Genomic DNA, 136,743 nt, shown 5'->3' on the forward strand with positions numbered 1-136,743 from the left:
GCTACGGGCCACATGAGGAGGAACAGGACGGCGGCCAGGATGAGGCGAAGAGGGAAGAGGATGGTGCCCAAGACGATGCCCTGTGGAACACCAGTAACACAACACAGTCAAAGAGATATCCAATAATCACACTTTAGAAGCTGCAATCAAATAATTTGACTTTAAAAACGGATCTTAACTAATAGATCAATTCCCAAAATAATTTAGGATTAAGGATATTTTTATTGATTGGTTGTTACACCTTTCCAAAGTGGTTTATAAACACTTTTTGTGAACACATATTCTTGTTACCATATTTTAAAGTCTGGTTGTTTTCATGTAGGTGAGGGACCATTTAAACACTGGGGGGCAGGGCGGGGGGGTTATTGCTTACAAAGTGGATGTTTCTCCTAAATGATGTGGTAAAATAATAACTTGTAGTCCTATCTTTAAGAAACATTTAACAGCTGACATTTGTAAAGTAATCAAGAGTTACGTATGTAAGTACGGTTCTATGAATTCTGGATGAACGCCAGAGTTCTCTGTGGTTCTGTAGGGACGTCTGACGTGACGTGGCTATTTAAGCTTTGTTGATATTAAATACTCGACCTGCGCGTGCAAAAGACAGGTATTATCCAGTGTTAAGAACGGCCTCTGGCGGTCAGTAAAAAGTGAAATCGAACTAAATATTTTAGGAGTAAACACTTCACAACAAACATGGCTGACTTAAAAAATCTCAAACTGGACTCTCATCAATGTTAACTTATCAAAGACAAGATACTTTAACCATGCTCACGTTTGATAGAATAATTGCTTTGCTAAACGACATCATAATTCAGAAAATATATCAGGCTTTGCAGATTCTCAACACTTGTGAACACTGTTCACCTCTGGGTTCACTTGTTTCCCATGTTCAATTTGTGTATCGGCTACATTAGCAATATGGAATACTCTCATCATCATGACACTATTTTCAGCTATGACGCCCAACCCTACTTACAGTAAGTGATATACAAAGAGTTACCCAACTGCGTGGCATGTTGTTATGATGTGTCATTCCCTGCCATGCCTTGCCTCACACTTTTTTTTATTTTTTTTATGACAGGTGTTTTGCTTAAGCTCGGTGAACGACTCTTTGTTCCTTTATGGGATGTTATTTGAAAATGTGAAAAACATGTAGATAGATAGATAGATAGATAGCTAGACAGACAGACAGACAGACAGATAGATAGATAGATAGATAGACACTTTATTGATCCCGAGGGAAATTCAAAGCATCCAGTAGCAGGTTACAAAGACATGACATGAAACAAAACTGACGCCCCCCCCCCCCCCATACATATATATTAACCCGAAAGAAGACTTAAAGAATACCTCTAGATGAAACAAACTTAAACTGTGCAATTCAAAATAGACTTACAAAATGTAAAATACATAAAAGGGTAGAACTTTTAAGTTAGGAGGGATAGCATGTCTATTCTCTGGCATTGAAGTAAAATGCACCACACAGGTAAGCTGGTGTTTAAAGTGAATGGACAAATCCTTTTAACGTGACAGCAGTGTTAGCTTAATGTTGCTTATTGCTGGTTTAATGACAGGTCTTTTACCTGCTCTTCTGTAAAGTGTCTTTAGATAACATATGTTATGAATTGCCGCCACACAAATAAAGTTTGACAGATGTGAGTCACAAGAGTTTCTCGCTGTCAGTCAGTTTACTGCCTGATTACATTCTGGTGGTTAGTTAGGGGGCAGATTTTGTGGTTTAATTTGTAACAAATGTTTCATGTCATGTACGTCTCTGTAACCTGCTACTGGGTGCTTTGAATTTCCCTCGGGATCAATAAACTATCTATCTATTTTAGCCATTAGGAGTTAGAATTCAGCCCAATACAGTCTGCTGTTACTAGAGGCGCTGCTTGTCATTAGGCAAGGCAGGCTGACAAACTTTAAAACCACGGCATTGCCTCAAATTGTGCAAACTTTGCAATGGCAGCAGGAAACCTCCCTAAGGGGGCCCCACCTGACAGCACTCACTCTCAATGCCCTGCTGAGCGTCGCATGCATTATTGCTGTGAAAACCAAAATTTGTCAATTAAGGGAAATTAATAGGAATTATCCGCCTATAGGGTTAGGGTTAGGGTATAGGGTATAGGGTTCGCCCCTACGCAAACCCCTGCAAAAAAAAGAAAGAGTAATAAAGCGTTCATAACAATGAAAGCTGGCTGGAGGGGCCCCAGACGGATGTTTTTTGCCCAGGGCCCCTACAGACCCTAGAATCGCCCCTGGCTGTTTTTCCACACGACTTGTGTTGAATTATGCGTCCATTGTTTTGCAGGCACAGTTATGTTTAAACACGGCGACGTTACCCTGATCTTCTGCGCCTGGGTCATCTTCACTTCGTGGTAGAACGGATGTCGAAACTCGTTCGTTGCGTAGTGACCGTCGAGCTTCTCCATGGCGACGGATCGAATCCTGACAGGCGAAGTTTCCCTGTAAAATATTCCTTAAAAAGTGTGGGAAAATAGTCCTTTTTAGTGTTGAAGTGAAGGATAAAGAGTTTAAAAAAATAAATACAAGTAAGGTACGGAGAGTTGTTGACGTGTTGAACGTTACCCACTTCTTGGAAAAAAACAAAACCCCGTGCCTTGCGCAGTTTTAAAAAAAAACACGGAAAATTAACTTATTTTAAAAACAAAATGGTTGAGGAGTTCCCCCGCCGGACAAAGCGACACTAAAGCGACGACAACTCGTTAGAAAACACAAACTTCGCTCGTTTCCATCCTTCACATGGCGACGACACACGTTGAACATATCAAAACACTCTTGTACTCTTTTTCTTCTTTACCTGTCCCGCCCCATAGACTGTTAAATGTTAGGCCCCGCCCCCCCCTTCGTGGTTCGGCTGCGTCGTCACTCAGAGGGAGGGGGGGGGGGGGGGGGGGGGGGGGGGGGTCAGGCAAGTCGAACCGGTCCCTGAAAACCAGATATTTAATAAGCATTGTTGCTGTACTGATACTCTTTTTTTTATGTTGTGTTGACAGTCCAGTTAGTGATCGTTTTATGTGTTGTTTATTTCATATTGTTGATATTGTGTTGTGTTTATGTCACAGGTTATTGATAAATTCTGTATTTTGGGCCTTTGTACAATCTTAGGAGTTGATATTTTGCTTTTTTTCATCAGTCTTTTGGGGTTTTTTTTTTATCACAGAAGAGTGTCAAAAAGCTTTTGTAAATATGCTTTATAATATTCAGTGTAATATTTGAAATAAGGACATGTTTCCAGGTGTGTTTTGACTTTATTCCATAGTCCTGACTACAGGATACATGAATGATAGTTTTGTATGCAAATTTTGTCCTAAAAAGAAACTTCCGGGAACACTCTCCTTTTTTTTTTTCTTCTTTTCTTAAAGTAAACAATCACATATTTTCTTCGATGACTTTTTCAAAGGGCTGAACGAGCTTTTCCCGCCGCCCCGCCTGCTTTTGTTCTGCGTCTGGGTGTAGCTGTTTTCACTAACAACAAACACACACACCCACAGAGAGAAGAAGAGAAGAAGGCAAGGTGAAAGTCAAAAGAACACCTGTAAGCGAACTGAACTCTATACAAGCTCAAGTCTTTACCATGAGATAGTGTTTATCAGGTATTACTGTCACTGCCACAGAGACTTTTCTATCTCAATTTCTATACCATTTGTGGCAACGTGGAATATTACTGTCCAACCCTGGTGTTTTTTATGTTTTAGTCTTCTTTTTTTCTTTGTATTTTGTGTTTATATGATGAAAACTCAATAAAGATATTTGAAATATACCATGAGTTAACATTAAATTAGAGGAAAAGATATGGATTAACTTAATAAACAGGTACAATTTGTAAATATAATCCTAGATTTTTGATGACTGTACAGTATGTCAGAGCAGCTCCTACATCGCACCTTTTGTACATTTTTAAATTCTATTTTATATATTGTAATATCTTCTTATTCTGTATTATTTAAGTTGTTGCTGTTCTGCTTTATTTCCTTGTTAATTGTTTAGCACCAATACACCAAGTCAAATTCCTTGTATGTGTAAATGTACTTGGCAATAAAACCCAATTCTGATTCTGATTCTGATTGATCAGTGTGGGGGAAAGCAGAGCTATAATCATAATCACTTTTTCTTTTTTAATTAAAATGTTATAACACAAAAGGTAGGAATAATATCTTCAATAAACACAACAAAATGGATTTTCTAGACTGCTCCGGGTGATCTGTAGGACTTAAAAACTAATGCACTTTAATTCGCCGTTAAACATCTTAAAGGGAACTTAGAAGTGAAACCTTCTTCTATTTGAGTTCCCTGTCTGTTTTAAAGGACTCTTACTACGTTTGCTCGACTTCTCTGATCGCTGTTTCGCAACGAAACACCATCAAACTCCTCGTAGTGTATATGTTCTCTGCAATAAAAAAAGCTCAACTATTATCATCAACATTAACTTCCCAGCAGACCTCGTCCAGGAAACAGAACTCAACCAGCTTCCTTTTTTCATTAAACACATTTTAAGACTTTTGAATTGAAGCCATGTAGGAGATTTATTAGATAGAACATCTTCAGAGACAGAATCAGTATAAATTAAACAGACCTATACATATAAGGGGGGGGGGGGGGGTTAAAGGTCGCTGCTTAGCATGCTGAATCTAAAAGAAGAGGACACTAATCTACTACTACGAGCTAATTATTTATATAGATGAATAAACTCTGACCTACATTAGGAGGAGATACAGGAGGTTAAAGTTCAGTTTTATTGATGTTCACTCCACAGCAAAGTGTTTCAGCGTATCCTCGTAGCTCATAGATTATTCTGTTACTGAGGGAAAGACAGAAGTCCAACAGCAGTCAGCGTGATGATGGACTTTCATTAAAATAAAAAAAAAAAAGAACGGGGTCGTCACAAAGACGCGAGGCAGAGCAGGGAGAAGTGTTTTCAAACCTCCTGCGTGTTGCATAAACTGCGCTTAAAGTTTGTGGAAAAAACAGTTAAACAGCTGTACAGTATAAACCTCTGTAAATATCCTCTTCACAGCACCATCCCTCCACCCATGATCTCCATCCTCTGTGAGAGAGAGAGAGAGAGAGAGAACAACAGATCACATTAAAGCTTTCTCTTCACTAAACTTGTTTTTCATTATTTCTTCACTCTGTTTTTAGCTGAACTGTGACAAAGAGGTTTTCCACTCATTATAAATACACAACACTATCTGTATACTTAATACAAATTAAATCATATTATAGGACGTTCACACTTGCAGAAATCTCCTGGAAAAACTCCTGATATTTGCAGGAGGAGCTGAATGTGTGAACACAATCAGACACATTTTTCACTCTGACTTCACCCGATGTTTCTCCTGTAGTAGTTTTTGTGCAGTAAGTCGGAGTGGGCTGATGTGTTGTTCAATATGAATATTGTGTGGAGACCCCAATGATCCAATATGTGTCTGTCTATACTGTGAAGAATTACAACTGTATAATCATTCTTATGTTTGTGTTTCTGAAGATCTGAGACTATGAAAATAATGCTTTTATAATACCATGACCATGGAGTATGCTGCCCTCTACTGGTTCATACAAGAACAGCAGCTGTTCTTAAATTCTAATACAGAACTGTATTATTATTATTATTATTATTATTATTATTATTATTGTTATGTTTAGAGTTTAGATGAGGAGTAAAATGCTGCTCAATCAAATGACTGAGACTCTCACCTGAGGCGGGTCTATGAAGGCCAGCCAATCAGACGAGTGCGTCGGCAGCAGTCCCATGGATTGACATTTGTAGATGGCCAACGCCGAGCCCAGCAGGTTCCCGACCAGGTAGACGAGGCCCTGGAGCCACTGCTGACTGGAGCTCTCCAACAGCTTGAAGGCTGAGACGAAGAAGAGCCGACGTTAAGTTAAAATCAAACGAGGAGAAAATGGGGGAATAGGGGATTAAAGGTTTGTGTGCACTCACTGGCTGACATGGACATGAGCGCCTGGATGGGCCTCCACGCCATCATGCACACCATCATGATGGGGAAGATGGAGATGGTGTTTCCTGACATGTACATGATGAACAGGTTCATGGGGATCTGCTTCAGGGGCCCGAGGGCCACGTCCCAGCAACGCTGTACACAAGGAGAGAGAGAGAGAGAGAGAGAGAGAGAGAAAGAGAGAAAGAGAGAGAGAGAGACACAGAGGGAGATAGATAGAGAGAGAGAGAAAGAGAGATAGATAGAGAGAGAGAGGGAGAGAGAGACAAAGACAGAGAGAGAGACACAGAGAGAGAGGGGGAGAGATATAGAGATAGAGAGAGAGACAAAGACAGAGAGAGAGAGAGAGACAAAGACAGAGAGAGAGAGAGAGAGAGAGAGAGACACAGAGAGAGAGAGAGACAAAGACAGAGAGAGAGAGAGAGAGATAAAGTTCATATTAATGTTTTGATTTGGAGTCTAACACGTCGTCTACAGAAAGTGATTCTCCTCCTCTCTCACCTTCTCCACCAGGTTCTTGTCCGTCTCCTGGATGCTCGTGTCGGGGACGGGTTTGTCAGAGTATCCGATGGGATACACGACGTCTCCCTGACCGCCCTGCCGGTCACGACTCCTGCAGCAGAGAGAGAAACAAAGACGTGTTCAGACATTATCAACAACAACTCACGACACACACACGTTATCTTTTTTTTAGAAGAAACTTAAACTGGAGTCTATAGAGAGATATAGAGATAGAAAGAGAGAGAGAGAGAGAGATAGTAAGGGAGAGAGAGACAGAAAGAGAGAGATAGAGATAGAAAGAGAGAGATAGAAAGAGAGAGGGATAGAAAGAGAGAGAGATAGAAAGAGAGAGAGATAGAGATAGAAAGAGAGAGATAGAAAGAGAGAGAGAGAAAGAGAGAGGGATAGAAAGAGAGAGAGATAGAGATAGAAAGAGAGAGATAGAAAGAGAGAGATAGAAAGAGAGAGAGAGATAGAGATAGAAAGAGAGAGATAGAGAGATAGAAAGAGAGAGAGATCGAGAGGGAGAGAGAGAGATAGAGAGATAGAGATAGAAAGAGAGAGAGATAGAGAGAGAGATAGAAAGAGAGAGAGAGGGAGAGAGAGATAGAGATATAAAGAGAGAGGGATAGAAAGAGAGAGATAGAAAGAGAGAGATAGAAAGAGAGAGATAGAGATAGAAAGAGAGAGAGATATAGAGATAGAGAGAGATATAGAGATAGAAAGAGAGAGAGATAGAGATAGAAAGAGAGAGATAGAGATAGAAAGAGAGAGAGAGATAGAGATATAGAGATAGAAAGAGAGAGATAGAAAGAGAGAGGGGGAGAGAGAGAGAGAAAGAGAGAGATAGAGATAGAAAGAGAGAGACAGAGATAGAGATAGAAAGAGAGAGAGAGAGATAGAAAGAGAGAGAGAGAGAGATAGAAAGAGAGAGAGAGATAGAAAGAGAGAGAAAGAGAGAGACAGAGAGAGAAAGAGAGAGAGATAGAAAGAGAGAGATAGAGATATAAAGAGAGAGATAGAGAGAGATAGAAAGAGAGAGAGAGGGAGAGAGAGAGATAGAAAGAGAGAGAGAGATAGAGAGAGAGGGAGAGAGAGAGAGAGAGAGGGAGAGAGAGAGATAGAGATAGAGATAGAAAGAGAGAGACAGAGATAGAAAGAGAGGGAGAGAGAGAGAGAAAGAGAAAGAGAGAGCGAGATATATAGAAAGAGAGAGAGAGAGAAGTCTGGACTTCTCTGGTGCTGCTTCAGATCTTTATTAATATTTTTTAAAGAAGAAGGTGACTGTGGGATTTTTCCGTCGACATCGTGTCGTTTAAGAGAAACTCTGATTTGTTACCTGCAATCACAAACATTTAACTCGTGTATTTCCCTCCTGACTGTGAGTGTACCTGGTGTTTCCCAGACTCAGCTCCAGGGCCCACTTCATCCTCCTTGCCCCGCTGCCTCCTCTCGTCGACAGAGCTCCTCCTCCTCCTTGTCCCCCTGGAGACGCCATGACAACCGGCTGCACTCGTGGACCTCAGAGACAGAAAGCACCTACATGAACAGAGAGAGAAGTGAATTCAGAGGGGCTTTCTTTTCCTCCTCAGTGTGCCCTGAATAAGAACCAAGCAGGCTGAGGAAGCTTTTTTTGTATTTACACACACGTCTAGTTTGTAGAAAACGTGAATTATATGCACACATATATTAATTTATTTAATGTTTTAAATGCTTTGTATAACCTGGTGTCTGAAAGGTGCTACATACATTACGTTAACGTGTGTTTGAACAGGCTTTTTAATGAACTTTTATCACCTGCAGGACCAAATTAATGTGTAAAATTTAATATTTTTTTAATATAATTTCGTCTTTACGAGTGTTTTTTAGTCTGTTTGAACAAAATAAAAACATATTGGAGGATAATTTCCCCCAAAAAATGAAGTTATAGTAGTAATGCGTTAATGTAAAAGAGTTCCCGGATGTTATGTTTCACAATTCAGAAAAGAGGAGAATTCAACACCATCATGTTCACGACGGTGTTTATGTTTATCACAGACACAATTTAATCCAAACAAGTCAACAGAAACCGGGATTTACATGTTTCTTACCTTATATGAACATTCAAACTGCTGCTGTTCGGGTTTTCGTGTCGCTATTTTGAGGATGAAAAGACCGAAATTAGCCCTGCTGTCTGTGCCCGATACACAAGTCGCCCCCTCGTCTATGTCGCTCCGGCTCCGTGTCCCGTAATGATGACGCAGTGTGGCGTCACGTCCGCCCTCTAGTGGCACTTCATGGGGAATACTTCAAACTATGTACTTTTTAATAATTAAAGAACTTCGCATACAAGGCTTATAAAAAATAAAAACAAGTAAAGCTGAAACCGGCAATTTTATTTAAATTATTAAATATTTATTTTAAGTGTTTTGTTTTAATTAATGTTTTGTGAAAGAGGGGCAGATATCATGAATAAAGGATTATCTTATCTTATAAGATTAGTCTTCTTTCTGCTCCTTTTCATTCAAAATTTGAGATTTTATGTTTGTTTGTTTGAATTAAATAAAATTTACAAATTCAAATTAAATTAAATAAGAAAAACAAAAAATGTCCTCCAATGTTATCTTAGAAGAAGTGGAAAAATAAAATTCTATATTTACTTTTTTGTGTTGATTCTTAAATATTATTTTAAATTCAGGTTTTTATTACCTTTATATTTTATGTTCAGTTATGTTTTGATGCACTATAATGCATCTTGTATCTCACTGCTGAACGATGTCTAAATGTTTCCAAGATAATTTCTTGATAATTTTCTTCTTTTTAAACATTGCTAAAAAAAAAATGTGATTCATCAAGGGGTATTCTTAAATCTTTGTTTCAGGTTAATATATACATGTATGTATGGGAGGGGGGCGTTGGTTTTGTGGTTAATTTGTAACAAATGTTTCATGTCATGTACGTCTTTGTAACCTGCTACTGGATGCTTTGAATTTCCCTCGGGATCAATAAAGTATCTATCTATCTTCAATCAATAGCTGAACTAGAAGAGTAATCAGTGCATTTATTAGCCAGGACAATTGTCCCCATTGTGTGCAGCTGTATTATATTAAACAACCATGGAAGCATTACAAACATATAAACATCTGTGTGCAGTTTTTACAGTCAGTTTAAGCCTCGTATATGATACACAATACACACTGACATGTAAAGAAAAGGTGTGCAAATTTAAATGTTAAGTGTGTTAAACATTATAGACATATTGTTTTTTTGCTGTGTGAGCGTTAATAAGGCACATGGACACTCAGATGTTAACAACTGTCAACATCTATACTGCAGGCCGACTCTTTACAGAAGAAAAATCACTCAAGAGTTAATCATTTTGGACGTCGTCGTCTTCCCCTGATGAGTGCCGGATCATGACAGGCCCCGAGAGGATGTGTGTTGTGTCGGTGCGGTCCGTGTCACTTGTACAGGCTGAGAGCCGGGCTGTGATACAAACACATGTACGCGTCACAGAGGAGGCGGCGGGCGGACTCCCGTAATGACGAGGCGTCCACTCTGCTCAGCTCCTCCTCTGATAGGCTGAGGAAGCGTCCCACCTCGGGACACGCCCTCACCTGGGGGATGTTGAAGCCGTTCTCTCCACCTGGAGGAAGACCACATACAGATATATAAAGTTTGATCCGGGGATTCAAACCTTCATCAGCGAGAATCCTTCATTACCTTCCCGGTCCGCCATGCTGTCGAAGAACAGCCAATCGGTGGGGAGGGGCCCGTGTTTGACGAAGCTGACGTAGTGGCTCGTCTCGATGCACGTCACGGCGAACAGAGACATCCGCTGACGGGTGCAGTGCAGGGGGCCGGACCACGATCCCTCAGGAATAGAAACCTTCACGGGGCTGTGGGACTCCCGCTTCCTGTGGCTGTGGACCTGACGACGGACAGAAAAGCACGAGCTGAGAGCTTCAAATTACACCTCTTCATCATTAAAACAGATTTAGCAGTGTCAGAAGATATACACAACATGTTTGTTTTTATAGCTGTGTACCTGTGTGTTGCAGGTGTGGCAGTACTGTTTTAGATGACCGGGGGTGATGTCAGGGTCGTCATAACACTGGAGACACTCCCACTCCGCTAAAGCCTGACAGATACTGCACTGTCTCAGAGCTGGAGAGACAAAAAAAAGACAAAAACAACACTTTAAACAACAATTAAATACATGTATATGTGTCTGAAAAAAAGAAATACTCAAATTAAAATTAACAATAAAACAGACGAGGATTAAAGTCTCTAAGCTGACAAGAATCAAAACAGAATCTGCTAAAATGATTTTCTCGTACTGTCGTCAAGCAGGTCTGTGATGTCCAGGCTCTGAGTCGGCAAAATGGCGTCGAACATTTTGAAGTCCTTTCCAAACCTGGGCATGAGCAGAACGAGGCAGGATGGAGCCTGTTGGGAGTGAAACACAAACATGATAGTTGATGACGTTTTGACCTTAAGTATCTCCAAATAAAATGACTGAATTACTGCAGTTACCTCGACAAACTTGAGGCCGGAGTGGACGAAAGAGGACTCCAGCAGCGCCTGGACGGTGGCGACCCTCATCCGAGTGGAGGGTGGCGAGGACAGAGGGATGGGCGAGTGAATGGGGGAGAGAGGCAAAGGTGAGGAGGGTGAGGAGGGAAGTGTGGTGGGCGGGAAGAGCTGGTAGAGGTGACACTCCTGAGGCTGTTGAGTCATCGATCTGTTAGAGGAGGTTTAAAAAAAACAAAGACAGGAATGAGTAGCCTGTTGGTAATTATCTTAATTTAATGGAGGGAATTTGTCCACCTGATGATGTAATCTCGGCCTAGTTTGGCTGTTGACTTTGATAATTTGTCATTTCAAATCTATCCAAAAGACCCTTCTCTTTGTGCCTCATTCCCATTAGTCTCCAGTAAGCGCTCCCTGGTCTTGCTGAGGTCCACAATGATGAAATTCCCCCATCTCTTTTATTTCTCGTTTCTGTGGTGTTCCTCAGGGCTCTTTTCTGGGTCCTCTTCTACTTACAATAAACTATATTATACTCCTAACGTGAACCACTCAAGGACAAAAACACTGATATTCAGCGCTAAGCAGATGATAAACTGCTCCTAACACTACTCAATCCTGTGTTTTGTCTTGCTGAAAGACAGAAAATTCACACAGTTTAAATCGATTATATCCTTAAATTTCACCTGTGTTCCCTGTCCAAAAACAGTCCTGTATTCTAGGTACAAGTATAATGTTTGACTCAGAGGTGTCTTACTTTGCTAAAGTAGTCCAGTCCTGCTTTTTTCAACTGACGTTTAACCAAGATCAGGTTTTTATTTCATTATTAGAAAATAGGTCATCCACATTTGTATCCTCTACTGACTTGACTTGTGGAACAAATTGTTCTAGTATCAGCAGCAAAACAATCACAACTTTTAACATTTCAAAATATGTTGTTCAAAGCTTGCCAACATATCAGAAATTCTTGTAGACTTTCTTTTTGTGTATGTACAGAATTAAAGAACAAACTGTACAAATGACTACAGCATTGTCACTTTAAAAGGTTTCTTTAAATTAAGTTTTTTACACATCAGATTCACATCACAATGCAACAAACTGAACACGTTTTTAAACATCATTATTATCCAATCACTGTCCTACTTTGAGCGCACAAAAACAATGATGATGTTACCTGATTTTGAGGAGCGGCTCCACTCGGAGGAGCTGGAAAAGCGTGTTGAGGAACTCTTCAGGATCTGAGAAACAGAGAAACAGCTGCATGACGGCATTCCTCAGTCTAGTCTCTCACACACACACACACACAAACACACACTGTTTGTGTCTGATAACACCTGCAGAGTGCACATGGGGTAGGACAGAGGAACACTTTCACTCACACACCTTTCTCCTGGTTGGTGAAGCCTTTGTCGCTGTTCTCGGCCTCCAGCAGTCGTCTTAAGGCCATGGTCTTACTGGCGCAGACGTAGCCGAACCTTTGAAACACACAGGTAGACAAGTACTTAAACAAATCAGGATTCTGATCAGACGCCTGTTGCTCCAGTTGTTCCCAGTCAAACATTCAGATCCGTTCCTTAAGTGAAAGTACTAATTCGAGAATGTTAAACTACTACACAAGTCAAGTCTTGTATTATTATATTATATTCTGCCTGGGAACGTTTGCACACCTTCTCAGGGGGTTGACGACCTCACACCGCAGCAGGTCCTGAGCATGCCTGGAGTTCTGGTCCTGTTCAGGGTCCGAGGGCCAAAACAGAACCCAGTCTGCCGAGCTGCAGCAGGAGAATAGACTGCAAACACAGAAAGATACAATAAGCAGCTGTACTTAATTTGTTGTGTCTGGGTAGTCCAACATTGAGAGATTTGAGTCTTTTTTTTCCAAAACTGGGTACACCAATGAGGCACCATTGGGTTTATCTTTACTAGATGTGTTCACTATGTGACATCCTCATGAATTAGAATAGTTAAATCTGTATTTAAGGCACGTTATAACTCGATCAGCTCGGGTCATGAGTGTGTGGGAGATCTGACCTGAACAGCGTCGCATCCAGGTAGCAGGAGTTGAGGTGACCCTGGATGCCTCTCTTCCAGCCCTCGTACAGCTCTCTGGCCTCATCTCCCTCCAGAGGGGGAGTGTGATCCTCCACGCGCTCACTGCCCCACTCCGCGAATGCTGTCAGCCACAACAAGCACACAGCGTTATTTTATAAGACTGTACAATAATACAACGAAGTGCGACACCTTAAACCACGGTTTTCCCCTACCTATGGAGTTGCATCGCTCCACTTGATTGACAGGTGTCTCGGGGGCTGGAAACCTCGAGTCCCGCCGACAGTTGCGGAGCTTGACGAACAGCCCCTTGTTGGCCGGACAACGGAAGTGACGCTCACCGAGGTAACTGCCGTCTGTTCCCGCAGAGAGCTCCTGATCCTGAAGAGGTTGGAAGATTACAGAGAGGATAAAAACCAAAGGATAAAAACCTCGTTAACGATATCAACAGAAATAAATGATCAGATATCAGATTCACAAAAAGCTACATTTGATACGATGACTGATAGAGTTCATCTAAACCATTTCTGTGAATCACTTTGCCTCACCACTTTGCAGAAGCGCAAGGACCTCACAAGACACAAAGACACAAAGACACACACACACACACACACCTCCCCTGATGACTCAGCTGATCCTGTCTTGCTACTGTAACGCCTCTGTTACTACTGTTGGGGTTTTATGAAGTCAACTTTGGTTATATTCTTTAATAATTATATTAATAATTATTAATAATATAAATAACAATATCATTAAACTATGCTTAATCAACTCGGGGGGCACCACCCTGAAATCGGGGAAATATAACCAAAATCAGTCTGAAATTAGTTACTTAATTACTAATATTATTAATAATGAATAACTCTATTTAATAAATTGAAGGCGTAAAATCCGTACACAAAGCCCTCACACCCAGCTTCTATCATAATGCAAATACACCAGTAATCACACTACCTCCGAAGTCGGTACAGAGTGGGGATCACTCCCCCCCCCCCCCCCGTGTCTGTGCTCTCAGTGTCACAGCATCAATCTAAACTTTGCCAACGCAGAAGCCCACCAGTTGCAAAAACAAAGTTCTACACTATCATCATTGTTTCACCTTCACCATCATAAGAGACAAAAAAAAAAACTGCTCAAATTGGACATCAATGTATAAACGGCGAGGAGGAGGTCACGTGGTGTGCTCTTACCAGCTCAATCCCTGCCACAGACTCTGTGATCCCACCGAGTCTCCCGATCCAGCGAATAACTCCAAACAGTGGCGGGTCGTTCACTTCCACCATGGACCCCACCTCCAGCTCGCCCTCCTGCCCGGCCTCTCCATCCTCCCCCGCTGCCTCGCCGCTGTCCGGCGTCCACAACGACGAGGGGGGCCCGTGTTCGCCGTTGGTCTGCAGCGGCTGGTCAGCTTCTGTCGGCATCGTCGGGCTGACGGGTTTGGGAGGCGGCAGAGGGGGAGGGGGAAGTTGTTTGTTGAGCGGTTTGGGTGGAGGTAGAGGCGGAGGTCTCAGTGCTTGTTTGTCGGGGGGCATCAGAGCGACTTTGGGAGCGGAGGCTGAAGGTGATGAAGGGCCGGGTTTAGAGACGGGGGGCGGTGCGGGCCTCAGGATGGATTTGGGGTGTTGGGCCGGACTGTGACGATGAGATTTAGACTCTAGATGTGCACAAAGGGGAAACAAAAGTCTGGTGTTTCTAAATGTTTGTCACAGAAGGAAAAAGCAGAGATCTGAATAAAATAAAAATGATGATGGTTGGGACCCTGGTGGCCTAGTGGTTAGTGTGCACGCCTCATGTACGGAGGCTTTTTTTTACTCTGAATGGAACAATAAATAAATAAAAAGACATAAAACTGTATCAGACGTAGGGTCATTGTCTGATTCCTTTCATACGATCTGACTCCCTTTCACAACCAATGAGGTCGCCCCTTGCTGGCTGTTAGAAAGAACGCAGCTTTAAGGCCTCACTAACTTCACTTTTAAACCTCAGGCTACGTCTGCTTCTTTTTTTTTTACAGTCTTACTCTCACAATTAGGCTCAGTTTACAATGTTTACATCTTAAAGGGGAGGACTATTCTGTATTCTTAGTGATCATTTCTGCACAATTACTACAGTGTGGTGTGTTTCCAGGAACAACAATACTCTTAAATGCAAACCGTTTCTGAATGAATCATAGAGTTAAAAGTTAAGGATCACTCGGAGGAGCTGGAGTAAACACTTGAGCACAAACTGTTGTCGTCGTTTACCCGGGGAAACCTTGGCGGCTGGCACAAGTAGTCCGTAGTCAGGGGAAGGAATGTGGCAGAGGTGCTCTCCTTTATAGAATCCATCCCAGTTACCGACAGGATGGTCCTGTAACACAAAGTCAAACACAGAGCTGCAGATAGATGTGCCACACATATAGAAAAAAGAGCATAATAAACACACAAGTAGATTTCTTGATGAGTGAATTTTTGGACAAAAATGCACAAACTGGAATAAATGAATGAAAAAAGGACGACATAACATAAAAACAGAATCCTCCAAGAACACAAAGAATGAGATGAAAAGATGATTTTTAACATGATAGTTTGTGTAAACATGCCGGTTATTTTACATGCATTTATTCTTGTTTTAAAGGTCACATATCCTCCTCTTCAACAACCAGTTTAAAGAAGTGTCAGAGCTCCCCTAAAGAAGTTTCTTGTTCTAAATCCACTCTGATCCTGTATTTGATCATGTCTATAAATCTATTTCAGCCCTGCTCAGAACAGGCTGTTTCTGTGTCTGTACCTTTAAATATGTAAATGAGCTGCGTCTGACCACGCCCCCTCTCTGGAAGGGCAAAATTCAAGCTAAATTTGAAATTCTTTTATGTTTGTTGTACTGACCAGCAGGACTCCGACGTACATCCCTGATGAGTTGCGGCCAGGAAGGAGACCGCAGAAGTGCACCTCCCCGCCGTGCAGATTGTCCTCCAGGGGGCAACACACGCGCTGACCTACATGGAAAGGTGGAGGTGAGGCAGGAGCTCGGACTTGGACCTGGTTCTGAGCTGTGATGGGGGCGGACTCTGCGGTCCGAGGAAGGATGCCAAAAATGTGCGGCTGAGGAGGGCTGCTGGGACGCTGCTGGCGGAAGCTAATGTGACGACTCTGCTGCGGATGATGATGATGAGGAGGAGGAGGGTTCGGGTGGTTGCTGCTGATGTGATGGTGTTGCCCGTTGCTGGGGTGATTGTTGCTGCCGCCGCCGCCGCCGCTGCTGCTGCGGTGTTGGTGGTGGTGGTGGTCTCGCTCGCGGGCTCGATCCTGTGCGTCGGTGATGTTGCTGCGAGACCAGCGGCGCAGTCTGATGAGGCTGACTGGGACGAGGAGGCCGCACGCTTCAGGGCAGCTGAAGAAACGATGACCTCTAAAGGTACCGTTACTCGATCCTTTACCGGCCGCTGAACCCTGCAGAAGAAGACACAGATCAGAGTCCTGAGTGGTTACGTTTCCCTTCACTGTACAGATGCTCTGAGTGTTTGCTGCCCTCTCTTTATGCAACCATCAGAACTAAGAAGTGTCTGGAATCTTTTGACTTTAATGTTAACAGTTGTATCAAATCAAATCCTCATTTTTGCGAGGTGTGTTTACCTTGAGCTGCACTCCGAACAGCACAGCGCTGCTCCCCCTGGTCGTCGGCCCGACGTATTTCAGCTCCGCCTCCGCCAGCTCGTCCTGTGCGCCGATCTGGACCCAAAGCGGGGCATCGACAGGCAAGGAAGCCAGCTGCCGCAACTTCTCAGGATTGTCTGAAAAAAATACAAAAAAACCCATGACACAATGGAAACGTTACAGCAGAGGAAGGAAACAACTGAACTAAAATAAACTACTGGTGTCACTTTTGGTTTCATTTGAGCTCACACATGTGTTAATGGTTTTAAAGTTTGCATGTGCTCCATGAGCGGGCTTAGAATCAGTAAAGACTAAAACACATGATAGGTCTTTACTTCCCAATTTCCTCATTAAAAAACTTAAACTGAACTCAGGATTTAGAGACATTCAATGTCAAAAAGATCCCATGTTCACTTAACTAATCCAATTATTTCACATTCACTTGCCGCTGCAACTTGGGGTTAAGTGTCTTCCCCAAGGACACACAGACACGTGCCTGCAGGAGTTGGGGATCGAACCCCAAACCTTGTTGAGAGATGACCGACTCTACCAACTGAGTCACAGCCGGAATGATGGAGGAAACATATCCATGACAAAAGCCTCAGCCCCCTACCGGTGCTATATTGACATGAACCACCACTTCTCCTAACTTAGTAACCAACAATGTTTTACTCAGAAGTTTGAGGCGGGCTTCAGGATCAGCTACAGGCTCAAGCAGGCTGCTCAAGTCAGGCGGGAGTTCATGCAGGAACTTCCTCTCCAGTTTCACCATCACATTGTTGTCCAGCACCTGAAGGAGAGACAAACGTATCAGGGTCATATCAGAAGGGGCTACACTGGATGACTTGAAAAGGTAGGAGGCATGGACTGTGCAAGAACACATAACTCTGTCTTTACTAATCTGGACACAACAACTAAGTTATATAGATAACTACATTAAATAAATACAAATAAACACTAAATTTATTCCTAGGGTACACAAGTATGCAAACTCTTACATGTATGCATCCTCACCACAAACATAAATAAAAACTGATATAAATGCTTAGTCTGTAGGGACTTGGGTTGGGAACCGGAGGGTCACCGGTTTAAGTCCCGAGAGGACCAAATCTGGAAGTTGGTCTGGTGGCTGGAGAAGTGCCAGTTCACTTCCTGAGCACACTGGCACCGCAAATGTTTAACATGTACTGTTACATCAGACTAGGGCTGGAAGATATGAACCAAAACTCATATCTCGATATTGTTTAGCGGAATGGCGATACTCGATATATATCGTTATGTATTTTATTAACATTGAAAAGACATGGAAAAATAAACTACCTGTTTGTGAATTTAAAAAGTAAATATTATAAAATAAAAATGTTCCTTAAATACAATAAAAGAGAGAGAGAGAGGAGGAGCAGGGTTAAGAGGGACAGACAGTCAGTCATCATCAGTGAGATGAGAAAAAGGTGACCTGGCACCTCTATAACGATATTTTAATGCAACATAAACTATATCGACATTAACGATATCGTCTTACCCTATATCTTGTTTGAAAATATATCGATATACCTTAAAAACTCGATATATTTTCCAGCCCTACATCAGACGACACGAAACAGCAGCACACTTAGTTACTAAAAATATTTGTTGACTGTCTTAATTACAGATAAAATCTCTAAATTAAATGTATAAAAAAAAAAACTATGAAGTAATTGAAGTCTAAAAATGTGAATATGAAAAAGTGTCCTGCAGTAAATACCTTGACCCAAAGAAAGTCGCCTCTGCTCCTCAGCTCTTGCTCCTGGCAGAGGAACCCCCGCTGAAGCCGAATGGTACCGTCCAGCTGGTCCTGCACCTTCACGTCGGACGAGATCAAAAACATTTTGAGGGGGCGGCGCCTCTTCATTTGCTCGTTGACCCCTGACATCTTTACGGTTATATATTTATTTTGTTTAAATTGTGGTCGTTTAAAACGGAATACACGACTCCATTCGCTGGGAAATTAAACGACACGGTTAAATAAAACAACACGACAGCACAGGTCGAAGTGTGCCCGTCCACCTCACGTAAAGGTAACTCCAGGTGACGACCGTTGAGTAACTCTCTTCATTCATGTTCAGACGGAGTTTACGTTAAAAGGAAAGCCGATAAAACCGCGAACAGAACACTTCAAACAAACGATCGACCGACAAACTAAACTTTGTGAAGGCGTTCATCAAACAAACACTTTCCGACTTCACCAACTCTCAACATTTCCCTTCGCGTTTCAATAACAAACCGCACGGCGAAGCAGGAAGCACAGTGACTGCCACCAGCGTCAGCCAATCACAAGCGCTAAAAGTTAGTCCACAAGTCATTACAGCCAATCACAGCGCGTGTGGGCGTTGCCGCGAATGGGGGGAAATTCCACAGTTCTTGATTGCAGAGGATATATGCATGAAGGATTCTTAGACACACACACTATTATAGTTGTTTTTTTTTTTATTGGTTTATAAATAAAATATATAAAAATATATTCCACCCTGACTTCAACTCATGTTTTCATTACATTCACATGTCATCCCTCAGAAATAAAACAACATGAGAAATATTCATTGCAACATTGTCAACAATGTATTGGTATTGCAAAAATCCCTTTAAAAAAAAACAACGACATTTTAAAAAAGTGCAATTTCAAATGAGCGTTATCTGACTGTTTCATGGCACAACCACGTCATTCAAATCATCAAATGTCACGCCTTTTAATTTAACATGCGGGCATCTCCGACTCCAGCAGAGAGCAGTAACACAAGCAGTGAGTGAGAGCTCCTAACCTTTACAAATAAATACAGCCGAGTACATGGTTAAAGTGTTTGTCCACTCTGAGTGAGTTTACCTTCCCCAGTTGCTTAATTTTTCTTTGTCTTCACATAAATCTTTCTTTTTCCCCTTCATAATTTCTGACTCATAAACGTTTTTGCAGTTTGTCGGCCTGTAAAAAAGACCAAACAGGATCACAAAAACCCCCCATCCTTCTTAAAGACACAGCATCATCTGTAGCGGCATGGGCTCACATAAAACTTTTAGAGCTGAAAAAGGCAAAAATCTGAATTTTGTGAAACCAAAATAAAGTGAAAATAAAATGTTAACTTTAAATAAATTCCTGTAAATGGGTTCAAATGTAGCTCATAAAACGTCTGCAGTCTCTGGTACATCGGTTACATTCATCGTACATGAACACTTTTGGATTGGCATGTGATTCAGACACCAGGAAGTAAAACATCCTTAAGATTATGTATTTTCAGAATGATTATAAAAAAGGCAGAGACGAGGAGTGTAGTGCTTTGTTTTTGTTGTTTCCTGTCAAAGCGTCTTTGAGTATTTAGAAAAGTGCTATATAAATGTAATTAATAATATTATTATTATTATTGATACAGTACAGATACAGTTAGCGTTGTGGCTCTCCGTACACTGGTACATGAGTAGAGAGCTTTCTGCTTTCAGTCCACAGCTGTAGTCTTCATTTCACCGGATCTTAGGATTTTATTTAGGGTCTCATCCGAAAGACGAAGGCGACTCCTTTTTACACGATTCAGCATTGAGTCAGTGCAAATGTCTCAGTCCCCGAGACAGAGCCGTGAGGTACACCAGGTTCATGAAAACAAACATGGACATGTGAAGTCTTTTAAAGTGTGCTCAGCCTCAGACAGGAGGAGGTCAGAACTGAGGAGACGACTGCTCCGTGTTCACAAAGTAGGTGGTGAGATCTCCTTTCCCCTTGACGTGGACCACGCCTCGGAGGGTGACGTTGTATCCCACGCTCTCCACCATCTGGGCCGTCTCCTCCGTCACCTGGGAGCAGAAGAGGATTCATTACAGACGGAAGCTAAGATCACAAGTTTTACACAATTCTTTCAGACATTTTAAACATGTTCTAAAAACTTCTACCGTTCCCAATTCTCGTATTTTTTTCATCCGCTCTGAAAATATCTCATGACATAAAATGTTCTCTATATATTCCTTATCGTCTTGAAATGTGTGTTCACATATGCAGTCAAAAATATAAAAAAATACGGCTAAAAAACAGTGTAAGCAGTCTATGTAGCTCCTAAATCAGGTTTTCTCATTAAGGCATCATGTGGGACATGTTGAACTAACCCTGTTTCCCCTCTCTCACCTGTATCTTGTCCAGCACTCCTGTACTGTCCATCCTGCTGGCCACATTCACCGAGTTCCCCCAGATATCGTACTGAGGTTTGTTAGCGCCGATCACGCCTGCGATCACCGGCCCGTGGTTTATCCCTGCCATGTAAACAACGTTAAAGGTTCATAAGCATTTTTCAAATCATGGATATAAAACTGGACTTTAATAATATAATATATAATAATAATAACGTTTATTTATAAAGCGCTTATCAAAACCAACGTCACAAAGTGCTTTACAGAAAAAAGAAAAAATCCCAACAGTCAAATGCACAACAATAAAATCCTATTAAAAGCATGAAAAATAAAACAACAGTGCAGCAATCATCCAATGAACAGAGAAAAAGGGAAACAACCGAGACAAAGATCGGCTAAAGTTAACAGTAAAACAAATCAAAAAATCATGGATGAAACAAGGATTCTAAGAAGGCCTTACGATAAAAATGTGTTTTTAAAAGAAGATACTGATAATGTTCTGGAGGGGCTCGTAAGGTTAAGGTCTTGGGTCAGTATTACATGGATCCAGTTGATGAAATGTTGGGAGTTTGTCAAAGATTCAGTAGATTATCAGAATCAGAATCAGAATCAGAATCTGGGTTTATTGCCAAGTATATTTACACATACAAGGAATTTGACTTTGTGTATTGGTGCTAAACAATTAACAAGGAAATAAAGCAGAACTAGCAACAACTTAAATAATACAGTATAAGAAGATATTACAATATATAAAATATAGTTTAAAAATTCTAAAAAAAATTGCTGTTATATTGGAGGACTGAGAATTCAAACTTGAAGGATCCATCATCAGTAGTATTCTCAGACTCACCGATCCTGAGTTTGAAGCTGTTGAAGGAGTGTGTGTTGATGAGCTCCAGTCTGCCCATCAGAGAGATGGCAAACTCCAGCATGGAGCGCACATGACTGTAGGAGACTTCCACTTTCTGTAGGGGGAGCCAGAGATCATGTCAATGAAGAGGGACAAGTGTTTCCTTCTAAAACATCCCGTCAAATCTTTTTTTTTTTTTTTCAAACAGCAGACCTTTGTTTCGTCCCATTGAGGTGACTGCGTCAGCCCTGTGGCGGCCATGTACGTGCTGCCGATCGTCTTGATCTTCTCCACTGAACAGAATTTGGGCTTTGACAGAAGCTGCAAGCAAAAAGATTGCAGAGACGAGAGTTAAGAGACAAAATAATCCAACCTGATGTTTCAGACTCTGACAGATTGTGTGAACATCCTCTTCCTCACACCTCGTCAAAGTCCGATATGATCTCGTTGAGGAGGCGCAGACACTCCAGCCCGTCCCTGTTGGCGCTGCTCTCGCTGTAAAACTCTTTGAACTCTGGCACCGAGGCGAACATCACACACACACAGGAGTATGACTGACTGTACAGGTCCTGAAACAGAGACAGATATGAAGTGAGGGACTCTCAGAAAAAGACATTTACAGTAAGAATTAAATGTAATACCTGAAATGACAGATGGATACTCATGTATCACCCAGAGAGCCTGAGGTGTATATCAATATTTTTGCTTTAAGCTACCGCCTTACTGTTTCTCTTTCCTCTTTAAAGTCATGCTTGAACACTTCTTTAATTGAACCATTAAACCTACTCTCTTCAGATCGAGTATCAGCTTTATTTCTAGTGAGATAAAAGACATTTGACCTACTAAACAAACTCTTCTATTCAATTCTACAATTCACTTAGCAGACTCTTTTATCCAAAGCGACGTACATCAGAGAGTAAGAACAACACAAGCAAGGATCTAGAAAAAAGGGAACAATGTGAGTAAGAGCAAACGATCAGCTTTGAGTCTGATTGGACACACAGGTGCTGACAGGAAGTGACCAGAGGCAAAGCACAACATTGAGGGCAGTTCTTGAGAGCTCTAATCAGTATAGAAACCATCTTATAAGTCATCGTTATCGAACAAAAACCATCGTCATTACCATCATCATCATCAATAATATGGAGACCATCATCATTAAGTTAGTAGGTATTCATGAAAGAGCTGGGTCTTTAGCTTTTTCTTAAAGGTGCAGAGGGACTCTGCAGATCACATAGTGTTTGTAAGTTCATTCAGTAGAAAAATGCATGGCTAGCTAACTAGTTCATCAAAATGAGCGTGAAGACAACATGGCGTGAAGTAGAGCTTGTGTATACCTGGTTGCGAATAGTTTTCCCCAAGAAGACGGAGGCGACGTGGAGCGGCAGCACGTTCTGAAGGAGGAGCTTGTTGACGTTCTCCATGGTCTCCATCTCCTCCCTCTCCGCGACGAAACAACGCTCCAACAAGAAGTCTACACGGCAACTGAGCTCGTCCTGACAAGAGAACCAACCGGGGGACAAACAGCTGTGAGTACAAACATTACATAAAAGAGACATTTGTTCAAACACACACACACACACACACACACACATATCACACACCTGTCTGGCCAGAATGAGGCACACGATGTAAAAGATGACAAGCCAAACCCCGGACATGATCTGAGGGTCTTTTAGGACTCCTGGCCTGTAAAATAAACACACACAGGTTAAATCACACATTTAAAGCGGTACACACGTAATCCTGACTTCTAAACTGCTCTCTCTCTCTTTTTCTCTTTCCATTACTTTTATTTATTTATTCTTTATTTCGAACGATTAAAAATAGATGAAAATGAATAAACAACAAATGGAAAAAAAATCTGTATAAAATAAAAAAATAAAAAGCCAATTTCAATATAATACACGTTTGACTCGTTCGAAAAGGGATAGGAAGAAGCCTAGGCTTGTCAAGTCCTACCCCCCATTCTTCACCATTAACAAATGCAAAATCCAATAAAACAAAGTAAACGGACAATACAAAAAAAAAATACTCCAATCGAGCTATTAAGAAAAACAGAACAAAACAAAAACAAAACAAAGAACAAAATGAACAGGCGCCTTTAACAGCTGTGAGATTTACATTCTCCTTCCTCATTTCTGTACTTTTCAAAGATATATCTTTTGTACATTTTTTTAAACTGCATTATATTCATACTTTGTTTAATCGTTTCGTCAAGACCGTTCCACAAAACCACCCCACAAATGGAAATACACATACTTTTTAAATTGGTCCGAGCATAATGCTGTTTCAACTTTAGTAACCCCCCCTCTCTGTCTTTGAACAGTTTTTGTATGTTTACAGGTAGCAGTTTATTTTTTGCTTCATACATTATTTGTGCAGTCTTAAATTCTACCAGATCCCCAAACTTTAAGATGTGTCATTTTAAAACAGTATATTGGTGTGTTCATAATATCCTACATTGTTTACTATATGAATGGCTCTTTTCTGTAGTGTGCTTAGTGAGTGTAAGGTGGTTTCGTAGGTGTTGCCCCATACTTCCAAACTCCTCACAAAAGAGTGTCTTGTATCCCACTTTTAATTGGGTCTGTATCCCCCTGGTCGGGCCTCCTGCTTTGGAAAGCTCCTGAATAAAAGATGCCGATCTGAAACTCCAGACACGGAGCAAACTATCCGCGCGGACGACAAAAGGCTGGAATTCAACACCGCAGCCGAGTGGGACAAACGGAGAGCGCGATGACTAAAGATAGCTCAGAGTGACAGTGGGAGAGAGGGAAATGAACTCCAGCAGGATTACTGAGAGTGTGTAGGTGTGTAGACGGCTAACAAGCTGTAACACATGTATATATTAATGTCACAATAAACAAGGTTTAAACAGGGCAGTAGTTCAGTCTGTAGGGACTTGGGTTGGGAAGCAAAGGGTCGCTGGTGCAGAGAGAAAATTTTAATTTACCCTCATGGGGTAAAGAAAGTATTTCCTATATCTATAATAATAAACTTTAAGAGTAACAGTGTCACTGCCAACTTGTTCCACAGTAGAAAGTGTTCAGCACTGTTTTCCTTTTCATCAATATCCAAAAATAGAACATAATTCTGCTGCTGCTTTATTTCTCTAATCGGCTGGTGATGACGTGACCACGTGCGGTTGTTGCTCACCTGGTGCCGTTGTCTGGGTACAGCAGGTCGATGAGGCAGTACGACCTCGGGGCGTAGACGTGCAGAAAGAGGGCGAGGTAAACCACCACGGCCAGCGTGAGCAGCAGCGTCTTCACCGACATGCACGTCCTGATGAACACGATCACTCCCAGCATGGCCAGCAAGCAGCAGTACAGGTAGTACTGCATGTTTGGAGACGCGGGGGAGGAGGGAGAGAAAAAAATGTGGTTCATGACGAGGTACGTGTTTATGTTCAGATCTGAAGGTGTCAACGTTTAAGACGTCGTAAAGAATCAAGAATAAATCTGTCTTGAGATTCTAAACCGGCAAAAAAATCTCCAGATACAGAGATATACATATACAAGAGGGTTTTCTACAATGTTTTTTCATCCATATTTTATTTAGATTGTTGTATCTAGACGTGGATAAATGACACATCTGGTGATTTCTGTCACGTACAGGCACAGTGTAAAGTTTCAGATCCTCCAGCTCTGTCCTGTTGACGATCGCTGTGCAGTTGTTTCCTGGCAGGAAGACCTGAAGAAGAAAAAACATCAACTAATGTTTCTGTACATGGTGGTGGTGGGGGGGGGGGGGGGGGGGTCCAATGAGGACAGAATAACTCACAAGGTTGAGAAAGGCCATAAGCAGAGTCATCAGCACGAGGAGAGCGACCACAAAGAGTCTGAGCACCACCCGGCGGGAGACACCGCGGGAAAGCCCTGAAATCCACTGGACACCCACGGGCATCTTAGAACGCCATTTCTGAAAAAAAAAACAACAAAAAAACAGACAGACATTTAAATATTGAGCTATGGTCACTTCTATCATTCCAATTCACAAAGTCCACAAAGCAGCTGTTCTCATATTGATCTAAAATAAATCATATCCAAACGAAAAAGAATTCCAGGAGGATGAGAAGGATAGAAAAACTTTTAGTTTGTTGTTAATGAGGTCACACAATTCAATTCATCAAAATATCATTTCCATATTTGTAATCTCTAATCAGTGTCCGCATCAGTCTCACAACAGGTGTGGCTCTACTCTGTAGTCCTAACAGGGGCCGATGTGTTCGCTGCTCAGTGTGACCTACAAAGTGTTTGTTTACCTCCAGGTATCCAGTGAAAGCGATGGAGAGAAGCAGCACCAGGACAGGGAAGGTCACACCATAGGACACGGCCATCTCAAAGTTACTAAGAGGGAAAATGTGAAAAAACAATCAGTGATCCTGTTTAACCCCTAAACACCAAGAGGGATCAAATTAAGAGTGTTTGGCGCAGGGTAATAAATCAAATACAAAATGAAAAAGTAATGTTGGAGAACGCGTGTCAGTGTGCGACTTTGACTCACTTCTTAGAGACGAGCATCTGAACAGCGAACAGGGTGACGAAGATCAGAGCGATGCAGCTCATGGAGTGATGTAAACCTGTAACTTCTGAGACGCGGAACTAAAACACAAACACACACTCAAGAGTCATTGATTTGCAAAACACAAAAGTAGATCATGGTTGTTTCTGCTCGGTCACATCAGTCACACTCTTCAGAACCGTAGACTGAAGCTACCTGTCTCTCCAGGCTCAGGTCGTTGAACAGCAGGGTGAAACAGTTGAGCTTCTTTAACCTTCGCCTTGATGGGGAAAAAGAAAAAACATGAACTGATGTGGTTTTTTGGTGGTTAAGGACATGAATCAATCAATCTATCAATTAATTTTTATTTGTATAGCGTCAACTCATAACAAGTGTTATCTCGAGACACTTTACAAAAAGCAGGTAAAAGACCTTACTCTTTGTTATGTTACAAAGATCCGGCCTATCCATCATGAGCACTTTAGCAAAGCAGCAAAGTTACAGTGGTAAGAAAAAACTGTCTTATTAAAAGGCAGAAATCTTCGGCCGGATCCCCGGCTCATGACGAAACAGTCTTCACAGGCCTAGACTGCGCCGGGCTTGGAAGGGGATAGGGGGAGAGATGGGATAAGATGCAGGAAGAGGGATAGGGAGCAAGGGGGTGGGGGGAGGCAAGCCGTCCATCAACAATCCAATGAATGAAAAAAAGAAAAGAACTCTACTACTACAGCAGCAGCAGTCAAGAAAAATCCATTTCTTGGACTTTTGACTGAAACAAATATTTGCTAAGATCTCACCGTTTATTGTCCACAGTGTCCAGTGTTCCCACGACACCACTATCCACATCCAAACTGGAAATAAAGAAGAGATTAGAAACAGCTGCAGATAAAATAATATAAAGTATGTTCTCCTGTTCATGTTTTTTATGCAGGTGTCATTTTTCTGAGTTGTTTTGAATGTGACTGGAGACTTACCCGGAGAGGTTGCTCTGGAAGGATGGTCTTTCCTGAAACACACACACATATGGTCACCTCTAATACAGACATCGTATCCCTTAAAGAGAACAAACAAACAGAGGTAGAGCAGAGATGATGTGTTTCCCTTACAGCAGACGGATGTGATTGCTTCATGACATCGGTGATGCTTCTGGGCAGTTTTCTCTTCTTGGAGGGCGTGGCTTCGGGGTTGCTGAGGTCTGCGAAAGGGTGGATGGTCCTCCAGGACTGCAGGTACTGAGACATCCGGACCGATGCCCGCTGCCTGGGCTCACCTGACGCCAGAGTGTTTACCTGAAATGACACAAAAAGAAAGTGTCGTTATGATGAGCACTGACAGGTAAGGTTAAAAAAAAAAAAAAAAAAGCACATGTTGCACGTCGTGTGTGCACACTCACTGATTTAGGTCTCCTGGAGATTCTGCGCGCCTTGTGGGGGTCGAGAACCAGGTAGGTGTTCCGCCCTTTAAGAAGAGGATCCCGACTCCCCCCGTCCCCCTGCTCCACTTGGTATGCTCCGTTTAAGTGCTGCAGCGTCTCCTCTGTGATGTGGACTCGCCTTTATCAACGAGGACAACGAGAATTAATAACAATTCTCTACTCCCAATCAGAGTTGTGTCATCTCTGAGGTTTTTTTTTTTTTACTTACTCAGGTAGACCTCCAGATTCCATGTGATTGGCCAACGTGACATCATGCGACCACACGTCGTACTGCCATTTCTGCAAGCCGATCACACCGCAGAGCACGTTGCCGGTGTGGACCCCGACCCGCATGCTGATCTCAACCCCCGTCGCCTCTCTCAGCTTGCTGCAGACAGACAGAGAGAGTATGTAGTGTGATCCCAAATCATAGAACGCAATATTTTGTGAATGCGAGAAAAACCCTGATGTAAACTAGATTGGCCAGAATTTTAAAGTACGAAACAGGAGCATACTGGTTATGCTAAACTGCCCCCACAATGCACTGCGGCTCTCAGGCTGTCCAATCAGTCAAAGTCAAAGTCAACTTTATTGTCAATTTCAAAATATGCCAGACATACAGTGGAATCGAAATTGCGTTTGTCTCCGTCCCACGGTGCAATACAACCAAAATAAGGTAAAATAAGATAAACTAAAATAAGGTAAAAATAGATCAAATAAAATGAGGTAAAATAGATAAAATAAAATTAGGTAAATAAAATAAAATAAGTTAAAATAAGATAAAATAAAATAAGGTAAAAATAGATAAAATAAAATAAGATAAAATAAAATAAAATAAAATGAGGTAAAAATAGATAAATAATATTTACAGTAATAAATTCTAAATAGTGCAAAAGGTACAAAACAAAATGGTAAATAAAATAAAATTTAAAGAAAAAGTAAACTTGGAATGTGCAATATGTGCAATGTGTAGTAATCACAGAGCTTGCCAGCCAGCAATCTAGCGTCTTTAAATTAAATATCTGTGCTGAAATACATTTTACATGTTGCTAAATGATATTAAATTGACTACGGAGTCGTAAGAGTAACGAACGTTTGCATATGGACGGACGGCCGCGCTAGCTTGAGGCTAGCTCATTGAACAGAGCTCAGACTGGAAACATGTAAACCTGTTTTAATATTGATTTTCATAACATCTGAAATGTGTTCCTCTTTTCACTTTCTGTATCTTTTTATAAATTCAAAAAGCTCCTTGTTAGATTGCATGAATGAACCCACCTGCATACACTTTGTATCCAATTTTTTTTTTCACATTTTCACGAAACTGAGTGAAATTGTTTGGGAACATTGTGGTTATTCCCTTTTTTATTTTTCTCCCGTTCTCTGTAACAGTGTGATGTTTTGAGCTTTAATATAAAGAGGGTTTCAGCTGTGGAGGAAACTAGCAGTGACATAAAAGTGCCAGTTGACGCATAGGGAAGTTACACACGGCGCAGAAGCTGTAGATGCAAATTAAGAGCACTGACAACCTTTTGTTCATGTGGCTGGAAAACAGAAGGTGACAATGACAGGAAGTATATAAAAAAACATTTTTAAAAAATCAGATTCGTCTCATAGTCAAATGAGGAATAACAAGAGATGAGACAGACTCGTAAAAATAAAGTTTTGGAGAAGAAGCTGTACATAAATTCAAATGAACGGACCTGATGGCGGTGCACATGTCCAGCCCCATCTGAACACAGTTCTTTGCGTGCGTGGGAATGGGGTCAGGCAGGCCGGATACACAGTAGTAGCAGTCACCCAAAATCTTAATGCGAAGACACCCGTTCTTCTACAGACGGAGACGAACAGAAAGGGGGGGGGGGGGGGGAGTGAGTCCAACAGCTGAACACAAATCTGTCATTCATGAAGAAGTGGACGTTTTATTTGGGCTTGGTTTTTCACCTTGGCGATGTCATCAAATCTGCCAAAGAGCTTGTTGAGCACGGCGACCAGCTCCTCTGGCGTGCAGCTGCTCGCCAGCTTTGTGAAGCCCACAATGTCGGCGTACAGGATGCTGCAAAAACACACACGGATCAGACGTCAGCATGAACCGCGTTTACATGTGACCTGTTGCAAATTTGCATCGGAGTGCAGAGGCGTTCCTTTTTGGAGTCAAATCTGAACACACAGGCGACATATTTTTGGCTCCTGGCTTATTTAAACTTTTTCTGAGGGTCTCGTAAAAAGTACACCACAAACTGGCATCTCACCAGAAGTGCAAATAAGCAGAAAGTGCAAGAATCTGTGCTATGTATAGTAATTACAAAATGTACAGATGTAGACTAAAACATAGACTAAAGATGTAAATTAAAATGAATTATTGGGTATATATGGCTGGATTAATGGGATGCTATAAATATAAATAAATGCTATAAATATAAGTATATTCTTAGGATTATAATATACAGATTAAGGTGCAGTGAGCATGCTATACTAGATTACAGATAATATACAGAATATGGACATATTGTACAGGTGGATAACTTATTGAGGTGATATGAACATACTATAATAAAATAATACAGGTGGATGAGAGATGTGTGCGTATGACCAGGAGGAGTGTGTTTTTATGTTATTTAATTTTCACTTGTTAATGTTATTGAAGCCGGTCGATGTTTCTTTGCTTTCTAGACGTTTAAAAAGTTGTCTCATTCCTCTTTGTGCCTTACAAATTTACACTTTGAATGCGGCGTTACCGCCAAGTCAACGCCATTAAAAGCAACCAGGTTTACAGAAAGGAGCACATGCAGGGGTGAGACTCCCGTGTGATCATCACCTGACGTCTTTGTGCTTCCGTATGTAGAGGCTGTGGAAGTTGTTGAAGTTGGACTCGTTCTTCTTATTGTTGCCCGTCGGCTTGGTCAGCCTATTCACCACCTCCGTTTTCAGCTCCATGGCGATGTAACGTGGCAACACCGATAGGAGGAGCTGCTCCTGTTGCAGAGGAAACAGAGAGAGAGAGGACGTTGGGGGGGGGGGGGGGGGGGGGGGGGATGAGTTTTTCTGAGACCTTGTTGCACTTTGACATCGGTCCTCTGTCTTACAATCCGACAATCTGTTCACGGAGGCCGTAAAAGACGGGACGCGGCCATCAGAAGGCTCTCTGAAGCAGAGCCGTGTTTGCTCTGTGAACCGTGTTTCATCTATTTGTTTACTTGCTGTGGAATACTGTCCGTCCAGGTTTGCATGGTCTACTGCAGCTTGGCATCAGACAAGTGAATGATTAATCTATTGAATGGACAGAGGAGCGCCACAGCCAGCTCACAAAAGGCTGTCCAGGTGAAGAGCCCTTTATGAGGACGATAATGATTTTTGATTCAGAATGAAATCACAATGCCAAAAAATAAATAAATAAAAAAAAAATCCAATAGATAGAAAGAAGCTTCATGAGTCTTGTGTTCACCTGCTGATATTTCCGCACTTCCTTCCGGGAGCGGATGACGCTGAACTCTTCTCTCTTCTGATTGGAGACCCTGAGATCGCGCTCCGTCACCCACAGGTGGAAAATCCCGACACAGTTCACGCACACAAAGAGCAGGGCGTTCGCGATCAGCTGAGGGAGGAATTCAGAGGTGAAAGGAAAGCGGATCATCGTTTGCTCCATTCATCGTGGCCGTCTTGTGATGTCACACAGAAGAAGAGCAAAGTAAGCGAGCCCATACATGAACAGGCCGATCAATCAGTGACAGGTTAATGGGGAACTTAACAACGATCAGTGAACTATTTAATTCCTAACTTGTTCTGTGACACGTAACGGGTCGTTTAAGGATCTCTTTGTCAGGTCTTTTGCACTCTAAACCCTGTGTGTCAAAAAAAACACAAAACAGTCAAGTGCAGGCTTGCCTGAGCATGACCGGCTTTATTTGAATTTTAACACTGTTTTGCGGCACATGCAAAAGAGTATCTCGCTCATAGATGGGCAAATAATTTGCAAATGTTGGCCTACTTTCACATTTGACTTTGACTTTTTCAAAAGGTCAGCTGTCCTGGTCATTTAGGTCAAAGATACTTGTTAGTACCCGAGAAACCTAAGCGCCCTGCATCAGTACATTTTATTTACTCCATTTCTGGTTCGTTTTCTGGAGACTTATCTAAGTTCTCAGCAGATAACACAAACTAGTCTTCCAATTAGAAGGGATTTATTGATCTCTAGTGTCAAGAAAACCAATCTTGTGATAAAGAGGCATTCCAGCTGTCTCCACAACTCCACTAGTTTCGCCTCCTTTTTGGGTTTTCTGCTCAAATGATTTTAGTCGTGATTTCCACCAGGTGCGTCATGAGAAATAATCTCAAAAGGATTCTAGGTTAGTGAGATCCCCAGGCTTTGCAAAATCTTAGCGTGTGACTAAGAACTGGATCGACCCTGCCTCTAAAAAATGGAAAGCATTAGCGACCCCACTCATGGATTAAGATTCTTATGTAGCTTCAGGGCGTCAAATGATTCACTTAAATCTATCCAAAGACAGTTAATGTTCACCTGGACGGCCAGATCGGGTGTCTCTGGTTTCGTAACAGGGACGTAGACACTAATGATGATGATGTGTGAGACGCTGGTACCAATCCCAAACATGAGGGCCCAGGCCATGGAGAGAGGAAGAACCGTGTACACGCTCAGAGAGAGGAAAAGGAAAAACGCCACCTGCACACAAAAAATCGAGAAAGTTAAACGACAGTAAATGGACCAAAAACATTCGGCTTCTTCCAAGTTCCATTTGGTGGTCGGCTTCTCACCTGTTCCCATGCAGTGACAGGTCCCCCGGTGAAGATGAAGACTATGGCGGTGATGTACAGAGTGCCCCAGACAAAGAGGGCCAGGGCTCCTCCGCAGCGCCTCACTGTGGCCAGCCAGGGCAGGCAGACGAGCAGGATGGCGCTCAGACAGAGAACAACGCACAAAACGGACAGAGCTCCTACATGGACGGCAATATTCTGTGAAGAGACAGAACAACATCTCAGCTTACTCATTTAAAGGCTTTATATGTGATTATTTTGATCCAGCAGATGTCGCCCTTGAGCACCAGCATGAAACCAAAACAACTCACGGTGCATTGTTGTGTTAGCATGCTAATGCTAGCGACCTTTATTATGCTCGTATCTTCACACTGCATGTAAATTTACCTGAAATGAGCGTGATCTAGAAACACAGTTAAGCAGTGAGTACAGTATGTTATTCTTCTTTTCTCTAGTCCCTCAATTAAACAACTTTTATACACGAGGGGAGGAGTCAGCCGGCCGTCCTGGCGATGTAAACAAAGTGAAGATAGGACTCTGAAAACTCTGAAAACATCACAGACAGTGGGACTCAGGTGTTACACCCATTGTAGACAGTCATGACTCACAGAGTTATATATTTGATTTCTATTATATTTAAGTGTAAATAAAGCCTTTAACAAAAAACATCCTGTGTGTTAAACAAAAAAAGTGTCATTGGCAGACAGAATTTGAAAAAATAAAGTGTTTTTTTCCTGAACAAATCCACCCAGTATCGTCCTATTTGTGCTCTGTTGTTCACCTGTCTGCTTATCGAGGACTCAAGTTAAGAGACATGAAAGCTTGGCTGAGACTTCAAACAACCGGTGAAGGTTTTATTCTACAGCAGCCATGTAAAGCAAAGCTATTTTTAGTCTTTGCAACAGATGCAGCATGAAGGCTGATATCTGTTTCTTTTCTTTCAGGGATTTAACACTGTTGTCTCAACTGTTTGTACAGAACAAACGACCCATAAAGTCATGTGCCCGCCAGTGAAGATGACATCACAAATCACTGGTTCATTAAATTCATGATTAATGGAAGACACAGTATAACTAGTAGATTCATTTATCATACTTGAAGGCTCTACTGGCTAGATAGATAGATACATAGATACATAGATAGATAGATAGATAGATAGATAGATAGATAGATAGAAAGATAGATAGATAGATATATAGATACATAGATAGATAGATAGATAGATACATAGATAGATAGATAGATAGATAGATAGATAGATAGTTTATGGATCCCGAGGGAAATTCAAAGCATCCAGTAGCAGGTTACAAAGACGTGACATGAAACATTTGTTACAAATTAAACCACAAAACGGATGCCCCCCCTCCCATACATATATATTAACCTGAAAAAAAGATTTAAAGAATCCCCCTCGATGAATCAAACTTAAACTGTGCAATTAAAATAGACTTATACAAGAAATGTACATAACCCGTGCAGGGATAAAAATATATGTGAGATTTAAAGCAAGAACCTATAAACAGTTGAGGAATAAATCTGTAATTAGACCTGAATATAAAAAATTAAAATAAAATAATAATAATAAAAAAAAAAAGTGCTACATTAATCGTACAAACAAAGGATGAACCTCTGTGTTCTCCTGCAGCGTCGTCAACATCTTGAACACATTTTATTGTGTTTCTTAATGACAAATATCATTTTGACACTCTCAAATAATAAAGTGCACAGCAGACTGGAGGCGATCCTGAAGTAAGCACGCCTTTGTACCAAATACAAGAATGTTTTGTGACTCGGGAATCAATTTTAAATCCAACCTTGACCCCAAGAATTTAATCGTGAGATACTGGAAGATTCATCCCCCTATCCTACTGCCCAACTCTTCTTGATCTCAAGTTGAGCGTCATACATTGTCACATCATTTCTAAGTTGTCTACAGCTTTGAGAAATATATTAGTCAATCTTTGATCAGGATAAATGTAACCCATCAGGCCTTTCTTCAGGCTGCAGGCAAATCACATCTGCTTGTTAAATCAGATTTGTTCCTTGGATTAGTTTTTGTTTTAAAGTATTTAAAATGTCCAAGTGATCAGATCTGATGTGTGTCTGGTGTTCACGTCTGGTTCATCCTCACTGGTTGCTGGGGTAACAACACAGCCAATCGTTTGCCTTCAAGATTAGTGCAGCCAGAGCATCAAGACGCATTCTTAGAATCCAGTTAGCAACATGTATATGAACCCTGTCACATTCAAAGTTTGGATGTGATTTGTCGATCAGACTTTTTGAAACCCATCTGGATCTGCTGGATACAAATCAGGGCTAAAAAAAAGGGGACGGACTTTGTTGTCAGTTTGAAGGCGAAAACCGCTTCGAAGTCAAAGTCCACTTCTGTTTACAAAAAATGATGTCTTTGTTGTTGAGGGTAGAAAATGTTACACTGGAAACAAAAAACTGTTTCAATGAGGACAAAGTCCATTCAAAGTTTCATTGTGTGATTAAAAGGTAGGGCACATTTTAAAAGTCTTTTTAATTACAGTTTGATTCTGATGACCTACATACAAAAGTAATAAAATGTGTGCCATTGTACGATGACGATATAAAATCGGGTTTGGGACGTTACAATGAGTAGTGCATTTGTTGACATTTCATGGACAATAAAGTTACTTAACAAATAATCCGCAGATTGTTCAATAGTTTCAGCCTTGATCTTATTTGTTTCTGATGATAAATGATAATTCTATCTTTCAACTACTAAACATTCCCAGCCCCACAAAGCCAAAGGTATCATCTTCATGTTCCTTAAAGGTCCCATATTCTTCTTTTTCTGGTTTTATATGCTCTTTAGTGTGTTCTCCAAGTGTCCTGTGCATGTTTAGGCACATCTATGTGCAAAAATTCAAAGTCCGCGGAAACGCAGCTTCTCCTACGTCCTCCTGTTAGCTGTAGCATTAGCTGCATGTAACACTCGGTTCTAGCCCCCCTCGATAAAAATGTGTCAGTGCGACGTCATTGTCAGTGTGAGATCACTGATCTAAGCCCATTGGCTCGTTGTGACAAGCCCTGCAGCTCATGTTGAAATTTCCGAGAACCGTGCTGAGCAACTGACCAATAACGACAGAGCGGATCGGCAGACCAATCAGAGCAGACTTGGCCCACGTGGGGTCTAACAGTGGGGGCTCAACAGAGCGTAGCTGACGGACTCAGAGCGTAGAGGGAGCAAGGAGGAGCAGTACATGAAAACAGACACTTTTTTCAAAGTTTAGTTATTGTGAACGTACAAAAGTAGGAACATAGATTAAATATATGAACCCCAAAAAGGGCAGAATATGACCTCTTTAAACGCACAGTATGTAAAAAGTATTTGAAAACCTTTAAACAAACACAAGGAAGGTTTATGTCAGCGTATCCCATCCCTCACACACACACACTCTCTAACCTTTCTTGTGGTGGGGATGAGGACGATGAGGGCCACACAGAAGGCCAAAGACAGCACCAGTCCGGACAGCATGGCCGGCGTCTCCTCCACGCACCGCAGACACCCCCTGTTGAAGGCCTGACAGCAGCAGCACACCCCCTCTTTCACGCTCCGCCCGGACTGAGTGCTCCGCCGGTCCTCGTCGTCCTCGTCCCACCTGACGTCGATGCTGTCCCTCGGGTGGTAGGCGTCGGATGAAGCCTCGCTTAGCGATTTCTCTCCTTTTGGTTCGTCGGTCCAGTCTGCTTTGGCTTCGCCTCCGTCCTCCGCTGGACTGATTTTGGTGCTTTTGTCTGAAGTGGGTTCAGAGAAATTAAGGGGAGAGATGTGGTTTGTCTTTTCAAGGGAGCTTCTGTCGAGCTCAGATAACTCGACATCGCAGAGGTCGGGGATGAAGCCGGCGTTAACATATCCAGGGCTGGATTTAGTGACGCTGTAGTCAGAGTCACTGTTGCTGTTGTGCGTTTGTAGCCGATCTTCATGTGGGGTCACGGCGCCCTTTGACAAAGAATTTGCCTTCAGAGGTTCAGGAGCCTGCGCCGTTTTCGCCACACCAACCACCACAGAGATCTGGGATTCCTCAAGTCCTACTTTTGAAATATCACTTTCTTGTGCAGGTTGTTTCAAGCCGTCTTTTGTGTGAAGGAAGTTATCGCCCTTGGAAGCGACCCGAACGTCCGGCACCAAAGGAACCGGCGGTGCTTCTTCTCCAGGCCCCCCCTTCTCCTGAGAATCCTGCAACTGGTCTGGCATTGTGACCTATGAAGAGTGTGAGGGACCCCACAGTCTATCTGCTTTTTTCTAATAGTCTATCCTTTCTTTCCCCCTACATCTACATCACACGGATCAAGAATACAGGTCCAGATGTTCTTGAGGGCAGTGTGACAGGTTCTTTTTGAGGTTAATCTCATCCATTAAGGTTCCCAAATTTGCTGGTATGGAATCCTAGACCGTAGCATAGTCGTCTTTGTCGAGTGCAGATTCATCCCGGATTGCGGAAAAGCTGTCCTGCCGAAAAGAAAAACATTTTTTTCAACACAATCGGTAAAGAATTACACCATCGGACATGTGATACTACACTGCCAGTCCTGAAAAAATCGATTCTTCTCGCTCCTGCAAAACAATAGCATAGACAGCAGGTTACACTGTGCTTACAATAGAAGTGAAAAATATATCACATCCATGCAGGGGTAAAAGTTGCAGCAGGTCATTATTTAGTGTAGTATCTAATCAGTCATCTGTATCTGCTAATTCACAAATAAGGGAACCTGAATTTGAAACACAAACATCAGAACATCTCTCACAGAATTTTTTTTAAACTGTGCATTTCGTCTGAGAAACCGTTCTGATGTTTGCATGCCACAAGCGAAGTTCAACACTAACAGCCAGGAAGTCCGACCTTTGCATTGTTTCCGTGCCTTCTAAATTGCAAACTGCTTCCAGTCATTTACCCATTACGCAGAGAGAACGAGTTAGTCTAGCTGTGAGCTCTCCCCAGTGACACACACTTCATTCAGGTGTGTTACAGGAATGACATGTGAGCGACGCACCCAGTGCATCTTAAAACAATGTTTTACATTCACCAGCTGCTCGGGGGTTTTGCCTCTCTGCTGCTTTACTCTTTTACAGCTTCTTCCCTGTCATTAGACTCGATCAAACATACATCTGTCTCAACATGTTATGACTTCCTCATATCTTCAAAGTCACTATGATTCAATGAATAAAATATCTCTATAAGCTCTCTTTTCTGCTGCGGGTACACGGCTATACAGGTACCTGCCCTGGTGTGGCAAGATCATCTTTGTCGTGCGCTTTTTATACTAGTTGGCAATAATCTGGTTTTCTTTCAAATACTTTGACAAGTATTATGTGTCCCCCCTCTTGGAGAAAAAACACTTCTTTGATACTGCGTGGTAATGTTACAGCACATTCATTGGTCGTTATTGTCTTCTTCCACTGGTGTCCATTTCTCCTGTCTGCTGGTTTCAATTCATTGCTGTCAGAGCTTTCCCACTCATCATTACGTTTTGCTAATGCTAAGATACTTTTTTTTATTATTAATTCACGTATTGCACATCAACTTTTACTTGTAACAGAGACATTTCACACGTCTTCTGAGTAGCGTCCACGATGTTTGTTGCTGTTGTTACGACATTCAGACTTCCCGAACTGAAACACACCGAAGTCAGAAGAACGACTTCTTCTTCGGAAACTGGGACCATCCAAGGAGCAGCATGTGCCACAAGGAGTGATGTCTACCTGGGAAACTCAGGGGGTGGTGGGGGGGGGGGGGGGGGGGGCTCATTTCATTTAAAGAGACACACACACCAAAACGGAGCGTTCTGAGAGAGCTGGTTTATACAGGGTCACAAACCTCCTCTGGTGCTTGATTCATGTTATATTTGGACCAAAGCACAGCACAGATGTTTCATTTAGACCACAGGGGGACTGTTTGAAAAGCTGGAAAAGGGAGGATAATATGTCCTCTTTAAATCTCAGCAGGTGTAAACATCACAAAAAGACAATGTAGTAATTAGTAAATCTGTTTAAAAGTTGTTGTTTTTTTAAATGTCATTCTGAAAGTTCCCTTTATATTTCACATTTAGTATGACAGAAAAACCCAGCTTTAGGTGCATTTCTGTCCTAATAATTTACAATTTATTTTCTACTTTTGTATGGCCGGCTAACAAATATGAGAGTTTTTTTATTTATTTAAATATTTTTCTTACCTTTTTGTTTATTAACGTCCCTCTGGTCTCGTCCCGTTTAACGCTGAACCGCTCATACACACGCTGTAAAGTTAATTTCCCTCTCTTGTCTTCGTGGCTCAACTTTCTCTGTCACCTTTTAACTTTAGTTAAGAGAGCACTCGGGACAGTTTTCACCTTTAAAAGCGGCTTAAAGGTCAAAAAAAATATCCAAATTCAATCGTCGTTTCTTAATGACAGACGTTAGAAAAGTCCGCGCCTGTCTGGGTTTGTACGAGGCACTGGCAGAACGGTGGAGCGTTGTGCGCATGCGTGTACAAGCATGAGCGCTCTGGTCCATCTATGCAAATAGATGTAGGATGATGTAAACAGAGGCAGGAGGATGGAGAGGAAAGGTAGCTTAAAGGTCTGACTGCAGCGGAGGTGGAGGAACAGTTTAGTTCCTTTTGATATTAAAAAAAAACTATTTTATGAGCTAAAGTCCTGCTTTGATAAGGGTTGTGGAAGTAAAGGTGTGAAAAGTATAATCAGTATCAAATAGGCCATTTATTCAGTCTGGCTTTTATATAGTGCTTTATATCAATTCAAATCTTAACATTACTGTATTGTCTTTTTTATCCTACTACAATTTTAAATATTTTCCTCTTGTGTATTTATTTTAATATCTTATTGCTTTTATGTGTCATATTTTATTTTTTCTATTTTTATACATATTTTTTAATTCTTATTGGTGTACATTAGTCTCTCAATGATTTTATCAATGATTTTATAAACGACTTTTTTGACAATAACTTTTCTGCACTCTTGTTAAGCACTTTGAACTGCAATTTAATTTGTCTGAAAGGTGCTATATAAATAAAGTTTGATTGATTGATTGATGTGGGTGTTTAACTTGCAGTATACTATATTGTATAATCAATCTATTACATATCAAATGGGTGATATACAAGTAGGGTTGTACTTTCTTTTAGCCAATTTGTATAGACCTGCAACTTATAGGCTACGACTGGTTTGGAAAAAATAAAAATCAGAAAATAGGGCGAAATTATGCAAAGTTTCATCTTCCTGATTTTTTTTCTTCCAACTAGCAGCACAAACTTCAACCAATTTATTTATGTATCAGTTTATTTGTCAAGGACAATACATTTAGACATTGTTACATCTAATTAAAGTGCAACCGATGCAATGTATATATGGACTTCTAGGCAGGGCTAATCCTTGTCCCTGGTTAGGCTTTTAGGAAATAACACACACACACACACACACCAATCAATCAATCTTTATATGTATAGCACTAATTCATTACAAATGTTGTCTCAAGACACTTCAAAAAGAGTAGGTCTAGACTGTACCCTTTGTTATAGTATTCAAAAAAGACCCAACATGAATCCAACATGAGCGCAGTAGAAACATTAAGCAAAGTTAAAGTGGCAACGGAAACACTTTCTTATTGGATATGCAGAAAGAAGATAGAGAGAAACAACAACAACAACAATGAATAAATTATATTTAGGGTATAGCTACAATGTCAGCAATGAGGGGTTCAGAGCAGCAAGGCCATCCACACCAACAATCCAGAGGAACATACAAGACAAGGGAGCTCAGAAGCCCCCGTGCAGATACTGTATATGGTTAGTTACTGGAATGGCCCATGAATATTTAAAGTTAGTGGTATGCAGTAACAGTATATCATACAGAGAGAGCGAGAGAGAGAGAGAGAGAGAGAGGAGCTCAGGGTACCAGGTCACCTGCGGTCAAAGCCTGTAGCATCTTAACTACAGTTGGAGCTGGCCCAAGCCTGAGCAAGCCCTAACAACAGAGAGTGTCTGCCTCCTGGACCCTGACTGGTGGATGATTCCAGGAGAAGGGCCTGATACCTGAGGGGTCTACTTCCCATTGTACATTTAGAGACTGTATACCACGAGCAGGCCTGTACCCTGAAGGCTCTACCTCCCATAGTACTTTTAGAGACCGTATACCACGAGCAGGCCTGTAACCTGAAGGCTCTACCTCCCATAGTACATTTAAAGACCGTATACCACGAGCAGGCCTGTACCCTGAAGTCTCTACCTCCCATAGTACATTTAAAGACCGTATACCACGAGCAGGCCTGTACCCTGAAGGCTCTACCTCCCATAGTACATTTAGAGACCGTGTACCACGAGCAGGCCTGTAACCTGAAGGCTCTACCTCCCATAGTACATTTAGAGACCGTGTACCACGAGCAGGCCTGTAACCTGAAGTCTCTACCTCCCATACTACATTTGGAGACCGTATACCACGAGCAGGCCTGTAACCTGAAGGCTCTACCTCCCATACTACATTTAGAGACCGTATACCACGAGCAGGCCTGTAACCTGGGAGCATAATGTTCTAGAGGGGTAATATGGCACTATTAGCTCTTCAAGATATGATGGTGCCCAGTGGTGTAGTGGTGCCTGGAGAAGTGGGTGGTGCCTGTCTATTAAAATATTTGTAAGAGAAAAGAAGCATTTCAAATTTTGTTCTAGGTTTTGGGTTTTTAGAAAAAATATCTGATGATAAAATCAAAATAAAATAATTCAATCCTCATATTTGAGACGTTTCAACTAAATTTCTGCCATGAGTACTTTCAAGAATTAGAAAAAAAATATGTATAGATCATGTGTGGAAACAAATATACACATATAATTTCATATGGTAACTCCTATAGTGAGGTAAAATCTCCCTCTGACATCCAATGAGGTCAGCTAGAGGTAAGAGCTCTGTCATATTAAATATGAACATGAACAGTGTATTCTTTGCTCAGCCAAACTAACCTATAAATAGCTCTGAAAACAAACTGAAAACACTATCTTAATATCTCTCTCCTTCATGTGCCGCTCTGCCTTATTTGTTTTTTTTTTTCAGATCAAACATGTTTATGAGAGTTGTAATATTTCCATATATTACCAAACATGACATTTTACAACATCTGCAAACACACGCAGGCTGTTGTTAAGATGGTGCAGCTGCAGGTTTTAGTGCCAGACGGAGGGTGTATGTTTTTCATTACAGGTAAAGCCGCATTCAAAAGCCGTGCACGGACTATGAGAGTCAGCTTTTGTAACAGAATTTGAGACGTTTGAAAGAGTTTTCTGTTGAAGTCAAGAGGTGGCCTATTTGTTGTAGTTTCTAGCTTTTTTGAGAAGTGAATTTAGGATCTATTTTTATGAAGCAGATAAACGTTTTGGAGAGTAAATATGAAAGATTGGGGTCATTTATGCCTTAAAGATGACATAAAAATACGAACAAAACCCCCTATTTATAAATCTCTACAGCATTGAAGCATTCACTTTGACGTCAAGCATCTCCTTCTCCATTATTGCACTATTTGAATTTGTTGATCTAGTGTCACAGAACAGATCTGCAGCCACCACCCACTCTCTTTTTTAAAACTCAATCACAGGCAGATGAAACGTCAGCAGACGTGCTGAATGTTATTAACTGGGCAGGCCCATTGAGCCTCCTGTGAATATGACCTGTGTGCTGTTTAGGATGTTCCTAAAATAGATGTGCTGTTTGTTTCAACTATTGTTCCGAACCAAACAAACCGGTTCAATATGAATCTATTCTCAGAAAGAGGAGGCTTAACCCTCTATGTGAAGTCCAAAAAAGAAACAAGGCAGTCTATATTTAGAGAGTTCTGTTATTATCAGGGGTGTGTCCAGACTTTTGTGGGCACACGCATGCACATTATTATTATTATTTATTTACCCTTTCTATCCCCACTAATGATGTGTACTTGTAAGTAACACAATGTGGCAACTATAGGTTTTCTTGGCTTGATTCTTTAGGGACTCAAAAACAAAGACGTTTGCATGTAAACTCTTGTACCCTGAATAACTTGCAAAAATACATTTATAGGCAATTAAGTCCATCGCAAGTTAGACAGTGTGCAAGATATGGAATGGAATGAGCAAAGTATTTATTGACACCTGAAAACAGAAAGTAATACCATTATCCTGTTGAAAACAGCCGGAATAGTTGACTTGTACTTAAGTCCCGCCTCTGATTGGGCAGATAGCCAATCATAGATTTGGATTTTGGGGTGTGAGCTGGCTAATCAGATTTCAAGGGGGGCCAAATGGACGTGCCCCTGGTTATTACTCTTTTTGCTGCACACTAAACAATGAAGACATTGAATGCCAAACAAACAAAACAACATTTGAACCTTGAATTAATTTAAGGGGTTAATTTATGCACATTTCATTCAAAAATCATTCATCTTTCAATTGATTTGTGCATTAATAATCATGATAATAAGAATGGGGATGATAATAATGTGGAACTATCAAAGTGTGCTCTCAAATGAATTATAGACTTAGAAATTCTGTGCAGAAGTAGATAATAGAGATATATTAACTTCTGTTTCTGACATTAAATCTGAGAAATTTCCAAACAAATGTCATAATAAACTGTTTCATCTTCTGTTTTTAAAGATAATTTCAAAAGTCAAATGAAGTTGAGGACCTTTAAACATGCAACCGTATCAAAGAAAAAAAAAAACCTTTCTGGAAAGGCAGAAAGGGAAGGCTTCGACTTTAAAACATGAACATGACATCCACAACTCTATACTAGAGGTGTTTTGGTGTGTTGTTGTGCAAGCCAACATGACATGATGTAATTGATTTCAAATGGCGGTGGAGAGTGACCTCTGCTGGAATTTATCGCAAACAGCATCTTTCCCATGAATAAATCATTTTTGATTGAAGACTCATTGTTAGAATTAAAGGTATTCACTGGTACACATATATTTATGAAAGGATGCATACAAAAGACCAACCATGATACCTAACAAAATGATTTTTACTTTGAAAGTTTGAGCCCGTTTCTAGCCCTGCTTTACAAATCATTTAAGATAATAAAATGCAGCTGGCATATAAACCCAGACATCCCTTCATCATGGTCTTGTCCTTTGACTGCAGTATTTGCTCCAATGTAGCATTTTTTAGCACCTCAAAATGTCTTGGGTTTTCTTGGTCTTAATTCTCGGTTATGTCTTGGTCTCCGTTAGCGTGGTCTTGATTCAACACTTACTCAAACTCTGATTTGTTAAGAATACTTTGACAAGAAACCATCATGCGTTTTATAGAGAGACAGTCACAGACAAAGAGTCGAAGAAACACTTCAAAGAACAGAAGATTTTTATCTTTTGAATCAAGAAGTACTTAAATGCAAAACAGAGGCAGCAGTTCAGAATTAAGTTCTTAACATGAACAGATATAAACAATACATATCAGAATAATAAATGTCACAATTCGTGAACCATGATAAAAACATCCTCTGACTGACTGCCGTGAGGATCTACACTTTGTGTTCTTAGGCCCACAGCTCAGGTCATGACATCATCAGCCCTTGTAAAAAAATAAGTTAAAAACACTAAGACTTAGAGTAAAAAAATATTGTCAGGTTCCATATTTTTCAAAGGTGGCTTATAACGCTTCTGACCCACATCTGGAGGGTTACAACCATTACAAAAAAACCACCTGATTCAACCAACACATTAATGCAATAGCTGCAATACACAATAGTATTAAATAGGGAAAAATAAACCCAGAAAAATAAAATGTATCATATTGCTTGTGCATGAAAAGTGAAAACCTGTTGTTCACACAAGTGATAAAAAATAGCACAATTATTTTATTTTTTTTACTGTTTTTGCATGAAGGGCCAAAGTAGCGCTGCTGCATGATTAAAAATAAAATAGTGCTGTTTTTTTTAGCTGTTAATAAGACATTTAACTAACCAGGAGGATGTTGGTATCATTAAGCACTGGTCGTGTTTTTAATCAGAATTTCAAAGAGACTTAGACTCTATAGACAAGCTAGCGATTCAGTGACTCTGTACTCGAGCTAAATGCTAACGGGCTCACAGAGACAGAGCTAGCTTGTTAATATTTAGCAGGTAAGTTTACCATGTTTAACACATTAGTTTAACCTGTTAGCATTGTGACATTGCCATTTAGCATGAAACACAACGCAGTAAAAGCTGGGGATGATTGGAATATTCTAGGTTGTGCAGTCATTTGGTCAGAGATAAAACAAAATTGGATAGTCATTTCTAACTAGCATCACTGTGAGCTAGCCAGCTAGGAATATTCACTTTCCTAATGTTATCATACAGGAATGTCAAACAGTAGTGCAAGCTAAGGTGAGGTTCAATGCTAATGTTAGCCTTCCTCTTATGTTAGCTGGGTTAGCATATGTTGTTTAACTTGAAGAAAAGACCTGATATTCTTGAGGATTTTTCCTTCTTTTTTTCTGTTTAGCTTCTTAACCAGGAAGTAGTGAAAGTAACGGGATTTGATTTGCAAACTGATGTCTGACTGTAATAAGACAAGGACAGAGAGTCCCCGCCTCTATCAACATGTAAACAGAATTAAAATATTGTTTAACGTGCAACATGTGGTCTGCCTCTTCAGGGGAAACAAGTCTAACTCACCTTGAAGAGAACAGAAGATAATTTGCTCACCATTTATGAAAATGCAGAGAGAACCAGTTTAGCCTCAGTAGCTTCTCTTAGTAAAAATGACATTGACCTCAGGGAGAGGTCAATGTTTAAAACAATGGATGAATCTATTTTTAAAAATAGTTTTAAAAGACTTTTTTCTACAAATGTAAGAGTTGTGAGTGGACAGAAATAGAATAGTATCACATTCGACACATAACCTGTGGTGCTTTTGTAAATTCCATGCTTATGCAAACCAATATAGTAAGTATGATTTCTTGTAATTCTTTTGGTGAGAGTCTATAATTATATCCCTTAAACTGGGACAAATTCAGCGCAACAAAAGTCCAATTTCACTTCATTAAAAACATTAAGACTAACAAGTTGTCTAGTCCGCCTGCTGCTGTAAGATCATATCCGACAGCACGTTAACGTCCATCTCGGACGGGTGGCTCTGAAGCACCAGCGCCACCATGTTGTCCTGACCCAGAAACACCTGACAGAGCTGCTCTCTAAGACTCCCTGTTTCCTCTAGACTCCTGTCGCGTTGTCCCTTTCCTTGCCCTTTGCCCCGATTCCCTCCCTGTGTCACATCCAAAGCACCGCCTGTGGTCCTGTCACGGAAGTTCAAGACCTCCGTTTGGGAGCGTGGAGTTTTGAAGGAAGGGAAAGTGGTGGCTGTGCCGGCAAAAGAGTGGTTTCCTGGGTCAGGAGTCCTGAGCGGAGACAAAGAACTTCATTAGGACAACACAGCAAAACCACTTTTGAAACCCTTATTGTTTTTGGACCTTGTTACGGGGGGTACCTGTGTTCTGAGCGCAGGAAGTCGTCCAGGTGAGGCCCTCCTCTGCCCAAAGGGTCGTCTGGCACCATGAAGTGATCTCCGACAAACGTGTACTGAAGAAGTCTGTGAAGGAAATCACACTGGATTTGAGCACATCAATCAATCTAGAATCATTGAAATAGTACATTGTGTAGCTCCAGCCCTTTACGACCCTGAATGGGGAAAGCGGTATAGATAATGGATGGATGAACTAAAAATAAGCTTCGGCAAATGTGTCTATCATAACCTTAAAGGAACATTATAAAAAAAAAAAATTCTTAACCTCTTTTTGATGATGTCCCTCCAGACAGCGGACTCATCCGAGAGGTCCCTCAGGTTGTCGTTAGTTACGATCACTCCATCTGTCTTCTGTGCATGCTGCAGCATGAATCTGTGGGAACAAGAGCAAAGAGGAGTGAATTATTTCACAGCAACATTGACGAGAACCTAAAACATCTAGATACGTTAGCTCCCCACAGAGTGGTGGTGCTAAAAGTATGCACAACATACTGATTGTAAGCAGGATTTTCTGTAAAGTATAACCAGACTAAGGGTTGTTAGCTTAAATTTCAACACACTTAAGTATCACCATTTATGATTTATAAAACGTTCATTGTCTTCATGGTTTGAGTGCCAAAATTTCGCCGAACAGAAACTGAGCCATTAAATAAATGTTAGCACAACTTCTACAGAAATATGTCATGACAATTGAACTGCAACCCATGTATGGTGATTAGCATCAAGGAGCTAGATTATTCCAAATACACAAAACTCTATGAGACAGTGTGAAAACTAAAGATGTCTGATAAGATCCTACAAGGAGGAAGTATTTAATCTTTGAAAGAAGTAAAGAAAACATTTTATTGGCACTGTTTGACGTTGTGCATCATAGTTTTGTTAGGCTGTAATGGCTGAATCAGAACAATTTGAAATATGCTACCGTACTGGTTCTACTCTAGAGGCATCTGTTGTTGCGTTCTGTACCAACACAAAGCGTAAACAAGACTTTTTTTTTTAAAGCAGCAGTACAGTCGAGTCCGTCTACCTGTCGTCGTACGAGCTGATCCTCTTGCCTTGGACCTCTCTGGAGGGCGTGTAGGAGACCAGGCCCAGGTTCTGCAGCTCGGTCAGATAGTGCTTCTCTGAAGGGGCAGGAACAAAAAAACACCAGGTTTAGTTTGAACTAAAAATCCCCCCACAAGCTCTTATCCTTGCCCAGGTCTGATGTGTTTCCCCCTGACGGGTGACTGAGAATCAAATGCATTCTATGCAAGAAAAAGATACTTGAAATAGCCCACTTTGGCAACACTGATTAATATACTAATATATATATTAATATACAAAAACAGGGGTTATGAATTCAAGTGGACAGGTATGAATGTTATGCTAAAACCAGGCCAAACATATTAGATAATGTATTATTTTACATGTAATACATACACAATAAGTTTTACCTATATGTAAAAAAGAGGCCATCAAAGACTGTCAGCCATTCGCAAATACAAAGGACATTATGTTTCCCCCCCATCTCCTCCTGCTGCTATATCAGAGCATGATCCAGCCCATCCTAATGTACTGTTCCACATAATTCTTTAAATGTTAAAAACAAGGCCACACTCACACGCATCACAACCACAGCTGCCAGAATAATTGGTCTCCCCACACCCAACCTAACAGAACTCAACAACAGGGCCATCACATGCCTCACATCACACATCCACTGAATCCATCCTCGTCACCCCACTTCCCTCAGGACGGAGGTACTAAGACATCCAAATGATTGCAAACTTTGAGCTTCCATTATATTGTTACAGTAGAGTTTAAAAATGCTACTTGAGAAACGGGCAGTGTTACCTTTAATCCTGGGGTCGCTCTTTTGTCTCCACTGGGGCAAGAGGGCGCTGATGTGTCGATGGCCTCGGTCCCAGAAGTGTTGAACGGCCAACGCAATCCCACGGCAGGAAAAGAAAAGACTCAACCCGTGGCTGTAGGAACAGTGGATGAATGGTTTAAGAATTATAATAGGAACCTACTTTCACAAGAAAAAATGTAACCAGATAAAAAAAAGGCACACAGCTTAAATTCCCATCCCCCAATAATCCTTATTAAAGTAAATGAATAAGCAATTCCCACCTCATGGCAACGTTGCTCCCGTCAATGATGATGGTCCTCAGTTTCGGGTCTCCGGGTTTATCTGTTAGCTGAAGGTCAAAGCTCGCCTGCAGCCCTTCCAGAAAACGCTGCTCCCCTGTTACCACCACCGGAGAAGGAGCCATGACGCCACGTCTTTCCTTCGTTCTGTTCGGAGACGAGTCAGTTCTTGCGAAAAATGAGGGTGTATGTGCTTGGAGCCCTCGTTTGAAAGAGGTAGAAGAGTGGGACTTAGGGTTTGAGACATTGTCGTGGTTGGGTTGGCTTGGTTTTGGTGCGGAGGTATTGGCTCTGGTGTTGGTTTGGCCAAATGGTTTGTTGGTTTGGAAATTGGTTAGGGGCGGATCCAAGGACGAGGAATAAGTAGGCTTTGGTGGCCCTTTGACATCAGGCAGGATGATTTGGTGTGACGTTTGTGACTTCAGAGGCTGGTGTTGCTTTGGACGTGAGGTTTTTTGACTAGTGGGGGGCTGCTGAGGCTTATTAAGCCAAGAAAGTAAATCTCGCTCTCCAACATTTGGATTTGGTAGTTCTACCCATCCTCTAACATCAGGTTCTCTCTTTTCGGCAGGTCTGAAAAGATCAATTCCGACATGTGCTTTGTTCTCCGCCGGTCTGACTTTCGGTCCTTCTTTCTCCAGCACCACGTCATCCATCTCTCTCGGCCCTTCCCGAAAGGCCCCCGCGTCTCTTCCCTCCTCCCTCTGCAGTTCCAGGATCAGCTGGTGGGTGGATCCATCGTGCAGCTTGTTGTAGACTTTGGCTACGTTCTGCTCCATGTACCCGCAACTGGCTGCTGCTTTTTTCACCACTCCCAAGACAAAGTCCTCTTCAGAATCCTCTTTTTCCTTGTCCCTAGCCTCTTCATCAAGGTGTCTTGTTCCTGTTGCACCATTCTCATCTTCACCACTAACGTCTTGTGCCTTTACCTTACTACCGGTCTGGTTATCTCCTCCAGCTGCCAGTTCTACATCTTCTCTGTGCTCCGTCTCACAAGGTCGGTTCCTCTCCCTGTGATTCGAGGCAGCAGTATCTTGATTGTTCTCACGGTCACTGCGATCATTCTCCTGTTGCACCAAGTCCAGTATCTGCGAGGCCTCCTTAGGGCCAGTTCGCGCAAGAACTCGTTTCACAACATCCTCCGTGTACCCCATGGCTGTGAAGAACTTCAGAAGAAGCAAGAACTCTTTATTTCCCACTGGTGACTGGAGCTCAAGTACTTCCCCCTCCCCAAGTCCTTCATGCACCTTGGTTCCTACCGTTGCCTCCTGCTCCATCTGCTCTTCTTCTTCAACCTCCTGTGGAGAACTCATAAGTCTTTTCTCAGCACCCTCAGCCCCCTCTGCCCTACCACTAGAGCCTTCAGACTGGAAGAGGGACTCCCTAACTGTGTCTCTCAGCAAACTTGCACTTGTTCCTTCAATCCACTGATCAGTAGTTCTGTCCCATTTATCCTCTAAATCCCGAAGTGGTCCTGCCCCTGTGTATCCATCTCGAACTGTAAAATTGGGGTTAGATCCAATCCTGGAGTCTTTCACCAAATCCAGCAGAATTTCCTTCACTGACCCTGGTAGAACCAGAAGATCCAAGATGTGCCTATCCTCCCAGTTCTCTACGAGGGTTTTAAAGGCTCGGCGTGAATCCAAAGACTCCCCAGGGCCTCGATCTCCAGTGTCAGAGCGTCTGGACTGTGTGCCCTCGTACCTCTCCACCAGGTCCATAATAAGGGAGTAGGCTCGGACCACTGGCTCGGCAAGACCTGATATTAGCAGGAATCCTGTAGAGCCAACCTGGTTGGGTTGAGGGAAATGGAACAATGTTAATCGTCTTAATGATGGGAGGAAATTGAAGACATTTTGAATGAAAGAGTGTTGCAGTGGTGGTGCTTTAGGTACTAATGTTGATTCTTTTTGATACAATCTCTTTCATTTTAATGATTGATAGTATCATAAATCCAGAAGCTTTAAAACACCCTACACATCTTTAGCCTTATATAATCCCAAAGCTGCCGCAAACAAGAGAGATCAACAGTGGTCCATTCAATTCACTGGTTTGCAAATATAGACTTTTCCCCAGTCTTTTTGGTGGTAAAGCTACGTTTAGGTCTCTTAAGGCCCTGTCCAACTTCGTCATAGTCCAGCATGGAGACTGTTTAGCATGCGCAGAACGCCTAGGCAGTTGAGGCTCTTACACAAAAGGTGTACACTCAAAAGTACATAAATCTCCAACAGCAACAAAAGAACGTGGAAGAACATACTGGCGAACAGAAACCATAATGCAGGATGTAACCGTCACCACCCCCTCCCACCATTTTCCTACTGTGTTCTCACAGCTCACCCCGACTTCACACTGGAAAATTGACTAGGGGGACTGGCTAGGGAAATAGTCTGGGTAGAGTCAGTGTGAATAATTCGTCTGTTTGCGTTCACACATGAAGCTCACTCTGAAAACTTTAGGAGTTTTTTGCAAGTGCGAAAGCCCCATTAGAAAGGGTTGTAGACACAATAACAGTTGATTAGTAAGCCACTTGTAGCAACTAATGAGAGCAAAAGAAAAGTTGTCCAAATTTCCCAGGGCTGTATATTTGCTTTCTCACTAATATTCAGTAATAATAAGAATAACAGGCTAAAAAATTCCAATGATGACAGTGTTACATAAAGAGGCCATTGTTACCTCACAAGGAGATGACACATTTCTTTGCCGGTGACACAATACTGATCTTGACTCATTTTGTAATTTCTTAAAAAAAACAAGAGCATCAACTTATTAGTCGATGTAGTTATTGCATCATAAGTCAAAAAAAAAAAGTATGTCATTGAAAGGATGCAAGACTTAAAGGCCATATAATTTTCAACAAGTTTAAATAAGTTGTAGAGCTCCCCGAAACATCTCTATGAAGTTTCTTGTTCCAAATCCACTCTGATCCTGTATTTGATCATGCCTATAAACCCCTCTATTTCAGCCCTGCTCAGAACAGGCTGTTTCTGTGTCTGTAGCTTTAAATGTAAATGAGCTGTGTCTGACCATGCCCCCTCTCTGGAGGCTCAGGCTTTCTCACTCCATGTCCTATTGTTTACGGTGAGAAGGCAGACTCAGAGGGCAGAACAAACACCTGTGGGAGTGTCACCCACCTGGGGGAGGGGTTACTGCCCTTTGTGATGTCATGAAGGGAAAATCTAAAAAGGCCTGTTTGAGCACACATTTTCTGAAAAGTGGAGCAGGCACAAGATGGAGAGGATGGACTTTTCTCATCATTGGGGGTTTTTTAGACAGACTAGGGACACATATTAGTGTTAGAGAAACATGAAAAAGTGTATTATGCAAAAATATGTGACCCTTTAAGAGACTCATAGACTGCTCAGTTGATGAGTCAAAGTAATATCCCCCTGATAGCATCAAACATTTCAATTTTTTCAAGTTCCTTTTAGCTGTTTCCATTTAGTGTTGATCTGTAACAGGTTCCTTTTTCTGTGATTAAGTTAATGATTAAGTGACCTTTCATCTACCAAAAGGTCCTCACTTCATTTCAAAATAAAAGCAGGGTTGAACCAAAACAGCAAGAAAAGTACTTTCGGCTTAAGACACAAAAATAAAAAAGTACAAAAATTCAAAGTAAAAGCCTTAAAATAGTTATTTTTAAATAATAATTTAAGGAATTTCATACGTAATTAATCATGACTAACTATTTAAATTTAACGGTTCATCGCAATTTTGACAGCCCTAATATTTCAGTTTCCTTTCAAATCAAAGTCATCAAGTGGTAGTTTTTACACATTTTTATGTCACCTATTGAGTTTAATATGAGTTTTGACTGCGCTCCTCTTTTACTTTAATAAAACATTTTGTACTCACAGGTTCAAACCTAACATCTTCTTGCTGACATTTCCCTTGAATTATCTAAATGGTACAAATGAAGCCCGAAACAGAGACCCAGGATGCAACACTCACCACGATGTGTGCCGAGGTGCTTTTGATCAGGGAGTCCATGAACAGCCCTCTGGCTCCACAGAAGACGCAGTGAAGGAGCCCGGGATATGAAACCTCCTGCTGCTCCTCCTGGTTCACGACTCCTTTCACAAACAACTGCAACATGGGAATAAATCACATCAACACTGCACTGGTAAAGAAAGTAAAACACAGAGCCTAAAACATCAACGTGAAAAAGACTGAAATCATACATTTAGACCTAAAACGTGAGGAGAAATGCTCTGTTGACTGAGACAGAGATGTTCTGAAAATGTTATTTTTTCATCCAAAAGAAACACAACAAAGGGGCGGCTATTTTTAGATCAAGTAGATGCTAAAAAAAAAAAAGCAACAATAGGACACTTCCTTTCATTCCAAACCCTGCAGCTTGGCTTTACACCAGAACCACGAGGAGGGAGCAGTCTTATCTGCTCTGCACTTTCCTCCCTATAACATTTATATTTAATACCAAGCTCCTTATCCTCACATACAAACTAGGCCTTTTCGCCACTGGGTTTCAGTTCAGCTCAGTTTTTACTGCCTTTTATGAGATCATTCTTTCTTTGCTACAGTATCAGTCAGTCACTGTGACTCGAGCAGGTTGGTCTCATACTTCACTTGGACAGAATTCAACAGATTTGTAATCAACATTCGATTAATAACCCTTCAGTGAGTCATTCTCAAGGTACACTGACCTTTTGTCAATGTGCAATGATGACTAACACTACACGTTGTTGGAGTAACTCAAACGATGTGGCGTCTCAAACGAAATGGTTTAAAGCAAGATTAACTGCAGTGAAATAAAACATGCACTGGAAGAAAAAAAAAGTGTGGGGTCAGGGTGTGGACGGTGTGCTTTTTAAGGCATATCCAATATTTAAATTGTTTCAGCGATGTGTTCTGTAACTTTCCCCAAGATTACAGCTCATCTCTTAAAGGCAGAATGTGCGACATTTTACACATAAATACAGCAGGAATCAAATATATCCTCTGTAAATGTCTCTGAGTCATGACTGTCTACAATGAGGGAGAAGCTCGAGTCCCGCTGGCTGTGTTGTTGTCAGAGCCGTGTTTACATGGACGGGACGGCCAACTTGCATATTAAGCTGTTTTAGTCAAGGAGTAGAGAGAAGAAGAAGAACATACTCACTGATTATTGGAATGTCACATAAGCGTTTTCAGATCACGGTCATTCTGTGTCAATTTACAAGAAATGTGAATCTAGGAGTTAGCTAGTGTGCTAACATTAGCATGCTAACAACACAACAATGCAGGCCACAGGCAGGTACAGATCGAGCAGAGGACAATTGTGTCCGCCTCTTGTGCTAAACTCTAGTGGAAGTCAGAATAGTCGGAGGTGTGGGCAAACAGCAGCTTGTTTTGGTTTGTTTTGTTCATGGACAACAACAGCAAATAAATGGGGCGCTGGTAGCCTACTGGTTAGTGCACGAGCCACATGTACGGAGGTTATAGAGCGGCCCAGGCTTGAATCCGACCTTGGGCTCCTTCCCCAATGTCTGAAAAAAAAAACCCAAAATAAATCTACAAGAAAAGCATATAAACGACTAAAAATCATGACTCACTTTGGCAGCCGTCACGTTCTCCCTCCGCCCTTGTAGCTTGAGCCATATCTGTCCATTGTTGTCCTGTGACGTATCATCAACCCCGACTTCGAACCTCACTCCGAATATCCGCTCCACGGTGCCGTGCAGGGACGCCAGAGATCCTCGGAGAACCCCAGCACATGCAAACTCATCCTCCACCTCCGCTTCCCCTCCCCCATCGCTCCTCTCACCGTCCATGACGCGTTTGTCAAACCAGCGTCAAAGAGTTGAACATTCTGCGGAGAACAAAATATATAAACACACACTTGTTGAAATGATAAAATGTCTGACAGCTTGTTATCTCAAGTATCGCCCCAAATGGACTGTTATTAACACAAACGTCAAAGTTATATTCATTTATTAAACTTTAACATGAAGGAATCCCAAAAAATCAGAATTGCTTTCTTTTCACCGACATGTGGTCATTAAAATAATTAACTGAATATTGTATGTGTTCCAGAAAACAAAATGTGAACGTGTACATAAATGTCAGGAGATCAAATGAAATGCTGAATGAATGTGTGGTACATTCAAAAAACGAGCAATTCCCCATCAAATGTCGCCTTTCAATAAATCACGGTATTATACAGTATAGTTGTCAAACAGTACATGTTTAAAGAATATTTAGAATATTATGGAAAAAAAAGCAAAAGTTTGATTGTTAAAGGCTTTATATACGATTTTTTGATCCAGTAGATGTCGCCCTTGAGCACCAGCATGAAACCAAAACAACTTGCGGTGCATTGTTGTGTTAGCATGCTAATGCTAGCGATCTTTATTATGCTCGTATCTTCACACTGCATGTAAACTTACCTGAAATGAGCGTGATCCAGAAACACAGTTAAGCAGTGAGTACAGTATGTTATTCTTCTTTTCTCTAGTCCCTCAATTAAACAACTTTTATACGCGAGGGGAGGAGTCGGCCGGCCGTCCCGACAATGTCAACAAACTGAAGATAGGACTCTGAAAACTCTGAAAACATGACAGACAGTGGGACTCGGGTGTTACACCCATTGTAGACAGTCATGACTCACAGAGTTATTTTCAGATGATATACTTGAGTGTGAAAAACCACATATAAAACCTTTAAAGTTATTTTTATCATCTGACCCCTTTCAGTCAAAGGTTGTCACAATATCATTGTTTTAAACGTCCATGTGATTTTAGCCAAAATCAAAAGATATAGATACTTTTTTTTGAAAACACAGAAACAATAATAGAAGTCCCAGACAATAAAACGCACAAACACTGTCTAAACTGCACAAATACATTGGCAGCTTTTAGCCACCATACTTGTAGACAGTCATCTCTCTCTCTAATGCTTGCGGCAGCTGTTTTACGGTGGCTGGGAAGTTCAAACCAAAACTACAAAGTGTAAAACACTGTTACAAAGCCTGAGGCACATTTATGTTCTTTTTTAAAACCAAATTACAAAAGCAAATAAAAAACACTTTTACCAAGGACAAAACAAATTTACATTTTAAAAAACAAGTTTACAAGATGCAAAACATTTTGAAGAGCGTTGAGATGTATTTACAAACGGCAGAACACGGAAATTATGTTTTGTTTATTTTAAGAAAACCACAAGAGATATGTTAAGCAGTTTTGCTTTTTCGTGTGGTTGGTCTCTGGAACCGGTTAGTGTCTTCAGGTGAGTTCCATAAAACATACAAAGCATCACACCATGAACTCTGTTTAACACATTTCGCGGAGTTTTTACGCCGAAAACCAACAAATTGACCGCTCACTCACTCGGTCGTCACTTCCGGCTCCACCTCCAGCATTTGGTACTTTCCCTTTCCAGCAAGATTCTGATATTTAAATATGTGTCATGACTGGTTAAAGTGTTTTGCATCTTGTACACTTGTTTTCTAAAATATAAATTTGTATTTTTCTTGGTAAGAGAGTTTTGCTTTTGTAAATTTGTTTTATAAAATGCAAAAAAATTTAAATTTCTCTCGAGCTCTGATAAAATGTTTTGCACTCTCCAGCCACCGTAGAATTGGTTTATATAATATGACTGAAGGTCTTTTTTTAAAAGCTTCTGTATCGAAACATTGAAAGTGAAATGTCATAACCCATATCCAAATATTTGGTTAAAAGCAGGTATGTAAATGTTATATAACCATTCAATTTGGCAAGTCTGAATAAAATGGGAATATTGTGAAAACTGTTACGACTGTCTCCCCTACTCACCGATACTTTCGTTCAGCTTTCTTTGAAGTGTTTTCTCAGATTTAAAACCAAAATACGACGTCAAAGTGTTTCCAGCACCCTGCTCGTAAACAACGCCTGCTGTTTTTAATGAAACATTTATTGTCAGGTAAACAAACCTATCCTCGGGTTACTTCCGTTAGTACGCACAAGCAGGAAGCAGGTCTTTCCGAGTTGAAAACAATTTAAAAAAAATGTGACTTTTAAATAATAATACATCGTGTTTCTGTGTCGTTTTCTTACATGAGGTTCGGTCGCTTCAAAGTTTCGTTTCCAGCAGCTCCCACCGACGGAGACGCGGCTCGGCTCGCTTCCAGTCTTCCGCAATAAAACAATAACACGCAACCAATCAGTCCGAAGTTCAACATAACATGTGGTTATGTCAGAAGAAAAAAAACTAAAATAGCTCCTGGACAAAAAAGGTTTCAAATGTGACTTCACTGCGGCGAGCAGGCGAGGCGGATGAGGAAGTGTTTTCTAGGTCTGGACCGTCAAATCACCCGAGTGGTTGAAAAAACCCGTAAAGACTAAATCGAAACTAAAGGAAAAACTCACGTAGGCCTTTATAATCCTTCACCCAGGGCTGATGTGGTGGTTGACTAAAACTATCCCGGGGGGAACGGTGTTCAATGTGTCAAAAACCAAGCAGGCTATTTCACCATGTTTTAAAAACAATTTATTATTTATTATGGCTTTTTTCCCCCCATATAATTTCTAAAATACACTTTTCAAAGCTTCACATGTTTTCAAATATGACCCTGCCACAGGCTACTTTTCATAAACACTGTTTGCACTTTGGTATTTGAGTCAGACAGATACAGGGGATTTCCACTGACGTCAGAAGCGGGGGTTTTCTTTCTTTCTTTCCTTTTCCTGTCAAAGTTCACAACTACAAAACTTTGTAGCTGGTTGTAACTCTTGAGACTGCCATCTCATTGTCTCTGTAGCCCATCAGAATAAGCAAAAAAACAAACAAACAAACAAAAAAACTTCTTTATCTGTTTACAAGATTCTTTATTGTCTTCAAAATTGAATTGAAAGATGAGAGTGTCTGTACATGGCAAAGACAGGAAGAGAAATGTTAGCACCTCCCATCCCTGTGTTTACTGGAAAAAAATGTCTAATAAATATGTGATGAACTGGATTTAAAGTATGTAGCCTAAGTGTTTTTCTAGGTATATGCTCCAAGAATTTACATGATTACGCAACTTCAGATTTCCCCCCCTGTGAGTCATAGTTTGTTTTGAACTTGATCCCTTTAATTATTTTCTGCTGTCTATCAAAGTGTACAAATCCACCCCTGAAAATAGTCCCTGAGCAATTCCATTATTAGTCCGTTTTGTGTCACATGATCTTAAAGCTTCATTGCTCAGTTAATCATATAGAGCAGGGGTTCCCAAACTTTTCAGCTTGCGACCCCCATTGTGACGGTGATAGATACTTGGGACCCCACATTTGAGGTCAAAACACTGGCATTAAAACAGCAAACACCATCATATTATTTTTGTAATTTATTGTAAGAAACTACTTTTTTTTTTAACCTACTGTATTTTCAAATTAATTGGTGAAATATCCAATTTTAAACCATTTTTATATGTTTTTGGAGGGAATCTCGCGACCCCCCTAACAGTGTTCTGCGACCCCCCCAGTGGGTCCCGACCCCCACTTTGGGAACCACTATAGAGTACTAATAATTATAACTTATGGAGTAGGCTATTTTGTGTTTTTGAAAGATGTATGTCAATAGATGCAAAGGGTCATGAACCTTAAGGAAATCAAAAATAAGTAAATAAGCTTCTAATGTGTCTGTGTGATAATGTCAAGTCATAAAGTAGTCTGGAGGCGGATCTGGTCTGCATTGTGTAATCTGGGTTTGTGATAAGACAGTTCATGGAAACCAACTCATTTACTGTAATTCATTTTGAAGACTACGCCCCCTAGTGGTGTAAAAATGACACATGCATTAATATGAGATTCGTCATCACAAACTCTGGTGTCATGGAGTAGACTTTTTTTGTTATCAGATTTTTTTTTATTAATAGCCTATTCCAGTTATAAATCACTCTCATAAATAATTAATGAATTGTCTGTTTGTTGAAGAATAAAAACAAAAAAATAGATCCTTAAAAATGACAAAATTGCAGCAAAGGTTAAAACTGATTTCTCTTAAAGTTTTTTTGTTGTATCCCGAACTTCTTGTCTTTCAATCACGCGATTTAAAAAATAATCATGAATTGAGGATGTTTAGGAATGGTCGGGTAACTTACGGTATAATACGATGTGATACATACGCGATATGATACACGATACAATAGCCTATGTGATACTAGAAAAATTAAATTCTGTCGTAACCACACGCACGCCTGCGATGTTGAAGCAGAAGTGTAAAAAAAACTAAAACGAGGTGATCTTTGAGAGAAGCTGTTTCACTTCCTCATTCTGCCCCTAACATCCCATCACACAGGAGCTGTCGTCCCTTCAGTTAGATGTTCACTGAATGAGCAAGAGGGGTTTTACACCGTTTAAATCCGTCTGTGCGATTTAATCACGAGGAAGGAGAGTTAATCCTCGACGGTGAGTGGTTTCCTCTTTTATTTAAAGTTCATAGTCCTGTTTAAAGAGAGTTCTCAACCACAGCACCATCAGCTTTAAAGCTAAATTAGCAGGTAGTTTGTACTTTTAATATAAAATTAAATCAGACATAACGTGGCTTTACAGGATTAGTGCATGATCTGATTTTGAACATTTTAGAGATGTCGCTGTTGTTCTGTTCACGCCTTGGGGCTTTGTTGCACTTACAGAGCAGGTGAACAACAACAAAATGTGGTTTCCTTAAGTCAGCGTGTGCTGCCGGAAAAGGTAAAAACACGCCAGAGCCTGTGATGACTAACTGTCCATCTTTATTTACTTCCTGAAACAGAGCAGAGCAGAGCAGAGCAGAGAGAAGGAGCCACAGCATGACATGACTCTGATGAAGAGCTGAGTTAGAGAAAGGAATCTTTAAACCTTACCTTCAAAAGAAAAGTCAACAAATGTGAGTACTTTATTCTTATTCCCCATTTTATTCATGGGACATCTTTGTTTTTTTATACAAACAATTTAAAGACATAACTTTACAACTTTACCGTACAGCATCTGTGAATTTGTTTTGCCATTTATTTTAAGTATTTTCTGTCATTTAAAAATACTAAAATATACAGTGTAATCTTTATTTGTTTTGGTACTTAACATACTTATATGGATTTACGGCAGGGATGTTTTCAATACATGGTTAAACATGTGATCTGATGCATGAAATTCAAAGCCGGTTTTTCAAAAGAATGTAATATTTCTCATTTGTTGAGGAATAAAAGCTGATCTCAAGTTGTGACTGGAACAAACTTTCTCATTATATATCAGTTTGAGCATCAGAAACAAACAAAACATCTGTTTTATTCACCCATCTCACTGCCTAAAGGTTTTCTTTATTCTATCAGAGCGTTGGCCTTAAGAATAATAACAAATATAAACCCATCAGAGGTAAATGAGATGGGATGGTCACTTGAAAATGACGGGAAGCGGCATGAAGAAGTGGCTGGATCTTAGAAAATGAAACTAAAGTTAATCAATTACAGGAAATACCAGAGCCCGAAGTTATTGCTATAAGGAGCTGACTGAGGGTTGATGACGTGTGTTGCATAATAAATACAGGTGCGCTGGTTGTATAACACCACTGTAAGAGTCCTTTTGACCGATTTCTTTAGTTTGTATTAGGGCCCGACCGATATGGGATTCTTGGTGCCGATACAGATTTCAATACTGGGAAGGGGAAAAAAATTCCAATACTGATATATCAGCCGATATCTTTCTTAGCTCTATGTTCGATCTGTAGAGATAGATAGATACAGTAGATATATACAGTTATTGCGTTGATCCCTCAAATGCAGTTATCAAACACTTATGGAAAAGATATGTTATGAAGACAAGATGGTCACTCAACTGGAAAGTAACAGCTTTTAATCCATATAGCGCCCTCTGCTGGTGACAGCCAGAAGTGTAACACAATGATGCTCAAATTAAATGTTATTTGACTGGTGAATAAATCTATTAATGTCAGTGCATATCTGAGATAAAATTAGCCGATACCGATAGTCACTGTATAAGCTAATATCGGCCGATATTATCAGCTGGCCAATTAATCGGTCAGGCTCTAGTTTGTACTAATCCCAACTTCATTGTTGTTTTTGTCTGCTTCTGGCCAACTAATAAGTATCGTACAGCGAGCAGGTTTGTAAGCCATGCAAACTCAACGAACCCCTTGTACATTAAACCTTTTTTACATAAAACTGTATTTGTACAACTATAGCAACAAAACTCATTGACATCAGCTTAAAAAGCCTTATATTTCCCCCCGGGAGTGGTTGAGACCAAACACAGAGCTGAAATAGAGTGAATATTTGACCCTCATTTTTCAAATGAACAACAAAAGTCTCATTAAATGAATCATCATGCTCTACTTAATGTGTAAATAAGCCTGTGTTGGATTAAAAGTGTGAAGCACTCATTTGATATTTCAGGGCGCTGGATGGCCTACTGGTTAAATAGTTCAGCGTCTGTCTCTTTAAGGCCCCCCTCCCGTAGTGCCAAGTTTCTTCTTATTGGCTTACATAGAGGCTTGAAGCTGTTTCGTGAAATTCTTGGTTTCATCAGAGAACTATGGCGTGATTTGCAGAACAAGCCATTTAGCGCACTCGTCAACATACCTCTACCTCATGATCTGAAACTTTGACCACGTGTAGTACGGGAATCCAGCATTGTAACACTATATGTGAGTTTTAAAACGGGGATCAGCATAATAGGCCAACTTAAAAAACCTGTATAATGTTAATGCACCTTGTAACTGATCATGTATTCCTTCAGTCCACTATGGCTAAGCCCAGCTTTCTGTCCATGAGGACTATTGAAGACTCCCACCTGGAGGGCTGGGAGATGATTGACTCTGGAGGTTTTGGACACGTCTACAAAGTCAAGCATCGTCAGTGGTGCTCCAATGTTGCCATTAAACTGCTTCGTTTGGATGACAGGTAATCATTATCAAGAGTTTCTATTTTCTTCAACCAAAAGTTGTTGAGAGTAACTAATGACGCAAACAAAACTCACACAGTCAAACTTTGCTGCGAGAGATCAACATGATGTATCAAGGGAGCAGCCCGCATGTCATTCAGGTGCTCGGGATCTTCAGGGGTCAACTGCCATCTAACCCATCATCGACACAGCTTGGACTGGTCATGGAGCTCATGGAGAGAGGATCGGTTGCTTTTCTACAGGTAACTAGTGGTGGAACAAAAATTCAAATATTGTACTGCAATAATTCAAGATACACACACGCGCAGCTTTTGATACTGTTGATCACACAATTTTAATTGATCGTCTTGAAAGCTGGGTTGGTTTAAAGGATACTGAACTTAGCTGGTTTTACTCTTATCTTTTAGTTTGCGGTCACCATCGGTAACTACTCCTCCTCTGCCTCTAACATTACCTGTGGTGTACCACAAGGTTCGGTTTTAGGTCCCATTTTATTCTCTATTTATATGCTGCCTCTTGGCCAAATAATTGAACGCCACAAAGTCTCCTTTCACTGCTACGCAGACGATACACAGATATACCTTCCTTTGAGACCTGAGGACCCTATAGGAGCCTAGCTGCTGTCAGAAACTGTCTAAACGATATCAACTGCTGGATGGCACAACACTTTCTCCGACTGAACAATTCTAAATCTGAAATCATAGAATTCAACCCGCCAAACTCCACTCATATTTCAAAGAGCAGCCTCGGTCCCAAATACAACAGCCTATTAAAGTAGGAATGTAAATTAACAAATGTCATAAAAACTACTTCCTACTCATAACAAACATTTTGTGACTTTCTTCTATAGTTAAGAGAAAGTTGAAATAGATCTATTATGATGGAAACAATCTTCTTCCAACAGAAAACTTTAACTGGACCTCCACCCTGGCCATTGGTCTTCAGACTGGCTCACCAAGTGGCTTTGGGGATAAACTTCCTCCACTGTCTGTGCCCCCCTGTGCTCCACCTTGACCTGAAGCCCAGCAACGTGCTGCTGGACCCCTTTCTTAATGCCAAGGTGAGTTCAAGGTTTTCTGGGGAAGGCAGTTTACTAAGTCTAATGCCATCAGGGTCGATAAGTTAATGCTGTCAAAAAGTTGTACTGTAGTACAAGCTGTATGTCGTATACATGTAGGGTAACTGACCTCTTCTGGACGAATGAGTTGCTGGGAAGACAATTGATATAAAAAGAAGAAGGGGGACTAGCCAAACTTCACTGAAACACAATACATGTTTGATAACTACGAGCTACTTTTATACAACAGATTCAGGCACTTCATACTATTGCGTTAGTTATATTAGCTTAGTCTTGTTATTTTGATGAAGCCAACTATTTTTGACGGTTAGGGTTTTAAACCTTTTCTTTTGCATCATGAAAAGCCATCGAATAGTAACATGTTCTTTTAGCGTCTTCCTAGCTAACATTAATATTATCTAGTGGGTGGCTGTAAGCTAACGTTAGACATTGTCTGTGTTTTCCAATATATTGTTATATCTGGAAATACAGAATCCGTACCAGGAATGCTTTATTCATCCCAAGGTGGTAATTTGGTTATATGCTATACGACATGCACACATTGATGGAGGATCCTGGTTCAAATCCCAGCCTGACAGTTTGTGGTGTTTGCATTTGTTCCCCATGCAAGCGTGGGTGCTTTCCGGGGAACTCTGGCTTCCTCCCACAATCCAAAGACATGATTGTTAAGTTAATTGGTGACTCTAAATTGTCTGTAGGTGTGAATGTGAAGTGTGGCTGGTTTTCTGTCTCGATTTGTCAGCCCTGTGATTGACTGGCGACCAGTCCAGTCCGAACAGGCCTTTCGCCAAATGACAGCGGGAATCGGCTCCAGCCCTTCAAGAGCAGTATAGATAATGGATGGATGGATGGACTTGATTTACCGTCATATTTTTACGGTTCATTATGTTCTTAAGTAGTGGACTGGTAATTCATGTAAGAAACCCTAAGTCTACATGATTAACAAACTGGAAAACAACAGTACAACATCATTGCGGTTCATCTTCCCACCGCGTGTAAAATGATAAACGGTTTCCCCCTCAATGATGTAACTTCAGAATATGTTAGTGACTCCAACGCTATGATTCAGCTTCAATAAGAGAAGTAAAACTAATGCTGAGCCAACCTTTTCTGAAAACTTTCTGTTAAAAAAGGTCATTCGTTTTGGCAGGCTTTCCTCCTTTTGCTAATCGTTCATCTCCTCTCCAGCTTACAGATTTCGGCCTTTCCAGATTTTACCACAGTAGCACGCGGCTTTCCAAGAAGGACACTGAGACGGAGGGGGGAGGGACACTTCCATATATGCCACCAGAGGCATTTGATGTGAACTACAAACCTAAACAAGCCTCTGATATCTACAGGTATAAAGGAACTAAACCAGAACTTGGATAATAGTGTTTTACTTATTATATAATATTCAACTATGCCACCTTTATCAAGATACACATACTGAGGTCAATTTGACTTTTATGGCAGGAAGTAAGTAGCTTTACTAAAAGAGTTATTGTAGTAGAAAGAAGCACATATTTTCACTGGAAGTCAAAATAAACCCTGGGAGAAGTTATTTCTGTTCAGAAGGTACACAGCTTTTACTGTACTCAGTCAAACTTCCAGGCAATCAGGTGACTTCCTCGTCAAACAAACCACACCCAAATGCATCTGCAATACCATTGCACTTGAGTTTTTGTTACAGTTTAGTTTGGCTGCAGTTTACAGATGAAAAAGCCCTGATGTATGTACAAATGTATGACTTACATAATCAATCCTCTCCGCTCTCTTTCAGTTATGGCATACTCTTATGGTCCATTGTCACAGGGAGAAAACCTTATGAATGTAAGAGACACTCGTGCCTTTTTTTCCTCCTCTCTTATCTTATCCTTGCTTTTCTTTTCTTTGTTTGTTATTGTCGTTTCAAAATTGCTTCTGAATCGTCCGTGCCGTGGTTTGAACCCCCACGTATCCAGCTGCCTTTCGTTACTGCTAGTTAACGTGAGCACGATTGAGCACGATTTTTTTTTGCCAAAATCTCCCAAGTAAAATGTGTAGCAGAATTAGTTTTTAGTTTAACAACCCAGACAGCAGCTCAGACAAGCTCTCTCTTTTGCAGACGCAACATCCGGCTTAGTCCGCCTTCTAATCCCGGAAGGACAACGTCCATCACTGGATGATATCAGGAGCCAAGTGACGGGGGTGGCAGGTTTGGAGGTGCTGATGGCGCTCATGGAGAAATGCTGGACAGGAAGCCAAAACCAAAGGCCCTCGTCCCATGGTTAGAAATTCATTTTAACCTACCCTGAATCCAACATGCATACAACAGGAGAAATTTTTAAATTTAGTATCCTGATAACAACAGGATGGTTGTGCCATATCAATATTTCTGAAACGAAATTTGACTATTTTATCACCTTTTTTGCAGAGTGTACAACGGTGACGGAAGAATTGTATAAAGTGCACAAACATGCAATGGTTGACGTTGTCCATCACGTGCTCAAGGAACTGGTAAGAAACAAATCTCCCCATCGACACTCAAATCATGCGGGAAGGCTGTAAAATGTGGACATAACTCAGCAAACGTTTCTTTCTGAACTGAGATTGACTCGCACTTTCTCTTCCTCTTCTCAAGGATCAACAGGAAGAAGGTTTAGTAGAGCAAGTTCAGAAGGTTCACATCTCCGAGGTGTCAGGTTGGTTTTTTTTATATTTCATTATTTCGCATTTAGAAGAACACTTGTCCATTAAATGTTTCATGTACATTTTTTTCTTTTTTAGCAGTGGGTGCCAGACGTGAGGAAGTGAATCCGTATAATAGCGTGCTAACAGGGCCTTCACCAGTACAGGTATGAATCAGTTCAGCCTCAATTAGAGACTTTGACTTTAACGCTGAAGAAAGAGCTAAACCTTCAGAGAGAGGCTCACTTCCAAATCAAAACTCCTCGTGGAGAAAGATACGACTTTGACTTCAAAATGTAGTCTTTTTTCACGTTTATTTCATTACTATCTTTAAACATCAAAGAATATAAAATGACTCACTGTGTGGTCTGAAAAAAACATTCATTGTTTTCCACCTTTGACAAATATTATAATGTGCAGTTTCAAACTTTCTGTGCCACCACAGAGTCATATTTCACACATCATTTCCTTCTCCTTGAGGGGATTTGACACAGAAAAAGCTGTTGAACGCAGAAAATCGTACTCCTAAAAAGTTCATAAAGTTAAGTTAAGGTTGGGCAATCAGTGATAGAAAGGGAATTGAAATCAAATCAAGATTATCAGTGCATTAGCCTACTGATTTCAGTACTTTTGGAGTACGCTAGGTTAGCTGTTTCTTTGCTTCAACTTTGAGGGTGTGAAAACTTTAAAGTAATTCAACAGTTCATAAACTATTGAGTAGTCATTTGTAATGGCTGGGCTTCCAGAGACCTCTTGTGCAGTTTTGGATACCAAAACAGAATTTAATATTAATATGACCAGCTTTACAAACTGGAAAATAGCAGTCATTCTAATGGTGTGCTACCTGTTTGTTTCGTTGCAGGAAATGGCTAGTGGGAGGATGCCAAATAAAAGACCCGAACCAAGACTCAAAGGTAAAAAGGAAGTTGGTGTTTCAGCTGCAAAGAACCACAAGACTCATGGCTGAATGTTTTCATATCATGTCCTTTCTTCTTTCAGATTCCCCTCCACATCGACCAGCCACTAAGTGTGAAGTCGACCGGGGCAGCTCAGTGATGGACTATAATGTAAAAAAGTCTTCCGTTTACCCCATTTTATCTTCACAGCCCACTCGTTCCAGTGTGCACTCATCCCACAGCAGAGTACAAAATATGTTCCCACAGCTCTTAGTGAGTTTTTTTTTTAATCTCTTCTTTAACTACATTCAATCAACCAATCAATCAGTCAATCAAGATTTTCCCTTCATGACATCACAAGGGGCAGTAACCCCTCCCCTAGGTGGGTGACACTCCCACAGCTAGGGGTTTGTTCTGCCCTCTGAGTCTGCCTTCTCACCGTAAACAATTGGGCATGGAGCGAGTGTCAAGATAAAAATCAAAAAGTCGAGAAGATTTCTAGAATAAAGTCAAAAAGTTGAGATTTAAGTTCAAATACATTTTTGAGAATGAAGTCAAAATTATCAGAAAAAGTCAAAATGTCCAGAAACAAAGTTGAAATGTTGAGAATGAAGTTGAAAAACAATTTTCAAAATTTGGACTTCATTACCAAATTCTAATTGTCTCAACTTTATTTCCGGAACTTTGAAATTTTTCTCGATATTTTGACTTTTGTCATGAAATTGCAAATGAAAAAAAACTTAATTCCTCACACCTGACTCTAATCCTTCAAAAAATGAAAAATCATTTTCATCAACTGGCATTTTATTATTTACCTATTTGACAGTTGTTTTTTCTCTATTATAAGAAGTTTTATTCTAGCTGTGTTTTCACAGATTTTTAAATCATTAACACAGCAGAGTTTTTCTCACCTTTTATTATTATTTATTTTATTCACAGCATCGGTGTGCCATCTCCAGCATTTTGCCCTGCTTCCCCTCCCCGCCTTCACGTGAATATTACATCAAGATGAGCAATGTGACAGGAATTCAGTACGGCAACAGCAGCACCATGCACATCAACCTGCATGAGAGGAGGCGGCACCCGACAGCACCCCCTAGTGTCAACTTCCCGTCCACACAACCAGGAAGTAGATTGGACAAGAAAGGAAGCTGAATCAAGTGAAGCATTTTTGAACCTTTTCTTTGTTTTAAAACCAGTAAGAAAGCTCCAGCCCAGGAGCGTGCACAAACAATTTGGGGGGAGGAGGGGGCCCCAGGAAAAAGTGGCAGACACCCACCCCACAATTTACCACACCAGCATTTATCATTACAAACTTTTCATACTGTGCTGTTTTTAAATTGCACTCCTCAATGAATCCTCAAATTTGACATATTCTCATAAAATGTATTCACCGTGCAATAATGAAGAGCTGTTCAGTCACATCAGACGACTGAATGTTTCAAGTATGTAAAAAAATGTCCTGACTGATATTTTGTGAATTTATTTATTTAGGCGGATAATTTTAATTTTAGGAATGTTTAAGTAAATATTTTGTATTTCCGAGCAGGAATAGAAATGTATTTTCTATTACTTTTGGACCGTTTCGACAATTCAAAGGTAGCTAGATCTGTTGTGCTGTCCCACCCTGATACATATGTGGTATCCACTATTACGCATGACAGACACACCTAGCTGAGCCACTGTACTTCATTGTACTTCTAGCTAGTTCAGTAAAGATCATGATGACTGGGCAGAAACACCCTCAATATTGAAAGTGAAGAATCTTCGCGTCATATGGAGTATGAGTAGTTGTCGATACTGGTGTACATTTCTGTAATTTTACAGTTTACAATAAAACAACAAACAGCCTTATGTAATTAACACCAGGGTGTCGTGTTGCCACTGCAAGAACTGAGGGAAGTTTAGCCAGACTTTGGTTTGTTATTTTTTTTTCCTAGTATAAGAGGAACCTCAAGATAAATAATAAACTACGAGCGATCAGTACTTTTCATTTTGTAGCATGGCTGGATCATGTCAATTCAGTGTTGAGCAGTACTTTGAGGAGTTCCCCCAATGGAGTCCTCTAAACTGTTGGGACCAAAATTGCATATTAAGTTATCTTACTTATTTGAACCCCAGCTCTCTTTAGTTGGTTTATCCTTTATTTACACATGAGGAAGTTCACGTTGAAGACAATCTCCATGTATTATTTTTGTAATGTCTGTTTTAAATTTCAAATCTGTTTTTTAAAGTCGCTCTTTAAGTATTTTTGTTATTTTTTTTCCGGTCTTTATTGATTGTGGTTTTCGTCTTTGAACATTTTCAACATTGAGTCAGGCCTAACACCTCTGTTCTGTCCTGTCAGCAGTGTAAATATCAGCCAAGTGCGTTCATATGCTTTTGCCTTTGTACCAACTGTGGTCAACGAATATCCACAGTCACAGTGCCAGCTCACCATCAGATGCAAAAAACTGCCTTAAGAACACATTGACTACAAAACAGGAGGATTTATTGTCACACAAAAATGTAAACTTCCTAACTTACTTACTTTATTACATTTTTAATTTATTATTATACTTTGTTAAAACCAATGTCCATCACTGTTTCATCAACGGTTATTGAAGTTTGACTTGTGGTTCTTGATCATAAAATGTACTTTGTATAAATATATATATTTGGAAAGCACTAGTGTCTGATTTATTGTTTTCTTATTCTTGTGACTGTTTGTACAACTTAATGAACTTGTGAAGTGCAGCAAAGAAAATGGTGAGAAATAAATGAACTCAACTTTTTTTCTATACTTAAAGGAGCAATATACAGTATGTAAGATATCTACTGAAATAAATGATAACGGTATCTTACTATCTGATCAGACATTAAGGAAACATGTTGAAGTGCTGGCTTCTCTGACAACAATGCAGCAGCCAGTATGTCCTCCTTCTAACTTTAGATTCTGGTCCTGAATGCTCTGTTTTTGTTTTGACCAGAGAAGGTAGGCGGTTTTAAGACACCCCCACACGGCCGTTTTGGACACCCCTTGGTTTTCCAGGTAAACAGCAAACCAACAGGTGTTGCAGCGATGGAAGCGGGCAAGAGAACTGGTTCAGATAGAAGTGATTGTGCCTGACCTAAAAAGATATTGGCGATGCTTTTTATAAATGGAGAGAGATTAGAAGGCAGAAAGGTTTCAAGACCGATGCAGAGCTGGCTAAACACTGAAGCTTCAGGTTTCCGAAACATGGCAACCTGCGTGTACATAGAAGCTATGGAGAAGGGGGCCGGTGGAGACAGCGCTCTCAAATGTTTTGAATTTGGACTGCAGTACCCATTTTAAACACTAGGTGTCAGAGTTACATACTGCTTCTTAAAAACATTTTTTACTCAAAGTAAAACTCTTGTATTTGTGTATAACTGATGCACAATGCAGTTGATGTAAAGGTGCTGCAGTAAAAAATGTTGACAGCAATAATTCTTCACTCAAAAGAAGCATGACATAAACTGAATAACTGCATGCAATATTTAAGTTTAATTGTTGTGCTTTATCACAAAAAAAAAACATCTTAAAGGAAAAATCTGACGTTTTTGATTCACCAGATGGTAAATTAAACCTTTAGAAGGACCAAACCCAACATTGTGTTCAGTTCAGGAATTTCTAAAATAATGGGCAATGTAGATTTTTATCAAATTCTAATTAAACACTTTGTAGGTTTGATGAAACAAATAGAAATAGCTATTTCTGAGTTCTTCCCTTTTGTATCAAACGATATATCTCCATCCACCTGGAATCTCTAATGCACATTTTCTTTATTTCATTTTTAGTTTGATGACATGTCTAGTTTGTACTTGGTGTGCTGAAAGTCTTCCTTAACTTTGTCTATTACTGAACCTTGACTGTAGGTGGCACTACTGCTTTTCTAATCAGCTTTATTAACTTTTATTGACTTCTGTCTCTTCTGTAACCACTGACAATCTATTATTTATCCCGTCCATTTCATTGGTGTAATTACGGGTAATGTTTTGTTTTATACCTGCAACAGAAAAATGCAGAGAAATGACCCTGTTGTTGAAAATCCTCTCATTTGTGTTGATTATTTTCTGTGATCAGTTTTGGAATTCATCTAGTTCTTGAATGAAAGCCTTCACATTGTTTGGTCCTTCAGACATGAATCTGTAATGTGCTTACACAGGCCTCTGCTGTGCACCGGGGCGTTGACACTGATCGGATGTGACGGTCCAGTGTGAACTCTGCAGGCTTCTGGCACCGGTTCCCCTTCATCGCTGCCAATCCTCCATCTGCTACCGGATCCACCGCAGAGAGACCCACTGTTGCTGTGTGCCGGCCCCCGACGACAAACTCACAAATGATTTATGTATAAAGTTTAAGATTTTTATCTTAAAGCTGCAAATTCATGCTTAAGTTGTTTACGTTCATGATTCCTTTGCAGTTATTGTGAGGTTCAATATGTGTTTGGTCGCGTAAGTTACCATCAATGCAACTCTTTGGACACACAGCAGGGACACAAACTATTTTCAGAACAACAGTCTGTTTGCATCAGGTGATTGATGGCATGTGTATGAGGTTTTTTAGGGGTTGTTTCGGAGGCTATAATAGTGTCAGCATTTTCAAGGAGCATGTAGTAAGCAGTAGTATAAATGCTCCAACTACTGGAGACTCAAGCCGGACTCCCCGTGTCTGCTTACTACTTGCTGATGACTTTAAGTGAAGGGGTTAGCCCCAGAGTTAGCTACAACTTTGGCCATGGAGCAGACCAATAATTGTCTCCTGTGATTTCTGACCACGGAAACCACAGGTAGAACGGTGAAGCAAGAAAAAGTGGATTCTAAGAAGCTACCCAGTTAAGCTAGCAGGTAGATGGATGGATGAATAGATAGACTCAAAGGTAGACAATAGACACCATGATTTTCTTTATTGATTCAACAATTGTAGCTCTGTATTCCATGCAGTAAAGGCGGCGTTCACTGTACAATTTCTGGCAAATTTAAACCCGTATTTTGAGTCGGACGACTGCACGATGGCCCCTCCCAGCCCAATCAGCTGCTCCCAACCGGACTGATGATTTTCTGGCATGTTTGGCACATAAAAAATCGCGCAGAGCCACAAGCCGATTCCTCAACTGTGGGTGTCCACAACTTTCTCCTGGGCCCCCTCCTCCCAAATGATTTGTGCACACCCCTGTACTGGAGCTATGAACTGTTATTAAAACCAAGAAACTGCCTACACAAATTGACAGACAATTGCGTCCGAAAATCAGCAGGCATGGTTGTTTCTGTCTCCCCCTCAAATCATGAAAGAAACATCGGCAGGAAATATCTGCAGGCCTCCATCTGACAGGGAACATTTGTTATGATGTAGCTGCTAGTCAGCTTGTGTTTATCGTTCACGCTGAGTGTGATAGAGAGAGTGAGTGAGTAAGTTTTTGCCGGTGTTTGAATTTGAGCCGTGCATACGAGACAAAAATACACATATATCTATTGACAACTGTGAATGCTCCATCCTGATTTAACTCATACAGTCTGTGCACATACAGTAAATTGTGAGCTTTGGTTTGTGTGTTGCAAATGATTCAGTTGTACAGTGTGAGCTGACATTCCCCCAAAAATAGTATATAATCATACAGTGTACGCCGGGCTTAAATCAAAATTACAATCCTCTGACAGGTTGAAACCTGGTTGTTAGCAAGCATATACAACACATACAGTAGTTAGACAAGACTTAGACAAAGTAGAATAACATAAATGTAGACTACATTCAGAATTATTTGGTGCAAAGTCAATTTGATATGAGTCATTGCATCAAACCAGTTTGCTGTCACTTCCAACTTCAGCATAGTGTTCAGCTTGTGTTCAATGATCTTTCCAATTTCCTTTCTTTCTTTATACAATCTGTTTTCAAAGCTGGCCCTCCCTTACTTCCCCTGTGCAACAACAAGAACAGGTTCTTCATCCTACCGCAAGCAGATCTACAAAGGAAACACCAGAAACCCAGAGAAGGTGGAATACTTCCACCCTCCCATCAGGTTCCCTCTCTCCAGTTTGAGGTAAGCCTTGTCCCCTCTCTCCATTATCACCAGTCCAGCATTGGTGGCAGCTTCCCTGGTCACGTCCTGATCACCTGCGAAAGCTGATATCACCGGCCAGCCGTTCAGGACCAAACTCACCTGAGAGAGATGGGTGAAGAGAATGAGATAAGAGTAAGAAAAGTGGAAACTGTGGGGGACATTTCCTGGGAAATGATGCCCAGGAGACATGAATTTGATCTTTTTTTGGGTCATTAAAGGCACTTTGAATTGGTGTCTAAAAGGTGTTATATAAATAAACTTGCTTTGCCTTTACAGTCAGAACAATACAGTATCATGTCAGCTAGACACATAACCATGTACTGTAGTTGTAGGCAGGTTTTAACCTGTTGGCTAGTTTCCTTAAAGACAATTGAGCAGCTACAATAACAACTTCGTAGATTAGTACTAGAAAGATTTTCTGAATCCCGACTTGTAAAATCAGCAGCTTTGTTAATGTCCCTAAGCTTCGAAATGTGACTGTCCAGGAGCACCTCAAATGTTCAGCGACACCGAAGCTCACTATTTGACATTTTATGTCTTATTTGATGAGTCTGTACAATAAATACACTGCATTTAAAAAAAAGATTTGCTGGTATTGGTTGTCATCACTGAAGAACAGTATCTTCCTACGTTCCTTGGGAAACTTGTTTGCTTCAAATCAAGAAATAAACATTTTTTTTGTTAATTTTGTTTTTGGAAGAACTGAAATAAGATTATATGTAGAATAGTAAATTATTGGAGGGCTGATAGTGGATTGAACTGTTCTTTTAAATGTCACATATTGTACTCCTTTTCAATAGGTTTAAATAAGTCTCAGAGCTCCCCAAACCGTGTCTTTGAAGTTTCTTCCTACAAATCCACTCTGACCCTGTATTTGATCATGCCTATAAACCCCTATATTTCAGCCCTGCCCAGAACAGGCTTTTTTGGTGTCTGTAGCTTTAAGTGAAAGTGAGCTCTGTTCGACCACACCCCTTTCTGGAAGGGGATGTACCTCGAGCTTTCATTCAACGTGCTCAATTGTTTACAGTAGAACGGCGGACTCAGAGGGCAGGGAAATCACCTAAATGAGGCAGCATCACCTTGGGGGGAGGGGTTACTGCCCTTGAGGGAAAATCTCCAATTGAGGTGTTTGAGGGCACATTTTCTGAAAAGTGGAGCTTTCTTATAATTGGGGGGTTGGTAGACAGACTAGGGACACATAATAGTGTTTCAAAAACATGGTTAATTGTATTTTGCAAAAGATTTGACCTTTAAGCCATACTGTTCTTACTTGTATTGTCTGCCGGTTGTAAACTTTGACAACATGAAAGCTGAAACTGTAGACTCCTTTTCTGGGGGCCACAAAGATACTCCTCGCAGGATCAAAGTGGCTGCCAACGTTTACTAGAATCTAAGAAGAAAAAGAGATGAAGAGAGATTATTATTGGTACAGTAAGGCCTTAAGTTGGTCTACTGATGGTGTATTAAATTATAGAGATATTTTATTAAAAATATGTTATTAGGGTATTTTTCTGATTTTAAAAACAGTTGGCCTACCAAAACTACACACAAAGCAGGATATTTGTTTTACGATGCAGGAAACCAGACACAGGATACAAAAGAGACAAATTAACAACATTTGTCGCTTCAAGATCACTCATAATAAAATCGGTATTCAACAATAAATCACTCACTTTAAACTGTAATTATGGCTTTTGTTCCATAATGTTAGACTTAAAAGTATACCCGTTTTTAATTGTTTGTTGTGTAGCCTCATTATTGAGCCCTAAGCTCTAACTGTGATAGTGACTCACCGGAAATGACTCAGAAAATGCTTGTTGATGAAACTCTTACTCACCGTAATTAGTAGTCTACGTTTTGTCTTTGTAGCACGTGCACAGACGAAAGGCTGGTGGGCAATTCCAACTCAGACTTCCAATAAGAATAACTTCCCCTTAGTGACAACAGGAAGAGGCAGTTTTCTCCCACTTTGTGGCAATGTTCACTGCTTTAAATGGAAATATCTCCACAACTATTTGATGAATTTTCTTGAAAATTGGTAAAGCAATTTAATTTTCCTCTCAGGATGATTTGGTATAACTGTGAGATCATCTGAATTTTCTATAATGCCACCATTGTCCAATACTATACTAACTACTGTCACTGTATAAGCTAGCATGCAGCCTTAGCCTTTTTTTTATCAAGGCCCCTCGTCTTTGGAATGACCCCCCTGAGGAGATAAGGCACGCAGAACCCGTCACTTCTTTTTAAATCTTTGTTTGTCGTTTGGATTTTGTGTTGCCTGGGTTCTTATGATGGGCATTAGCATGCTAACAAGATAACAAAGGTAAATAAACTTGCTGATCAGATACTGAGCTGATCATAACTTTTTGCTAAAAAGACAGGGTTTTTGGGTACAATGAAATGTATTTTCTTTCATTCAAATAAGTGTGTCCTGCGTACAATGTAAAATATGTTGATTTTGAACTGAGATATTGGTAACTCAAGCTTTATTATCTGTGAGCATTCCCAATCTATTGAACAATCACCAACTAGAAACATATCAACTCACACATTAAAAAAACAATGGTATTGCTTCTTTCATTTATGTCTGATCTCCAAACGTGACTGAGACCAACCTGGTCAAAGTAGATGGTCATGGTTCGGTTGCTCATCTCCGAGGGCTCATGGTTGGTGTTTCGGATGGCTGAAAACGCCACGCGACCAGTTCCTGACCTCACCGACATTCCCAGAGCATTACCCGATGGCTCAGCCGAGGGGGTGGAGTCACAGACCACCAGACACTTTCCCTCCAAAACGATTGGTTCAGTGTCATTCTGGCAACTGACCTCCGAGGGCCCCCGAAGAACCACAACAAGCAGTCCCAGGAAAAAAACGGATCGATGAGAAAAGTAAGGCAAGAAGGGAGGAGATGGAAAGGGCATAGCTCCAAAACTGGATGAGCTTCGCTGTTTTTTTTTGCTCTTTGTTGATGGTTTTACTCCCAGCTGTGACTGAATAGCCACCACAAATCCTCTCAAGAGAATTTATCAAATGTTGTGTACACGTTACTTAACCAACAGGATCATCATTTCTCCTCAAAAGAACTCTTTAGCCAAGGGTTTCTTGCGTCTCTTCAGACATTTAATGATTCAGAAAATTCCCAGCTCAAGTTGGAGATTGAGTCTTTCAAATGACGGTTACCAGTTGGCACCAATATGGTAGCTTCCCACAACAAACAGAAAGTCTTTATATGGACAGACTAGGTTGAGGCTATTCAGCTTCTCACTTGACGGCAATAATGGCGATCTGCCAACTGAGGGCTGAAACACAAATCCAAACTGGTTCCAGGGCTGAAAGGGCCTCAGGCCTGTTTGAAGCAGGAGATGACATGTCACACATTTATGTATAACCAGTACATTTTTATACATAAAATAACAATGACATGACTGAAGCTTGGCTACTTTATCACTCATTTCTATTGGGGTCAATTGCTTGCCATTTGACCTCTGAGGGCCCCCGAAGAACTATAGAAGCATTGGCTGGGAAAGATATTCAAAATCAAAGTACATCTACAAACTTAGCTTGAAATATAATGCCTATGGTTTTGTGGATACAACATGGATGCAATCATTTAAACTGTGTATTATGTGTAAGATAACCACCATAACGCCTCTCCTTTTTTTGAAATTCAATAAAGTAAAACACAACTATGAAAACCTTCAACTTTAAGCAACAAATGCATCAAAGAAATGGAAAGTAAAGAGGCTCTGTGTATCTGAACACGAGAAGTAGTTGAGCATTGATGTTAACACTGAAGCAGTGTGCTGGGAATGTTAAATTCTTTAATGTCAAAATGCGATGGTTCTCTTGTAAATACTCAGTATATAATTTGTCTTGACTTTTTCACTGAGTTGTTAGTGAGGGAAGCTCAAATAAAAAAGAAAAATTTAGTCAAATTCAAAGTTCGACATTTCCTGAACATTTTTTTTCCATCATGGCAGCTCCTTATGCAACATCAATGAAAAGACAAAAATGTAGTCAAAAACATGCCAGTATCAGATCTCAGATCTGAGATTGAGCGTCATATTCAATTATAGGATTGGGTTATGAGTTTCAATTTAACACTGATAAAACGAGGAAACCTGTATCTCCGGTTTGATGGTTAGAATTTGTGTTCACTGTCGAGCTCAATTTTGGAGACCGACACAATGTTGTTGTTGTTACTGTTATTTTTTACCAGCCTTCTTTTTGTGGTTGGCATGTTCATAGAATTTCTCATTTGGCTGACGAATCTCCAAACAAATTTTAATTGGATGGATCTTATTGACTTTAAAACTGGATAAACACACAGGAATTTTTTTTTAAGAGCCCTAAATGTAATTTTATTCAGTGTGTTTTGTTCCTGGACAATAAACAGTCTGTCATTTATCTATTTGTATGAACAAACCTACTTGACATTTGGGTTTGAGATTTCCTCATGTCAGAAACATTTCCAAAAATCAAGTGGCAATGTAATCTAAACCTCTCTAAATTATGATATAAGCGTTCTGTTCTTTGTTGAATTGTTTGTATAATTAACCACCATGTTAACCAAAATAATTGGTTTTACACCACAAAAATAAGATATTTATTTCACAGACTTGTAATGCTAAGTGCCAAAATGGATTGACTAAATCATCTCCTGCCAAAAATATTGCGGGTCAACTACTCTAAGTTCAAGAAAAACAGAAAAACAAGCATCTAATAAAAAGTGAGATGTGGGACAAAGGGGCTGAGAATATTAAGAGGAAAATGATTATCTGGCAGGAGGATATTAGGAAGAGAAAAATTGATGAGGTAATGGTTTGGCCAGGAAGAATCCCGCATGAGTAATGCCAGCTGGACTCAAGAGGGGGAGGGGGCAATAGACTATCACAATCCCTCCATGGAGAGGCCATCTGTGGATAAACACTCCCACACTTTCTCCCCCTGCACCTTTCCAATTGAAGCATTTTCACTGCACTTGCATTCCTTTACACACAGACACTATAAATAAACCCACTATAAATACAGATATGACAATATAGGCTCAAGCATTATACAGTATGAGTGGACAACTGGTGAACACAAATTGTGATCATACATCTAAGTATTCATGCAATATATTAAAATGTTTTGCAATAAAATACAATTTGTCAAAATTAAGTGAAAATCTTACATTTCATGCAGAGTTGGTTAAATTGGATAAAATAGCTCTAACAAAGCAGTCCACACTAAAATGAACAAAAACCTTTACTATATTTTAAATACAAATAAACAAATATGTCTTTAAAAATATAACACTTACCTCTGACTTTAAGTGTTGGCTTTACAGTAAAAATAAAAATATCTGCAGTAAAGTTGAAGCATCCCAAGAGCCTGGGTTCTCTGTTACCTTCAGCTTTAGTTCTGTTCCTTTCCCTCTCTTTTCCCAATCTCGCTCCCTCTGTCCCTATTACTATCTCTCTGTTTCAGACCCCTGCGTTCTAGCAGACGTTTAATCTCTTCACGAGCATCTCAGCCCTTCTGTTCTCACAGCTCCTCAACCCCCTACTGTACCTGTTTCCCCTCCCTCCTCCTCATGTTTTTATTTTTTTTGGAAGGCTAAAATGCAAAAAATGGCTATATTTATTTTTTAAGGGAGGAAAACGTATAACTTTTATAGCTAAGAGATAGGTTCGATATGGTCATTTTAGCTTCAAATGATGGTTCAACTCATGTTTTTTTTTTTTTTTTTACTGATAATTAAGTCTCTACCAAAAATCCCAGACTTTTTCAAAAGACTTTTGGGGTTTGGACAAAAAAATTCTTAATATGAAAATAATTGTTTGTACTTTGTGACACGGACTTCGAAATCAATCAATGGAAAGTTGTGAATGAGGTCAACTCAGACCTATAACTACTGAAGCCTTATAAAACTTTATATCCACTAATGATTTTAAAATTTTGTGAGAGGAGAGGGAAATGTTTGTCAGTGTTTGTCAGTAGACGGAAAAAAAAGAGGCTTGTTTTAGTTACAGAATTTACTTGGGACTTGTTGGCCTAAGCTTAAGACCTAACCTGGGATGTATAACCAAGACTTGAGATTTATATATGACTTAAAATTAGAAAAAATTGTTTCACATCTATAAATGTATAGAATGAGAAATGGTACGGGCCCAGTATTGATCCCTGAGGAACACCAAATGTCAAAGACGAGGCCTAACCTATTACAAATGATAATAGGAAGTGCATAGGCCCGAGTTCCATCCATCCAGTGAACGTAAGAGTATCAATAGCATCCAGGACCAAATTAATAGTAAGAATGAGTAAAATGCATGGTGTCATGGAGGTAAATTATAAAAGATCAACAACTAAAGAGGCCATTCATTGCTTTAGTAGGTAGGTAGATATGAGTCGTACACATCATATTTTATAACGTTTAACAGTTTATTTTTTAGCCTTAGGTCATATACTGGAAATTTGTTCAATAACATCTTTATGTAAGAAAGGATTCAACTACGAGAGAAACTCTTGGTCCAACTATTCTCTTTTGTTTGTGTTACTGGCATCGACGCCAGGTGCTCATTGTTTAAATGTTTTACAGAAAAACCACAGAGGTGTGGCATATTTTGTGATGCAGGTCAGGGTAGTTCACAAACAGCAGTGACTTTTATATATTGTTGTGCATTGTTGTACCTGCCTTTTTATTCATCACAATATTTGTTTCAGATTTTAACGTGAGCCTTATGGGGTCAAGGTCGGGAGCCAATATTTAGTTTAGGGTGGAGGAGGCTTGGTTACTCTTTAAGGGCGCGGTCACACTGGTCATCTGTACCGTGCTGTACCCAAGCACGATTGCCCCTCCCGCTGCGCCTTTCCCACGCTGGCCGGCACGGCCCGCGGTCATACTGGCCAGGACTATCCGTGCTTAAGCACGATTACCTCTTGTACATAACGTTGTAATACAACACATGCACGCTTTATGTTATTATGAAGCATGCTCAGTTTACAAACAGGCGGACGAGAGAGAGAGAGAGAGAAAAAGAGACGCGCAGTCGAGTCCGCGTCTGCACATCAGAGAACAACACAGAGAGCATGACAGCTACTTTACTGACTTTGCAGCTTATTTTAAGCCATTTTAATCAGACGCAGCAATAAATGAATTAAAAAATAAAATAGACGCGCAGCCGAGTCTGTGCGCGAGTCCATGCGGATGCCTGCACATCGGAGAACAACACAGAGAACATGACAGCTACTTTGTTTCTTATATTGTGTCATGTTATTCAGATACAGACATGAAACTCTGGATTTCTCCTTAATGAAGGCTGTCAGCGTTGTGCACCCGCGTGCTTGTGCTCGTGCATGAAGTGTACCGTGCCGAAGCACACCTCTCCGAAGTGTGCCAAAGCCAAGGAAGTGTACCGTGCCTGAGCACGATACGGAGCGGTCACACTGGTCAAACGAACTGGACTTTAGCGTTGAAGCGTGCTTGGGCACGGTATGGATGGCCAGTGTGACCGCGCCCTAAGACAAACAAAACCGGCGCAGGAGAATCTAAATCACGTGGCCTGGATGTGCCATGTGAATGCACGTTCTGGTCCACTAATTCAGAATGGATTTGTGCCTTTTGTGTTGAATACAAACAGTTGGTCCACATGTATTTAAGAAAACAAAGTGAATGAAAAGAGACTCGCAAAACAATGTGATGACTCATGAGGCTGTGGACTCCACCAAACACAAACAAGTTATGTTAACAGCTCAAATAGCTGCCTAAATCAAATAGGCCATCACTGTCTGTCATTGTTGGAAAACAACATAGGGCCTCTGGGAAATCTCGGTAATTCTGGTGTAGCTAACCGCGCTAGACATCTCTGAGCCAAGACTTCTTTTTCAAATTATGTCTTCACTGGGCATTTTTTCACCCCTAACTTGTTTGGTTCGGTGAAGGCCAACTCACGTCCATGTGAAAGCTGTGAAACCCAAAGAATCGTACCGAGACCACTTGAAAAGGGGTGTGTGCCGCCCATCCCAAGAGCTGAGGCTTCTGAATATGGGGGAACCACAAGGCTACGTATCTGGCTCCCCCCATCAATATAGTATATTTTATTGTTAGCTGCACTTTTACTGATGATGGGATCTGGAGTGTGATTACCACTGAATGTGTATGGCCTGCTTTCGCTCTCCACATGATCTGTTCCTGCATACATCACAGCCTGCTGATACGTGATTGGCCAATACTGCTCCAAATGCAAACACATTTCATTACAAACGAATGTGGAATGAAAATCAAAAACCTCATTGAACAGATTTGACAGTTTTTTTACGTAGATCTCTAAATAGAGATGAAGGTAATAATATTCCTTAACTTGTTGCTACTTAAGTTTTAATAAGTACTTTAATAAGCTGACTTTGCAGTTTAATTAGTTTTAAGGTCAGAAAAGAAGAAATTACATCATCTAGATGGACAGGAATACAAAATGAGGCGGCAAAAATGGGATAATTTCAGTTATTTTTATTTTTCAAAGGACAGTTTTTTTCAGCTTCACACTTAAATGTCTCAAAGAATACGGGTTTCTAGTTTTCACAGTTCCTTTCACCACATATAAAGCGTTTGCTATACATTCGAGATCTGCTATCATAAAACAAGCATTTACAAATGTTTGAAGAGAAAATGAATGCTGCATCATAAAAACAGAAATATCCGGTGGTTTCAGCCTGTTGCAGGCCAGTGATGGTTAAATACTAATACAGTAAAATAAATGTGTCCAAACCAAAATAGGTTGAAAATGGCCTTTAGTTTCCCTGACATCCTATTTCATTTCAAATCAAACATCTGACTCAAGGGTTATGTACTGCTCCTCGAGAGGACAGATGATCAAGGGGGCCATGTTCTTTCCATTGTCTTGAACACAGGGGTTAAAGTAGGGATAGAGGGGCTCGCTGAAGGAACATCCGCTGTAAGTGTAGATGTGAGTCTTTGAATCGGCGTCGTAGAAGGACACAGACCCTGCGTCGTGATCCAGGAACACGCCCACTTTCTTGGGGATTTCCTGAAGCTGGAGGTTGACGGAGGGGCCGGCGCACGCGCTGAGACTGCCGCCTCTCCTCCGACAAATCGCCCAGTAACCGCTGTTGGGACTCACTGAGATGGCCCCCTTCCTGTTGATGGACTCCCTCGCCAAGCCGAGATCCCAGTCGGTCTTATCTCCAACCTGAAACACAACGTTGAAAATGGTGAGTCAGACGGCCAACAGCAAAGTGAGAGACCAAAAGAAACCTCGTTTTTTGACAGACAGGACACACTGAACTCTGATTAGTGAAAAAAGAAAGTGAAATTCAAGGACTTTTTTCTTGTTTTTGGTCTCGTACCTGAACTTCCCAGTAGCGCCTTCCAGATTTGAAGCTTTGTTTCCCCAACAAGCAGACGCAGGCGTCAAATCTCTGAGGATTGTCCGTGACGTGATCCTTCTTCATTTGACTGTGCACCTAAAGGGTCAAATCAGTGTAACTGTCAGTGTCGTAAAAGCCAGCAAAGCATTTTTTTGGCCTATTCCCCCCTCACGCTGACATGCTTTTCACAACCAAACCTAAACCAAAATGAAAGTGAGAACTTTTCCACCTTCACTGCAGCGAAATGGAACACAGTCGGGAATGTATCAGAACAAAACGTCAAACAATTTTAGCTCAGCCTGCTGCGTCTGAGCAGAAGATAACACCGACTTCTTTCATAGTCTGAAATGTGCGACCCCACTAAAGATATCTGAAGAATTATTGGTTTCATTTTAACACTCTTGTTCTTCACACATTGAGATCATGACATGTGACAATACCTTCTTTCTGTCTGGAGACACGACCAGCCAACCCGAAGCAGTGTCAGGATCCAGAGTGACGTCAACTGCAGAAACAAAGAGGGACATCAGTGAGTGGAGCCGTCAAAGAGCTACAAGTCAGGGTTCAAATATGTCATTAGGATAAACACATGGTTGTGGGATTGGAAGCTTACCTGCATATTGATGCATCTGTTCTGCCTCTGCAAACAAATAAAAAGGAGAATAAAGGGTTATTTTCATGCCTTGCTTTTCTTGAATCTGTGAAAGAATTCTGCCAAAAAGATTACTGACCTTCTGCAGAAAGTCTGTCGGCGAGTTGTTGCCAGAGATCCACAATCTTGTAGACAGCTTTGGTCACCGTCCCCATGAAGTTATCTGAGTGCACCGTGACCGCCGACCACTCTTTGGTAGACGGGAGTCTGCTCAGAGACGGGAAACTCTAAAATAGGGCGGACACAAGGGATTGTCATGAGTACGTCTCTTGAAATGACGCCACAACACTTCCATGAAATGTGTTTTTTTTTCGGGTATATGTACCTGCAGGAGGTGCACGGGGTTCTGCGTGAGCTCCAGGTGCTGCAGCTCGTTGCTCCTGTTCTGCAGATCTTGGATTTCCTGCTCCAGCTCACCCAGCAGATGCTCAACTCTCCTCTCGGCCTCCTGCTGCCTCTTTTCCAGCTCCTCCTCCAGCTCGGCCTGGTGTCTCTCCACGGTGGCGATCAACAGGGAGCAAACCTTGGCACTGCGCAGTACTTCCTTCTCTTTGATTTTCTGTCGATTTTAAACAGAACATATAAATACAAACAGTCCCTATAACAATTTTTTTTAAATGCCATGCATTTCTGGGAGAGAGCAAACTTACTTTGCTTAGATCCACTGAGTTTTTCATCTGCTCCATTTTCGTCAGTCGTTCATGGATCATCTGCTGGATTTCAGTTTTGCTTCCCCTCAAACGAGTCTGCAAAAAAAAAGAAGTTAAAAAATCACTTTGGGAAAAAAATACGGAGACATATTTGCAAGTAGAAAGGCCAGATTTAATTTCAAACTAATTCATTTGAGGATGAGTTTAATAAAAACAAAATTCCTCACCTTAAACTTCTTGCTCATTTTGTCTATGACGACCACGTTGTGTTGTTTGTGATCCCTCTCTGTGCAGTCCTCGCACACGGGCGCCTGGTCCTTCCTGCAGAACATGGTCAGCGGCTTGTTGTGCTTCCTGCAGAGGTGGCTGGTGGAGAAAGTGGCCGGGTCTGTCAGCCGGTGTCTTTGCAGCACTGCGTCCCTCAGGTGGGGCGTGAGGTGAAGGTCACAGTATGACGTCTGACACACGAGGCACGACTTCACTGACGTCGACTTATTCCTGGGGCAGATATCACAGGGAACGTCTTCTGCGTGTATAACCTGGTGCGAGTAATGATTCCCTTCGTCCTCCTCCTGGATTAGGTCTTGTATCGGGGACCTTTTTGTTTTGGAATAGTCATGGTTAGTCTCAGTTTGTTTTCATGGTGGATATGAAATAACATGAAAATATTGATCAGCTGAAAACGCTGGCAAAACAAACCTATTGAATATTTCAACGATGTCCGCAAATCCTCGGTTGATCCGGAGCGTTGGACGTGTCCTGAATGTCTCTTTGCACAGCGGACACTGCGACTGGTTCTTGGTGTCCCAGAAGCCCTCGATGCAATCCATGCAGAAGTTGTGTCCACACGGGATGGAGACGGGGTCGGTGAAGGTGTCCAGACAAATGCAGCACCTGAATTGTAACTCGAGTGGCACAGAGGCCATGTTTAAAGCTGGGGGGGGGGGGGGGGAACACAAGATCACACTTTAGCATGCACACCTGAGTGAAAACAGTAGAAAAAGTAGAAATTCAAACAGGTTGCAATCACAGAGGGCTATGAATTGGAATTCACTCAGTGATGTGGTAAAAGTGAGCTGTGTTGCACAAATTATTCCTTTAATTCTGTGTCCTGCTTTTGACATTTTTTTAAACAACAGTTTTCATGAAGACTAGCCCCTGGGATGCAAAAAAAAAAAAAAGCCAATGATGTTTGCTGCTACATTTTTTGAAAAAGTAATTCAAAGAAGGCTAATCGTGTGCAAGGTTGAACAATATGACAAAAAGTTAAAAAAAAAAACTACTAATTCACATAACTAGTATAATTTTATCTAAAGACGTCCACATCAAATATGAAATCCATTTGCAAAGTTTCTCGTGTTTTCTTGCAGGAGTAAAATCAAGGCACTCTTACCTGTTTGTGTAGTCATGTTGAGAGTGTGCTTCATCCTCACAGGTGCAGGCCTTTAAATACTTGTGGTGATTCATCACCACAAACAAGAGTGGCTGTGTTTACATGTAGCTCCTCCCCCGTCTGGTTTACGCTCATTTTCTTCTTTTCCCGTAATGGATCTGGTTTTTCTGGTCTGACTGCCGCTGTTTGTCATGAATCATTGTTGTCCTCCGACGGAGTGTCACGAGCTGGAAGGGTTGGGCTGGATCAGAATGTTTGGCAAAGGTGTAATAACGAAATGTGGGAAATTTTTTTATTGCGTGAAAGTGCTATGGCCGTCATGTGGATGGAAAAAAGTGTCCCTTTGCTGATGGAGATTTATGAATGAGTACTCCTTTACTGATATGTTAATAACCTATAATTAAATAATGATGATTAAATAAACTTCATCCTTAATCATTCTCGTCAGCATCATTTCTAAATATTTCTGAGAAATAATACTATTTAATGAAAAGACAAAAACACATGAAATAGCATCTACTTCCTTAAAGATAGAGTCAGTACCTTTTTCCTGTAACATAAAATATAGACTTATACAATAGTAATGCTGCTCAATCATCACTTGGAGATTGTGTCTGCAGAGACCCTATCCTCTGCCTTGATTTTCATGTTTTGGGGCTGGTGTGTTTCCCCCAGCCAATGACAGCGTGCAGGCGAGTTTAGGAGTGGATAAAATTCAGAGACAGGAGGCGATTCAAACCGAATCGAAGAAGAGAAAATATAATCAAAGTTAGAAGAGTGGGTAAACTTTGTTCCAAAATGAGGGCGAACCTTGGGTTAGCTTTCAACCCCGGACGCCATAACCTCATGTTGGTTGTGGTTAATGGGTAAGAGAGGACTTTCACCCTGGAGTTTAGTGTTTGAGTACTGTAGGAAACCAAAATTCATTAGACTTTTTTATGACCCATTGAGGGCAGCAATGTTCACATTCAGAATGAAGAGGTAGTAACACAGCTAAGAAGACATTTGTGTAAATGGAAGAACAGCTGGGGTGGACAGAGGTCTAAACTTTTAAAGACTTGATATGACTTATTAAAAGGAAAAAAAGGGAAAGTTAGCAGCTATGCTACAGCAGCCCCAGGGAGCCAAGTGTTATAAAACTAGAGCAAAAAAGGAGTGTTTTTTTAAGATGTATTTTTGGAGTTTTTAGCCTTTATTTGGCAGGACATTAAACAGAGTAGGAAATTGTGGACAGAGAGTGGGGAAGACACTCGGGAAGCCAAAGGTGGACTTGAACCCGGGCAGCCAGCTTGGTGGACTAAAGCCTCCATACAGTGGGCGCAACCTAAGCGCTAGGCCATCTGTACCCCCAAAAAGTGTTTTTTAAAGAAATAGTTTTTTACTGCCTGATATGTAATGAGTCTAACGATATGCAGATGATACTGTGCTATATGCTGCATCCATCATATCTGTATTAAGTAACATTACATGCTGACGATACTGTGTTATATTTCACATCCATCACACATGTACTAAATCACACTACACGCTGATGATGCTGTTATATTTCACATCCATAACGCATGTAGTAAATCACACTACACGCTGATGATACTGTGTTATATTTCACATCCATAACACATGTAGTAAATCACACTACACGCTGATGATGCTGTTATATTTCACATCCATCACACATGTACTAAATCACACTACACGCTGATGATGCCGTGTTATATTTCACATCCATAACGCATGTAGTAAATCACACTACACGCTGATGATACTGTGTTATATTTCACATCCATAACACATGTAGTAAATCACACTACACGCTGATGATGCTGTTATATTTCACATCCATAACACATGTAGTAAATCACACTACACGCTGATGATACTGTGTTATATTTCACATCCATCACACCTGTAATAAGTCACACTACATGCTGATGATGCTGTGTTATATTTCACATCAATCACATTTTTATGGGTCTGGAAAGAGGTCTAAAAGCCTACAAGTAATGGAGGATCTCTATGTGAGCATGACAAATGTTGAATACACTAATGTTTTACATAACATATTCCAACTTGCATACATAACTGTCATACAAGTATTAACTTTATTTCAACCCAAAGAGCCAGTTTTCTCTTAACATAACCACATCCTTTTTTCTGCCTCAAAATAACCACACCGTAGCATTACACAACCAAAGCAAACTTGAGTCTTCTCTCATGTACTCAATGCATTGTAATTGTTTCAGTACTGCTGACACATTTCTTTCAAGAGATAATAGCCACAATCATGACATGCAATGCTAAGACGCCATTTAAAGAGCCAGCCAGTTCTTTATGTAATCTGTACACCGGAATGGTCTTTGTGGTCGTTTGTGTGTTGAAGGCCTGCACAACAAATTTGTTTTGCGTGATACTCTTAGGGAAGTACAATCTGTTTTTCAAAATGACATGACAATATTTTTCTATGCATCGGAGGTGTATGGCATCCTCTGGATAAAACAAAATAACTCAGATCCTTACTTAAATAAAAGTAGCTTCTACTGCAGTATAAAAATAAGCAAAAGTCACAATACTTAAAGAGAAGAAGTGCTCGTTAAATGTTTCAGAATTTAGAGAAAGTGAAGTTTTAAGACTTTAAGTACTGATGGGTCATTTTAATGTTCATATTATTCCCGGTAATTGTTTTATGTACATTTTAATTGGCATGAGAAGAGAGTTGGAAATAAAAAAAATCGTGTTAATAATGTTAAGTAGTTGAATTGAAAACATGTTCATACCAAGAGTCTAATTCAAATATGAAATAATTTCAGACTGGCTTTGGACAGCTGTTAGTTAAGATGCACATCTGACTCACATCATTCTTAATCATCTCATCTTGAATATGATGGTAGTCACGATTGCATGTAGCGCATGAAGTCTATGCACTTGCACAACCAACACAGTAAATATAGATAATGAATCATCCACACCCACATGTGTGAACACAAGCAGACAGACACGCAGATCCTTCTGGTTGGGCAGTAAAAAAGATGAAAAGATGCTTTGTCGTAATCAATCTCTTCTTTGATTCCATCTTACTTAAACTACTTGGGTTTCCCCTTTTGAGTCCTGTACAATCTGCCAATGAATTCCTATCTAATATCATGAGGAAACTGAATCTTGGACCATTCAAAGTACAGGTCTATTTTGTAAAGTTAAAGTTAATATTCTGGAGTTTCAGAACGTGTTATGTTCTTAAAAAAATCATTACAAAATGCTTTCAACTGCTGAAATAAAGCAGGGCTTCATCAACACAGTTTTGTCTGCGCACAGTGACATCAGAATCGGGGCAGATGCCTCCTTTCAAGTCAGGCTCTCATTGGCTAGAAATGATAAATGAATGATAGTAAATTGGACAAATGAGGTGTCTATCTGTCTGAGTGTGGTCGCCATGTTGATGTCCCGTAAGCGGAGAAAAGGAATTCATGTTATGATATATTCCTGCAATACATTGAAATATCAGGATAACAGCTGCAAATTTGAAGCAATGTGAGGACCTGTATGGATGTAATGTGTTTTGGATTTAAATCTTAAACTGGATTTGGATCTTGGGGAACTTTGTTGATGCAGCAGGACTGTTTTTGTTGGAATATTAGGGCAGTAAGAGTACAGTAAATCTTTAAATGGTTGGTCAAAATACAGATATTTGGTAAACTGTAGCTTACACTCTATTTTACGAGCTTGTTTTCTTGGCCCATGTTAATTATTGGCAGTTTGTTACATCAGTGGATACACTTGTGGAGGGTCTTAGGTTGGAACCAGAGGACTGCTGGACCAGGTCCTGGTACAGACCAAAGTATGGAAATTGGTCTGGTAGCTGGAGAGGTGCCAGTTGACTCCTTGGACACCCTTATATCCACCCTTCGATCCAATTCTTGTGATTGGGATACCTAGGGAGCTACTGGAGGGAATTTCTTCAAATTTTGGCAAACACATTCACTTGGACTCAAAGATGATCGGATTAGATTTTGGTTGTCAAATCAAAACGTTTAGTTCACTTGACCGCATGTCTCTAATTTACTGACCAAAATATGTTAATGTTTTAATGTTTTATCTATTTTTACGTAGTTGACAGACCTGTAGCACTACACTGTTTGAAGGTGATATGACCTGCCTCTCAGCCTGCATATATGTACTGATATGTGTTTCTGACAAGCTAAAAGTCAAGACAAACACAGAGATAGGTTAACCAAAAACGTGACTGCCCTAGAGTGCTTATTAAACTCCAGATTTTCATCGAGTCATATACAATGATTTATGATCTATGAAGTCATATCCACACATTCTTTACTGAGATATCTAGATCTGCTCATGTGCCGCTGCTGCACGTTCACACTCGGCTGTAAACAAGATATGACGATGAATGACATATCCATCCATCACTGGGCCCTGCAGGTATTTTAATTACAGGTTATCAATTGCAAATGCTTTGTCACTGCCAATAGCATCACCAACAGGAGCACAACGCATATCTGTTTTTCAACTCCTGACACATGAATACCCTAAATGGTAAATGGACTTGAGCTTGTGTAGCACCACAGGTCACACCTACACAATCAAACCCTGATGGTTGAAGCTGCTGTGTAAAGTGACCATCAGAAGTAACTAATCCCATACAGACACATTCACACCCCGCTGACTAAGCAGTGGGAGCAGCTTGGGGTTAAGTGTCTTGCCAAAGGACACACCGGACATGTTGCTGCAGGAGCTGGGTATCGAACCTCCGACCTTCCGGTTGAGAGACGGCCGACTCTCCCACTGAGGCACAGCCGCCCTGTAACATGAAATGGTCTGTTGTTTATTGTTTACAAAAACTACAATATTACCTTCAGAGAAAGCATGCTGTGCCTAATTCCCACCCGTGACCAACCTCTCCAAGCATCCGTCCCTTTGACCGTCGGTTGTTCTGACCGTCAAATAAAGTCGCAGATGGGTTCTCATTGGACTTTGTTGAAGCGCTCGTGCAGAACGTAAGGGTAGGTTGAGTGCTGTGACAATGTTTTGATATTTGAGTGAATAGGATTAATAACTGGGTGGTGTCCTGTCATAAATCATGCCGGCTTGACATGTCACGTTTCTCTCGCCCTGACCTCATTGAACGACTGGCTTTGACTCAGACAAATGAAAGAAAATGACATTTTTTAAATATTTTCTTGTGTCAGCCAATCGTGTTATTACAGAAATACGTTTCCTGTCGTTTCAAGTTATCTTCACATTTTTGTGTTAACGCTTATGCATACAAAAATAAATAAGATAATAAATAGATACATAGAAGATTTTAAGTAACCAAAAAGATATTCCTGATTATAAAACTTATTCACTCATAATCTCAGGTGCATATGTACCTAATTTATATCTAGACATCCATGTACACGTTACCTTTTCATTCTTCATATGCCCTCTTCTGTTTATAACCCCATGTCACCTTGAGATGTGAATTTTCTTTTTCCAGCTTCTTGTAATTTGCTTCAGCGCAGTTATTCTCAGAATAAAAAAAAGAGGGATATTATCAAATTTTTAAGCTCTTTGGGACGTTTTCCCAAGAGTAAGTTATTTTTCTCCTAGCCCAGTTCATCACCTAATGAACGGTTATGAACTGAAATACTTCTCATAGGTCAACGTATCTCTGCCAGCTGTCTAAAAATGTCAAACCTGAGGCCATAAAATCTGGGTGTAACTTTTGGCTGTCTCCTTTCATTAAGCAAAAAACATTTCATTAACATAATTAATGGGTTTCTTTCTATGCTGTTTGAGTAGCCTATTCAACAACAATAATAAAGATAGGAGCTAGCAAATCCTTTAATTGTTTATTCAAAGAGGTTTCGCTGTAACGTTTCATTGTATTTACACTTCATAAATCAGAGTCTCTCTAATCTGTAATGTCTTTTGTTGATCGCTGATGTACCGCTGGAATGTCTGCAGACTCGAGGTTGAAAAGAAAAAATCCTGCACACTACTCTTGCTAAGCGTCACCAATTTATTAGAAAAAAATCACAACATTTCAGTCCCTCTGGACCTTTGTCCAGCGTGTTCTCAAACAATTCCCCGCCACGGTCTTAAGTAGACAATGCTCCACCTCCTGTGTGTGCTCATGTGTGGGACATTTAGTCTAATTACAAGTGTCTCTCAATCATCAGCAGCAACATGTGCAGAGTCACTCACCTCGATATCCACGTAAACACACATCAAAAGACAAATCTGACCGGCATCAGAACAGAGACAATAGATGCATATTTAAATCAATTAATGAGACTACTACACTGAAATTGACCGATATACAGAGTAAAGATACATCCTACAGCAACACTTCACACATAAATATAGCAGGAATCCAGCATATTCTATGCAAATGCTGTTGGCTGTCTTAATTATGGTGCGTTCCAATTTATAACTCCTTTGTGTGAACGCGAGTTAGAGCTTAGATCGGGCCCAAAAAAATCCAGCCCGACCATACCTGAGCCTGTGCACGTTCTGTCCGAGCCCGGCTCGACCGATTTACTGTTTTAAAGGGCCTGAGTTTGAAAACGGCAGATTAGAGTTTGACATTTTAATCAAATCTCCAACTATAGTAACAACAATGCATCACTCTTCTGAAGTTGTTGTAAAATGATCTTTTCATGGAGCCGTTCATGCCAGGTATATCCTGACAAACCTGAACCTAACTCAAAGGAAATGAAAGTTCTTCCTCCACTGATTTCCTCCAACCTCAAGGAAGCCTGGATTGACCTATTTCCAAGTATTTGCAGCGAGACACATCAACAGCTCTATGTTACTGAGCTGAGGTGTCTCCAGGATTGTTTCTCCTGCACTGATTGGGACGTCTTCAAAGATACCTGTGTGGATTTAAATGAACTAACAGAATCTGTGTCTGCGTATATTGTTTTTTGTGAAGAGATGATCATCCCCCGGAAATCAATTTCCATTTATCCTAATAATAAACCCTGGGTCTCCAAATCTGTCAAAAACATAATTAACAAGAGGAACATTAGCTTCATTCAGGGGGATATGACGCAGAACAGGGAACTGACAAAGCAGGTAAAAAAGGAACTCAAACTGGCCAAGCTCACATACAAGGACAAAGTTGAAAAACCTACTGAGCACTGGCAACTCACGCCCGGCATGGGAGGGTGTGAAAAATATGATGGGGATGCAGACAAAGAAACAGAACATTTCTTGGAATAGGTCAACCGATCTTGACCTGTCAAATGAACTCAATGTTTTTTAGAATCGTTTTAGTGTCCACGATTTTAGTGAGGAGGTGTCTGGTTTTAACAATGTTGTTTTTAACACTGTACATAACAATGTTTGCTTTCGGCTGTTGAAAAATTGTGCTGTGCAGCTGGCAGATATATTCTGTTTCATTTTCCAGTTGTCCCTGCAGCTGCATAAGGTCCCTTGTTTGTGGAATATATAGAATAGAATAGAATTACTTTATTGATCCCAAACTGGGAAATTGTGGCGTTACAGCAGCAGGTTGTCCAAACACACAATATGAGTAAAAAACACAATGTTAGCAAATCTAAACACAATATAATATTAACTACAAAGTAAATAAGTACTAAAAATATAAAAACTAAGAATGTGAATATATACAACCAGGATTTAACTAAGCATTACTAGTCTAAAATAGGAAGATTAAATATGGAAGATTAAATGTAAATGTGTAAAAACAGAGTAGTAAATGGACAGTATTGACATAAGTTAAAGTGCATGAGTGTTGACATATTATCAGCAGAAACTATTCAATATAACGGAGAGTAGACAGACAAATGAAGTGAACATGAGTGCAGGGATAATTTGTAAATTTAACATGCAGATCAGATGACAGTGTGGAGAGACAGATATTATCATGATGACAGTTCTCTGAGCTGTTGTACAGAGTTATGGCCTTCGGTAAGAAAGATTTATTGTATCTGTCCTTGTGACAGCGGAGTCCAAAATTGTTCCCGTGCCTAAAAACAACACACCAAAGGCACTAAATGATTTCAGGCCAGTGGCACTTACCTGCCTAGTGATGAAGATTTTAGAAAAACTGGTGAAAAACGCACTTCTGGACACCGTACAGGAAACATTAGACCCTCTTCAGTTTGCCTACAGGTCGGGCAGAGGTGTGGATGACGCAACAGGGACGCTTTTAAACACCTTGAGGAGGCCAGGTCCCTTGTTCGTCTGCTTTTTATTGACTTTTCTTCTGCTTTTAACTGCATCCAGCCCCACGTTTTAGCAGAAAGATTAAAGAGTTTTTACAACACTGATGCCGGCCTGCTTTGCTGGTCGATGGACTTTTTAACAGTGAGGTCACAACGGGTGAGGGTGAATGATGTTTTATCAGATGTCCTTCTCTCCTCCACCGGATCCCCCCAGGGCTGTGTCCTCTCCCCTCTTTTATTTATTTTATACACAAATGAATGTCGAAGCCGACATGACGGGCACCACATTTTAAAATTTGCGGATGACTCTGTTGTTGTGTCCCTCCTCAGCAGTGACGACCCTGAACACGGCCCTGTAGTGAGCGATTTCATGAACTGGTGTGAGTCATCCTTTTTAAATATTAATGTGGCTAAAACTAGGGAGATGTGTATTGATTTTAGAAAAACCCCATCTGTCATCTCCCCCGTTTTAATGAATGATCAGCCTGTTGAAGTGGTGCAGCAGTATACATATCGCAGTACTGTGAAGACCCTATTACTCCTCTTAAACATCGTACTCCTAGGATGCAGGTCTGCTTGTGATACCTAAAAGGTCCAAGGGGAGGTGGGAGACAGTGGGCAGATAATGTTTCAACACATTTCTGTGCAGATAACCATCAGCTGCGGGCTCTGACGTTTCATGTGAGTCACGAGTTTGTGCAAGGAAAACCTGCCAGACACCATCTGACTAATCAACGGAACTGATCATGTTTAAACCCAGTTTTTTTTTGGCAGGTATTTTGCTTCATGATAATGTGAAAATCCATTGGACTTGATCTCTCCATCAGCTGTGGAAGATTGTCGTGACCTTTTTCTTTAGTAACCGAGATACAGAATTCAAATTCAAATTCACTAATGATATTGACGACCTATGGTGCGTGCAAACAGCAAAATAATTGACTGCAAGTGAACAGAAGAGAAGTTGAAGTGTTTAAAGTATTTAAAGACACGCAGACCTGTAAGGAACATGGATGTTTTATTCGGATCGCCTGAGTATCAGGTTGCACGGTTTCTTTGTATTCATATTCAACCAGCGAGACGGTTCTTTGTTCAAGCTTCTCTTCAGTCACGAAAGGATGTTTCACAAAGTCACATAATGCATAATGCTCTCACTGTCAGACACCTTGACTGCTCTCACCTCGGTTAACAATGCAAACTGTCACGGCTCATTCTCACTATTGTGCAACTTCAAGCTGCTCTTTATGACAAAGACGTTTTTGGACAGAACATCCTCACAAGATAAGATGTTCAGCACTGTATGTTCCCAATCAGATTGTCCTTATCTGTACTGTCGGGGTCAAAACAAGGCAGATGTTACGCCTTATGCATGCGCTGGAATATTTTTAGTGATTACTATGAAAAATTGCATTTTACATATTAAAACAACTTTTAACAGCAACCTGATGAACGCAAGATTGCCAAACAATTTTTTCATGTTCATGATTTAACCTGATATCAATCCCTGTGTGGTCTCAAAATTGGCTCAGTTGGTAGAGTTGGCCGTCTCTCAACCATAAAATTGGGGGTTCGATCCCCGGACACTTAACCCCAAGTTGCTCCAGCTGCTTCGTCTGCGTTGTATGAATAGGATTATTCATTTCTGATGGTCACCCTGTAAATGCGTAAGTGTTACCTGCAGTGTAAAAGCACTTTGAGAAGTCAGAAGACTAGAAAAGCTCTATACAAGCTCGAGTCCATTTAATCTTCTAGAGATAATAAATAATTTACTTTAAACCGCAACAATGATTATTATTATTTTTTACATTTTCTTTCTTATCTACAAACCAAAAGCTGTAACTGATGATAGTGTACTAATTGCAATTCATGATCCAATTAAAAAACACTTGGTTTAAGTAAAAGATAAGTTCAATAGCACACTGAGAAACCACAGAAAAAACGTGTACATGCATGTTGCATTTCAAAACTGCCCTGTGAAAGAAGATTTGTTCATAATGAACCTGATATCAAAATGGAGAATGCTGTCACATTCAGGGGAAAAACAAGGAACTGGACCCACGTGCAGAAACAAAAACTTCCTTCAAAAGACAAAAACTAGAAGTCAAAAACCACAGGAAAAACACTTGAAACACAGGTAAGCAGAGGTCTGGCATGGGACATGGGAAACGACAATGAACTGACACAGAAGGGAAGAAACACAGAGACTCAATAGACACAGGTGAGACTAATAACACAGGTGAAGACAATGAGGGCAATCAACACGGAGGGAAACACACAGAGGCAGGAATACAATACAAGAAACACGGAGGACAACTACAAACTATATACTATATATATTTACAAATAATAAATGACAAAATAAAACAGAAAACACTGAAGACAAAACTAGGAAACCATCAACACACAAGGGAAACAAGCAACACTGGGATAAAACGGGAAACTCAAATATACAAAATATAAAACCAAATCATGACAAACGCAATACTGATCAGGTCAGAATGTCTTCCGCCTTTGGCAAACAGACATTTAAAAAAAAAAAAAACAGCAGCACAGTTGATCATCGTGTAGTGCGGGGCGCTGACGGACCTCGGCACTCATGGAGTATGTGGAAAGTCTGGGTTAGGGCAACGCTACCTGACAGTTTTTCCTACCCTGACTGGCAGAATTAACTAATCTACCTGAAGGGCTAGAGTAGATTTCGCAACCCAGCCTGAAAGATTTAGCTGCCTGGAGGAAAGATATAACATGAAACACACAAAATCAAAGTGGGTCGACGACGTGACAGAGCTGTTGATTACAGAACTTTAATGTAATTTCAAGAAAATTATGTTGTTTTAAGTGTCATTATAAATCAACTTAATCTGTAGTTTAGGAGTAAGGAGGAGTTGGAAAAGTTAAACCTTAATAACATCATTATGGGATTCCACAAGGCACGTCTCTAGGATACATTAAATTTCATCTTTGTTCAGGTTTTGTCAATCCTAAAGGCTTCTTCAAATCACACACAGTGTGTATAAGAAATTCAATATATCTGATTTTATCACCTCACAAAAATCGTACTGGTAATATCCTTGGACTTTTGTGTTGATAATACCGGATTAGGTTGGTAAAAGAGGTGTTTTGATGGGATATTTGATTAGATAACTTTGCGCCGGTAGTTTTATTTTAAGTATAGTGGTTAGTCAGTCGTCACAAGTTACAACAGATCTCTACACTGTTATTTGGAAAGAAGAAACACATTAACATAATTAGGTTACTGGTGTGAATGAGAAGCGAGGAGGATATAATAAGGCATAATTTGAAGGAATTACGTAAAATGGCCTGCAGCCAACACTCTACTACAATTATCATCTTCTGTAACAAATAAACACTGGAGTAAAGATGTTTGATGTCATCTTGAACAACCTGTACCACCAAAACAATTATGTGCAATTTCTGTGTGTGAGTATTGTCGTAAACAACGCCAGAGTCATCCCTTGAATTGTATAAGCCTCTGTTAGGACCCTCTTTTACTTTAAACTGCGTATGTTCTGTTTTGTTTGTAATGGTTTTCACAATCAAGCAGTTGAATTCACTTTATTTTAATCTGATTTCTGACAGCACAAGGCTTGTTGGTTGACAGTAAAAGTCTTCAAATAAATGCCAACTCTCCACCCTGAATGTTTCTCAACTGAATGTTTGTTTCTCGGATGTCACACTGAGGACGGAGCCAGACAATGGATAATGAAAATCGAAGGGCGTATACGACCATATTTTGAGGTGAAACTACAAATTCCTAACCCAAGGCTTCAGATAATTCTAGCATTGAACCACTTTGATATTGAAAACGATACGTGTTATGCATAGTTAGGCACGTAGCTGACATGATTGACGGGTGGGCGTGATGTAATGGTTCGTCAAGCGGCTACGCAATCTGTTGGAAGTTGACCGTCAGCCTGTCGTTAGGCTGAGACAGGATTTCCAGCGTGGCGGCTGACCCCGATGAGGCTCCGGAGCCCCCCCTGCAGGAACAGATGGCCGACGTCATCCAGGCTTCGTCCATTCATTTTTACAGTCTATGGCGGTGATGCAGCTCTCGTTGTGCACTGTGCCTCTCGTTGTCTTAGTCCCTGTTTGTTAAATGTTCTGAAAAGAACTCGTCTTGTGTCACTCGTGTTCTGAGGCACCTGTTTTGTGTTGGACTGGCCCAGGTATAGTTTAGTGTAGTAAGCACACACTCACATTGGGATTCATTTTAGGAACACTTTGAAACGCTACACCGTCTTAATCCGAATCTTACATAATAAACCTAAATGGAAGAAAGATGTTTGACGTCATCTTGAAAAACCTGTTCACCCGAAAGGGCTAAATGTTCTATTTTGGTACACCTTTGTGTGTTGTTGAACCACAATCATTTGCAGAATAACAGTCTTTTGTGGTAGCTTACGTGATAAGTTATGGAACGACGTCTTCCTTTAATACGCTGTGAGAAACATACATTTATTCAACCTCGTTTTCTAGAAACAACATTAGATTAAATTATGAGTGACTTATAATGAGTTTGGGTTAGACATCCACATTCCCATCAGAGTTTATTATTTTATCATTAAGCCGTCTGGCGCCACAATCGAGCGTAATTCTTTTGTAGTTTAACACCTTGAATCAGGAACATGAGCGCAAATGTAGAAAAGGACCATCATTCCTATCAGCCATAGCAATAAACTTAAAAATGTTGATAGAAAACTGTCTGGCTTTCTTTGGCAGAATATGTACATGCCATCCCGCTTACTGACGCCAACAAAGCTTGCAACAGATCTCTGCAATCTGAATGAGAAGTTAAAATATTTTCAGAAGCCGGAGTTAGCCTCTAGCTCTCATTAGACCCTTAGTCTTGTTAAAATGTGTAACCATGCATTTGTAATCAGTTTTTAAAAGAATCCAATGATCAGGACGAATCTGGAGTTTGTGGCCAAAGACAGGGAGGGAAGTTTCACACATACAAACATATTAGCATTTTGTTGAGCTAACTTTTTCTTGGCTCTTCTTTCTGACAAATCCGTTTTAATTTCTATGAAAAAAAAATACCATACACCTGCTTGCAAGGCTCTTCGTTAGCTATACAAAAATATCATAGAGGAAATATTTGTGATGGAAAAGCTAAGACATATTTTGAGAACACCAAGAAATGTAAACAAAAGTGGGGAAAAATGGACGATGTATATACAGTGGGTACGGAAAGTATTCAGACCCCTTTACATAACTAACTTGTCAATGCAAATGGAGGGATTAAATAAAAGAATGTGTTTCTTTTCTCTTTTTGTATATCGCTTTAGGTTTCTATTTTCCCAGAACTCTGAAAACTGGTGTGACCCGTCCATTGTATCTTATGTGAAGTGAAGCACAATAGTGTGATGGCAGACATGTTGCACTTGGCTGGAGTATTGAGAGATATGCAGCATCAAAGCAGGTCAGTGTTCAGCGTTTCTATCAGAAGGTATGTGAAAGAAAAAACGCCTACATACTGAGTGCATGGATCTAGAAACACTCTGTGCAATTCCAGAGATACGTAGATCCCTAGATCCCCTGTAAGATACTTAACAACATGCAACATGATTCACTTCAACGCGTCGCTTGACTCAACCACAAACAATAAGTGCCTTCTTATGACGAAGGGTTTTTTCACACTTAAGATTGAGGCTCGTACTTTGATGTTTTTATTCAAGTGTTCAAGCACTTTCACTGATGGTGTCATTCCTCTGGGATATACAGTGGGTACGGAAAGTATTCACACCGCTTTACATTTTTCACTCTTTGTTTCATTGCAGCCATTTGCTAAAATCAAAAAAGTTCATTTTATTCTCATTAATGTACACTCAGCACCCCATCTTCACAGAAAAAAAACAGAAATGTAGAAATTTTAGCAAATTTATTAAAAAAGAAAAACTGAAATATCACATGGTCATAAGTATTCAGACCCTTTGCTCAGTATTGAGTAGAAGCACCCTTTTGAGCTAGTACAGCCATGAGTCTTCTTGGGAATGATGCAACAAGTTTTTCACACCTGGATTTGGGGATCCTCTGCCATTCTTCCTTGCAGATCCTCTTCAGTTCTGTCAGGTTGGATGATGAACATTGGTGGACAGCCATTTTCAGGTCTCTCCAGAGATGCTCAATTGGGTTTAGGTCAGGGCTCTGGCTGGGCCAGTCAAGAATGGTCACAGAGTTGTTCCTTTGTTATTTTAGCTGTGTGCTTAGGGTCATTATCTTGTTGGAAGGTGACCCTTCGGCCCAGTCTGAGGTCCTGAGTACTCTGAAAGAGGTTTTCTTCCAGGATATCTCTGTACTTGGCCGCATTCATCTTTCCTTCAATTGCAACCAGTCGTCCTGTCCCTGCAGCTGAAAAACACCCCCATAGCATGATGCTGCCACCACCATGTTTCACTGTTGGGATTGTATTGGGCAGGTGATGAGCAGTGCCTGGTTTTCTCCACACATACCGCTTAGAATTAAAGCCAAAAAGTTCATTCTTGGTCTCATCAGACCAGAGAATCTTCTTTCTCATAGTCTGGGAGTCCTTCATGTGTTTTTTGGCAAACTCTATGCAGGCTTTCATATGTCTTGCACTGAGGAGAGGCTTCCGTCGGGCCACTCTGCCATAAAGCCCCGACTGGTGGAGGGCTGCAGTGATAGTTGACTTTGTGGAACTTTCTCCCATCTCCCTACTGCATCTCTGGAGCTCAGCCACAGTGATCTTTGGGTTCTTCTTTACCTCTCTCACCAAGGCTCTTCTCCCACGATTGCACAGAGTGTTTCTAGATCCATGCACTCAGTATGTAGGTGTTTTTTCTTTCACATACCTTCTGATAGAAACGCTGACCTGCTTTGATGCTGCATATCTCTCAATACTCCAGCCAAGTGCAACATGTCTGCCATCACACTATTGTGCTTCACTTCACATAAGATACAATGGACAGGTCACACCAGTTTTCAGAGTTCTGGGAAATAGAAACCTAAAGCGATATACAAAAAGAGAAAAGAAACACATTCTTTTATTTAATCCCTCCATTTTCATCGACAAGTTAGTTATATTTCTTTCTACTCTGTTTACAACTTTAGATGTCTTGTGCTGTATCATTTTCTCAATTCAACGCAGTAAGCAAGCACATGACATCGTGCATATGGCATTTTAAGCAGCACTGAAAGGCATCATTGTGTGTTCAATGCGAACTTCAGCATGCCAAGATGCCCACAGCAACAGATCTTACATATTTAGCAGGAATGTTAAACGTGTTCAATGTTTTCACAGTTACTTTTTTTTGCGAGGAAATGTGCTTTTATAGGTGATTTGGGAGTCTGATTCAGATGCCCTCTGGGAGTTTTATTTTTTATTGTTTTGGCTCCAGAAAACCAAAAAGACAAGGGCCAAGATGCCAAATTCAAGGATTTAAAAAAAGGCAATCAACAATCCAGTTGGTCACGTCATGATAGCTTCAGCCATCTTTTATGCAGTCAATGATCTAATTGGGCTTAAAGTGAGGGAAGACAAACTTTGCAAATGTATGCCCGTCAGCACACTGTAGGAAAAAGTTGATTGAGTTGACAATGGCAGCAAGACAAATGTAACCTGTGGAGACAGCAGGGGGCGGAAGTTTTGGTAGTATGCTAGCACAAGCAGCCACACTAGCAGACCCCAAAATCAAATGCTAATTCTTGTCAGAACTCAGTCTTTAGTTATCACCGTCTCTATAGCCCGTTTCTATTTCTGGAGTTTACAACCGTACCGTGTTGGTGAGAGTGGTGGAGTGACTCTTCTGACATTGTTAATACATTTGAGCCAGGTTACATGATAGCAAACACACTGAGTTGGACGATTTTTAATGAATCGTCATGTGGTGGACACTGAAGCTTCAGTGTTTAGCCAGATCTGCACCGGTCTTAAAACCTTTCTGCGCTCTAACGTCTCTCCATTTTTCTTTCAAAAGCACCTCCAATTTTTTCATCCTGGTTTCACCACATTCCTGCTCAGGTTGGGTGGACTCATTTCTATCTGAACCGGTACGCCCGCCTTCCATCCCTACCACACCTGGTTGGTTTGGCTTTCAAACGGCCGAGTGACGGAAAAAGCCATCACTTCAATGCAGCATGTTTTGTCTGTGATGATATAGTAATGTAATTTTGAAGGTCACATATGATTCTGTACAAATCTTACATATAAGTCCTTAAATGTAAAGCTAGAAAAGTGAGAGATTGGGGAATGACATTCGGGAAAGGAGCCACGGGTTGGATTCGGACCATAGCCTGCATACATGGGGTGTGCACACTAACCACTAGCCTGCTGGCCCACCAAAATAGAAAACAATTGACCTGATTATGAAGGTTATGATTCCCCCCAAACCATAGTACCACCTTGGGTACATGACTGCAGATACCAAAGGGTATTGTGATATTTATGTCTGGACCGGTCACTGTCGTCATTGCCCACTCTAGAGACCTGCTGCTAGCGTGGCCAAAATTGGAAGCGTATTTATAGTGCTGTATGTCGACGCTTTGAACCTCAACAGCTCCTGTACAACACAAACTCTTTCTTCAGCAGTGCCAGTCCGGACTCTTTTCCTGGCCAGTTTGGATGCATTTGATGCAGTTCAGAGTCTCATGAGGCCCTTTCTGTTCCAAACGCTTGTCCAAATGCAGCCTGCTTTTGTCCTAATTTATCACAAACTACGTGTCAGACTGCAGCCTTCAGTGAAATATGCAATAGGAGGTGCAGTCAGAGGATCCTCTTACACTTAATCAGTCAGCCTGTACAAGATGTGTTGGACAAACTTGTATGACCTAGATCACTGCGAAGGACTGTGAGGCATGGGAAGCAATAGAAAACAATGAAACAGTTAAGCTGTTACAAAAGATTTTGGCATGAAACTCAACACAATGCATATTTTTGGTGAGCGCTGACAAGTGACGCTTTGTATTCAAGTGCAGAGAAATGCAGACAGTACAAGGCTCAGAATGCATTCATGTGTGTTCATTCTGCAAAACCGGTTTCTGTCTTAAAACATGTAGACGCGCACACACACACACACGCACACACGCACACACACACACACACACACACACACACACACACACACACACACACACTCAGATCTTCAAGGTCAAGCAGAGGAAGAGTGGATGCCGCATCACAGTTTCATGCACTCCTCCTTTAAACGGCTTTCAGCGACTCACGTGTATCTGTGAGTAAAAGGCTCCACCTAGTGTTTGTGTTGATTCAAAGCAGCGTCAGATAAATCATCATGGTTGTAATGTGAACTAGGGCTGACCCCCCTGATTCATTCGTCAGAGCCTCAGGCGACTCTCACAGTCGAGCACAAGGATAAATTACAGCTACAGGGGGGTGTTTAATGTCTAATGTTACATAGATTTGTCCGTTCAAATACTTCTCGACTCGTAGACTATCTTGGCGTAAATATCACCTTATTCATACTTTTAGTGCAGTTCTGAAAACCCACACGTACTTTACATCGATCTCCTTAGTGTGTGCATGAAGAAATCCACCAGATGTGTTGATAGAAGCAGCATTATCCATCCTTTCTTCTTTTAAAGATTTATTTTGGGGCGTTTTATTGTAGTGACGGGGGTGAGTGGGGAGATGACATGGAGGAAGGGAGCCATGGGTCGGATTTGAACCCGGGCTGCCTGTTTGGGACTGGGGCCTCCGTACATGGGCTGCGCACTAACCTCTAGGCTACCGGCGCCCCAAGAATTTCATTTTCTAGACGTCAGTCATCGTCACAGGTGTGTGCAATGGGCCATCAGAACAGGGGGGGAAGGCACCTCCTTTTCCAACAAAGGCTCTCATTGGCTGTCATAGGCTGCTATCAAGTGTGAACAGTTCTGTGGATCGTTATGGAGCTAATGGGTTTGGATTAAATCTTTCACTGGATTGAAATCGTTGGGACTCATTTTTGGATTTGGATGATTATGATCTGAAGCGTTCAGTTCTTCTTCAAATGGCGAGTTAAAAGACGCTCTTTGTTTGTTTGACACGCTGGGACGTCAGTGTGTCTGCTGTATTGGACACGTGCAAAATTGGTTATGAGGTCACGTTAATGCAGACTTAATGAGTAAGATCGATGATGTCCGACCATAGATTCAATGTTATTCCAAGATTAGAAGATAAATACTGATGTGATTAAAATCTGAAGAACCAGGCTCCACTTTGTAAATCCTTAGCTGGGCACAGAGGCCTAATGTAAACCCTCTTTATAGTGCCCCCTAGTGGTCTTTTATATTACAACTTTTATTTCACATAACAGAGCAATATCATAGCAGCAAATTCTGCAAATATAAACATACAGTGAAGTTCAGACAAACGTGGAAAATGACTCTTTTCTTATTGAGAAAGAAATATCTTTATTTAGATCAAAATGTTTACAGTGTATGTACAGTGTAAGCTTACATCCTCAGAAAAATGACTCCTCTAGTTTCTCTCTTTTTCTTCACAAAGGTAAGCACAAATAAATCAGTTCACAAAGCGATAAAACATTTATCAGCTGTAAATGAGTATTGAGAGCATAAAAAATAAACTACATCGGGGTGCTGGTGGCGCAGTGGTTAGTGCGCACCCCTAATGTACTGAGGGTTTCGTCCTCCAAGCAGGCGGCCCAGGTTCAAATCCCACCTGTGGCTCCTTTCCCGCATGTCATTCCCCTCTCTCTCTCTCTCTCTCTCTTCCTGATTTCCAACTCTATCCACCTATCTCTCCCATAAAGGCACTAAAAGATCTAAAAAACAAGCTTCATTACCAGAGTCAAAGACAAAATATCCAATAACTTTTATATTACATACATGTGATTCAGGATTAAAATCTTCATTTCCCACTGGATCAACACCATATCATTTAGTTCCACAGTTAGTGGTGGCTTAAATTGACTCCATACTGGAACAGGATTATTAGAATATACAATAAGGTATTTACAGTCCTGTCAAGTTTTCTCTCTTTACTTTTCTTGAACTTCTGCTGCCAAGTTTTCTTTCACAGCAACGTACTATTTCCACGACCCGCATCGGTTTTCCCGCCTCTGTTCTCGGGAGTTCACCTTTTTCCCCTTTTGCAGCATCTGCATAGTGAAACCGTTGAGTAAACTCCTACACCCCGTTTCTCTTTTGTGTGTTTCCTGAAGTTGAGATCTCTCTAAAACCCTTTTCACACATACGGAAATCTCCTGAAAAACTCCGGAGATTTGGCTACCCGGAGGTTCTTTAGGCTGTGTGTGAACGCGAACAGCCGTGGACTTTACCCAGAGTTTCTCCGGCCAGACCCCTAGTATTTTATCCGCAGAATATCCGAGTGAGCTGATGTCTGAACGCGGCCGAATATACACCGGAGATTTTCAAGTCAAGCCAATGGGACACGAGTGACGTTTATACAGTGACTGGCTAAAGTGTCTGCACGCGACCACTACGATCTCCGTGCACGTAACAAAACGGCTGCATTCTGTTTTCTGTTCGTCAGCATGTTGTTCTCCTCTCTTTTGTGGATGTTGTCATTCCATTGGATTACACACAGCATTGATATAAAGGCAAATATTCTCATTATAGCGTCGTGTAGCGGACTCTGTTGCTTCGGCCGCTACTTCCCCGTTGTTTGTTTACGTCACGTCTTACCTCGGGAAATCCCCCGCCCCCCCTCCCCTCTGACAGGAAAAGTCCCCCGCTGTGAGGAGCATATGTGAACGACTAGTTCGGGAGAATCTCCGGAGCAGTCCTCCGGTAAATATCTAGATATTATCCGGAGTGCATATGTGAAAACGGCTTAACTCTGTAGCAGGTAGTATTTTGGGGGGGGGGGGGGGTTAAAACACAGCTATGAACAGCTTTAGGTGTTGTATCTTTACAGAAAAGCCCCCATAGATGTCTTAGATGAGCAGAAGACGTTACTGGGGCACGAGGACACCTGTTAACGGGGACATCAGGTTTGTAGGATACCGGAGTGACACAGCTTTAATGTAGTGCATTGTACTGCATTCTGCAACTGGCTGTGTAGATCTTAACATCGGTATGTACTCTGCATCCAATTCAAAAATTTCTCATAGAGCTCAAAAGTCATTTTGAAGTCTCCACTTTAAAACAACATAGCCTCGCCAGGAGACCCGAGCTCTACCGGACAGATAACCAGCGGCGCTGTGTTCTTGCCGTTGTCATGGAGACATGGGTTTAAGTACGGATACAGAGGCTCAGTGAAGGAACACCCGATGTAAGTGTAGATGTGGGTCTTTGCCTCGGCGTCGTAGAAGGACACGGACCCCGCCCCGTAATCCAGGAACACGCCCACTTTATTTGGGACGGCCTGGAGATTGAGGGTGACGGAGGGACCAGTGCAGGCACTCAGACTGCCGCCTTTTCTTCGGCAGATCGCCCAGTACCCGCTGTCAGGACGCACCATGATGGCCCCCTTCCTGTTAATGGACTCCCTCGCCACTCCGAGATCCCAGTCGCTTTTGTCACTCACCTGCAACACAACATTGAGAGCATAAAATTAGACAAACAAGCAAATTAATGATGCTACATCGGCCATTTTTTGCTTTCTTTTTCTCTACTAATTTTCTTTATTTTAGCTTTGATTGAGATTCCTGAATCCAAAGCCAACCGGGACCAGAAATCAAAAGAGGAGCTCACACAAGGCTAATATGTTTATACACTTCAATGTTTGGAGGCATGGGGGAAAAGTGGGTCTGACTGCCTCGGGCCCTAATGAAAGAAAAGGGGCCCATATTGAGCCTGAAATAATTAGTGTGACGGCCATGTAGCCTGTTAGGTTGCACCTTCTCTTGTCTTGTGTTGCAGGTACATGTAATTAGTAGGTGTTGCTGTCCAATCAGCCTGACTGAGAGCACCTGGGCCCAATGCTCCCATTCCGATCAGAGAGACTTTTTGAATGCGCCATGTTTGGTTACTTAATTTTCCTTTTCCAACCAACCCATGCAGAATACTTTCTTCACACACCCACTAACCTACTGACTCTACTGACACCCAAAGCTCATTTATTTTGCAATTGGATTTATCTCTTTGTAAATAAATCTTCTTAATTAACTGTTATCTTGGTGTCTCTGCCCTTATTTGCCAGTATTTGTTTGGATACGTGTCTCTAAAAGTAAAATTGGCCTAATAAAAGAACACGATTGTGGTCGAGGGGCTAGATATGATATTTATTTTTTATCCGGTCCCTATTAGATTTAATGTCAGCCATTCTTAATATTAATTCTAAAGCAGAGCAGGATACATTGGCCACAAGGGGGCGTGATGAGTCTTTCAGTCACATCAAATGCATGCAGAGCAGATCTGCAGCTGAGACCAATGACCACTTTAAATTTTATATTAATTGAATTGACCAAAATAAAACATGTTCATTTGCAACATGTAGTAAATAATCATTGAAATGACTCAAATGAAAGCATATGAAAAGAGCTGTATGCTTCATAGAACAATTCAAACAAAAACAAGACTACCTGTTTGTCTTTGCACAATTATATGAAACAAAATGAGAGCGTTATGAGATCTCAGGTATCTTTGTGAACTGACTTAACTACATTTTGTAACGTTCAACAATGTATTAAATTACAGAACATGTTTTTCAGGATGGTTAAGGAGTTATTATTGTAGTTGGAGGGTTGAGAATTCCTACCTGGATTACCCAGTAGCTTCTTCCAGAGGTGAAACTTTGTTTCCCGAGAACAGAGACACAGGAGTCAAACCTGAGGGTATCCACTGGGCGACTGAGTTTCTGGCTACTTAGGCTTACCTGTGGGTCATCATAATAACAGTCAAAAACAAGAACAGAAGAATTGTTCACTCAGAGTCCAAAACTTTCAAATTGCAATCATCGATAGTTAAAAGACCTTTTTGTTGGGATAGACTTCTTGCTGAGCCTATCTGGACAGTTTCATTTACCCAGGAAATCTCATTGTGTTCAAGACTAGGGTTTACATGATACCAGAGTTTTAAGCTTCAATATAATACTAGCAAAAATCCAACGATATTGATACCTGTTCAAGTACATAATGGGTTTTCTGTTCTCAAAGGCATGTGGCTGCAGGAGCTGGAGATCGAACCCTCAACTTTCCAGTTGAGAGACGACCGCCTCTACCAACTGAGCCATATCAGCCCCTGTTACACTAAAGCCTTGTAAAATAAATATAATTTATGTAAGGAGTGAAATGGAGAACTAAAGGGTCATCTAGAAGCATCATGTTGGATATATAACATGGGGTCATCTGCATAATGATCGTTTTTTACACTACAGCGTTGCAGAATAAATATTATTTATGTAAAGACCGAATAGCAGTGGGCTAAATACTGATCCTTGAGGTACACCTTTACATGCAAATTGATTTGGAGACTTGATGAGAAACCAGTTGCAACAATAGCTTGAACTCTAACTAAGAGATATGACATGTTGTACATAGTTCAGTCAGGAATTCTAGAGTTACCCTTTTTCCATCCGGGGACAGAATGAGCCAGCCTGAAGCGGTTGCAGGATCCAGAGTCACATCCACTGGAGATCAAAAAAATTAATGAATGAGAGATGTATATATATATATATATATATATATATACATATATACATAAATTATATCTTAGGTTGACTTAATCTCTATATGAAGTTCATATTCATACACGCACCTGCATATAGACTCAGTTGGATGGCTTCTACAAGGAAAAGAAAAACAAATGTTGTCAGTTTGTTATTTGATTTCATGGACAACTTGGTGCAAAACTAGTCATAATTTACAGAAGCCCTAAGCAGACAAATATCTATACATTTTACATAACTCTGTTTTCCCGTCATCTCAACTTAATTATTTCGTTATGTCGGGATCAAAACCCAGGTCTTCCCAAGATAACCATGAATTCCTTGAGATCTTGAGAAGATCTTGAGAAAAGCCCCCACCAAACATGTAAAAGCCTGTCTAGTATATAGTGCGGCGTCAATAAATTCTGTTGTACTATGTGAAATAACAATAAAGGCATTCTATTCTAAAGAGTTAATTATTTCCCAACAACATCCCCGCAGAATTCACTGACCATCTGCTGATAGTTTCTTTTCCATTTCATTGCAGGCTTTCACCAGGTTGGAGAAAGCTGTCCTAACCATCCCAAGGTAGTCTTCTGAGAGCACTGTGACCTTCGACCAGTCCCTCGTTCCTGTTGGAGCACTCAGAGACGAGAAACTCTGAATGAAAACAAGTGAGTAACACTAATTATTTTTGAGAACTTAAACAACCTTCATCAGGGATTGGATTTTTATTATTTGATAGACTTCGCACAAAGTCGGTACACTGAAAACCTGATCATTATGGCAAGACTTTCTTACCTGTATGAGATGAAGGGGTTCCGCTGTGTGCTCCAGTTGCTGCAGCTCAGTGCGTTTAATCTGCAGGTCGTTGATCTCCCACTCAATCTCTTTGAGAAGCCCCTCCGCTGACCTTTCAGAGGCTTGTTGCTTCTCCTCCATGTGCTTAATGAGCAACGCCTGGTTTGTCTCTATGGTGCTTATCACCATTGTGGCAACCTTAACACTTTCCTCTATCTCTCTGTCTTTATTTACCTGCAGATAAGCATACATTTCTCATGATTATTATGTAAAGTAAACAAAACCAGACATGATGGCACATCAATATATTATAGATTAAGGATAAAATTACAACACTGACTTTGCCCAAGTCCACTGAAGCCTTGATCTCGTCACACTTGTTGAGCATGGTGTGGATTGCCTGTTCGAACTCTGCGTTGAGCTTTCTCATATGAGACTGAAAAGATTGAACACAAATTCATCATCAGAAACGCTGTAAGGAACAACAGAAAAAGGCAAGATGCATATGAAAATGATTCTATTTCAAAAACCTCTTTTCCTCACCCTGATCTTCTTGGTCTCCGTGTCCATAGGAACAATCTTGTGGTGTTTGTGTTCCTTCTCTGTGCATTTCAAACAAACAGGTAAATTATCGCTCTCACAAAACTTCTCCAGGAGCATGTTGTGTTGTTTGCAGAGGTGACTGTTGACAAAGGTGGCGGGATCAGTCAGCGTGTGCTTGGTCAACACTTGATCCCTCAGATGAGGTGTCAGGTGAACTTCACAGTAAGACTTCCTGCAGACAAGGCACGACTTGACACCCATTATTTGGCTGTCGTAGCAGATGTCGCAGGGGACTTCATCAGACATGGAGGGTTCCTTAGGGAGAGCTTTCTTTCTTGGCTGTACCTTGTAAACTGGCTTGCCCTTCAGAGATCTTTTGATAAAATATGGATCATGTTAATTTGACATAAGAAATAAAGAAGGGTATTTCATGGTTTAAAAATTCAAACAAAGAATGTAAATATCAAGTGACCTTTTGAATGCTTCAGTGATCTCTTTTAACACGACGTTGATCCTGAGATCTGGGCGTTTTTTGAAAGTCTCTCTGCAGAGCGGACACTCCAGCTTATGTCTCGAATCCCAGAAGCGTTTAATACATGCCAGGCAGAAATTATGGCCACATGAGATGGAGACAGGGTTTTTGAAGAGGTCCAGACAGATGCTGCATCGAAACTGATCCTCGGACAGGACGGGGGCCATATTTCTGATCAAAGAATAGAACTGTTTTACTTACTATTTTCCAGACTTCACCACAGAAGCAATCATAATAAAATGTTAAATTCAAATAATACACTTTTGGATTCTAAACTCCTTAATCCTTCATCATTGATGCAGAAAATGTAAAAAAAAAAAATCTTAAACATCTTCATAATGCAAGTTGCTGAAAGAAAAGTCATTGACCAGGTAGTTTGGGCAAATTCACTTGAGGTGTTTAACTTGGAAAGTAATTCCAATACAGATTAAACAACATAAAAACATTACACACAAACAATTGCAGAATGTCATCGTACGCAGATGACATTGTACTTAACATGTCTAATATGTAAAACGATAATTAGGTCAAACTAATTAGTGCCTCGGCTCTTGGATTGGCAACATAGCTTCCAAACTCTTTGATTGGATTCCAAAATACAGACAACAAAGACAGCAACAACATCATCACCTAATAAATCTTTATATGCAGTAAACTGGGCATATTCACTTGTGTCATCAGGGAATAAACTTGGGAATTATCTTCAATGAAGATATAATTTAGCACAGAAATACAAGATAGTAATCTATCTAAAAAAATATATATTTTATGCAGATGACATTTTAGTTTACATGTCAAATATGTAGAGTAATAATTTTGATCAAACTACTTAGGAAATGTAGGGAGAGAGTGGGGGATGACGTGCCCCAAATAGCATCAGGAACTGGAGTTGAACCTCTAACCAGCACGACAAAGGACTGCGACCTCTGTACATTTGCTTCCCGATTCACCAACTGAGCTTGACCAGCGCTCAAACTCAAACTTTTAAACTGGATTCCAAAGTACATACAACAAACACAACAGCTATAACATCATCACCAACATAATTTGCATTACCTACTGGATCAATTACAATGTCAGCCTTGTATACACCGTCATAGATTTTAGAAATAAAAAAGAACTTGTGTGTTCTCCGAATGTTAAAAGTCTTTCTTCCAAAAAACGTTATACTTATTTTGGTCTATCTCATTGTTGATGAGTATAATTGGAATGACTACTTTGATATTATATTGCAGCCACAAACAATGCACTGGCTACATACATGGTCATAATAAAAGTAATTGGAAACTTTACAGATAATTTTTTACTTGAATGAGTAATTGTTTTTGGTCTCAGAGAAGAACCAAAACCAGTACTGACCATAGGACAGCAATTATATTGTACTGCTGCAAGCGCTGTTTAAATAGGGTTGATCCACAATACAAGAAAATTGACTTAAATTCTTATCCAATTATCCATTCAAAAAGTTTGATCTCCTTCTAATAGTGCAAATTATACATTTTCTCTGAAACTGATTCAGACAACAGATGCCGGCAGGACCTCCTCCCTTCACTAAAAAAAGTTGTCTTCCAATATTTGTATCATTATGAAGGTCACATATGATACTCCTTTTCAACCAGTTTTAACAAGTCTCAGTTTTGGTTCACCAAAAGTTAAGTTACTTGCTTAAAATCCAATTTCAGCCCTGCTCAGAGCAGTACGATGGAGGATTAGGGCCACGTACATTTTTTTTTGTCGAGATTAAAGTCGTAAATTTACAAGATTAAACTCGTAAATTTCCGAGTTTAATCTCGTAAATTAACAAGTTCGAGACCAGCCTGCGCGAAAATGATGAAAGTAGAACTCTTAAAGTCTTTAAAGAATAAAGTTGTTATTTTAGTCTATATCAGAAGAGCAGCAACATCCTGTTCTCAAATGACAAACATAGAACATCTTGTCCTAAAGGTTTCACTAATAAGGAAATAAACTACTTCCTTGTGTAGACGGTAAAAACAGTTCAAGAAAAGTTTTCACTTCAACTTGCATGACCTTGTTTATCAGTAAAATGATATGAACAGGACACAAACTGGTTCTGCACATGAGACACTTTAACAAGGCAGACCGATAACAGACACAAATAGTTGTGTTGGGGCTTTACTTATGCAGATAAGAAACTACACATGCTTTTGGCTCATCAGCATCTTCACATTGTCATAAAATAGCAGCAGCACCCTGAAAAGATACTGCAAGAAACTGTGGCTTTTCCGAAGAAAGAACCACACGGACTTGGAGGAAGTTGTCTGCAGAGGAAAATACTTTAAGAGTTCTACTTTCATCATTTTGCTCAGGCTGGTCTCAAACTCATTAACTTACTCATAATTTAATCGTATTTTCTCTTTTTTTTTAGACTTTATTCTCGTAAATTTAGGACTTTAATCTTGAATTTAAAAAAAAAGAAAACATTTTTTTTAACATGGCCCTAATCCTCCGTCGTAGAGCAGGCTGTTTCTGTATCTGCAGCTGCACCACCAACTCTTACATGCGAAATTGTGAGCTTAATTTCTGATATTTATTAACCAATCAGATTTATTGAATGAAAATAGTGCAGTTTGGACTTTCAGACAGTACAAAACATGTGACGGAACCAAGAAACTGAACAAAACAAACATGTTTTAAAAGCGATTCACAGAACATTTGACACCAGTTTTTACCTGGCATCATTATTATTAAAAATGGTTCAGAGACCCACTTTGGGTATTGACCCACCAGTTGAGAGCCACTCCTTTAAATTGGTGTTATGGTTTTGATAACTTCATAATGTGTTTGTTCATTATCATTGGTACATTACTTCTTGAATGACAATATTCAGTATTATGCTGCACTTTTTTCCTAGGATGGTGAAGAGATGACTCTCTATTATGTCTCTAATTGGCTAGTACACACTAACTATGCAAGAGTAGTCTTACATCTAGATGTTTATGACAGTGGCAGTTTATACTCTGCTGGATGGGCCACTTAAAAAATAACTTTGGGGGGAAAAATTGAGAGTATATCCACTTCTTTAGGCACCACTACACCACTGTTTTCAGGTATGTTATACCAGCATGATGGCAACCAACATGACTTATCAACCTGAAGGGCTTGTCATCTGATCAGTTAAGTTAACCTGAACTCAACTCTGGGAACCAGGATGATTTGTAGAGATATAACGCTGAAGGAATTTTACCATACAAGTGAAGTCAGACAATCAGTTCAGAGTAGTCATGGGACATTTCAGTAGATAATCTGTTCAGTAGAAACACATTAAAGTAAGAGTAATATAATGGTGCAGATGGCTCAGGTGAAAAGCAAAAGTCAAAACAGAGGTACAAATTCAGCCCAAACCAATGTTTTCTGAAACATCAAAGAGGATTTTAGGCACCCAAACCTGACCAAACAGTGACAAAGGTCCATAATGTTTCACATGTTTAAGATAATTCTAAGAAATGTTAGCATTCAGGTCAGGCAGAGGTGCAAAAACGTTCTAGTTATGTTGAGGAAAGGATCATGATTTGGGTGTCATATATGTTTTCGTTACCCATCCGTACCCCCTTCCTCGTAAGCAGACTTTACACTATCAATCAAAATGTTATTTTTTTGTCACAAACTACAGCGAGACCAAGTATCACAATTCAAAACATGTTAGACTCTGCCTTTTTATGACACATTTGACTTGTAGTTTGACTTCAACGGTTTCACCTCTGAGTATTATCCTTCTCAAAATACAACAAAAATGAAAAGTAAAGCATCAAAAGTCAGATTATCTTGACGCACAGACCAGAAAGAGATTACTAAATATTGTTTTTTCACTCTCTACAAAAGCTGTGTGCAGTAAAAATGGTCTTACCTGGTTGGGTTAACAGACAGAGACTCCTTAACAGATGTGTGATCAGCTGCTGTATGACCTTGGTAAAAACAACTTCTTCATCAAATACTCAGGGCTCGGGAAGACTTGAACAGGTAAATCCGGTTCTTCCTCTTCACCTTTATTTGCCGCTTTTCACAGCAGGTGTTTCTCTTTTGAACCGATTGAGTAATTATTACCTGTACTGTTTTTGGCTTGAACATGGGTATTACCAAGAAGAAGTTCAATGACCCACAGCCTTTGCAGAATGATAGAAAGTTTCAAAACCTGAAGCTAGTTATGGCCTGTTTTTGGTTTAACAGGTACAGATTCTCACTTTTTTGCAGTATCTGCACATGGCAAGTACAATGTTGTTATGGTTTTTTTAGAGTGTTTCTAGTATTACGGATAACACACTGACAAATTCAACACTCAATCATCACTCCAACCAACTACAACTTCACTCTGCATCGAAACATCGAGAGAAGAAAGTCTAGTTAGACATGTTAATCATAAATTAATTAGTGCTTAAACATTTCCCAGTACTCTGTTAATGCCTGTAAACAATCATTAAAAATGAGTAACTCATTTTGTGTGTACTACACTCCCTGTCTGAGGGGCGCCAGGAAATAGAAGTGTCAGTATGTCCTTAAACTTACAAGCTGGTTACCTGACTCTTCTCTCTTGTTGGTTTGTCTCAAGTTCCCCTGCAGCTCTCTGCGTTCCAGACATTTCCACATTCATTAGCAACAAATTTGTTATTGTTCTAATGTTTTTCTTCTAATGTGATTGGACAACTGATGCCGCCATTAATTTGACTACAGATGTGCAGCCATCTATCCTGCCCTTCAGCTAACTGGGTACCAGACTATACAGATAGATTGGCTAAATTGCCAATGCCTAAATTACCACATGTGCAATGCTAATTTTGTTCTGAGTGAGCTTGATCTTGTTTAGCTCCTTTTTGGAAACATTAGACCAAACTGTTGGACGGTAATCGAGCTGAGCTATAACTCAAGATTGTATCACTATTGTGTTTTCTGTTCGAAAATAAGCGTTCTTTCTCATGATAGAAATGCCTCTGCTCATGTTTGCAACTATATTGTTAATGTGAGTTCTCCATGAAAGTTTGTATCCATTATTACCCCTAACAGTTTGGCCTCTTTTACCTCCTCAATGGGTTCCCCCTGTAAAGAGATTAGCATCAAGCTAATAATCTAAGATGCCTGATCCATCTGTGAGAAATTTACCAGCCACCTCTGCTGTGTTGAAGTGGTGACTGTTACTGGTTTGTTTTTCTAGTTAGAAAGTTTATGTAGTCTTGTAGTAGATCATATTTCTGATGTGTTATCATCATTTAAATTTGTGTTTTTGCTATGGTACATGTCCCAAATAGTTATGTAGCCAATGAACCAAACAATGTCAGTGTTCCCGTGAACTATGTGCTTGGGTAGTATCTGGTGTGATACGGCTCAAAATGATTTTTATCTTGGCTGATTTGCGTCAGACGGATCTCAAGCGTTTACGGAATTGGGTGTTTCAAAGTGTCATATAGGAATTCTTGAACCTATTGTTTCAGTGTAGCACAAACTGTGAGGTGTTACATGAGGTTGAAAAGAGTTGGTTGTGCCAAATGAATTAGATGGTAGAACATAGCCAATTATACTTCCAAGTTGTAACATGTTTTGTGGCTTTGATCCACCAATTTGTTTGTAGCAACCCCTTTTTATTCTGGAGAAGTCAAAAAAGTCTAGTCAAAAATTCTTCGGAAAAACTCCCTTTGTTTTGCAAACCCATTGTTTAGATGCCACCAAGTGGTGCCCGACGCCCTTTCTTCAGAAAGTCAATGCAGCGTAAAATCTCCTGTTCACTTGTGATCCTGCATTAACAATAATAATAACTCTATTTATTTAGCACCTTTAAAAACACATGTTTACAAAGTACTTTGACATACAGTAAAGGCATAACAAAGAAAAATGCCAAAGAACCCAAACACAGAAGGACAGAAACAACAGCAAGCATATAGACAATGCAAATTAACCACAACAGCAAAAGACAATCCAACAAGCACAGAACCCAACAAACATATTTAACCCAACCATCATAAGAACCCAGGAAAAACAAGAACCCAACAACACCAGCTCCGGCCAAGAGGACCAAACTAAAAGAGCTGAAAGCAAATAAAAACAGATATCGATAGAAAGGTAAAGGCAATAAAAGAGGGGAGAACAATAGAAACCAGTAAGTAAATGATAAATATAATAGTTATAATAATACAAATATAAATAGACAAAGTTAGTGAGATAAAAAATGACTAAATTAGAACATAAAAATATGCCATAATAGCAGGCAGTTAAAGATACAATATGTAGATTCTGCCACCAGGGGGCTCTCAATCAATACTACAATAACAAAAGATGATGTCGAGGCTGGCGGGGAATCATGGGAGGTCTCTCTGCAACTCTACTGGGCATTGACATCGTAAAGACCGACGGGCGAAACCGACCTGAGGAAGAGAATATGGTTACCGACGATGTATCCAAGTATAATTTACATGACGTTTTTATCACAGCAGCACATACAGCAACAGTACGGCAGCTTTCAGTAGCAGCTCCCGCTTCCTAATGTAGCGTTCTTTGACGTAACATCCGGTGTTTCGACGGCAGCGATAAACATTCTGTCTGTCATGGCGGCTCACCATGGTGTAAAAAAATTTCATAAAATTCGACATAATTGTAGGTTTAAGGGACATAAAACAGTAACTTGCGATGAAAGCATAAATAAGGAGACGGTGCAAACAATAAAAAGGAATAAGAGCTGTATAAAAGCAACAGAAGGAAATTGAGGATAAAGTTTTAAAAGAATAGTAAAAGACAACATTAAGAATTAAAAGAAGATTCAAATTGTAAAGAGGGAAAGAAAAGGCAATTAGAAGACAACATCACTTAAAAGCAAGTCTATAAAAGTTTGTTTAAAAAGAGATTTAAAGGAATTGACTGAAACTGAGAGTCTGCAATAGTATCTGTGCAACACAATACTGGGCAGTGGCTATTGCAGTCTTTATGACAATTAATCCAATCCTTTGTATTGCATTCCTGCAAATCCTTTCAGACATCCTGCACCTCCTCTCTTTATTCTCATGGACCTATTCTAGTTTTTATGTTCGATCAATTATGTGCTGCTTTTGGCATCAAGTAGGTTGCCAAAAAGGGTGGAGCCAAAACCGAGGTCAAGACAATGTTGAATATCAAGTAAAGAGTGACTGGTTAAAGGCTTTATATGCGATTTTTTGATCCAGCAGATGTCGCCCTTGAGCGCCAGTATTAAAACCAAAACAACTTTTGCTGCATTGTTGTGTTAGCATGCTAATGCTAGCGATCTTTATTATGCTTGTATCTTCACACTGCATGTAAATTTACCCGGAATGACCGTGATCTAGAAACGCTTACGTGACATTCAGTGAGTACAGTATGTTATTCTTCTTTTCTCTAGTCCCTCAATTAAACAACTTTTATACGCAAGGGGAGGAGTCAGCCGGCCGTCCCGGCGATGTAAACAAAGTGAAGATAGGACTCGGAAAACTCGGAAAGCATCACAGACAGTGGGACTCGGGTGTTACACCCATTGTAGACAGTCATGACTCACAGAGTTATTTTCAGAGGATATACTTGATTTCTATTATATTTAAGTGTGAAAAATCACATATTAAGCCTTTAATGTCTATAAAAAATAATCAAAATATGTAGGATTAGATGGATTCAGTATCGCCTAAAAATCCTTGAAAAGTGTTGTTAAATTGACAACAATGGTTGTCAAGATAGCAGAACCACCCTTGATTTAAACATTTCCAAACACTCAATGCTCAACAACATGACACCTATTAATCCGTCAACTATAGACGTCAGTTGCATTAACCTCCTGATTCATGATTTATCGTTTAAGTTTGTTTGGAAGTTAAAATTAAATACGTCTTGTGCTCAGTTATTTTTCTTGGCAGTCACTGAATACAAACGTAACAGTCTATTCATTAAACATGTTGACAGTGTAGACTTTTATTACTGGGTGGAGTACACATCGTCAGCGACCTTGAATATAAGGAGTGCTCAAGTTGTGCCAAGTCAATGTCCATAATGTCACTGTCCGAAACCATTGACCAAAAAACCCTTCCAAAGACCTGAGGCCTGTTGCACCAGCTACGTTTGGGTTCTGGTTTAAGTTCTGGTGTCCACACTAATCCATAGGTCGAAACTACTCGGTCTGTTGCTTAAGTTTTGTCACTGTTTGGTTGCAGCCGTAGACATAAGGTTCATCTATTGAACCATTCAAGTGGAGTGGTGATTCTAGAGTCTCTTGGGGCCCTAAGCAAGAATCAATAGGGGGGCCGTCCAACCAGCGTTCATCACTATTGTGTCTTCCAGTATCACGCCGCTTACTCCTCTTCCACTTTTTCCTGTTTCTTTTCTCTTTATTTTTCTTTGTTGACATTCATTGGTTCTCAAAGCAATAATACCAGTAACGCTTAGCAGGGCGTTGAGAGTGAATGCTGTCAGATGGGGCCCCCTTAGGGAGGTTTCCTACAGTCATTGCAAAATTTTGCACATTTTGGTCCACTGCTTTGGTTTAACTTTGTGAACCAGGGGCCACCCTACTGGTCTGGGGCTCCAAGCAGATGCATTGTTGACAAGCAGCGCCTTTGTATTCAAGCTTCCATAAATAAAATCAGATAAGCCAAATAATGTATCTTAATGAAGGACTGGCTCTGAGCTCTCTCATAGATACAATCTAGGACCAAACTGGAAGTCAAATGACATGCTTGAGATAGCTGGGAATATAGTATGGGAAACCAACGTATACCATGGATAATATAATGAATCTTTTAAAAGAATCATCTGATGAACCATTAACAATATTTAATATTAGTAATCTGCACTTCAGTCCCAACACACCCCAGTGCTTTATAACGAGGTGAACACCTCAACAGGCAGCTCACAGATGTCAACAGTACCACACCTTTCGCTAACTTCGCAGAAAAGTCCATCTTATCCAGAAGATAAAATTCATTCAAATGAAGCCCCCCAGAATCAAGACATGAAAGACCAATCTGATCAACACATTTTTCTTTCGATGAAAATACAGCAGTCGTAGCCTGTTAAGAACAAAAATGGAAATTTACCATATGCATGACGCATCACCCATTAAATGAAAGGAACAATGGCCACACGGTGTTAGCACTTTACAAGGTGAGTTACTACCATCCATGAGTCAGTGTCTGCACGTGCACTGACCCATGACACAGCCATAATTATCAGGGACGAGACCCTTTATGATGGATACAATCTGGCCTGAAGAAAAGAGTTTAAGAAGGATTAAAAGTCAAACAGCATCCATCAGGAATATTCCCAAGAGAGTCTGGTTGCAGACCGCCACTGTCAGACCCTCTACCTCTGCAGACCGCCACTGTCAGACCCTCTACCTCTGCAGACCGCCACTGTCAGACCCTCTACCTCTGCAGACTGCCACTGTCAGACCCTACCTCTGCAGACCGCCACTGTCAGACCCTCTACCTCTGCAGACCGCCACTGTCAGACCCTCTACCTCTGCAGACCGCCACTGTCAGACCCTACCTCTGCAGACCGCCACTGTCAGACGCCGCCACTCTCAGGACCAAAAATACACGCAAATAGAATCAGCTTGCACTTCCGGTTAAAATAAAATTGGATAGTAACATCCGGTTAAAGCGTTTTATTCTATGTGCAACAGATTACTGAACATCGTGTTTTGTTTCCAGTCGCACACTTAATTTAGTAAGCTAGCTAGCTAACTAAGTCAAATAAGATTATCCTATTGTTTGTTTGTCCTTTCTGTCCTTTTGTTTTAAAAATTATTTTAGTCAATAAAATGTATTTCTGACAAGCTATCAAGCTAGCTGCTAGCTAACTAGTTTTTAACTTTGGTGCTTAAACGACAAGTAAACAATGATCATAACTTGTCATGATACAGACGGAAGTGAAAACTGATACCAACTATACTCACAGGAGAGAAGATCATTTACAAAGATTTATCATGTCTGAAGATGCTGCACAAGATAGTTTTACGAGAAAGTGATTCCTCTTTTCCACAGCAAAGATCTTTGACGAGATATACGTTCCTCTGTTAAATGATAGCACACTGACACCTGAAAAACAAAAATGACACGTAGCACAGGACAAAATCAGCAAACAGAAAAGTCCTTACAGGTGTTTTCAAGAGGTTACACGACACTAATGTTTTAAATTCACACACCTTCTTTATGTTTCATTGTTGTCTACATACCAAACAGTTTACCTCATGTTGTAATTTTCCAGATGTGATGGTGTCTCTTTGTGTTGCACCTGTTACATAGACATGACAGTTCAATGTCGGAGATGATTAAGGGGTGAATTACAACAAAAAGCAAAAACATGTAAATGCATGAAGATGTTTTTTTTTTTTTTAAACCCAGCTATTTTATTTTGTTTCATGCTTTGAGAAGCCACTTTGTCCCTTGTGATTGATTTATTTGGTGTATGTGAACAAACATTAAACCCTTATGTCATATTGTGTATTTTGATGATTTAAAACTTCATCATAAAATTCAGTTGGTTTGAAAACTAAGTCAACACATGACGCTACACTTGACATGTGTGAGCAGTCACATACCTGAGGCAGTTGAACATATGCGTACTGCTGCCACCTAGTGGGGCATTAGGGTATTGCAAAAAACCATCTCTGGTATTTATTAATATTCATCAAATCTTTTATTTGTCACTTGAATAAGAACATACAATTGATTTAGTGTTTGACTTCTTTAAGGGGTGGATTAACTCACATTTGGTGCTTTAGAGATTTACTGAAGGTAAACTCGCCTGGCGTTTTGTTGGAAAGAATGTGAAATTTAATAAACTTCTGTTTATATCAAGAGAAGAAAAATATAAATACTCATTTTAAAAATGTGTTCAAGTGCTGGTTTTATTAAGCTTTGTTTTTTAATCAATCACAAAATGCAGTCACACAGAAACTTCAATCATATTTTGCAAATTATTATCATTATTTTTTTTAGACGTCTACTATTTTATATGGTATGAAGATTGTAAAAAACAAATATTTGATTGGATTTAACTCCAGTTAACTCACAGAAACATGCTCCTGGCATTCATGAAGATTAACATTATACCACAGCAACAAAATAAATAAAATAAACATACAATCATACAATCATCAACTAATCCTAAATATGCAGAAAACAAACAAAACCATACCATGTATAAATATCTTTTATGCTTTAGTCTCAAAAAGGTAACGTGGACACTACTTCTACACTTCATTTAAGAAGTGAAAACACACACCTACTTCCTCTGATGTACTGACACAGAAGCATCAATCTGGCTTAAATGGGCTTTTAAAAGCCTGTCCACAAGAACTGCAGAGCTTCTTTTGTTTTTAAAGGTGTTGTATGTTTATGGATGTTTTTAAATGCTGCCTGAGAGCTCATCTAAACTCTACTGTTGCACTGCAAACAATCTCATTATTTATAAACCCCAACATTATTCCTTTGGTTGCAAAGTTGCCTTAACCTTAAATGTAAACCTCAACAGAGCAACGTAAAGAGAGCTATACATTTTCATAGTTTCAATAATGTGTTATAAGTTGAAAGAATGGTGCTTAGTCTTCAGAGTTGTTAAAGAGACATTACGTCATTTCTGCCACTAGGGGGTCTTAAATTGCAAACAATAACGAGGTGATTGTGGATAATGATGCATGTCAAGTGTGAAATCAGTGCAGCTCAGGAAAACTGCCTGAACTAGCTTGAGTCTAGGTTAGAAAAAGCCAAGTCACGTTAGCTTACATCAACCGTTAGCTGACTTCCTACCACTTGCGCCGATGAATTGCACGGTCACCTGAAATAAAATAACGGATGTCTCTATGATGGAACAGTTTTGAAACATTTTGAATCATTGTGGTACACGACTCAGAAAAATAGTTTACAGCATCATGTTGTAACTAGACATTTTTATTACAAGTTACGCCTTCGATCTTCACGTCATCTGAATTCTTCTCCTCTTTGCGGAAGACATGTTCACCCGACCTCTTTCTCCAGGAAATGTTGAAATCACCTGTAACCCCCTGCTCTCTAATCTTCTCCTTAATCTGAAAAAGAAAAACGTGTGACAATAAATAAATGATGGAATTAAATTTAAAAAAATACATATAAACATTACGTTAACATTCCTCGTTTTAAATCCAAATTAGTTTTTAGACGTTATTAAAAACTTTCCCTAGAATTCTCAAACGTTCCCGTTTTCTTTGAAGTGGCCAAATGTTTTTGAGTTAATCTCAGTTTTACAGCCTGACTTTCCAAATCCTTTAAATATACACCAAGTGGAAGACGGCAAAAGTCTGAATATTAGCAAAATACTAGAAAAATAAATACTGTATATTGCTTGCAAAAAACTCAGAAGTGAGTTTTACCATTTACCACTGACCAAAAGTATGATAATACAAATACAACATTGTGCGTATTGATAATTACCAGATTCAAGATGGCGTCCGTCACAGCAGGGTCATTCAGGTCGATTGTGGATTTCAGTGTTGTCATCTTAAAGATCATCATGTGTTTTTCTAGTGACGACATAGATGTTAAATTATAGAAGATTAGCATAAATGTAATGGCAAATATTATAGAGCATAGGAATTACTTACTTGTGTGGCAGATGAAAGGAAGTTTGTATTTGCAGTACTTTTCAACCCACTCTCCGTTGTGGTTAGCATCAAACACGCTGGCACCACAGCTCTCTGTTAAATTTCTCGGGTGTCCATCTACCCAGTTTTGGAATTTGGAGTTGGCACCGCCTGACCACGAGCTCCAAGTGCGTCTGTAGAGGCCGATCCACACAAACTGTTCATCGCCTACCAACTGCTGGATCTCTGAGTTCTCTTGGTCGTTTCTCACACTTGCCAGAACTGTGTGGTTCGCCTTGCAGTACAACAGAGCCCTCCACCAACTCAACTCTTGGTTGATCAAGACAAATCCCTGAGTGGCATTGGATGATGGGTCTGAAATAAATTGTAACACAAAACACATGTTTTAATTCGTCCATCTAAATATTTTAATTTCCTGGCCACCGGTGGCCTGGTGGTTAGTTTGCATGCTCCGTGTACAGAGGCTACTGGAATTAACAAACCAAAGTAAATATCCTGTTACTTACCAGTTATGTTGTTGTCATAACAGACAAAAGCAAATTCTTGCTTGCATTCATAGTCATACCAGGTACCTTGTTGGACAGCAGTGCACAATTTCCCATATCTTTGTGTGTTATCTGGTTGACTTGTGTTCCACTTCCTGAAGTTAGACTCATTTCCATAGAAGCTTTTGTCTGACAGCAACCATTTCCAGTCCCAGTGGGGGTCATGCAGGCCAATCCACACATTCCCCTCATAACCACTACCCACAGCTGCGATCAGCCGCTTCATGTCGTCTGTGTTGCTGATGGTGGCCAAATTTGAGAACTTCTCTCTGCAATACACTCGGGCATCATACCAAGACTTTGGTTCATCAGTGAAATGGTAGTTATGAAGGCGTGAGCACAGACCTTTAAACCAATGGACAGATATAGAAAGAAAGCGACTTGAAAGCATATTTAACAACTTCCCAAAGGGTTTCAAGACACAGTCAGGAAGTTAAAGTCTCAAAGACTTACAGTTATGTACCGTAAATGTCTGATAGAGCTTATATGGACTGCTTGTCTTGTTTTGTTTAATGACCTGGGTCCGCAATTCCAGGAAAGAATTCTCATACTCATCGGGTCTATGTTAATTTGCTTTAAATTGACCTCACGGTTCTGTTAACCCAAGGTAGTGTTGTGAAAGATCTCATTTATGTACTTTTTGGCGTCACCACACAACAAGTACATTCTTGGACCTATCTCCAACAGATTTCATCCTGATTGAGGGTTTTCACTGTCCTCATCTGAATGTCTATTCTGCTTCTTTTCTTTGGATTTGCAGAGGTTTTCCATTGTTGTCACGCGTCATTGATCTTTGGTTTGGTTTTCATTTATTAATCATTTATCATTATAAGGTTTAAGCCTGTTTTAGGTGGATTTCATTTCAGAAACAAACTGGAAAGAAATGCCAAAAAATGTGAATTAAAGTTCATAACATATGCTTAGTAAAATGTAAATAATGTGCTTTTCGGTTAAAATAAATGACAAAAGTCAATGGAAATTCTGATGCATCCAACTCATAAAACATGTATTCATTTGCATAAGCTTTCAGATTTTCTTGAAATCTGGTTACGATTTGCATTACATTTTTTATGGAAACTGGAAGATGGTTACTTTAATAACCAATCATGATTAAAGAAAGAGAACACGCTTAGTCATAGTTTGGATGATAGAACATTGGCTGTTGTTGGGAAATAGGAAACTCATATCTGATGTGTTTGTGTGTGTGCACAAATGTCCAGTTTGAAAACGGGGTTAATAAAAATCAACCCCAAACCCTAACCCTAACATCGTTCTGGAGGAACGCATTTCAAAACTCTATTTGATCGAAAGCTGAAGACCCAGCTCTTTCATGAATACCTACAACCTTAATGATGATGATGATGATGGCGGTTTTGATGAATCTTTACATTAATGTTCAGAATTTAACAGATTGGCTGCCAATGTGTTTGCACTGGCATCCTTGTTCCCCAAGAATACAATTTGTTTTTTGTTAATCACTGTAAAATTATTGCTCAACATAGAATGCAATATTGAAAATCATGATGAGCATGTTTGCAGGAATTACTGTAAAATGAAATTCAATTTATGTTTAGATGCAAACTAACCTGATGACAGTAGAACCCACAACACGGCCGCTCCAATACCTGAGGACGAGAAAATAATCCTTAAATTTTTTTTAGAAACTACATAGCATTACTTTGTTTTGACAAAAGCCATGAACTTGATCTCAGTTTTAAACTTAGCAATAAACTGTCTTCTCATCTATGTATGAAACAGCTTTGTTGTTGGTCAGGAAAAACACTGTGGGGGTTTTGTTAAGTTTTGTGGAATATTAATTAATATTCATGAGGCAATCCGTTTTGTCTTCAAGTCCAAATGTTGAAACATATTTCTTACCAGGACATGCTGGCCTCCAGAGCGCTGTCATCTCCAAATCCTCCAGTTATTTATCTTAATATCTTTGAAATTGAATCTGCTACATTGGCAAACATCCTTCTTCCAGCCTTCTTACAACCCCTCCTTCTTCATCTTCTGCTTATTCCCTCTCCTGAGAGACAATAAGCACAGAAGATATGCAAAACATCCGCCATCTCAACTTATGGCGGATATAATGTGATCTTGTGCACCTCCTTTTCAGGAACCCGAGCATGAAGCCTCTTTAGATTGTAACGCATCTTTAACTTTTAAGAATCAAAATGCACGAGACAATAGGATCAAAAATGGGCAGAATTAGTGACAAAGCTTTAATGGTGAGGCTAACCTTCAATGACGCATGGATGGCTTACAAAATGTGTGATTGTGTTGAGTTCAAAGATGCAAACCAGATGTAAAGCCACACAAAGTCACCACAAGAAAGTGAGCCAACATGAGGTGACGGGTGGCTCCTGGTTTGGCTAAGCAAATTTACGTTTGAGATAAATCCAGACATGGTAGTGTAGAACAGTAGGCTGACAACATAACCTTAATATTTCTGGGTGGCATTAAGATGTAACAATGACTCAAGTAGGGCTAAGATTCTGATACTCTGGTTCATTATTGGTGTGAACTACAAGAGACACAAGTTAGATATTTCTAAGGAATCACATCAATTAAATGTTTTAATATTAAACCCCTGAGGATAACGTTTCCTTCCAGTTGAATGTTGAACTCAAACTCCATGTTTGTTTTTTAAGGACATCTGGTACAACTTCAACCAAAAGTAATTGTCCGTCCATTGTAGAAGGTTGACGCCAACGCAACATCTGGTTTCGATTAATTTTCCAACTTTAAACCTTTATCATGAATTCCACGTCTAATGATGTCCAACGTTGGTGGTTAACATCAAGATGGTAAAATGGTTTGACCAAGTTTTTCGTTTCCAATGAAATGTAATGGCTGTCCATTGTTGGTTGACGTTAACCCAATGGTGGGTTTATCTCAACCATCAATGTCCGTCTGTAGTTGGTAGTTGATATCAAGTCAATTCTGTTCTTTGAAATTAACCATATTTTTATTTCCAGCATCCATCCAATGTTAAAGGGTTAAAGTCAAACCCAATGTTTGGTTTTGAAAGGTATCTCAACAATTCTAACAAATAAATAGATTTTCTGATGGTGAATGTTATGGTTTAAGTTGGACTCTGATGGATATCTTATTGAAATTTTAAATCAGAAATCAATGTCTAACACTGTGGTAGATTATGCTAATCCAATGTTAAGTTTTGATGTTTGCATGGTTTCATTTCCAACCATAATTCACTGGCTTGGAAAATTAAATTCAGAAACCATACACATTGAAATATCAACATTTTATTACAAGTTTTGCATAAAAATATGTTTGAAAGACTGAATTTCCTTCCTATTTGTACAGCGAACGATCCACTAACATGAGGCCCAACCATGGGGGAGGGGGGGATCTGAGCAGAGCATCCAACAGCTGGATCTCACATAGAGACGCATGATGATTTTAATCAATGAGGTTCTTCTTTCTACAGCAGTATTCTACCCCTAACTATACATTTGCGTGGGAAACACTTTATTTGTACAGTTGTTTTTACAGCAATTAAATGAAATGTCTTTTGTATGGTTTTGGTGACATCATGGGTAAAACTTCTACAACAATTAACTTACTTCTACCTTGGATGCAATATCATCTAGAAATGTATTTAGAAAGTTATATTTGGTGGAAATATAACTGACCATTTGAAGAAAAAAGTGTATTTCAATGAAGGTATAAATTCCATTATAGCACATCCTGTTTGTGCTTTATGGGCTTGTAAAATTTCCCATCACACGCCTGTCACATGTCCTCTAACCTGAACCTTAAACAGGACAACTGGTTTTGTTCCAGTAAGTAGCTTCCTGGCAAACTGGGTGTAAAAGAACCACTTCTTTTCAATTAAAAATATAATAAGACATGTAGGTGTTAAATGCATCAGCTGTGCACTAATGCATTCTTCTTTGAGGCCTTTATTTAAGTCTAAGTAGTTAATTAAGTTCAAGTAGATTATGTTCTGAGTTGTATTGTCTAAAGGAAACCTTGACAATGTGAACATGCCATAAACACAGAATCTTTTTAATTCAATGTAGCGCAGCAGCATTCCTCAGGTCAGTCTACTTTGTGTGTGTTTCAGGTGTGTCATAACTGGAAAATGTTAACCATTGGACTTTAACACTACACCCATGAAGCTAACACACTCCTTCCCTGTGTGAGAGCTACTATTATGTATTCCCATGATCATATCTTCCCACACACAGTAACACATAGCTCCTGCCACAGCACGTGATCATCAAAACTACCAAAACAGAAACTAATGGTAGGTTAAAATGGGTGTTTTAAACTGAGGCAAAGCAGACAGTCAGCAGAAACAAGTGCTGGACTCTGGAGAGGGAGGGCCCTAAAGCTCATGAATAACTGTGTTGACATTACATTTTCCTGTTTCACAGCTATCTCTGTAATTTATTCATAACCATTCATAGAGCAGGAGAGTCACCTGCTCTGCCGTCACTGAGGACGAGAAGTGTGGTTTAACAGCTTTACCTGTTTACAAGAGAAGAAGCTGTAAGTATGAGTGTTATTTAGTAAGAGCTCAAATATGATTTACTGTGTTGTGACATCGACCGTTAAGTTTATCAGTTTGTATTCTTTAAAATATTGATTGTACAAAAGGAGAAAGTACTTGTTGAGTATGCATACCAGCTGCCAGAATCTGGAAAGGATATGCAAATAGATGTTTGTATAGGCTGGGTTAAAAACACTTTGGTATTATGTCAGCGTTTATGAAATTGTTTTATTACATCTAGTTTTGACTAAGTGGGGTTAAGTTAAGTTGCTATTTCTTTACATAGTTCTATAAAATGCTAACGTTGCTATCGGCTGTCAAAGGGTCGAAATGTCCACCAACAGCTGTTTTGGACCCATAAACCATCTATATCTAAATATATATCTCTATTTAAGGATCTAATTATGCGATTAACTGTGTTGACTGCATTCATGTTGGGTTTGATGAATCAGCTCTGTGACAGGCCTTAGCCCGTCCTATGTTAGTACTGTAGGCTACTCAAGGGACTACATCGATTTACTAAAAACAATCAATGCATTGTCCAGTATAACATGTAAAAAAGTGAGTTTAAAGGTGCTAGTTAACTGTTTTTGTTTCTTATGGACTTAGCTAGGCCAGCTGTATTGATCACTACTTCCAGAATGAATGCTATGCTAACTTCAGTTTAGATAATCTGGCTGTAGCTTCATTTTGCGAAAGAGAATACACTTCTGAAATAACTGTTCTTAAATAACTGTTGGCATTTCAGTGAATATCCATTCTTAAAGAATTTTAAAAAAGATACAAGGCTTCATTTTAGTGAGTTTTAGAGCTGCTTGGCAAATTTGTTTACGTTTTAACATAACAAAGCTAGCTGTGTCGTATTGCTCTTCTGAGAATTTATGCTAGTCTAAGCTAATTATTTATGCTAGGCTAACTCAGCTTCCAATTGAGAAAGCAAAAAGCTTATCTCTTCAAATGTCAAACTCTAAATCAGCAAGTGTTCTGAATTACCCCTGAATAATCTCTTTCACTTTTATTTAACTTTCCTGTACGACCCTGAGCTAGCTGTGTAAAACATGCTAGCTATCTTATGATTTAGATTGCAGCATTCAAACATTTAAACAAGTGTTCTCCAGCTTAAGGGGGACATTATCAACTTGCGTTAAATCTTGAGAGTGACTCTGAAATTTACTAGCCTGTGTTATATAATGGTAAACTTAAGTTAGCTTGCTAATATCTCCCAGTGAACGGAAAAACAGGTAGCCTACTTTGCAGATGTTGGAACAATTTGACCTGTTGGATAGAGTCTTAAATCAGGTAGAGAGAGAGTGGGGAACAACATATGTGAAAGGAACCAGGTCGGACTTGAACCCGGGTCACCCGCTTTAAGGACGACAGCCTCCGTTCATGGGGCGCAAGCTAACAACTCGGCCAATGGTGCCTCCTGTAGGATATTTATTAAATTTCCAAGGGTCAAATGATACAAACAAACTTGAATTCAAATAGAGGGTTGAATCAACGCCTTCCTTCTTCCTCTACTCTCCTATGTCTTTAAAGTAGGGAGATTAAATTACGGAGCAGAATTGTACATATAATTATAGGATTTTTTTTCTACTGGTAAAAGGGTGTTGGTGCACCGGTGTAATTATGTGTCTAGTTTCTCCAGGAAGTGTGGGTGTGTCTGCTTGGTATATTAGGCTGAGAACACATTGACTCATACACCATGCACAACAAACAGTGCATGTTTTGAGAGTCCTGAAATTCAAGCTGCACACGTTGTTATTTCTTGATCTTTCCTCGTCATTTTATGACCTGCATGTCTGATTGCTGTCTTTTTAAAGCACTATGTAACTCTGTGCTCTATAAATAAAGGTTATTCTTAATATTATTACATAGGTTTCAGGCTCTGCATATATTTTACACAGGGCATTTGATAATAAGAAGGTTGTTTGAATCTGTGGCTCTCAACTGGTCTAACCTCAAGGCCCAACACCAAACTCCTTCTTAAAAATCGTGGCCCAAATTTCTGATATTTCTTTTAAAGAATCAGATTTATAGAATGAGAAAAAGTGCAGTTTGGACCTCAGATGGTACGAAAAGTGATGGAATAAAGAGAACAAACTAAATCCAGCATATTTAAAGAGCGATTCATGGAATTTTGGTACTTCTTTTTGGGTCCCGACCCACTTGTTGAGAACCTCTGATTTTTTTAAAAATGACACTAAAACCAGGCACATTTGGTCAATTTGAGGGATATTTTAACTTGTTTATGTTTAAGACTATAACAGTATGGATATTCAGTACTTTTTCTTCCTGTTCCTGTACTTACCGTGCTGTAATTTTTAACTTCCTCTATCAAAGGCATTTAGGGAAAAACATTTGAACGGACTTCCTTCTTTTGCAGGCAATGGCTTCCTCAGTTAACGTGCTACAAGAAAAACAGTTCCAGTGCACCATCTGTATGCAAGTGTTCACCGACCCGGTCACCACTCCCTGCGGACACAACTTCTGCCTTGCGTGCATCCAGAGTGTGTGGGAGAGCAGTGACGTCTGCCAGTGTCCTGCCTGCAATAAATCATTCAGCTCCCGGCCTGAAATCAGCATCAACACAGCCTTCAAAGAGCTGGCGGACACATTTAGAAACATCATAGTCAGTTCGTCTGCTTCCCCGCTGTCGGCAGCCAAACCTGGGGAGGTGGTGTGCGACGTCTGTGCGGCGATGTCCCAGCAGGTGAAGGCCAAGAAGTCCTGCCTGGGGTGTCTGACGTCGTACTGTGACGCTCACCTGGAGCCTCACCAGAGGGTCGTTGCCCTGAAGGTCCACAAGCTGATCAATCCGGTGAAGAACCTGCAGGAGAGGATGTGCAAGAAGCACGACAGGCTGCTGGAGATGTTCTGCAGGGACGAGCAGAAGTGTGTGTGCCAGTTCTGCACCGAGACCGAGCACAAAGGTCACCGGGCCGTCAAGATAGAGCAAGAGAGTGTGGAGAGGAAGGTACAAAAGAGTGCTTTAAAAAGGGTTCTAAAGTCCTGCAAATAATACAGAATCTGAAGGTGATGGAAACAGAAGCCTTTTATCTTTCTATCAATTTAAGTTTCAGCCAACCTTGGCTGTATGCAGGAAAACAGTCTGTAGGGAAAGTAAAAGAGGCGAATGCATCAGCTGAAGACAAAAATTAAGCTTTTATTATCTCTTGAGGCAGATATTTACCAGTTCAATGCGACTCTCATGTTAGAAAGTTACTAGATGGACTGTAAACATAACCAACACATAAATGGAAAGTCTTGGCCCTGATATCACGTATGACTCATCTTTGTATCAGCCACAACAGAAAACCCTGAATAGTTGATCAGGAAATAGAGAAAGATGGATTGTCACTTAGAAATGATGTTCAATGCTCAGCTAATCTCAACTGAAGAAAACTGTAAATTCCTCACAGAGCCTGATTGAGCAGCGGTGTCTCAAGAGTCGTTTTCACATCTGCACTCCGGATAATATCTAGATATTTACAGGAGGACTTCTCCGGAGATTCTCCCGACCTAGTCGTTCACATATGCTCCTCACAGCGGGGGACTTTTCCTGTCAGAGGGGGGGATTTCCAGAGGTAAGACATGACGTAAATTAACAACGTGGAAGTAGCGGCCGTAGCAACAGAGTCCGCTACATGACGTTATAATGAGAATATTTGCCTTTATATCAATGCTGTGTGTAATCCAATGGAATGACAACATCCACAAAAGAGAGGAGAACAACATACTGACGAACAGAAAACAGAATGCAGCTGTTTAATGACGTGCACGGAGATCGTAGTGGTCGCGTGCAGACACTTTAGGCAGTCACTCTATAAACATCACTCGTGTCCCATTGGCTCGAATTGAAATCTCCTGAGTATATGCTGCCGCGTTCAGACATCAGCTCACTCGGATTTTCTGCGGAAAAAATACTCGGGGTCTGGCCGGAGAAACCCCGGGTAAAGTCTGTGCGAAAAATGCGGCTGTTCGCGTTCACACACAGCCTAAAGAACCTCCGGGTAGCCAAATCTCCGGAGTTTTTCAGGAGATTTCCGTATGTGTGAAAAGGGTTAAGGTGATGGATAGGAAAAGTTGATGAACAAAGAGTCTGTTTTGTAAGGGACAAGCAAATGATGGGTTATTTTGATTTCTGTTCAGGTCCAAATGAAGAAAACTGAGGCAGATTTTAAGCAGATGATCCTGGAACGAGGGTGTAAAATCGAGGAGATCAAAAACTGTCTGAAGCTCAGCACTGTGAGTTTTAATGAAAACAATGATCCTTGGGAGGCAATGTTTTCAGTGTTATCTGAATGTTAGCTTAGCCCTGCGTGCTCATATATTCCAGCCATCCCTGCTTATATACAGTGTAAAGGCAAATATTTTATTCTGCCGTTTTTTTAATCTCGCCTCCAGATTAGTGCAGAGAAGGAGCTGAAGGAAAACGACCGTCTGTTTACGTCTCTGGTTCGCTCCGTCCAGGAGAGACAAGCTGAGGTCAACTCGGAGGTGAGAGAGAAGCAGAAAGCGGCCGAGAGGAGGGCCGAGGAGCTCACCAACGAGCTGCAGCAGGAAATCGACGAACTGCAGAGGAGAAGCGCTGAGCTGGAGACGTTGGGGAGCACAGACGATCACCTGCACCTCTTACAGGTTACAATCAACGTCGAGCTCTGGGATTTTACAGAAGCCTAAAGTGGCCAATGCTTGAAAAAAAAAGAAGTTGAATCCTTTTTTTTTACTGTTTTTTTTTTTTTAATTCGAGATCTCGAGGGGAATAATTAGCACTGGTAAAGATTTAGTTTGAGATCACAGCTCAATGATGAAGAACAGGAAAAAAACGAGAGTCCACCTCACCTGACCCCTCTTGATTTCAGCCACAAAAATAACTGTTCATGACTGTTGGAAAGAAATCATAACTAACTCAAACTTAGCCTAATGGGTTGATCCATGATGGGGTTCGCTTAAATATAAGCTATCATACCTCAGCACAGGCTAACTGCTCATTAGGGCCAACACCAACTCTGCGGATAAACGCTAACCCCGTTTTGCCTCACTATGATCATATTTTCTCTTTTTTGCCGCTACTTAGCCGCCGTCATATTCGCTGGTTTAAACTGCGTCCAATTGCTGAATTGTATCAAAGTGTAGGTTTTATCTTTTAAGGAATAAGCTACTGACTCTTTCTTTCATGAATGCAATACTTAAATTCTGCAACAATATTCCACTTTATGTTTCTTTTAGAGGTTTCCCGCTCTTACTTCACCTCCGCCCAGTAAAGAGTGGACGGAGATCGGCGTCTACCCCGAACTCTGTGTGGGGACAACGAGGAAAGCCCTGTCCAAACTGGACGACACCCTGAAGAAGGAACTGGACAGTTTGAAGAGAAACGGTAAAGTTCACCGACAAGTCATGTCCGGACGCTGTTAGCCGTCATACTTCATGCTTTGCATTTGATTGAGTTGAAAACCAATCATCAGATATTACAAAAAAATTGTAATGGAGCATTTTTATCTTTCTGACAGAGATGAAGAAGATGCAGAAACATGCCGGTAAGACCAAACCCGTGTTTTTGGCGTGTTTACATATATGTAATACATCAGTGTGGGACACAATATATCCACTTGTTTTTAACAGCACGTAAACACAATGATTGATGTGATTGTATTTGAAGTAGATTTTTAGTGACTTTACTCTGTCTTATATTCAAAGTGGACGTGGTTTTAGACCCAGACTCCGCCCATCCAAACATCGTCTTGTCGCCTGATGGGAAGCAGGTGGGCCGCGGAGAGCTGCTTCACATCGTGCCAGACAACCCCCAGCGCTTTGACCCGGTCATCTGTGTTGTGGGGAAGAGCGGCTTCCTGTCGGGCCGGATCTACTTCCAGGTCTTGATTGTTGACGTATTGATGTCATATAAATCGCAGACGCCACGAGATCAAGTTGGCAACGGTAAATGTTTCATATCGTTTTTTCCTCGTCATCCAGGTCGCAGTGGGGTCAAAGACCTTCTGGGATGTTGGCATTGTGAAAGAGTCCGTCAACAGGAAGGGGATGATCACTTCCAAGCCGGAGAACGGCTACTGGACGGTGCGGCTGAGGAACGGGAACGAGTATCGCGCCCTGGACTCCCCCTCAGTACTCATTCCCCTCAAGGAGAAGCCGCGGACAGTCGGAATTTTTGCTGACTACGAGGAAGGGACTGTGTCTTTCTTCAACGTGGACACTGGCTCTCACATCTACACCTTCACTGGGTGTTTGTTTTCGGAGAGGATCTTCCCCTTCTTCAGCCCGGGCGTTTGCGATGATGGGAAGAATACAACGCCTCTGATCATCACAGCTGTTAATCATTAGACGTAGTGACTCCAAGTGTGTTGCCCTGGTTGTTTTCACAGACATATTTTTCATCTTTATCCGGAAATCTACTGTACACACATCAGCAGATTCAAAAAGTCTACAATCACACTCAAATACAGTGTTCTGACACCATTTTACCCTTTACGTTAGCTTAAATTGAGATTGGACGATACAGTGAAAATTATTTATTTGAACATTTTATCCGTAATTTAAGCTTTAAACTTCTACAATGTGATCAAATTATTTAAGTAAATGGTTAAACATGTCACACTAGAATAACAAGTCAGTAAAGATTTTTAATTCATGCCCGTTATGGCAAACATTTTGGTTGAAGCAGCTGCCCGTCACTATCCAGGGCTCTTGCGCTGTATCTATTTAAACTGGAATACAACCACTCAACCAGTCCAATGCATAACCAGCCAATTCGATATTATTTACCTGCTGACGCTTTGATTCCATGTTTAGCCGTTTTAAATACGTATAGTGCTTAATTTTGACGGTTCTCTGAAAACTAGATTAGTTAAACTGAAACTTAACTTGAATTTAAGTTACTGTGAAGATATCCGCCTTGGGACATCCCTAAATATGAATCCTACAGTCAAAACAAACTGAGTGAAACTTTACAGTAACTATGCTCACAGTTTTTCCAGCCATTCAGAAAAACTCCTCAAAAGAGCTTTTACATTAAAAAAAAAAAAAATCTTAACTTGATATCAATAATGATAATACCGCCTTAATTTGCACTTCGCTAGTTTTGAGTTCAGTCGCGCTGTATGCTAGCATAATACTGTAGTTGTTTGCTAACGTCACAGACATGTTTTCCTGAAATGTGTTCTTCTTTGCTGCCCTAAAAACAGTAGTTAACAGTGGCAGCAATGACCTATACAATGTATTTTCTGTGAAGACTACTGTTTTCGAGACGATACAAGTCCATATTTGAAGGTGCTAGTAAATTAGGATTTTCAGATCATTCCAATCTCCCCGGTACCCATATCGGCTTTTTAGACTATTGGAATCTGTATTGTCAGGACATCTGTTCAAGGGACACAAACCTTTCTATCTCAAAGATGAAAGTTATTCATGATTTCTTACATTACTGTATTATCAATTATACCACTGTAGTAGTATTGCAGTTAAATCTTCTAAAAGCAGCTCATGAATGTAGGCCGATTTGTGACAACAAACCAAACCATGACAAGTACAGGTAAAATCCAAACTTTGGCATTGGCAGTATAAAATGTTTATTTGTGTGCCTCAACTGTATACCTTAAAGCCCTAAATGTAAACCAATCACACCTTTGCAAAAGTATACCTTACATGTTTGTGGTTGTGCTATGGACTCAAGGGGCTAAGGGAAGTATTGTACTTCGTATTTGTAGCCCAGAAAATGTATTGACTATTTCAGGCATTCGGGAGGTGCTAGTTTACTTTTTGTTATAATTTAAATGTATTTTGATCTGTTTCTCGTGGTGATTTGTTTCTGAAATAAAGAGTGTTTACTTGTTTGTCTCTGCACCCTGGAAACTTTTCTGTTTTGCAAAACGTTTGCGATCGTCTCTGCAGTGTTTCCATGTGCTTTGCATTATGAGAGGCCATGTTGCCGGCCATGCACGACGGATATCAGGAAGCATTAAGAAGGAAACTTCAGCTACAAGTTCTTACTGCTGTACAGATGATCGTCCTTATACAGTTGTGAACTCTGTCCTGCTGAAACTGACATGATAATATTGTTTTTCTTAGAAACCAGCAAAACCATGATAACAATATCTGTCGCTGTAGCTCATATTTACATTGCTGCTGTAAAACAAGCTTCATTCAAATTACCATGTTGCTATCTAATAAAGCTATCAGGGCTGATGCCTTAGCAAACAATGGTCTATTTACACATCCCATGTGAAGGAGCAGCATTCATTATTGTTTACAAGACAGATGTAGGTCAACCATAGACAGAAGACGAAGTGTACTTAGCTACTCTCATGGGAATTCCATTTAAAGGTCCAAGTTTGGCGTTATTGTTCTTTTGTTGAAGTCTGAAGTGACCATATTAGGACATGAGGCTGGACCTTTTTGACTTGCCTTTGCCTTTTCTCTCAGATTTGTGTACCGAACCAGGACTGTTTTATAAACCTGCCTTTTTTTTTTCCATTGAATCCTTTTTAAAGTATGTCTTTGTGTCACTTTGGTCCAGACTTCCTGATGGGAAAATAATGTTGCATCAACACGATAGGGAAATGTCTCAAGGGATTAAGAGTAGATCCACTTATTTGAATATGTTTGGGGTTTATTGCTTTTAAAGACAGATGAAGACACAAGTCATCGGAGAAGACTGCTCACAGTACATTAGAGCGATATCCTGCTCTTTCCTTTACATGTAAGTGATATTGTTTTTACTATTAAGTGAGACTATTGATAATGGTCTTTGGATGACAAGTCTTGACTTTTGTACATGAATTGTGTCATTATCTCTTAGAAAACACGGACCATGTAATTTTTGGTACTTTGGTGCTTTCAGGTGAAGTATGGATTAAAGATCATCTTCAAGCTAACTAATAGTTTGATTTTGCGTTGTCAATAGGGCTGTACCATTTTGCAACCTCTCTCCATTACGAGCAGTATCACTTCATCAACCAGCGCAAAACTTGGGGTAACGCTTTGCAACATTGTCGAGCAAAATACACTGATTTGGCCACCGTCAACAACCAGCAAGACCTGGAGGACCTAGCTAGTCTGACTGGGTCTAGCATTACACAAGTCTTCTTAGGTCTGTACAGACCTTGGGGCTGGTCCCGGTCAGACGCTGATGACTACAGAGAGGGAAAGCCAGCCTACTGGAACTGGGATTTTTCCACATACAGACTGCGGTCGCATAGCAAGAAATGGACTATGGTCTCCTAAAGCATGCGCCTCTGCTTTGAAATTCTTCTGCTACGACGGTAAGAATATGAAGCATGTTTCAATAACACTCTGCGGTTGTGGTTACATTTAAAATGGCATGCAGTCACAGGGCTGATGATATGAAATGATCCATAAACTCTGTACCAAATCTTAAGTCTTGTGATAACCACAAATCAAAGAGAAGTGGTTATATTAATTATGATGTTTTGACTATATCTAAAAATGACTGTCATCCAACAAGATTTCTTCCCATTTGGAAAGACCTTCAAATCAAAATGTCTGTAAAAAAACAAACCACAATGTGCAGATAAAAATGAAAAAACGGGGCATCCTGACTCCACTGCACAGTTCCAACCAATGCAGTTGTGTTATTGCATCCAATTAGCTTTTAAAAGTCTTTTTAAAATATCAATTTCTTATGAAAAAAGCGACCATATGCCTGGCCCACGTTGGCTTAAAACCACCACACATTAAAACCAGATCCTTACTTTGGAGTCACATCCTCAGACCATTGCCTTTTGACAAGAATTTTAGAAAGTCACCAATATTAATTATAATAAAACTCTGCTCATCTTCTCAAACACTCAACACACCCGTGACCACATCACCCCCCGTCCTTCATAACCTCCACTGGCTCCAGACTCCTCATCATCACACTGCAAAGCCCTCCATGACCTGGACCTTCAAGAAATCTTGAACTTGTACTGACTGACTGCATAGAGGTTTAGATTGAGCTTTTGATACATGTTGCATATGGTGCTTGCCTAAATAGAAATCATACACTGTGTGATATTTGCAGGATCTGCAACTAGTATCTCCCAAAGGTTTATTTTGGGGGAAGGCTCCTTGACCTGGGTGGCTGCTCAGACGTACTGCAGGACCCACCACACAGACCTGGCCAGAGTGTGAAACCAGCTTGAAAATGAGCACCTTCAGAAGAGTATGACGGCGGACTTGATGTGGATTGGGTTGACACGGACCTACTGGGTCTGGTCTGATGGGAGTGAACCCTCATTCACACCCTGGCTTCCCGACAATGCCCCAGATTCAAAAATACCATGACTGTGTTGCACCTCCCATACATATATATTAACCTGAAAAAAGATTTAAAGAATACCCCTCGATGAATCAAACTTAAACTGTGCAATTAAAAATAGACTTATACAAGAAATGTACATAACCCGTGCAGGGATAAAAAAATATGTGCAATTTAAAACAAGAACCTATAAACAGTTGAGGAAAAAAATCTGTAATTAGACCTGAATATAAAAAATGAGAATAAAAAAGTGTTGACCTTCTGAAGTTGTGTTGTTTATATATGTACAGCAATGTTTAAAAAGTATAAAATGTACTTATTATTTAGAATATATACACTATGGGGACTGAAAAATAAGTGGATATACTCTGAATACCTGCACTACTTTTATGGAGGATGAGATCTGACAGAAGTATAAATAAATAAATAAATAAATGTATAAATAAATGCGTGAATAAATAAATAAAAACTGGTAAATGAATGGGACATACATAATTAAATGTCTTAAATTTATTTCTATATTTATTTATTTATTTCCATTTATTTATTTCTACATGTATTTATTTCCTCAATCCTGAATGAGACTGACGTTAGTCCCTCCTACCTCATTAGCATACG

General features: G+C 40.3%; 11 protein-coding genes and 1 pseudogene across 14 annotated transcripts in view; 3 read left to right on the forward strand and 9 right to left on the reverse strand.

The window, feature by feature from the left end:
• Positions 1–2,538, reverse strand: part of lpcat4 (lysophosphatidylcholine acyltransferase 4) — a 12,243-nt gene extending 9,705 nt beyond the window's left edge. Inside the window, exons 1-2 of the mRNA XM_061031031.1 lie at positions 2,346–2,538; positions 1–80 (exon numbers count right to left, since the gene is read on the reverse strand). The exon at positions 1–80 is cut by the window's left edge and continues 284 nt beyond it. Of these exons, the coding sequence (XP_060887014.1) occupies positions 1–80; positions 2,346–2,435 (170 nt within the window). The 5' untranslated portion in view covers positions 2,436–2,538. The remainder of the gene's footprint in view (positions 81–2,345) is intronic.
• A 1,993-nt stretch (positions 2,539–4,531) lies between these two features.
• emc4 (ER membrane protein complex subunit 4) lies at positions 4,532–8,740 on the reverse strand. The gene is made up of 6 exons (XM_061031351.1): positions 8,579–8,740; positions 7,880–8,027; positions 6,489–6,600; positions 5,969–6,122; positions 5,722–5,882; positions 4,532–5,071 (listed from the first exon to the last, which is right to left on the reverse strand). The coding sequence occupies exons 2-6, from the start codon at positions 7,984–7,986 to the stop codon at positions 5,036–5,038; spliced, it is 570 nt and encodes a 189-aa protein (XP_060887334.1). The 5' UTR covers positions 7,987–8,027; positions 8,579–8,740; the 3' UTR covers positions 4,532–5,035.
• Positions 8,741–9,508: 768 nt separating this feature from the next.
• Positions 9,509–18,970, reverse strand: si:cabz01101003.1 (ubiquitin carboxyl-terminal hydrolase CYLD). The gene is made up of 16 exons (XM_061031041.1): positions 18,426–18,970; positions 17,354–17,471; positions 16,661–16,818; positions 15,914–16,477; positions 15,290–15,395; positions 14,237–14,700; positions 13,262–13,427; positions 13,029–13,170; positions 12,665–12,787; positions 12,381–12,472; positions 12,172–12,235; positions 11,004–11,211; positions 10,808–10,916; positions 10,516–10,634; positions 10,191–10,398; positions 9,509–10,113 (listed from the first exon to the last, which is right to left on the reverse strand). The coding sequence occupies exons 1-16, from the start codon at positions 18,591–18,593 to the stop codon at positions 9,929–9,931; spliced, it is 2,994 nt and encodes a 997-aa protein (XP_060887024.1). The 5' UTR covers positions 18,594–18,970; the 3' UTR covers positions 9,509–9,928.
• A 421-nt stretch (positions 18,971–19,391) lies between these two features.
• On the reverse strand, positions 19,392–38,837 carry LOC132958285 (adenylate cyclase type 2-like). The gene is made up of 26 exons (XM_061031011.1): positions 38,569–38,837; positions 35,801–36,847; positions 32,368–32,565; positions 32,114–32,275; positions 31,040–31,189; positions 30,413–30,570; positions 29,539–29,650; positions 29,298–29,425; positions 27,824–27,982; positions 27,574–27,733; positions 27,287–27,469; positions 27,155–27,186; positions 26,978–27,031; positions 26,397–26,460; positions 26,184–26,281; positions 25,942–26,026; positions 25,461–25,598; positions 25,293–25,370; positions 24,834–25,015; positions 23,279–23,363; positions 23,012–23,170; positions 22,097–22,243; positions 21,888–21,995; positions 21,675–21,789; positions 20,823–20,947; positions 19,392–20,497 (listed from the first exon to the last, which is right to left on the reverse strand). Exons 2-26 carry the CDS (start codon positions 36,590–36,592, stop codon positions 20,363–20,365), a joined length of 3,807 nt encoding a protein of 1,268 aa, XP_060886994.1. The 5' UTR covers positions 36,593–36,847; positions 38,569–38,837; the 3' UTR covers positions 19,392–20,362.
• A 4,857-nt stretch (positions 38,838–43,694) lies between these two features.
• On the reverse strand, positions 43,695–56,284 carry khnyn (KH and NYN domain containing). 2 transcript variants are annotated; one of them, XM_061030832.1, is made up of 9 exons: positions 56,017–56,284; positions 53,539–53,795; positions 51,938–52,072; positions 47,972–49,779; positions 47,693–47,823; positions 46,884–46,980; positions 46,122–46,229; positions 45,821–45,922; positions 43,695–45,731 (listed from the first exon to the last, which is right to left on the reverse strand). In XM_061030832.1, the coding sequence occupies exons 2-9, from the start codon at positions 53,755–53,757 to the stop codon at positions 45,404–45,406; spliced, it is 2,928 nt and encodes a 975-aa protein (XP_060886815.1). In that variant the 5' UTR covers positions 53,758–53,795; positions 56,017–56,284; the 3' UTR covers positions 43,695–45,403. The 2 variants fall into 2 exon arrangements, with proteins under 2 accessions (XP_060886815.1, XP_060886816.1); XM_061030833.1 differs by lacking the exon at positions 56,017–56,284 and having other exon boundaries at positions 47,972–48,400; positions 48,440–49,779; positions 53,539–54,100.
• Positions 56,285–58,216: 1,932 nt separating this feature from the next.
• Positions 58,217–66,908, forward strand: ripk3 (receptor-interacting serine-threonine kinase 3). Its single transcript, XM_061031117.1, has 14 exons — positions 58,217–58,347; positions 58,704–58,807; positions 60,673–60,836; positions 60,917–61,079; positions 61,742–61,897; positions 63,104–63,255; positions 63,678–63,727; positions 64,002–64,163; positions 64,311–64,393; positions 64,518–64,578; positions 64,667–64,731; positions 65,427–65,478; positions 65,564–65,733; positions 66,400–66,908. The coding sequence occupies exons 3-14, from the start codon at positions 60,679–60,681 to the stop codon at positions 66,613–66,615; spliced, it is 1,488 nt and encodes a 495-aa protein (XP_060887100.1). The 5' UTR covers positions 58,217–58,347; positions 58,704–58,807; positions 60,673–60,678; the 3' UTR covers positions 66,616–66,908.
• A 3,445-nt stretch (positions 66,909–70,353) lies between these two features.
• Positions 70,354–77,065, reverse strand: si:dkeyp-74b6.2 (cerebellin-1). The gene is made up of 4 exons (XM_061031560.1): positions 76,834–77,065; positions 74,144–74,874; positions 72,796–72,915; positions 70,354–71,621 (listed from the first exon to the last, which is right to left on the reverse strand). Exons 2-4 carry the CDS (start codon positions 74,447–74,449, stop codon positions 71,424–71,426), a joined length of 624 nt encoding a protein of 207 aa, XP_060887543.1. The 5' UTR covers positions 74,450–74,874; positions 76,834–77,065; the 3' UTR covers positions 70,354–71,423.
• A 2,942-nt stretch (positions 77,066–80,007) lies between these two features.
• On the reverse strand, positions 80,008–83,676 carry LOC132958598 (E3 ubiquitin-protein ligase TRIM21-like). Its single transcript, XM_061031546.1, has 10 exons — positions 83,593–83,676; positions 82,899–83,133; positions 82,427–82,796; positions 82,200–82,295; positions 81,875–82,108; positions 81,629–81,776; positions 81,511–81,537; positions 81,338–81,402; positions 80,877–80,993; positions 80,008–80,719 (listed from the first exon to the last, which is right to left on the reverse strand). Exons 1-10 carry the CDS (start codon positions 83,624–83,626, stop codon positions 80,333–80,335), a joined length of 1,713 nt encoding a protein of 570 aa, XP_060887529.1. The 5' UTR covers positions 83,627–83,676; the 3' UTR covers positions 80,008–80,332.
• An 18,466-nt stretch (positions 83,677–102,142) lies between these two features.
• LOC132958713 (zinc-binding protein A33-like) lies at positions 102,143–112,131 on the reverse strand. The gene is made up of 10 exons (XM_061031730.1): positions 112,068–112,131; positions 108,143–108,373; positions 107,671–108,043; positions 107,468–107,563; positions 107,128–107,361; positions 106,839–106,986; positions 106,437–106,463; positions 106,244–106,308; positions 105,439–105,555; positions 102,143–104,265 (listed from the first exon to the last, which is right to left on the reverse strand). Exons 2-10 carry the CDS (start codon positions 108,367–108,369, stop codon positions 103,879–103,881), a joined length of 1,674 nt encoding a protein of 557 aa, XP_060887713.1. The 5' UTR covers positions 108,370–108,373; positions 112,068–112,131; the 3' UTR covers positions 102,143–103,878.
• Positions 112,132–119,220: 7,089 nt separating this feature from the next.
• LOC132958945 (L-selectin-like) lies at positions 119,221–121,553 on the reverse strand. Its single transcript, XM_061032023.1, has 4 exons — positions 121,409–121,553; positions 120,783–121,136; positions 120,613–120,701; positions 119,221–120,230 (listed from the first exon to the last, which is right to left on the reverse strand). Exons 1-4 carry the CDS (start codon positions 121,551–121,553, stop codon positions 120,084–120,086), a joined length of 735 nt encoding a protein of 244 aa, XP_060888006.1. The 3' UTR covers positions 119,221–120,083.
• A 3,979-nt stretch (positions 121,554–125,532) lies between these two features.
• On the forward strand, positions 125,533–133,709 carry LOC132958715 (E3 ubiquitin-protein ligase TRIM39-like). 3 transcript variants are annotated; one of them, XM_061031735.1, is made up of 9 exons: positions 125,533–125,603; positions 125,734–125,848; positions 128,236–128,826; positions 130,002–130,097; positions 130,257–130,490; positions 131,082–131,229; positions 131,363–131,389; positions 131,550–131,725; positions 131,826–133,709. In XM_061031735.1, exons 3-9 carry the CDS (start codon positions 128,239–128,241, stop codon positions 132,189–132,191), a joined length of 1,635 nt encoding a protein of 544 aa, XP_060887718.1. In that variant the 5' UTR covers positions 125,533–125,603; positions 125,734–125,848; positions 128,236–128,238; the 3' UTR covers positions 132,192–133,709. The 3 variants fall into 3 exon arrangements, with proteins under 3 accessions (XP_060887718.1, XP_060887717.1, XP_060887719.1); XM_061031734.1 differs by lacking the exon at positions 125,734–125,848 and having other exon boundaries at positions 125,536–125,603; XM_061031736.1 differs by lacking the exon at positions 125,533–125,603 and having other exon boundaries at positions 125,671–125,848.
• A 79-nt stretch (positions 133,710–133,788) lies between these two features.
• Positions 133,789–136,151, forward strand: LOC132958946 (uncharacterized; annotated as a pseudogene).
• The last annotated feature ends 592 nt before the right edge of the window (positions 136,152–136,743 follow it).

The sequence above is a fragment of the Labrus mixtus genome, chromosome 23 (assembly GCF_963584025.1).
Source record: "Labrus mixtus chromosome 23, fLabMix1.1, whole genome shotgun sequence".
In the NCBI taxonomy this organism is placed as follows: Eukaryota; Metazoa; Chordata; class Actinopteri; order Labriformes; family Labridae; genus Labrus; species Labrus mixtus.

Coding starts and splice junctions, on each gene's coding strand:
- LOC132958713 (XM_061031730.1), bottom strand. CDS start 108,369: ATGGCCCCCGTCCTGTCCGAGGATCAGTTTCGATGCAGCATCTGTCTG. Junction 107,362..107,467: donor CTTCAGTGGACTTGGGCAAA/GTCAGTGTTGTA, acceptor GCTTATCTGCAG/GTAAATAAAGACAGAGAGAT. Junction 106,987..107,127: donor AACCCCTTCATCTCATACAG/GTAAGAAAGTCT, acceptor GTTTTCATTCAG/AGTTTCTCGTCTCTGAGTGC.
- si:cabz01101003.1 (XM_061031041.1), bottom strand. CDS start 18,593: ATGTCAGGGGTCAACGAGCAAATGAAGAGGCGCCGCCCCCTCAAAATG. Junction 17,472..18,425: donor GCGACTTTCTTTGGGTCAAG/GTATTTACTGCA, acceptor TCTCTCCTTCAG/GTGCTGGACAACAATGTGAT. Junction 12,473..12,664: donor GTCGTCAACCCCCTGAGAAG/GTGTGCAAACGT, acceptor TGTGTTTCAAAG/GTTCGGCTACGTCTGCGCCA.
- si:dkeyp-74b6.2 (XM_061031560.1), bottom strand. CDS start 74,449: ATGCCCTTTCCATCTCCTCCCTTCTTGCCTTACTTTTCTCATCGATCC. Junction 72,916..74,143: donor TGACCATCTACTTTGACCAG/GTTGGTCTCAGT, acceptor TTTTCTTCTTAG/ATTCTAGTAAACGTTGGCAG. Junction 71,622..72,795: donor ACAACCGGCAGACAATACAA/GTAAGAACAGTA, acceptor CATCTCTCTCAG/GTGAGTTTGGTCCTGAACGG.
- LOC132958285 (XM_061031011.1), bottom strand. CDS start 36,592: ATGCCAGACCAGTTGCAGGATTCTCAGGAGAAGGGGGGGCCTGGAGAA. Junction 32,276..32,367: donor CTGTCACTGCATGGGAACAG/GTGAGAAGCCGA, acceptor TTTTGTGTGCAG/GTGGCGTTTTTCCTTTTCCT. Junction 27,032..27,154: donor TTCCAGAGCAACCTCTCCGG/GTAAGTCTCCAG, acceptor CTTTATTTCCAG/TTTGGATGTGGATAGTGGTG.
- emc4 (XM_061031351.1), bottom strand. CDS start 7,986: ATGGCGTCTCCAGGGGGACAAGGAGGAGGAGGAGCTCTGTCGACGAGA. Junction 6,601..7,879: donor CTGAGTCTGGGAAACACCAG/GTACACTCACAG, acceptor TCTCTGCTGCAG/GAGTCGTGACCGGCAGGGCG. Junction 6,123..6,488: donor ACAAGAACCTGGTGGAGAAG/GTGAGAGAGGAG, acceptor CCTTGTGTACAG/CGTTGCTGGGACGTGGCCCT.
- LOC132958598 (XM_061031546.1), bottom strand. CDS start 83,626: ATGAAGCACACTCTCAACATGACTACACAAACAG. Junction 82,797..82,898: donor ATCGTTGAAATATTCAATAG/GTTTGTTTTGCC, acceptor CAAAACAAAAAG/GTCCCCGATACAAGACCTAA. Junction 81,777..81,874: donor ACCCCGTGCACCTCCTGCAG/GTACATATACCC, acceptor GCCCTATTTTAG/AGTTTCCCGTCTCTGAGCAG.
- khnyn (XM_061030832.1), bottom strand. CDS start 53,757: ATGGACGGTGAGAGGAGCGATGGGGGAGGGGAAGCGGAGGTGGAGGAT. Junction 46,981..47,692: donor GAGCGACCCCAGGATTAAAG/GTAACACTGCCC, acceptor CTGCCCCTTCAG/AGAAGCACTATCTGACCGAG. Junction 46,230..46,883: donor ATCAGCTCGTACGACGACAG/GTAGACGGACTC, acceptor TTGTTCCCACAG/ATTCATGCTGCAGCATGCAC.
- LOC132958715 (XM_061031734.1), top strand. Junction 130,491..131,081: donor ATCACCTGCACCTCTTACAG/GTTACAATCAAC, acceptor TGTTTCTTTTAG/AGGTTTCCCGCTCTTACTTC. Junction 131,230..131,362: donor GGACAGTTTGAAGAGAAACG/GTAAAGTTCACC, acceptor TCTTTCTGACAG/AGATGAAGAAGATGCAGAAA.
- ripk3 (XM_061031117.1), top strand. CDS start 60,679: ATGGCTAAGCCCAGCTTTCTGTCCATGAGGACTATTGAAGACTCCCAC. Junction 61,898..63,103: donor ACCCCTTTCTTAATGCCAAG/GTGAGTTCAAGG, acceptor TCTCCTCTCCAG/CTTACAGATTTCGGCCTTTC. Junction 65,734..66,399: donor ATATGTTCCCACAGCTCTTA/GTGAGTTTTTTT, acceptor TTTTATTCACAG/CATCGGTGTGCCATCTCCAG.
- LOC132958945 (XM_061032023.1), bottom strand. CDS start 121,553: ATGAAGCGGCTGATCGCAGCTGTGGGTAGTGGTTATGAGGGGAATGTG. Junction 120,702..120,782: donor TCCTTTCATCTGCCACACAA/GTAAGTAATTCC, acceptor TGTCGTCACTAG/AAAAACACATGATGATCTTT. Junction 120,231..120,612: donor CGGACGCCATCTTGAATCTG/GTAATTATCAAT, acceptor TTTCTTTTTCAG/ATTAAGGAGAAGATTAGAGA.